Here is a 102966-nt window from a genome sequence, read left to right as displayed (position 1 = left end):
CATCGGTGACAGAATAGAGAAAAAAACCTTGGGAGAAACCAGGCTCAGTCGGGGGGCCAATTCTCCTCTGGCCAAACAAACCAGCAGTTCAGTTCCAAACTGCAGCAAGTCAGGTTGAATGGGCTCAGCTGGTTCCAGTGGTCTAATAAGACACATTTATATAATTGATTTTTTTTTTTAAACAATATAAAGATGACACAACTTTGTGCTGTTGTCGGCAGGTTGGGTGAAGCAGTGCTAAGAGAAAGCTATTAATCTATGGAAGCCCATTCATCCTCTGACTGAATTTTTAAAAAAAAAGGTAATTGAGACTTCTTATCTCAAAAAAAGACTTTTTTTGCAATTGTGTAATAAAGTCTCTTTTTTCCCCTCAGAATTGAACATTAAAACTCACAACTGCACTTTTATATCACAATTCTGAAAAAAGAATAAGATATAAACTCGCAATTGTGAGAAAAATTTCAGAATTTCAAGATATAACCTCACAACTGCACAAAAAGTCTGAATTGTGAAGAAAAAAGTCAGAATTTTGAGATATACTGTAAACTTGCAATTGTGAGATATAAACTTGCAATTGTTACAAAGTCATAATTGAGATATAAACGCTCAATTGTGAGATAAAATTTGCAATTACCTTATTTATTTTGTATTCATTGGAGGAAAATGGCTTCTATAGTTAAACACATCTGTACAGGCCTGTGGTCAAAGCAGTAGACCTTTAAAGATTTAACTGTAATTGCAGAATGTCTGCCATCAACTAGAAATTAGAAGGAACATCTATGATACAGTTAATTATTGGGGAATAAAAAAAAAAAACATGAAAAACATATATTTTGGAATAAATGGCTTGAAAACACACTGACAGAGAGCCATTGATTGCAGTAAACATGCCCTTGATCATTCTCGCAGTGTATATTTGTCAACTGGAATAGCTCACAAGGTCAGAACCTTCAAATCATAAAGCAAAAGCTACTGCTCAGCCCAGAGAGCCATTAAGTTGTGTATTCTTGTAAAAAAAAAAGATGGAAAGTGTGGTAAGTATGGTCATATTCAGCTCAAAATATGTTCTAAAATGGTGTGTTTGAAACTCCATAAACTTGAGATAATAAAAGGTTGAAGTGTTATGTCTGCACCATTAGTAGGACCAAATTGGATTCAAAATATTGTTTCTAAACAGAATGCTCAAGCACGTGTTGAATGTGCACAAACAATTCTTCTGTTGTGTAACCGAACTATGGATCTAAACAGAGTCTGGGTTACTACACCACCAGTATATCTTTTGATGATAGCCAGTTGTTCACTCCACCTATTTTAGGTCACTTCATATTTTCATTGATGAATTAATAAGTTATGTTAATTATTATTTCCCTGATTTTTATAAACTGAACATCATGAAAGCTTCTTTTCAGCGTAGTTCACTCAAAAATAAATATTTATTCTCTCTTATGTCAAACCTGTATGACTTTTTTTCATCTGTTGTACATAAAAAGGTATGTTAGGCAGGCTGTTCACATTGCTCTTTTCATTCATTGAAAGCAGTCTCCAAAAAAAACAAAAACAAATCCCTTCATTCACATTCTGAAAAAAAAAAAGCTTTTTCTATAGTTAATATTATTAGCTTTATTCCAAAACAACAAAAGTCTAATGATATGTCCTCATTTAGATGTGGACACCTTTGTTTGTGTGCCAAGTTTCCACTGTTATGATCCATAATAAAGAACAGAATGAAACAGAAATGACAAATTTGGTAAATGCGTTGCAATGCATGTTAAAGCTGATGCAGTGGGAAAAGGGAGATGAATGGGATTTTCAAACTTCTTTATTCATTTTGTCTGGCTCAACCAGTCAATGGTAGTGCAAACATCCTTTGCCAATAAGATGGGGTATTTGCGCTTAGTGCAAATAGACACTCCGAATCCTAAATAGCAAAAGATTATAGCCCAGCACTGTTCTGCCAAACCTGCACGTTTTTGTGCATTTTAAACCAAAAAGTCAGAAACTATACTGGCTGTACGTATTTAGGTTTGACAAACTGTTGCCTGAAATCTACATGGAAGAGACTGATGTTCTTGTTTGATGAAAGGCACAGAGGGAGAGATTTTCAGGACATGGAGAAAACTCTGATATGAGACTTGTGCGTCATGCGTCGTGTTTTAGTCAGGACAGCCGCCAGCGGATGTTTACCAGTAGAGTAATCCGACTCAGTCTGGCCGTCCCACATGCACACACATTGAGATAGACCTCTCATTACCTCTGCATGTACCCACCATTGTGATACACACCATACATGACCTCTTTAACAGCCTTCTGTCTGTGTTTTAGAGTTATCATGCAAGTATAGATAAAAGCAAAATATCACCGTGTGTGCAAGTTCGCATGTCCACATGTGATTATTTGTGTTAGGGTTGTCTCGTCATCCCTCACGTCACATGTTTGCCTAGACTCCATGCTAGGTAATCCCACTCTTTTGCCAATATTTCTGCTCAATCTGGTTTCATCAGGTCAGGATTAGCAGAGATTAGTCAGATGCCCAGCCGCTGGCATGCACATTCACTCATTCATTAATAATCATGTTAATGTTTCTGTCATCAGAATGGCAGCAAATCACGTTTCTTTTGCTATATTTTTCATTATGTATTAAACTTTGGTGTGTAACTTAACATGCACTTTTTGTGCTCCAGATGCAAACAGAACTTTGACTTGGTGTGAAATAAAACTTGGTAAATCACATTGAATTATATTGAAATAGGTATTCAAGCCATTCAGTATCTAGAGACTAGAATAGAGTTGGTTCATTAAGACACCACCTGGAACACTAACCTTTTTCATTTTAAAATTGTGCTGATGCTGTCTGAATATGTATGTAGCTCTTAGGAAATAACAGCTATAACAGCTGAAGTATTATCTGTCATTCTAGCAGAGAATTTTGAATGACGGGCAGTGACTCAAAATAAAGGAGGAGGTTGCAACATGGGGATTGGACATGATTGTTCACGTCAAAGCTAATACTTCAGCTTGAAGGCTTAGCCTGGACAGAGAGGCGAGTAGGAAACCAATTCTCAAAATGACCCCACTTTTCTGGTCCATTTTAACACTACAATCATTACCCACATGCCTCAGGAGAACAAAAGAGTGACAGGAAACTACAAGGGAGAGAAAATGGGTTTGGGAACTAATCTAACATAATGCTAACTACTGAATTTGAATTTAATCAAGCAGATACAGAATTGACATTCAAAGGATGTGGAATTAATATGAAATGGAATGGCACTATATAGTGCTTAAATGTAGTAATTATTTTAGCTTAGTCACAAAACTGGTTTTGGACTAATTAAATTCCTCTGTTGTGACTGTTTTGAATTTCAAAAGTCAAAGTCTTCCTCTCATTCTGTTTGCATGGCCAATTCAGTTTGAAGGAGTGGACTGCAGATCTACAATGGCCTTCATAATAATTTTATTTCATAATAAAATATTTCTTGAATAATTATTAATCAAAGTTACATTTATGCATGCTTAAGAATAAGCGTAATATGGCTTTATTCTGCCCTTTTACTCTCTAAAAAGCTGCTCTCATTGTGTGTGTGTAACCATGCCTGATAAGGTTTAGGGCTGAGGCAACCTTGAAGTAAGATAAGTGTTTCTCTGCGTATGTGTGTTAGTATCTGTCTGTACAGGGAGAAGCTCAGACAGTCCCAGGACAACCGTTCAACTGCCAATGTCCAGCGTATCAGGTATGCGTCTTTAGAGAGACGTATTGCGTCTGAAATAGTCATCAGAAGATATGCTTCAAGCTTGCGTCCATATGTGGAAATTGTCTAAGTTTATCTAGGTTTTAGAACCAATCAGAATGTTGATGACTTATGCATTGATGCAATTAGCAACCTCTGTCAGTGTATAATTGTTGAGGATTTCGGATTGTAAGCAGGTTGGCCTACAAACTCCATAACGAGTGTTAAAGCGGACTTCTGTGGATGAAACTGCAAACTATTTCTTCAGTAAATTTCTTTAATTAATCACAATCTGACTCCTGGTCTTTGTTCATCATACCTGGTCCTTGGGTTTTAACTGTTACTCCCCAACAAGTCCATTAAAATTGCCCACCCTTGATGAGAAATACAGCTCAGTATTTCAGTAATTTATGCACTGACCACTTGCCTCCTAGATTTCCCAAGGGAGACTCTTTTGTAGTCATCTGAACAACAGGACAGCTTGTTTGGACATCAGGAAAAAATGGCACTGGCATCAATAACAAGGTAATTCATCATACACAATAAATAATCCATATCACCCCTTAAGTTTTGGACATTCTCAAACTAAAATCAATTTAAGACTACTTGTAAGGTACTGCAAAAATGTTGAAAAAAATTTTCCCCATGCAGGTTGTATGCAACTCGAAGTCAAACTGTTAAGGCCCTGATATACTTTGGGGGCAAAAAGAAGTTTGAAAAGGCTGAGCTGTATACTGTATACTGTTTTCGAACATTCCAACACCCCCGTGCTGTTGGAGGCAGGGTGTAGATTAAAGTAAACATGTGTTGCGACGCTCGCGCGAATGCCCTAACACAACAACGATGCAATGATGGTGTATCTAGGTCTTTTATTAAACTGGATAAATTATTACACGTTTTTATATTTTATGTTGTCATAATTTGATTAAAAACAAAGGTTTATTATTCATTTATTGTAGGTCTCTATACCTTTTAAAATCGCTTATTGAAAGAACAACAGCACCAGCAGGTGTAACATTAATTTGAAACATGTACTTGCTACCTTATATCTTTACGCTTTCATTTCATTCTTTTCATGGCTTTGGAAAACTTGCATCTGATGTTTCGCAGATGCAACATGTACAGGTGCGGATATATTTGTGGCAGTTCAGTTATTCGACACAGTGTATTTACGTTGCTAGTGACTTGGAGATGTTGTTCTCCTGCCTGACCTTTGTTGAATGAGAAATGAACTGGGGAAAAGAAATAGTGCGTCAAAGAAGGACGGAGTTCCCGAACACACCCACCGATTGCGTAATCGCCACGGTCCAATGGTAGCTCAAAGGTGTTTCAAAGCCAAAACGAACTCCCCCAGAAAGTTCGCTTCGGTGAGCTGTTTCGAACTGCCAAAACGAACTCAAAACAAACTTCGTTTTGGCCTGATTTTGTTCAAAATGATGTCATATCAGTTCCTTCTTCGATTTCGTTTGAAGTATATCGGGGCCTTTAATCCAATTTAGCCAACTGCAAAAAGATTGGCAGGACATTATTTTATGATGAACGCAGAAGTGCAGCGGAGAGAGCAAAACACTTGCTTCATGCTCTTCACCGAGCATCTTGCACAGGTACACACTGGAGCATTTGAAAGCCACGTCTATCAGCCATTCCGTCTGCTCATAGACAGACCCTCTGATAGATGTGGCTTTCAAATGCCTCCGGTGAAAAGCATGAAGCGATTAATATTATTGCCAATCACAGACATATTTGTAGAGCGCGTGAACACAATGGCCAATCAGAGGTGTTTTAAGAATCTGCTCACCAGCCCTCAAATTGCTAGCAGGAAATGCCAGTATCATCACATTTTTTGAAACATTTTTGTGGTGTGTTCCATATGTTAGCGGCAGTTTGCCCGTTTCTTAAATCCTGTATATCCTTGATTTGGTTTCTCCTTTTGAATTATGAATATATGCCATTGATACCTACTGATATAAGCAGTTAATTCCTTCCACACAGACGCAGAACACACATTCTAGTTTGCAGTCGGCTGTAATCTGTGTAGTTTGTTCAAACACAGCTTTTTGTCCAGACACAGTCGACGTGAGGCGACAACACCATTGGCTGTCATTTCATCTCTTTAAAGTCATTTGATGTGTTCCGGCTTGAGGACTCTTATTCTCTTATAACACAACACAGATAAAGATGACTTGACAACAAATCTGTGACAAAGCCATCATAACGGTCACCGCTGGGGAAGCAGCACTGGAAAACATACATACCTCATTCACTCTTCACTTTCATTCCATCTCGCTGTTTCTGCTGTCAAAGAAGAGGATGCACACGTGATTCTGATGGCACAATGACATGTTGAATATTTTTATCCCCTTCTATCAGTTCATGCGTTCCCAGACATGTCACACAATGCACTTTGTGTGATGTTTCCTCTTGGTTATGTTTTATCAAAAAAAATGGCCAATTGGACTCCAGCATGGCTGCCATGATTGTTCTCCCCTCTCAAAATTCCCTTCAGAGGCATTGTTTATACCATTTCGTACACAATGAACGAGAGGCACAGGGCTAAAATGTGTTTTCCCCTTCTCCTGCTGAATCTATCCATCTCAGTTCTTTGGAGAAGATAAAAAGGCACTCAGAAGACCACTTTCTATTTAGATAAGGCATGGTAAAAGCTTGTGGAGCAATGAATCAGTAAAAGCAAAGGTTGAACACAAGGTCACATAGCCAACATCTCTCGAGAGCTTCAATTACTTCACTCAACAGGTCTTACCGGTTGTACTAACATGGTGTTAATGTTCTGACCTTTTTGTTGACCTTTCCCTTTCCTTCTTTTTTTAGGTTCATCTATTGCCATCCTCACTGTGCCCTTACAGACAAGGTGTTTTGTTCTTTTTTTTTTCTCTCCACATTCTTCTGGTCAGATATGATCAACAGCACAGTTGAGACTTTAGATGGATTTGAACCTAACCATTAGAGGTCTATGAGTAAAACTATATTATCTACCAGCATCGGTGGTGGTCAGCAACGAAGTAAAACTTCTTCGTTACTGTACTTAAGTAAATTTGTCAAGTATCTTTACTTGAGTAGTTTTATTTTGAGTAACTTTTACTTCACAACATTCCAAAGCATAAAATCGTACTTTTTACTTCACTACATTTCATAAACCATATTGTTACTCCTTATAATATATCACATGCTCCGAGACGCAGAAGCGGTGTCTGATTCATGAACAAACTGATTATTTTCAATTAACCTGTTAAATCGGTTCGCAAATCGCTCTAAACGATTCATTCACGAATTGGAATGATCCGACTGCAGCTGTTCTCGAGTCGACAACTCAAAAACTGTCCGTTGTTTGTGAACTAAATCTGCTGTAAAAGGTGATCTATTTAAGCTCACTGAAATGCTTGAATGCAGACAGATCAACATCAGTGTCTCTAACATTATGTTTTAGGTAACCATTAATTTCATTTCCCAAATTCCCAGTTAGTTTAGTATATACAACGGTTCAAATCACTGAGCAGGAAGGGGATCTGTGCCCAGGCCATTTGACAATGTTGTGTACACAAACGCACACATACACGCACGCACATCCCCCCTCCACACACAAACATACACCCACACCCATAAATACACACACACACACAGAGTCAGTGAATAAATGAAACTATCTATGGCCTTTAATTAACTCAAAGAAATGCATTACAGAATAATATGGCACCACAGCATCAGGAAAAGAAATGGCAAAAGAAAGAGCGAGGAAGAGAGAGAGAGAGAGGGAAATTAGAAAAATATGAAGAAGCTAAACCAATGGAATGAGAGTAGAATGAAGGGAGCTATTGGTGATATTGTGTTTGGCATGCATAAAGTATGGTGAATATAGGCCTAATACATATGTCCCAGATTACAAAGTGACCTGTCCCAGATTATCAAATTGAGGCAGATTTTTTTTTTTTTGGCACAAAAACACTAATAGGTGTGGCATGTCTCTTCTGGGTATAATATCTACATTCTTTCTTTTGGTGTGGTTAGACAACATCTTAGGGATTTCAGAAAAGTCTAATGTGTTAGATAGATATCGAAATAAATCGCAGAAGTCAAAATTGCAAAAAGTGTTCCAGATTACCCAAATTCGCCCTATGTGACGTCTGTTTTTATATTATTTGCAAGGTTTGAGAAGAAAAAAATCATTATGAAAATATAATTATATTTTCCTTAAAATGCTCTTCCTAACTTCAGGCCTAATTCTCATGTCATATATAACTGACGTTCTGCAAAACAACCAGTTTTAAAACACTTTTTTTAAAATTGAAAAAGCAGTACTTTTACTGGAGTAATATTTTATTATACGTATCTGTACTTTTGCTCAAGTACTTGATCTGTGTACTTTGTCCACCACTGGCCAGCATGCATTAGGGACACAAAGCAGTGTGTTACATGTCTGAAAAACCCCTGCTTGCATAGCTGATAATGGGTTTTAATGCTGACTTTAACCTGGTCTCTTTTTTTTTTTTTTTGGATGGAAGTGTGGAAGTAGACCTTTGAGGCTGTGGACTCTGTCGTGTTTCTGTGGCAACTGCATCGCAAATCATCAAATGCGGCTTCAGATCTCTAGATGCTTTATAGTAACAATGAAGCATCAGTATTCAAATTGGTTTATACAAACACAAGAAAATATGAGGAAAAAACAACCAACCATTTTAGCTCAAAATCCTTCTTGATTCACAAACCACCTACAGTCCAACTTAAACAGCTGGCTTTTGCACTGGAATAATTTGAGGCTCTGGGTATTTGAAGAAGATGAAAAATTTTTATATATATTTTTATCAAGTACATAAAATCATTGTTCAAATCTTCAAATATTAAAAAATACACTGAAACTGCTGGCAGGAAGAAAACGTGTCTTCTATGAAACCTTCTCGCTGCATGCATGAGAGGCAGAGAATCACCAGACATCCAAATAAACTGCCCTTATCAAGATTTACTCAAATGCGTTTCTGCAAGCAGGCAGCACACAGTGTTTGCAACTCGTAAGAGGAAATTAATCGTATAATTACCTAATGAGAGAAAAAGCAGTTGGAATGATTGTTGAAGTGCGCATGGAAACTTCTAGGATGCTCCGACGTTCTTGCTTGTGCTTTTAAAGGGGTTATTGGATGCCCATTTTCCACAAGTTGATATGATCTTTTAGTGTCTTAATGAAAAGTCTACAACATACTTTGGTTAAAATTTCTCAATCGTAGTGTAAAACAACACCATTTTTACCCTGTGAAAAACAGCTATTTTCAGAGCAAGCCATTTTATTGCATGCCACTTTAAATGCAAATAAGCTCTGCTCACCCCACCCCTCTCTTCCAAGCCGCTCTCTGAGAGATGGTAAACTTTAGCCGCATTGATTGTGAAACTTGCAAACTAGCACGTTATTATGATAGGCGATTTGCAAAGATTCATAAAAAAACCTTATACTCACTTCTTCTGTAGATGAGGCTGTATACGAACATAAGCGCATTTAGGTAGATCGGGAACGCATTCCCTTCAAAACAAACGTAATCCTTTGTGTCGTCAGTGGCTCAGATGTCGGGAGTAAATTACTGTTATGTTCATTTTTACATCCAACAACAAAACACCTCAATCGCTTAGGAGCCATTCTTGTCTACATCTGCTCCGGCAGTGAAATAATGGTGGACTGATGACAGCTCACTCAGGGCAGGTCTAAGATAAAACACCAGACAAGTCTGTGCTGAAACGCTACTGTCAATCAACAATCGCGAGAAGGCCTGGGTCTGTGTGACGTCACACAAACAAGAAGCTTTGAACGCCTTGATTTCAGAAAGGGGTAATAATTTTAGTAGATTAAAAAAACACTGTGTGTATTTTTATCATTATAGGGTGGTTGTGTACACACACTGCCAACACACATTTCAGTTCAAACAACTTTTAAAAGTACATGTCACATCCGATGACCCCTTTAAGTCTGTAGAGCAGCTAAAAAACTATACTATAAAAAAAGGGTAGACAACGTCGGTCCTGGAGTGCTGATGTCCTGCAGACTTTAGCTCCAACCCTGAAAAAACCTCACCTGCCTGTAGCCCTAGTAATCCTGAAGACCTTGATTAGCTTGTTCAGGTGTGTTTGATTAGGGTTGGAGCTAAACTCTACAGGACTCCAGTACCAATGTTGCCTACCCCTGCTATAAAATATGTTCATATGAAAATATTTCATAATATCATGAACACTACAACTTTAACAGTTATTAAAAATATATTATAAAGACCAGTGGCGCCTGCAGGTGTACGGCTGTACGCACTGTGCATACCATGAGTGCTCACTCTGACCTGAGATTTGCCCCGCAAACATTTCAGCAGTAAATTATAGGCTCGTGTGTCCCGTATTCTGCCGACTGAACCAACCATGGCATTAATAATGAATGCATCAGTCTTTTGCATGCCAAAGTCTGCTTATAAACATTATGCCAAATAGAAACAGAAAATCGTGCTACATGCACTTTCATGAGATCAGGTTAGACTACAACAATTCATCTGTAGCCTATTTTACAAATGGGAATACAACGAATTCATGACAATGTTTTACATTCAAGCTACCCGTAAAATTTATGGTGAAAATTCTTTAAAATCATCTGGAATGCAATAAAGTCATTTTTAAAGCTGTTTTTAAAGCATTTTCTGCATGGATTAAAAAAATTGGCTAATAAATAATTCACATATCAGACAAAATTGTGTTGCAGAAAATCCTTAAAATTTTAAGGTATTCAGAGTAGAGCAATATAAAAATCTGAAAAAATATAATCGGTTTTAATATTTTCCTTATTTTTATATTTTAGACTGTGATGAAAAATGACTCGCCATCTCCTCATTGGACATGCCTTTAGAGAGAAATGCATATTGACTGATTATATAATGAAAAAGTTTTCGTTTTCGATTTGAATTATTTTGTTTTAAAGTAGTAATTTAAAGCTTTCTATAGATATATTTATCATATTTCTGACTCAATTCGTTGAGTTTCGGTTCATCATTGTGAAACGCTCCTGTTCAAGACGAGACGGCAAGCGCTTCAGCTTCCACTCTTCACACAAACGATTAGATATGCACCTAGCGCACATTTATATAGTCCAAACATTTAAACTAACATTGTGATATGCTTGAACTGTTTATGTCTATAGGTTTTATTTTAGGTCATGAAGTCATGATGATTTGAGAAGGCTAAATTGATCAAACATAGGCTATGATCAGCTCAGTGTCTGCCGCTGGCCGCTTGGTCATTACTTAAAAATAAATAAATAAATAAAAAATTACAATTAATGAACAAAGTGCTCCAAACATTTTCATAAATTAATTTTATAAAAACCAAAACGAAATATAATCACTCTACCATTACCATTACCCCCGCCAAAAAAAAAAACTCTGTGCGCACCCTCAGAAAAAATCCTGCAGGCGCCCCTGATACAATTAAACAATGCACCATCACAGTTGGTATTTTGGCTATATATATGACCAGACATTTGCACTAAACAGTTACTGAAATCTTGCTTAAAGGGCACCTGTTATGCAAAATTTGATTCTCACCGCAGTGTGAGATTAGTTTGCTCCATTCGTAGCATGAGATTCGTTCGGTAGCACTGTTGCACGGCTCGGTCCATTGATCCACAGGTCAGCACGGCGAGAGCTCTGTAACATTGCGTTTCGTCCAACTTTTAGTGCATTTGGCTTCATATGTACGGCTAAACACCGGTTCTCTCGCTCTCAGTTATGTTGCTGTTTATTGCTGTAGATATGCAATGCAGAGACGTATATGCCACACCCTCTTCTGGAGATGGGGCGGGAATATTCAGCTCTTTTGCATTTAAAGCCATATACTCCAAATCAGCTCTTTTTTAGACACACCCCAAAAATGACATTTTGCAGCTGTTATAATAAATGATCTGTGGGTATTTTGGGCTGAAATTTCACAGACACATTGAGTGCGTTTACATGGACCCTCTTAATGCGATTATAATGAGATTTTGACAATATTGTGATTAAACTTTACCTCATGTAAACAATACTTCGATCTAAATAATGCGATTAAGCTCATAATCGCAGCAAGCATAATCGTATTAACATAGTTAATACTCTTTCTTTTGCCACGCACGCCGATTTTAATCGAAATATACAATTATACAAAATATACAAATTCCATCACATTTCTATGGCGCCAAAAAAACGTAGAATACAGCCATACAAATTCATTATGCATTAGACGTAAATAAATTAAAATAACGGCCAGTAACACCCCTGCTCTTTCTGAGTCCATCATTTGTGCTGTGCAGTGAGGTATGTGAATAATGGCAGTAAAAACTTAACCACAATTCTTAGCGAATAATAAGAATATGGAAATTCCATGTAAACGGGAGTGAAGAGCATTGCTCTTGACATGTAAACATCACAATACGATTAAGTCCTTACTCTGATTATTGGAAATAATCGCATTATTCGTGCGCATGTAAACGTAGTACGTTTACATGGACATCAATACTCCGATTTTAATACGATTAAGACAATACTCTGATTAAGAGTCTACCATGTAAACAGAGATTTTTGATTACCTTAATCCGGCTGAAGTCATAATCGAAGTAAACAATTCAAATTAAGATATGTGGAATATTCCTATTTTAGTCGTATTATTGAAGTGCAGTACAGACATGTAAACACCTTAATCAAACTATTACCATCGTGTAGGACTTTTCGACGCATTTTGCAACCGATACACACGCGGCAATGGACAACCGTTTGACGGCAAATAAAAGAGCTTCAACATCGCCGTCGTCTGTATGCACGTACAAATAATTAACTGCACTTGAAGCTTTCATAAAATTAAAAATGAAACACCCAAGACTGTATATGGCATCATCACGAAGACAAACTATATGTTTTATATGTGAAATTCTGGGTTGGACGTCGGATGGCGTCACGTGGTGACGTAATGACGCATGCCATTAATCGATCTATGTACTATAACATGTAAAACAGGAACATGAAAGGATTATTCTAAAAGCAACTCATGTAAACACCTTAATCATAATATTGTCTTATTCAGAATAAGGTAAATCATTTGATTACTAATGTCCATGTAAACGTAATCATTCTGGGGACACCCAAGATTATTACATTTTGTAAAAAGGGTGCACTTTAAATAGAGGTTTATGATGAGTGAATGACAGAGCTAGGCCTATGTGTTTTGTCCGTCATTAAAATGGCCGCATCTGATGCCTGTTTAAGGCAGTAAACTAATTGCATTATGTTTTCATCAATTTACAGGTATTAACGTTTATTGTACCCTGAAAACAAGCCTGCGGGGGCCCTTTACGGGCCTACTTAGGGGTAGCCTAAGGGCCCCCAGTAGGCTGCCAGTGCAGGGCCTCTGAGAATTTGCTCATTGGCAAAACGTTGGCCCTTTAGCGCTGGCCCTACACGGACAGCCCTCACTTAGCCCCCAGGAAGCCCTCACTATGCCCACACAGGCCCCACACTATTAATCTACAAGAGGGGTGGCGAACTCCAGTCCTGGAGATCTACATTCCTGCACAGTTCAGCTCCAACCCTAATTAAAACTCACCTTCCTGTAGCTTTCTAGTAACCCTTCAGACCTTGATTAGCTTGTTCAGATGTGTTTGATTAGGGTTGAAGCAAAACTCTGCAGGGCTGCAGCTCTCCAGGACAGACGTTCACTACCCCTGATCTACAATAAATCTGATTCATTATAAATACTTTTTAGCTACTATAACTTAAGTCTTTGGGGAAAATAGTTATTATAAAGCTGAAATGGATGCAGTCACCACATAACTAATGTCTGTATCATCAAAAATGTCAGTAGTCAAAGGGATTTCAATTCAATGGATTTATTAAAGGGGACCTATTATGCCCCTTTTTACAAGATGTAAAATAAGTCTCTGATGTCCCAAGAGCGTATATGTGAAGTTTTAGCTCAATATACCCCACAGATAAATTTTTACAGTTTGTTAAAATTACTACTTTTAAGGTATGAGCCAAAACGTGCTGTTTTGAGTGTGTTGCTTTAAATGCGAGTGAACTGTTGCTCCTGGAGAAGAGGGCGGAGCTTCAAGAGCTCGAGCTCCACATTAGCAGTGCTAGACTTTGCAAATAAACATTTCACTATTAATACAAACCTGTTATCTTTACAGAAAACTACTCAGTCATCTGATTGTACTGTGCATAATAGATTTGCGTTTATGAATTACACAGACAGGGAGCACGGCGGGATAAAAATGACAACATAGCTGGTCTCATGCTATCACAAATTTTATAATTCCCACTTCTGATTATGAGCTCGACAACTTCAAGCGATCGACTCACATTGCTCTCATATGCAAATTTTAACTACCACATTCCTATTCACGATCATTCTGGCAGCACTTGAAGGCAGCATCAGTAAAAACACATGACAATGATAGCTTTAGCAATTAGCCTTACAGAGTGCCAAGAAGCTCTTTCAGAAAAGCAATTTGGAAAACAAACGCGTGATACTTACTTTGTCTGGAGCTGACGTTCGTGCACTAAACTGATTCATAAACATTTAGGGCACTTTTATTTTTCCAGGATATTTCCTTCGAAAATGAAATTTAACCACAGTGTCCTCGGCTCAGATGAGGGGAGATTATGGCAACTCCTATGTTTATTAGTGCATCCCAAAACACAACACTTGTAAAGCCTCTTTGGCGCTGATATTGTATCTCCAGTAATGGCGGACCGCATCTTCTCAATCAGGGCTGTGTTTATGCTAATGGAGCAGAGAGCATCATAAATGGGCGGGACTTTTTCCCCTCAGTGACGTGAACAGAGGGAGAATCTGAAATAGCTCGTTTGGAGAGACTGTTCATGATTTACTGGTTTTATTAAAAAATGAGTTGGTTGATTTTTTCGGTGCTGCTGACACATCTGTGCAGAGCTGGTCACTAACATCCTTGCCGATGTTTTCAATCCGCCTATGGTGGATTCGGTTAATTGTAATTCCTTTAATTTGCTTAATAATTGCATCCTTGTTGTCAAACTCAGCAGACAATATTTCTGCTGAAGCCAAAAAGCAATTTCTGAGTCTGAGAAGGGTATTTTTTCCCCGAGCCAAAATCCAAGCAATCTCAAAAACAGTTAAATGATCTCAGTTAAATGTTCAGCTGTAGAAGTCGTCCTGTGTATGAGCCTTTGTTGTTCAAAAAGAGAGGAAGAATGCCGATCTATTTTTCCTTTCCTTATTTCAATTCCAGGTGGATAACTTTCATTGAATTTTGGGTGCATCGTTTGGGAATCCCACTCCAAATTACTTTGCTTAAAACCAGAGCGGGTTTGTTTGCATAGTAAACACAAAGGGTTTGATCCGTGGAGCACAGATAAAAATTCCTCTGTGCACTTTTCTTGAAATTTTCTATGCTCATCTTGTAGGGCTCATACCTTTCTCTTTTTAGCAGGAGTTGACAATCCACAAACCCCGTCTCCATCAACTTTCTGTCGATTTTTGCGGTAGTTGCATGCTCCGAATCTTTAGTTCCCTCGTTTGATGCCGTCACACTGCTTTGTTGCTGTCCACTTGGTGTGCGACTTTGTTTAATAAGAAATCCATTTTCAGTCCGCATATAACACAAGCTGACTACCATGAAATGCTGGAAATAACCGTAGCTAAGCTAGCGTTGTTATAATGTGCGTAGTAGGCCTATGGATTGCCAGGTTAGTGACATTTAATTTAATTGCTCCAATTTAGCGATAGCATTTTATTAATTTTTTTTTTAAATGCCCAAGTATATTCCATATTCACAAACATGTGATGGATAAGGGTTTGCATAATATATATATATATTTTTTAATGATCTTAAGTTTTTTATATGTCTGGAAAGACGCCAAACCTGCAGTTTGCCATGGTATCTCTGCAGTGAGTCAATGTCACGGACGTAAGAGCAGAGCAAGTTTAAAAATCTTTTCTAGTTTATATTTCCATCTTGTAATGCAGCGGTTTTGGGTATTTTAAAATATAAATTATTTGTAGAGCAGACACTGAGTTTTAATTATGGCATTAATTACTGCCATGCGAGCCATAAATTAAAGCTTGATGAGCTGCAGGAGGCTCGCGAGCCGTGCACACACTGTGCTAAAGTATTCATTGGCAAAGCTCAATCTTCCCCTGAGGTCTCTCAACTAGTCAGCAGATGGTGGTAGCGCTCCTTTCGTCCCACTCTGTCTCTTGAATTCCGCAACCACACCTTTATCTCACTCTCAACTTCAGAATCAGGAGGACTCGGCTGAATGGGACATTTTCAAACAGCCTCTTAAAAGCAATCGGCCTACATCAGGGATCCTCAAATCTGGCTCATGAAACTCACTTTCCTGCAGAGTTTAGCTCCAACTTTGATCAAACTCACCCACCTATGATTTTCTAATGATCCTGAAGACACTGATTAGTATGCTCAGGTGTGTTTTACTAGGGTTAGAGCTAAACTCTGCAGGAAAGTGGAGCCTGAGACACATTTTCGGCCGTCCCAGATGAAAGACTGGCATCATGAAACAATCATGGCAAATCAGAAATAATTTTTCTATTATATTTATCTACGTTTGTAATTTATTTTCTATGCTGATTTATTCACCTAAAAATATCACCGCAATCATTGATTATTTTTTGCCAAATAGACCTGTTCAAGTCGTCTGGTGATTTTTTTTTTTTCATATCGCAATATATATTGCAGAAACAAAATATCGCAATGTGAGTTTTTTTCCAATATCGTGCCGCTCTAATGTGGACAGTCACATAGTGTGGCCTGCTCACAGAGAGGCTGCGGTGAGCCCAAAGCTGTGGGCCTTGATTGGGCAAGCCCGCACTGGGCCTGTTTAGGTTTGGTGTGGACTGGTCCTAGCCCACTATACCCACAAAAAGCCAGCATGGGCTATCTATCTATCTATCTATGGCTAACATGATAACTTTAACCAATCAGGTTTCAGCAGCGGCCATTCAACTGAGACCGCTTTGCTGTCGGTCACTGTCGCCCTGCAGTTAGAGAAAGCTGATTCCAAATCATCAGTTCTTATTCTGCTGGATCTATCTGCCACTTTTGACTCTGTGACTCGTCAGATTCTCCTGTCTACCATCACCGGATCTGCACTCCACTGGTTTGAATCTTATCTCACAGGTAGGTCTTTCAGGGTTTCCTGGGGAGGAGAGGTATCCAAAGAACATCAACTGGCCACAGGGTTTCCTCGGGGATCAGTTCTTCACCATATACACTACATCACTGGGACCCATTATACAAGCACAAGGTTTCTCCTACCAAATTCTACCATTGATGACACACAGCTCCATCATTCATTTCAACCAGACAATCCAATAGTAGCTGCATGGATCTCAGGCTGCCTGGCAAACATCTCGGCATGGATGAAAGAACAGCATTTGCAGCTCAACCTGGCAAAGACTGAGCTTCTCGTTTTCCCTGCCTCTCCAACTCTACAGCATGATTTCATCATCCTGCTAGGTTCATCAAAAATTATTCTTTAGTGACCAACTGACCTTCAAGGACCATATTATAAAGACAGCTCGATCATGCATGTTTGCATTGCACAACATCAGGAGGATCAGGCCCTTCCAAACAGAGCATGCTGAACAACGTCTTGCCCAGGCCCTTGTCATTTCTAGGTTGGACTATTGCAATGCTCTTCTAGCTGGCCTTCCATCATGCGCAAAACAAACTTCTACAAATGTTTCAGAATGCAGTGGCACGACTGGTCTTCCATGAACCAACAAGGGCCCACTTCACACCTCTCTTTATCTCCCTGCACTGGCTACCAGTTGTGGCTCGCATCAAGCTCAAGACATTGATGTTTGCGTACAGAATAGCCACAGGTTCAGCACCCTCCTACTTCCTCCTCACTCTTACGGAAACATTTACATTTACATTTACGGATCTACATCCCCTCCAGAAGCCTGAGATCTGTAAGTAAGTGATGCCTTGTGGTACCATCACAGAGAGGCATTTTCGTTCACCTTTCCTGGCTGGTGAAATGATCATCCACCTGCAGTACTTAACAGAACACTCGACACCTTATATGGTTACTCGAACCACACCTGCATTAAATCTCCTACATGAGGTAGAAAAAACTCTATCTATTGTGCATAGATTAAATACAGAAAGCAAACAAAGAGCACCCCCTTTAATATAATCACTACAACTGTCAATCAGTGGCAGTGTGATTGGCTACATTGCTCAGTGTGTACTGGACCAATTCTTGGTTATTGGAACCGCAATCCACGTTGCTGTCTGCGTGTGATGTTAGAGCGTTGTTGAGAGAGAACAAGAATGTATTGGAAATTCACTTACCTGATTTAAATATATATATATATATGATAGTATTCTTGAAAAAAAATCTTTTAATGTATTATTGAATAAATGATTAGTTAATTATCAAAGAAAGAAAAAAATAATAGCCATAATATGGACTTTTGTAAATGCTGTGATAATGTGATGCTCATTGCTGATTTTACCATTAACTCTTCACTTGAACAGTTTATTTTGTTGTATATGGTATCATTGTAATCCTTGACCATCAAAACATAGGGGTAGACATCACCTTTTCATGTTTGGTTCAGGAAATATGACACAAAATACATCATTTGGTTATGGTGGAAAGTAAAATGATCGCCATGGCAACCAGAATGTGTTTTTGCAATGACTCCATTTCTGAAAATGTTTAGGGCCACAAACTATACAAATGTACCAAATGTCATGCTTTTATGAAAAAGTTAACTTTTTTCCCCCCCACATATCACCTGGACTAGGTGGTCAAGTGCAAAGACCGCTTGTGGGTATTTGGACAAGGGTTAACATATCTTTTTTTTTTGGTGTATTGATTACCATTTGTATAACCACAGCTGTACTACACATAACATGATTAAACTATGGTTAGTGTAGCAATACCATGGTTAATTTGTGATTTCCATGGCTTAATTATAGTAACCTTTTTTTTTTTTTTGGTTCTATTTGTAGTAAAATATAATGAATAAAAGGTTTTCTGTGGACATATAGCATATACAGAGGATAAAAAAATGGAGAAAGTGAGAGTGGATACAAGAGCGACAAAGTGATCGAGTGTGTGTGTGTGTGTGTGAGAGAGAGAGAGAGAGAGAGAGAGAGAGAGAGAGAGAGAGAGAGAGAGCGTAAATAAAGCGCTCAGCATCTCACGTTCAGATGTTCGTGCGTGTTTGCCAGTCCTCACTTCAATGTTTACTCTTACTGGAGTAACTCTCAGTCGACTAAAGAAGCTCCGGAGGATGTTATAAGGGTCTTCAGGCTTTAACAGGTGGCGGGTGGAGGGTTTGAGTCGCGGGCAGCATGAGTGCGGATTGCGCGGAATATTACAACGCGGATAACGTGTTTGTCAGCGGCTTCACGTGCCCCAAGTCAGACAGCGACGCGCGCGCGATCTTCTGCTGCGGGTTCAATGACGTCAAATACTGCTGCGACGATCCCAATAGCTTTTTCCCATATGAGTATGGATATATGTGGTGGCTCAGGTACGACTCATATTTGTCATGCATAAATTATATAAATGACAGTTTACAAAAAGTTCACACTTTTTGATGGATTAACTGATATTTTGTGAAACTGGTTATCATGGTATAGGCTACATTTCTATAAGAATTGTTTATAAAACACCCCTTACGAAAATTAACCAAACAACAACCATTGTTCTCTCAAAATTTGTCCATTTTTCATTTCCAAAATTGAAGTTTGCTCACCCTAATGCAGGTCATTCAGAACTTAGTTTAACTATTTTGTTGAACATGTTTTTTTTGTTAATACGCTGTGTTTGTATTGTAGCTACATATCTTAGTAGATCAAAGTGTCTGAGGATCCTCCAGTCTACAGTATTACCTTTTGTTATGTAATATATTCTGCAAAACATCTTTTGAGAAAAGGAAAGATAAAATGCAGTTTTTCCCAGTGCTAAACACACAAAAGGAAAAAGAACAGCAAAATAAAATAAAATATACACGAGATGCTTGTGTAATATATTCATAATTGTTCAATAGGGAACAAGTTTGATTGTTGATTGATCAGAGGACGTGTCGCAAGCTAGAACAAGAGCTCTTCGTCAAGGTTTATCAACGATTATTCATTGAGGCTTTAACCTCCGCAAATAGCTTTAGTCAAGAGGTATGGTCAAACGCTCGAGTCCTAATCAAGTGTTCATTTGATGAACACTTTCCACACACTGTAACCTAATAATGATCTCACTTGAAGGAAGAAGCTCTCATGGGACATGGATCTATTTCATGGTATTAACTCCAGAGCTTTGATTTAATTAATGCAAATTGGAGCGCTTATCCATGCTATCATGTGTAATCAGAATAATGCTTAAAGATTCAAGAACTGCATAATTTGTGTACATTGTGCATAGATCCATTGTGCATAGATCCATAACTTAAAAGCTGCAATTTATGCAAGAATGGTATAAATGTGTAGTTATTGAAAATTCTGATAAAGTATGATGATAAGCAACAATTTGCATCCATTAATTATTCATGATTGATGTTTAGTTGAATAGGTACTTGCAAAAACCACACAAAACCTGGTTTTATAGATTGCTGAACACCTTCACCTTCAGATTTTGAGGATTTGAGAATGGTTTGGACGTTGTTGAGATTTCTTCTGAAACTCAGGAGGAGATGTCAATGTGAATCTTAGTGTGACTAAACATGTTAAGAACATCTGTTTCACACCAAAATCAAATGAAAATGGCAGGAAATTATAAAATTATTTTTTCATTGTGAAATTATTTTCACATTCCCACCTAAATCTTCATTACTTTAATGCAAAATTTCCTATTTTCCCATTTTTAAATGCATTTTCTTATGAAAAACATCTGCCCAATTTTTGTTTTTCTTTAGATTTTTGGGGTGTAAAGTGGTCTGAATGTGTTTTTGTGAGCCTTCAGTAATGTGATTTGCTATTGAAGGAAATATTCTTGGTGATACAAGGCGAAATGTTCTGCTTTGTAATGATAATGAACACAGAGATTCTTCTTTTCTGTTACTCAGAGCCAGTTAAAGGTGCTGTATGTAAAGGTAACTGCACTAAAGCATAAATATACCATAATATGTTTGCAGATATTTAGCAAACATGGACATCATATACTTGATCGCATACTTGTTTCTCTAAAAAACAACACTACAGCCAATTATTCTAATTTGAGATGTGTTTCATGTCGGAATGTTTGTTTCTGTGTGATTCCACCAATTGCCAGTTTACCCAATAGTATATCAACACTGCGGGTCGCCAGTTGGTGGAAAACAGCATATTGTAGCCACTGAAGTGCAAACAAACTGGGTCAGAGATTGCAGATTGTACCCAACCTATAAAGCCTTGGCATCCATCTGAAATGCCAACGCTATCTCACGGCAATTCGTACTTATTTTACGAGGTGGCTAATTCGTACGAATTCGTACGACCTCACTCGTACGATTTAGTACGATTTGTCTAAACCCCAGTGACGGTTAGGTTTAGGGGCGGGGTTAGGTGTAGGTAATTCGTACAAATTCATACGAATTGGCAACTCGTAAAATACGTACGATTAAGCAAAAATCGTATGAATTTGTACGAGTGAGGTCGTACGAATTCGTACGAATTAGCCACCTCGTAAAATATGTACGAATTGCCGTGAGATCGGGCTGGAAATGCTATAGGAGTAGAGGCATATTAGAACGCGCATAAATCAACTCCTCAACAACATACAGTTAAGGCTCATCGCCTTCTATTGTCAATTGCAATAATTCCTGTAGCGTGTCCTCAATCTGGCAACCCACGTGAGGAGGAGGGAGCAAGAGAAAGAATTCTGCCCATTATTTTGTATTTGGACTGCAGAACCCATTTCTAGGCAAGCTCTTTTTCGCTACTGAATAATAATTTTTTTTTTAAGTAATTGTGACTTTATCTCACAATTCTCTTTTTTTTTTCTCAGAATTGCATAATATAAGCTTACAATTCTACCTACTTTTCTCAGAATTCTGAGATAAATAGGCTAAACTTGCTATTCTGACTTTTTTCTCACAATTGCGAGTTTATATACTCTTTTTTTTTTTCTTGTAATTCTGACTGTTTTGAGAATTGTGAGATATAAACCAGTGTTTCCCCTGCCATTATCTTAGGAGGGTGGCCCGCCCTCCCAATGTCACTATTCTGACTTTAAAACCTGGAATTGCATGTTATAAACTTGCAGTTTATGTCTTGCTATTTTGACTTTATTTCTCAGAGCTGCATGTTAATAACCAACAAATCTGACTTTACAACACAGTTGTGACTTTGTCACTCAATTCTGACTTTTTTTTTAGTGTTTTTTTTTTTTTAGTTCTATATGTTTCAATGGCTGGTTGTCAGTATTACCCTTAAAACTGCCAAGTGCCTACTGTAATGTGCTTCTTGCAGCTGCTACTGATCTTCAGGTGATTAGGTCAAGCCGTCTTCATCGCTTTCACAGGGAACTCAATGATGACTGTTTTCTTCACATGCTACCGTGACATGACATTTAACAGCATGCCATTTCAGAGAAGTCTGTGGGAACTCTGTACAGTACAGGAGCTGCTCATTATAGTTTATAGAGTTTTAAAAGAGCATGATGACAACCTTAAGCTCTGTTCCATAACCTATACACTTTTAAAAAATAAAGGTTCCAAATGAAAGTTTCTGCAGCGATGATCTAGAAGAAGCATTTTTTTGGTCCCCAAAGAACCTTTGACTGACCAGTTCCCATTTTTTCTTAGTGTGAAGAACATTTTAATAGTCTAAAGCCCGATTCGGAATTGTTTCTCAGGCGGACGTAAGTGATTTTCACCATATACAGGGGGTAGTTGGTGATTTAATTGCCGTCTGAATCCAGGAAGTCTGTGTTTTTCTCTCACCACCCCCGTAAAAATCCCCGGCCAAATTACCTACTGTTTTTTGACAAACACCAAGGTCGTGTGGTAATTTAATTGCTGTCCGAATCCACATCCCTGAGTTTACGAGAAGAAATCGATTCAAAATTCAGTGTTTAAACCCTTTTTGAACACTCCCGAACACCGTACGGTAACTGTTGTACTTTGGTGTTATATGCATACATATTTATTTCTGAAATGCTGGAAAGTATTTAAAAGAATAATACTTCATAACTGCTCCACCACAGCGAGTGAGAGCAGAAAAAGAAGAAAAGCACGTAAACATTCGAAATGGGGCTTTATTATGGCAGCAGCAGGTATGCAATACAATTTTAAAATGTGTATTATATATATCGCGTATAATTTAACTTTTTTTCACATTCCTCTTTATTACTATTTAAGTCAACAACATACTGACCTGCTGGTGCAGAATTCACTCTCTTCACCTTTAATGAGCGATGCACTGTTAGTTTGTCTCTTTACTGGTTAACTTGTCTAAAAGACCCACTGTGGCTCTTTAAGTGCAGTTTCTCTGCAGGTGACGCTCCACTGCTCTGCAACCTTTTACGTGCCAATTAATGTGAAACATCCATTAGCATTAACTGTTTTATGTAAGAACTCATTTGCTGTTTTCAAAGCTGCTTTTAATTTGTTATCAGGCATGCATGCAGAAGTGTGATGGCACTCTTTAATAATCTAAAACAAAGTCGTTTGTGCTTTCAACCCATGATCTTGTGGGGGAGGAGAAGGATGTTTGAAGGGAGTTGTTTGAAAGTGGAAAAAACATCTAATCAAACAACTGAAAGTGATCTTTTATTCTAATCAGATAATGGATTTTATGAAATATGCAAATGCATTTTTCTGTGTGTGTGTGTGGTGCTTTTCATAGAATATTTAAAACTATGTAAGGTAAAGTAAAGAAAACTCTATTTTGAAATCTAACTGCAATAATAATAATAAATTCCTTGCTTTCCAGTGAAATTATGTAAACAGTTTTTAAATAAGTTCCATTAGCTTGATATTAAGACTTTATATTATACTATATGTATGTTTTTTTTTCTATTGTTGTTAAATAAGACTTAAAAGCAGTTGGATAAGACAGGCTATTGAGAATGAAAACCACTCGTCAGATTGTTTCGTTGGGCATTTTGATATAAACATGGTCCACATGAAAACTGTTTATTCTGTCTCTTTTTCTGTCTCTGCTCTTCAGTTTGGGAGCTCTGGTTGGTTTGTCTATAGCTGCAGTGGTGCTGTTAGCCTTCATCATCACTATTTGTGTGCTTTGCTACCTGTTCATCGCCACTAAACCTCGAGGGCTGGACAACGGACTGCCTTTACGAGCACCAGGTATGAAAACACCTTCAACAAAAGAACAATTTCTAAGTATGAAAACATCTTGAGAGGAGCTTGGAACTTAAATCTCATACAGACTATTTGATAAGAGTGTGGTTTAATTGCTTAAAGTGACATTTACATTTAGATTTTTAGTAGCAGTATTAATCTCAATTAAATTAATCTTTATGCATCAACTGCTTCTTCTTATTAACTTAGCTTAGTTCTGTCAGACTATGTATTTTGTGTTCAGTGAAGAAATGGAAACTTCCAAATGACTGTCAATGAATCAATTATATTCAGGTGCTTAAATGAATCAGCACACTCGTGGAAAATACAGCCGGACAAAGTGAATATGTAAGGAATAGAGTTGTAACCATGCCCTATTATAATCATCAGCTACAATGACCCTTAAATGAATAAAAACAGATATGGTTTTTGGTTGAACATGGTTTATTTTAACAAACTTTTTTTTTTTATGAAAAAAAAAAAACGTTTTATGGAAGTATGAGGCTACCTTTTTGGAAAAAAAAAGAAAAATAAAGCTGCACATCTCCCATTTGAACAAAATAAGGAATAAGTTATTTCTCTTTATATTAGACAAGAATAAACCAAACTTCCCTTCCTCTTTAACAGCATATATGGGAGAGCAAAATGTGCAGGGTCATGTTTGTTAATATTTTCCTGAGATTATCATATCACTCTTAAAACAGATGTGTTAAAAACAACACAACCTGTGTTATATCTTAACACACCCGTGTGTCTAGTTAAGGACAACACATTTTGTGTTACTTTTAACTCAACCAGTGTGTTATTCTTCTTTACACATTCAGTGTGTTAAAATATTTAACACACTAATGTGTCATTGATAACACAATTTGTGTCATATGTGCTATTTTTTACCAGTTACAATGAATGCAATACAAAAAACAACTTTTTTCTTTCAAATATATACATATTTATTAAAACTTCACTTCTGAATTTTCACAAAGGCAATATTCACATGTCATTTGAATTTCATAAAGATTTTTAAACAATTTTATATCTTGGATTTACAAACAGGTTTTCTTTGTTAGAAATCATGTGAAGTGGTTTTACATCAGCAGCATTGCTTAAATTAATGACTTTATATTAATTTGTTCTTTGGACAGCATATGCATACAAGTGTGGGTGAAAATACAGTTGAGATAGAACTAAGAAAAACTACAACCCTTTCTTTTTCACATTGTGGAACTGTGTAAAACGTCACCAAAGAGACGCTCTTCTCTTAAGTCACGGTTTAAAGCAATTACACAACCAGTTTGAAAAGTCTGACCGAACGCATTAACAGAGTGAGAAACGAGAACAGTGCTACATGTGTCAAGTTCATAGCCAAAGCTTGAGGATATCTGCTGTACAATTTGTGATTTCTAAAATGTGAGCCATCACAGTAATCACGCAATTTGTCGTCACTTTCGGTTGAATCCACAAAGAGCTTTTGCATTTGTTCATTGTCAAAAAGAAACTTCAGAGTATCAATAATAGATATGTACTGACATGTATCTGCTATTAACACTTGAGTTAATGTACCTTGCTTTCTTGCAGTATCACCTCTGTTTCCAAGGAAGATTTCTATTGGCTTGATGAAAGAGTGGTTTGCTGCAAAATATTTGGTCATTTTGTAGGGGGTATCAACTTCCTCAAACATATGTCGTCCTCTTTCAAATTCATCCATCAAAGTCTGCAATTCATCACTGGGTATAGAGTAACGATTAAGCAGAGATGTGGTTTTCTCTTGCAAACAGTCCAGGGTTTCGCAGAGCAGTTCTTTTGTGCATGTGATGCTTCTTTGCACATCAGTCAGAGTACAATTTGAAGAGGAGTACATTTTTGCAACAAATGCTGCTGCACAGCTTTGGTAGTCAGAGGTGCTGCAAGTACTGGAGCCATCAAAATTATTTTCTGGAATATCAACAGCAGCAGAGCAAGATGGAGCTGGAAAGTCCTCACTCGTGCTGGTGTCACGGTCTTGTTCTAAATGTAATGGGTTTGCAACCTGAGCATGCTCTCTATTGAGATGTTTAGTATAAGAATTGAAGTTATGGTATGTTCGTTGGCAATTGTTTTGACTACAAACAATTGTATAATCCTGTCCATCAGAAAGTGCATGGACATGCCTAAGATGAATTATGAGTTTCCGGACGTCTTTTGAAGTTGATTTTTTACACCTTGGACATATGTACATGGTGGTACAATTTAGGATAGTGCTTGAAGCTTCGAAATAAGCTCCACAACTTTGGATCTCTTCCCACCAGAGAAAGGAATGTCATATACATTTTCAAGGAAATTAAAGACCGATGTAAGTTGGACAGGATATTGTACATTGCAAACCCAATACGTTTTGAACAGCTTGTCAATGGCACACGTCAGACTGTTATCGTTGAGTGGAATGGTGACTTTGTCATTCTCGGCCACAATGATGTATTGCGCTGTAGAACTGCGGGCTCCTAAACAGACAATGTGGGGTTGATGGTTTTCCACCATTGTCTGGGAATGATCCAGGAGGCTGGAGATGCTGGTTCCAGCCTGTAAACATAAAAGTACATTTTTTAAAAGCTATTATTAAAACAATTCAAGTGACTGAAGGTTTTCTTAAAGGGATAGTTCACCCAAAAATTTGAATTCTGTCAGTAATTACTCACCCTCATGTCGTTCCAAAACCGTAAGACCTTCTATTATCTTCGGAACACAAATTAAGATATTTTTGATGAAATCTGAGAACTGTCTGACTCTTCATAAACAGCAACAGAAACAAAACTGACACAAAACTGAAATGTTCCCAAATGCAGAAACGTAGAAAGGACATCAGTAAAATTGTCTGTGACATCAGTGATTCATCTGTAATTTTACAAATTCAACAACTTTTTCCTCCTCATTCCATCTGCTGCCTGTATGCCGCCATTGTGAAGAGAGTATCATGACGCATGTACTTGCTTCCGCTTGATGTAAACAAGGCATGCATTTGCTGTCCTCTGCTCATAAACAAAACACGACGAGTGCTTTGTTTACATGGACAGGAAAGCCTGTGCATACGTCGTGATACTCTCTCCAAAACTGCAGCACACCACGGCAGATGATAAAGAGAAGAGTTGTTGAATAAACCTGTTATTTTTGTTTTCTTTGAGCACAAATGTATCATAGCTTCATATCAGCACAACTGAACCCCTGATGTCACATGGACTCTTTTACCTATATCCTACATTTCTGTGCTTGGGAACATTTCAGGTGTGTTGCTGTTTATGGAGGGTCCGAAAGCTTTTGAATTTCATCAAAAATATCTTAATTTGTGTTTGCAAAGTTGAATGAAGGTGTTACGGGTTTGGAACGACATGAGGGTGAATAATTACTGACTAAGTAATAAAACTTTTTTGGATGAACCATCTCTTTAATTCATTTGCATTCATTGAACTGAAGGCCAGGGATATTTTCTTATTTATGTTCAAAAGAAAATAGGAATGCACAATATTATCACTTCACTGTTTTGTATCACTGCATTTCATTTGAGAATGCACATACAGAATGATGTGTTTAGTGTGATAGCGTGCAGTGACAACAGCAGCAACAGCCTCCCTTTGGTACTAATGTTCATTCGGTAAGGCGTTTTTTTTGTTTGTTTAGTGGCCGCTGTTGGTCTATTTATAACAAAATAAAAAGTAAAATGCACAAATAACCTTAAGATACTTAGCCAAAGTGAGCTAAAAAATACTGACAAAAACCTAATATTGTGCATCCCTAAAAGAAAACAAAATGAAAACAGTATAGTTTTATGTAAATTAGAGAGTCATGTAATTAAGTAACATCACAAAGTGCTTGCACAGAAAACTAACAAACTAAAACATAAACATATTAGGGCAATCAAGCTGCTTACCGGCTTAATGTCCAAGAGGTAAGAAAGGGCTGACTTTGTACTGCATTTGGCCCAACCTTTGCTCCTTCCGGACGCAGTGGGGGGCAGCAGTGTAGTAAGAATTTGAAGAGCTCTGTAACATGACTCTGTAGTATAATAAAAAAAAACACAAAATATAATGGCATTTTTCAAATGGCTGAAATAATGGCAGACTTTGATCTCCAACTTTGCCTTCAGAGAACTAGTAAAACTAATGGTGTCCACTGAAAGAAAAACAACGGTTTGACAGAACAAGCAAAGTAGCCTACCTTCACTCTCATTATCAGTTTGCATGACCAGAGGATCTTTCACTGTGGACATCTTTTGCAACTTCGGAACAATATTTCCTTCCCATTTTCGAAGAAAGAGGTCAGCCTTCCCAGGAAACATTTTTCCAAACTCAGTGTCAAGCTACAACATAGGATACAATACACAATTACAACACTACCGTGTTTTCTCAGTATGTTCACAAATGATCAAATCTAAGTTTATGCAATCATAACAGTAAAAAAAAAAACTACTATACTTCAGTTTTATGATTTGAATTAAACTGATTGAAGTAAAATAAATGGTGGAGCTTGATTTCAGTGCACCTTACAATCTCTAGCTTGCAGCAGACTGATGGTTGGAGGGGAGTGGTTAAAGGATGTTTAAAGGACTTTATTTTATACTTTATTTTAATTAAATTGCATAGAATTTTTCATCACAAGATTAGTAATGTGCACTAACAAAGTATATAAAAAAAACATTTTGAATTCATTTGGACTTTAAATGTTAATATTTAGCAGCCTTGTCCCTGTACTGACAAGTCTATTTATACCTAGCTAGAAGAAAAAAAACACAAAACACAAGATGCAAAACACAAGATGTTCTTACCAAGTATGGCATGTCTACAAATCGAGGATATTGTTCAAAAATCTCTTGCACTGTTGGGGACGTGTTTGCAATCCATAACCTGCGATTACTGTATGTTTTCTCCATGCCCAATTTGATGGTATTGAGGTTTTCTGGAGATGGTTTCATCCTTTTGATCACAGTCATCCACTCCTGAGTGGAGTCCTCCTCCCCTTCAGCATATGTTATATCCAAAGTAAAAAAGGCAAAGAAAAACACCAATCTGTTATATACATATACTGATTACACATACATTCATAATGTAAAATGTAGTTAACAAACAGTGTTATAATGAATATTTATTACAAAAACAGCTAACAAAAGCTAGATAAACCTTCAAGATATAAACCTAAACACATCCTTTTTGAGATAAAGACATGCGAATGTCGAAGTCAATCAAATGTTAAACGTTACAGTAATACATCATAGTATTATTTAAAGACATTTAACAAGACATCAATACATTATGTTGTTTAATGAAAGAAAGGCGACGGATAGCAGTGAAAGTGATAAGAGTTAGCTGCTAGCTGCTACCGCTTTGTCAAACTCATTAACGACAATCCTGCCATGGCCGCAGCGTTTTATCGGACGTCATATAATTGGCAACAAATCAAGCAAAGAAAAACATAAAACTCGTTAAAAATAAGTTCTCTCCAGAAAGCGAGGAACAAACGTACCAAAATGTAAAGAAATAATAATGTGTGAAGCATTAACTATCTGACGCCGTTTTCGCCCTGTTCAACACCGCCTCTCGTGACTACCGAAAATACCCGTATGAATGACTAGAGGCTGCTAACTAAACGCACATTTGACCGTCTAAAAAATTCACATTAAACATATATATGACAGTTTCTAATAATTAAAAATAATAAATCCAAATACCTGACATGTGCATCCAAGTCACCCATGGATGGAGATAGAGGCGCGAAATTGCTTAACGGCTTGCGGAGTGACGTAGCAGCAATGTGATTGGATGATAGTTAACACATGTTGTGTTGGACACACTGTGTTGTTTCTCTCTTTCTCTCTCTCTCTCTCTTTTACACATGATCAACTTAAAATTACACAAAATGTGTTAAAATAGCCATAACACAAAAAATGTGTTATTAATTAACACATCCTTTTTGAGATAGCAGCATGCATTTCTTTGCTTTTTTTCAGGTCAGGTTATGATGAAGAAATGTAAGCATGTTGAGATTTTCAGGGCTCATTCTTGACCGCTGAGGTGAGAGAATGGGTCCACTTGTACTAAACATCCTCTCCGAAGGTACACTCGTGGCAGGGACACAAAGATACTTTCTGGCCACATTTGCCAGAAGAGGCATTTCATCAGCATGCATTTTCCACCATGCCAGTGGGTCAGTGTCCATGGTGATGGTTGGAAGAGACTTGTACATCGTCATTTCAGACAGCACCTTATCACTGACATTCTCATTTCCTGAGGTTGCCTTGTTCTGCCTAGATGAAGTGATTCGCTGTAGCAAACCAGATATACTTTTTTCTTTCTTTTTAGTGGTGGCGGTAGTACTTCTGCTTCCCGCTTCTGCCCAATTTTCTCCTCTTTCTGCTTGAGGATGTTCTCTATCCAAAGGAACTGCTGTTTCAAGATTGACAGCTTCTTCCACACATGCCTCAACTGTGTCATCCAGGTTTTTACAGAAGCTTCCCTTAAATCGGGGATCCACAAAGCTGGAGATTTGTAGCACTCGTTCCAACTGCTCTGTGTATCTCCCTTGCAAGTCTTCTCTCATTACTTGCTTCATCTGTCTGATGAGTAGATTGTCTTCAGCTTGCTCAGAGAGGATTTCGCTGCCAATGTGCTCCAGTACTGGTGTGAGTGAGGACAGTGTGACCCGTTTCTCCGATGCCAGGGCATCAGTGAGGTCATAGAGTGGTTGAAGGAGCTGATTGACATTCTCAAGAGTAGCAATGTCATTATCTTTTGGCATGTACTCCTGTCACTAGCCAGGACTGCACAGACAGCCTCCTGTTGCTCCAGGAACCTGGAGATCATCTCATAAGTTGATCCCCACCTTGTTACCACGTCTTTTGTGTCTCCATGACACTGCCTTGATCAATCCTCTGACACGATCCGGGATGCCATTAAAAATAAACTATCCACATGTCCACTTTGCTCAACCTTCTGATATCTGTACAAAGATGTGAAAAAAGTGAACGCGCATCTGTATACTGTAAAAAAGATAGCGGCAGGGATTGTAATTTCTATTTGCTTTTGGCGTGACACAATACTTGCATTCAGGCGTGACTTTACCTTGTACCATTGGATCTAATATGAGCAGTTTTTTTCGTAATAATCAAGGAAATTTGCTGCCGTACCATGGGTGCAGCAGGCGCAATGATATTACGCAGCGCCTGAAAGTAGTCCTCAGCTAGGTAACTAGTTATGATATAGCTGGGGGACTATTTTCAGGCGCTGTGTAATATCATTGCGCCTGTTGCACCCATGGTACGGCAGCAAATTTCCTTGATTATTACGCCGGAATGAGAGTATAGTTCCAAGCCATATCGGCCTAGAAAATTGCAACTTTTCATTTTCGGTCGGTCTTGGTCTAGTACACGATGTAACTACAGAAGAGTCAAGCTTTAAATAGGAAAAATATCGAAACTCTTTGGTCATTTTTGAGCGAGATGCTAATGGTCTAATCCAATTCAATGACCTATGCTAAGCTACGCTAAAAGTGCTATCGCCAGACCCAGAGATCGGCTGAATGGATTCGAAAACGGTAAAACTCAACTGTTTAACTCTTGGGGAGTTGGAAAATGAGCCTATTTTCAAAAAAAGTGGAGTGTTCCTTTAAGCTATGAAACCTGTAGGCATTTTAATGGTACAAAGGTACAAAGATGTCATGACCCCATTAGTCATAAACTTACTTCAAACATTAATTGGTTTCAGAAAAGGTCTTAAAGTCTTAAATTTACCTTCATAAAAACTGCAAAAACTCTTCAATGATGTAGCTCTGATGTGGTTCATTGGGTCAAGAAATAAACCAAACTCTGCCATCAAACAAGTTTTTGTCCACATCAGTGGCTTTAAAGAGCAAAAGTCCTGAGCTCTTTTCACTTGGATCTGAAGGACAATATGTTTTCATATATGGAAACGTTCTATGTTCTATTAAAGCTTTTACAATGTTTGAGCATCATAAGAAACATATTGAAGCTTATCTGTTGACACGACAGTTCGATAGCTTGTTTTATGAGAGAAATGTTTTCATACATCAGACACCAGTCAGTTCAGAGTAAGTTTAAAGCAAAGCTATTGATTTGAATCAAGGCTTGATGGCTCATGTAGGATGTGCTGTATCTTGGTTCAATGATAGATATAGCAACAGTAACCAGACAAATGTCAATTAAGCATTAATAACGGTGGTTTTATAGATCTTTCAACAACCTTTTGTCTGTCAGTGAGACAGATTTCTCAGTCAGGTGAATGGATGCTTTGCTGTAAGTACAGTGAATAAGTCTGTACCTGATCGAACTTTAAATACTCATGCAATCACATGAAATATTGAAAAAATCAAGAAGAAGAAAAAACAGCTAGAGGGGCTTTCAGACAGGACACGCACATTAACAACATTTGCAACCCGAGGGTTGCGGGTTCGAGTCTCAGGTCCGGCAGGAATTGTAGGTGGGGGAGTGAATTACCAGCGCTCTCTTCCACCTTCAATACAACGTCTGAGTTGAGACCTTTAGAAAGGCACAGAACCCCCAACTGCTCCCCGGGCGCCGCAGCAATATGGCTGCCCACTGCTGCGGGTGTGTGTTCACGGTGTGTGTTTTCACTACTGTGTGTGTGTGTGTGTGTGCACTTGGATGGGTTAAATGCAGAGCACAAATTCTGAGTATGGGTCGCCATACTTGGCCACACGTCACTTCACTTTAACTTTTCACTTTCATATTCACTTTCTTCACCTGTTGCATCAGCAGCAAGGACAAGTTGTTTCAGAGCAGGAGAAAGTTACTCTTTTTGGATTTTAACATTTTTTTATGTTATTCAGTGCTTGTGCAAGTTTGAGTAGTATGCAAGATTTAAATACACAAAAAAAAAATCGGCCCATGAAAAATTGCTTATTTCTAAAATAACTTTATTTGTGGATAATTTTTTCAAAGATCACTCAAAAACCGAGGTGCATAGTGAGGCTTATGATCAATCAGTTCCAAAGTAAAATACAAAGCTTGTGCTAATTGAAAGAAAACAAGGTGGTCCAACATTTGGTAATAATATAGCACTGGGCATTTTAAAAGGTCATTTTTGACCAGGAACAGAAAATTATGATAAAGGATTTGCAGCACAGCACAAAGGTTAAGTGCATTTCCCTAACCCCCCAAAGCAGCATTTTCTGGTAACACTATATCATAACTTACATTAAAAACATCAACTACATTATATAGTACATAACAGATAATTAAAAGAGGACCATTTTAGTTCTGAATAATTAAGTTTTATATATTTGCTCCACTTGCCGCTTAAGTGCTTTCAAGGACCTCTTATGCTATGTTATGAAAATAATGCCACAATGCAAAAAAAAAAAAAAAAAATCTTAATGGTCCAAAAACCAGGCTTCATGTTCATAATGCATATTTCTTTCTTTTGATCTTGAGGTTAAATGTTTTTAAAAAAGAGGTTTAATGAAACATTTAGATCGCATTCAGCTTTTGTGTTCAGAGGTAATGTTTTAAAGATCCTGAGTAAGGAAGGAAAATGTATTTATATAGCACATTTAAAAACAGGCGAGCTGAACAAAAATAAGATTGCAACACAATAAAATGCACCGAAGGGTCATAATTACTCCTGTTAACTCATTAACACATGCTTGAGAACATGTTTCGCAACTCTGTTCAAATTAACCGATGACTACTAAAAATGATACGAGCAAGAGATAATTAGAGACATCATTTTATTTATTTATTTATTTATTTTTGTATCTAGACATCTAAGTATTTCAGTTCAGCCCCCCCCCCCCCCCCCCCCCCCCAACATTATCATTTGTATTAATTGAAATCAGTTATATACTGAGATACTGCTAAACAAGAACCTAAAGAGACTCTATATCTGCTGTAATGAGAAACAGTAAGGCAAATCGGCAAGGCAAGATTATTTATATAGCACATGTCATATGCCTAAAAAACCCCAAAAACAATACAAACAAGGGATACAAATAAAAAATAAAATGAGTAAGAAAAATAAGCATCTGAAAAATGTGCTTAATTGTCATAAAATAATGCAAAACATCTAAATGATACACAGAATATTATACACATTATAATGCCAACCAGGGTAACTTCACTGTTTGTTGCTAAACATCTCAATTTTGGTCTTTCTAATGGCTTTGTGAATAGCTTGTTGGCATGACCTTTACAACTAATAATAGTTTTATAGATCCAGAGATGCATAACCTGCAGTTGGCAAACAGTGACAAAGTAGACAAAGGGAAGAAAAAAGTTTTGGATCCCAAACAATCATATTCAGCGTGTTTCAAATTGACCTCACCTACTTTTGAGCATGTTTTGTATAAAACATCAGTATACTGCTGGCAGTTCCTAAGTATGCATGTATCTATGTGTGTCTTTCCTTCATTCAACTGCTGCTTGCTAATGACTGAGAAGAATCTCCTCTGATGCAAATAGAGAAATAAGATGAATAGCTCACTGAATAAATTCATTGTCTTATTTTTATTTTTTTTTTATTGTTTTTTGAGTCAAACGAGATGTGTCTCAAATATTGGGAACTGCAAAGAGTTGGTTTACCTAATGAAGCTGACATTTAAGTTCACATAAATGCTGAATCACAAAGGGATCGATATATTTGGCCTGTTTATCTGTGTAAGTGAGAGTACTTACATTGATTGCTAAGGCAAAAATCAGTGATCAGACTTTTTTCGACTGTTTTTGCCAGATGGACAATAAAAACTTGCATTGTACAGACTTTATGATGACTTTATTTTGACTTAAAGCAATAACAAACCATACAAGTTTAGAAATCCTAACCTCAACCCAAACTTGCATTTAAGTGACTTTATGATGACTTAATTAACCTTATTTTGACGGAGACCACCAATAAGGAACCATATAATACATTAGAAATCCTAAATCTACACACACTTTAGATTGAGTGCCGGATCTGATAAAATGTCTCCTTGTGCGGGCAGAATTGTTAAACATTAGTTTGCTCATAATTACATTAATTATTATACATTAAAGATTATTCTGCGTTGGATGTGTGCAATTTTAACTAAAAATATCCTTTTTTTAATTAGACCATATTTTGCCAAATGTGTTTCTAAAATTGTACCTTGGTTAGATTACGCTAGTCATGGATCAATAAATATTAAACTAAAACTGTCTGTAGGTATCAGTATCAGTGAAAACAGGCAGAGACAATGGTAGCTTTAGCAACATTAGCCTTACAAAGCTCTTTCAGAAAAGCAATTTGGAAAACAAAATATGACTTATGTTCGCTGGTGCATCCCAAAACACAACACTTGTAATGCCTCTTTGGTGCAGACATTGTATGTCTCCCATAGCTACAGCAAAAGCACACTAATGTCGGACTGCTGCTTCTCACCCAGGGCTGTGTCTATGCTAATAGGGCAGCGATCATCACAAACGGGTGGGACGTTTTCCCTACAATGAGTGTACGTAGGGAGAATCTGGAATCGCGTATTCAGAGAGACTGTTTATGACTTATTGGGATTATAAAACAATAACTGGGTGGATTTTTACCGTAGGCTGGTTGTTTTCACACACTGTGTGATTTTTGCATAACAGGTCAACTTTAATACTAACGTCTTGTTTGTTGGGCTTTTGTATAAAATCAACTAATTTGCAATCACGCTGATATTCAGGAAAACAACAATCTTGCTTGTGAGATATTAACTATATAATTGACAAATATAAAAACAAGAACTCTTACAGGGCATTTTTTGCCTCCATATCTTATAACTGCATTGAAGGCTTAGAGACTCTTAAGACATGTTTTTGTTTGTTTTTTTGCAAGTTCACACATCGTCAAAATAGCAATTGCAATATGTGAATGTGAAGTGACGTGACGTGTGGCCAAGTATGGTGACCAAGTTTGTGCTCTGCATTTAACCCATCCAAGTGCACACACACAGTAGTGAACACACACACACCCACCGTGAACGCACACCCGGAGCAGTGAGCAGTCATATTGGAGGTTGCTAGTTGGAGGTTCGGTGCCTGGCTCAAGGGTCTCACCTCAGTCGTGGTATTGAGGGTGGAAGAGAGCGCTGGTTATTCACTCCCCCCACCTACAATCCCCACCAGACCTGAGACTCGAACCTGCGACCTTCGGGTTACAAGTCCGACTCTCTAAATATCACACACTGCCGTCCAATGCCTCTCATAGTGTCGTTTAGCATTGCCCACTTTTACCACAGTCACAGGTTGTGATTAAACGGTGGGATTTGACCTCACAGATGAAATACCTTTCTTGCCATTTCTCCTGAATTATCCGCCATGTCAAATTTCTTCTTTTGGATATGTTTTGGACACGCACAACATTAAAAATCCAAAACCTACACCTCAACCCATTACAAATGAACTTTTAAAACACCCACCGCAAACAATGCCTTATTGAGGACGAGGACGATCTGCCATCTCACTGCTTCCATTTTTATCATTGTCATTCTCATCCTGTTCTGTCTGTGACACAAATAATTGATATAATTTTGTCTGCAGTGCACCTCTTCCCGTGGCCTTTAGCGTATCATGTTTTCTTCTTCTAAAACTCCCAAGCTTCTAAAAAAGACCCAAGACATCAATTTTTGTTATTCTTATATTACAGAGACCTCATCCATTGCGTTTTTTGTTTTCAACATGAAACAGATTCACATGAGATCTAGAAATCAATGTGTAAAGGTATTGCAGGGGTTGTTTTTCTTTTCTTTTATCTTTTTATCTCTCTGCCATACTCTGACCTTTTTTGTCTTCCACAAAAATTTAAGCAGATAATGTGATTCTTGCGTTTTATTACATGAAATGTGGTGTCAAGGTTAATAGATGGGTTTTTTTTAATCTATGTCCATTTAGAGAATGACCCCTCCACCTCATCTACACACCACGTTTAATTCAAGTTGTTTAGAAGAATTACATTAATCTCATCAGTATCTAACACAGCTCTACTCCTTTTTATTTTCTGTCTATGCACTCTCTGAAAAAAAGAAAAAAGCTGCCACTGGGTGATAGCCTTTTAAAAGGTAGTAAACTGGAACCATTTAGGTACTAAAATGTACCATTAGATACTAATATGTACCTAATATATGAAATTAAATAAAAAGGTGCCTTTTGAAAAGGTTCCAAGCCAGCGGCAGCTGTTTTTCTGAGAGTGTAAGATGAAGACAAAATCACCACTTATTTTATGTTTCTGATCCATTAGGTTTTAAATATTCAGTATTTGTTAAAATACTTGTTTTTGTGTGATATTTATCTCCAGTCTAGTGTTGCTGCAATTTCAAAAGGAGTTGGCTGAAATGTCTTCAGTTATTTTATGCTAAAATACCTTAAAACTGTGCATGCATGTAATGTTATATATGAGTTACATTTAAGAACATGTCTCTCAAATGGTTTTCAAAACCGTGTTTAGTAATTCATTAGTAGAGACTTTAAGACCTGAAGTGGTGGGACAGAAGGTAAAGAGAGTTTATCATAAATAAATATCCGAATATCAGTTATATATGTATTTAAGGATAAAAGACTCGAGTTGCTTTTTAAATATTCACGAGTCCTTTTCCTCAAGTCGAGTCTAGTCTGGAGTCATTTCAGGTCGAGTCTGAGTCAAGTCTGAAGTCTATAAAAATGCGGCTCGAGTGCAACTCGAGTCCGAGTCACTAGATCGAGTGCCCATCTCTGGCTTTAAGGATCCATCTATATTTAATTTAGAATTTAGTGTTTGAAAACTTGATTCAATATCTGTATAGCCTATTTCTACTGAAGGGCACAGGTAAATATGACATTTATTATAATGGGTTTATGTAAAGAATGTTTTAAATTCAGTTATATTAGAAGTTACTTTTTAAAGTTTAATAAATGAATTAATAGCTCTCAATTATACTGTAATGTTGAATGGTTGTAGTCAATGGTTAAAGGGGTGGTTGATTGCGATTTCACTTTTTTAACATTAGTTAACATTAGTTTGTGTAATGTTGCTGTTTGAGCATAAACAATATCTGCCGAGTTAAGAAGCTGAAAGTTCAATGCGAACTGAGATATCGTCTTTTAAAATTCTGGCAGTTTAAAGGGGCTATGTGTAGGTTTTTACTTAAAAAAATCTTTATGATAGAGTTTTCATTTGTCCATTTATGAGCCAACCATAATGTAATAGGAAGATTGACACCTTGACTGTGCACCACAGTTGCCTCTATCAGCCTGTAGGCTCAGTTGTGTCTGGAGGAGTCGGGTCCGAATTGGCGCGAAAATTCACAAAATGTGACGTCATGCGCGTTCTCGTCTACAGCGGCAATCGCTAGCGGTAGTGTTTGAAATGGACTCTGCGGACGGAAAGAAGCAACCAGCCTCCAGCACAACCCAGACACCCACGGAAACTCCTCGTAAGCTTAAAACAATATAAAAAAAGCCTTATCTAGTGCGCACCGAGAACGAGCATGAGACTGACTGCAGTTCCTCTAACGGCCACTGGTGTCAGTAACTGTTAGAAATTTCTGAACTTACGCAGTGCTCCTTTAATGCCTACAAAAACGGCTCGTAGGGACTACAACAAGCTACTTCCCGGGTTTGTTACGTCACAAACCCAGATAAACCCCACTCCTGGGAACAAGCAACAAAGGGGGCAAGGACATGTTGTGCTGCTTTAGAGAAGAGGAAGAGAAAACTAGGGGTGCACGTAAAAATCTATTCATTTACAGTCATGGCCAAAAATATCGGCACCCTTGGTAAATATGATCAAAGAAGGCTGTGAAAATTAATCTGCATTGTTAATCCTTTTGATCATTTATTTAAAAAATTCACAAAAATCTAACCTTTCATTGGATAGTAAGAATTTAAAATTGGCGAAAATCTCATTATGAAATGTTTTTCTCAAATACACATTGGACAGAATTATTGGCACCCCTAGAAATTCTTATGAGTAAAATATCTCTGAAGTATATTCCCATTCATATTCACAATTTTGAGCACTCCAGGGTGATAATGAACATGAAATTACCCAGCCATGGCTTCCTGTTTCACAGAAATATAAATAGGAGGGAAAACAAAGCCCAAATTCCCTTAATCATCCATCACAATGAGAAAAACCAAAGAATATATTTCTGATGTTCAGCAAAAGATAATTGAGCTTCACAAATTAGTGAAGTGGTTTTAAGAAAAGAGCTAGAGCAGTGAAAATGCCCATTTCCACCATCAGGGCAATAATTACGAATTTTCAATCAACATAAAATGCATGGAAGAGGACGTATGTCTATATCGTCCTAATTCACGGTGAGGAGGAGAGTTTGAGTGGCCAAAGACTCTCCAAGGACCACAGCTGGAGAATTACAGAAAATAGTTGTGTTTTGGGGTCAGAAAACCTTTTTAAAAAATTGTCAAACAGCACCTACATCACCACATGTTGTTTGGGAGGGTTTCAAGAAAAATTGTCGTAGTTCATCCAAAACTCCAGCACATTCAGTTATCAGTCACGACTGGAACATCAAATGGGAATGGCTTCTATGATCAGATTAAACTAAAACATTTGCTTTTTAGCAGCAAACACTCAAGATGGGTTTTGTGAACACAGGGATAAAAAGTACCCCATGTGTACAATGAAATATACTGCTGTATTTTTGATGTTGTGGGCCTATATTTCTGCTAGAGGTCCTGGACATCTTGTTTAGACACATAGCATCATGGATTCTATCAAATACCAACAGATAAAAAATCAATAAGTGACTGACTCTGTTAGAAATCTTATAATGGGCCATGTTTGGATCTTCCAACCGTACAATAATCCAAACACAAACCTCAAAAACAACACAAAAACCAAGCTTCTGCTATGGCCATTCCAGTCCTCTGACCTGAACCCAACAGAAAATGAGAGAAGACACACCAGCATGAAGCTGGGAATCTGAAGGATCTGGAGTGATTCTGGATGAAGGAATGGTCTCTGATCTCTTGTCAGGTGTTCTCTAACCTCATCAGGCATTATAGGAGAAAATTTAGAGCTGTTAAACTGACTAATGGAGGTTTCAAAAAGTATTGAATAAAAGGGTGCCGTTAATTGTGGCCAATGTGTATTACAGAACAACATTTATTTCATAATGATATTTCCCCCCATTTTAAATTCTTATTATCCAATGAAAGGTTAGATTTTTGTGATTTTTTTAAATAAAAGATCAAACGGATTAACAATGCAGATTCATTTTCACAGCCTTCTTTGATCATATTTACGAAGGGTGCCGATATTTTTGGCCATGAGTGTATATATATCTTTTTATTCTTATTCTCATATTGTTTTCCTTTTATTGTGCAGTCTTTTAAAGCAAAGCTTTCATTGCTTAACAGTGTGGATTAATAGCATTTTTCCGGTCTTTCTAAAGCTAACCCTCAAGGTTTCAAGGCAGTGAAGTATGTCTTATACAAGATTTTCTGTTCAACTCAAAGAAATAAAGGTTAAAGTTACAGTGAACATCAAAGACGGTCCTCCCAGTCATTTATGAGAATCTGCACTGCAGAGGGATCAATTGTGCTCCAACAGGAGTCTTTACATAACGCTACAGAGACGAGCAGAACACCTGACAGCCTGAGAGATTAACTCGACTGTAAAAATAGTACGCCATTTAAATTTCTTCTGTTTAGCAGATGACTATATGCAAAGCAAATTATAATTTGTACAAACAGAGGTATAGTTTTTATTGACATTTGTAATCAGTTTTTTTGTGTTATATACAGTCAGGTCCATAAATATTGGGACATCGACACAATTCTAACATTTTTGGCTCTATACACCACCACAATGGATTTCAAATGAAACGAACAAGATGTGCTTTAACTGTAGACTGTCAGCTTTTGTATTTACATCCAAATCAGGTGAACGGTGTAGGAATTACAACAGTTTGCATATGTGCCTCCCACTTGTTAAGGGACCAAAAGTAATGGGACAATTGGCTTCTCAGCTGTTCCATGGCCAGGTGTGTGTTATTCCCTCATTATCCCGATTATCTGGAAACAACCCCGAATGCCAAGTTAATAATTGCTGGTGACTTTAACGTAGTTCCTGATGTTTTTATGGATAGATTTCCACAGAAAATGTGTCCACACTCTCAAAGTTGTAATATAATCGATTCCTTATGTAAAGACTTATCTCCAGTTGATTTGTGGCGTTACTTCAATAGCAATGCATATGAATATACATGGAGTAATATTTATTTCTCATTTCATCCAAACATTTCCCATCATTATGCTCCTTTTACGGATCATCTCAATTCTAATAGCCTCCGTGGCTACTGGAAATTTAATAACTCTCTTTTAGAAGACAGAATTTTCATAAACAATATTGAAGCTTTAGCCACTGATATTTTTAATTCAGAGATGATAGATTTGGTCTCTAAATGGGAGATATTTAAATTCAAATCCAGACATTTGGCTATTAAACGAAGTAAGGAAATAAAACATGGAAACAGAATTGTTGGATAAAATATATAATCTTTGGAAAATTCAGACGCCCTCCCCAATACAGGATAGTGAACTCCATTCTTTACAAGCAAAACTTAACGACTTGTATACCAACAAGGTTAATGGAGCTTTCGTGCGCTAAAGAGCTAAGTGGATAGAAAAGGGAGAGAGAAACACAGCATATATTTTTTGCCCTTGAAAAAAGCAATTTTAAGAGAAAATCATTGTCAGCATTATGTATTAATAACTCCATATGTGAGGACCCTAAATTAATTTCAGAATTTGTTAGCTATTTTTATGAAAAACTATATAAATCTGACTTTAATTATGATATCTGCAAAGCGTTTACTGATAATGTTATTCCATTGATAAATAATAACTTTAAAAATCGTTGTGATTCTGATCTTAAAAGAAGAATTACAGTTAGCTCTCCGACATATGAAAAAAGGTAAGAGCCCAGGACCTGATGGGCTTTCGATTGAATTTTACCAACATTTCTGGTATATTTTAGAAGAGTTAATGTTAAAGAGTTAAAACTTTTCTTAATGTTCAATGGTTGTATTAAAAAGAAGGAATTGGCAACAACTATGAAACAAGGCTTAATCTCCCTGATCCCTAAGCCAGATAAGGATCCCTTGGAAATTGATAACTGGAGACCTATCACTCTCTTGAATACAGGTTACAAATTGATTGCATTAATATATGCTAGAAGATTAAAATCAGGACTAGATCAAATTATTCATGAATCTCAAACAGGCTTTATGAAAAATAGACATATTAGTAATAATATTCGTCTTATTTTTGACCTTTTAGACTATTCTGACCAGATTTTTTTGAACATGGCTTCTTACTTCACTCTCTGAAAGTTTTTGGGTTTGGGAATAATTTCATTGATATTATAGAAATGTTTTACAATGATATTGATAGTTCTATTATTCTGAATACGGGAACCTCTAAAAGATTTGGAATCCGTCGTGGTGTACGCCAGGGTTGTCGGATTTCCCCTTAATGGCTGAACTTCTCTCTGTTCAAATTTTAAACAATCAAAGTATTTTGGGATTAAAAATATTCGATAGAGAAGTCAAAATTTCTCAATTGGCAGATGACACTGCTTTATTTTTAGATAAAAGTCAAGTGAATACAGCCCTGGATTGTATTTCCAAATTTACTAAATCTTCTGGTCTAAAGCTTAATCTTCATAAATGTGAAATTTTATTCATACACAAATCTTGTCCAAAGCAGAAGGCCTTTCTAGATTTCTTTACCCTGCTCTTTCCATGTATGTTAATAATGAAATTTCCAAGGATATCAATAAATCCTTCTTAGACTTTATATGGAAAAATAACATTATAATGACATTATATCAGGCAAAAGAGTAGAAGGTGGTTTAGAGATGATAAGAATTTTTTGACATTAATAATACTTTTAAACTTAAATGGTTAAGAAATTGTCTAAAAAATGATAATTCTATGTGGTTCTTTATTCCACAATGTATCTTTCAAAAACTTGGAGGGTTATCTTTGTTAAGTTAAATCTGAAATTGAAGGAAAGAGGGAGAAATATATATTCATCATTATTTAATTAAAAGATTTGAGATCAAAATGGGTGCAGCCTATTGGTTGTGAGCACAGTGCTGCTGGAACAACCAGGGAAGCTGATTGGCCATTGAAACTACACATGGCACAAAGGACCAGGTGTGTGTGATTGTGAGCATGCTGAGATCTTTGAGCAGTGTATGTGCTTCTCCTACCTAAACTGGTGGATTTTGGAGATTATACAACCAAATGAGAAAGATTGGTAATCAGCACCGAGTCAATTGAGTTTGTTCAAAGACTGCTGGGAAAAGCCAAAATGTGTTCATCAACTTGGAGTGCTACTGGTAGGACAAATATTCATTGTGTTTGAAAGTTGTTTGATGCTAGCATTTTAGCATCTAGCATGTTAACTGGACCTGTGCACTAGGTGTATTTGATTTTACATTGTTGCTGTTTACAAGCTGCTATATAAACCGCAAATAGTTTAACAATATTGTTTGTGCTTTTAATATCTCTGAATGTACATTTATTTATACTGTGTGTAGTGACTCATATATTTATATATGTTTTTCTATATAGGTTATTAAGCTAAGCATCTGAGATATTCATTGAAACAAGAAGATCAAGTCATTGTTGAAAGATTTTCAATAAATTGATTCGATGAAGAAGAATTCAATGCTTTGAGTTATTCCATGCACCCTCCTCTTAAAGTTGATTGAAGCCTTTTCAAGTTTGGGCAGACATTGAGGCACAGAAACCTTGAGAACTTGACAATCTTTTCTTCTGAGATGTAATTTTCTTCCAGGAAAGTTACCGATTAAATTATCCAAATTTCACCAGCAAGTATTATTGGCTTGGAAAATTTGTTTCCATCAAAACTTTTCTCCGCATAAAATGCTTTTATGGAACAATTGTCTCATTACTTCTAGGAATAAATCGTTATTTTTGCACAGGTGGTTTGAAAGGAATATATATTTTGTTATAGATATGTTCTATGAGAGTGGAAACATTCTATCTTATGAAGACTTTATGAATGTTTACAATTTTCCCATCCCATTTAAAGAATTTCAACAAGTGGTTAAAGCTGTTTCAAATGGGTTGATACAGCTAATAAATAATCACCTCTCTTTTGGAAGCAATGAAAGGATATTTCCAGAATTAAAAGTTGATGGTATTGAAATATTTTCTTCGTCTTGTAATAATAAATATATTAGACAAATTTTGCAATCAAAACATAAAATCTCCCCTATAGGGAAATTCTTTTGGAATGCAAAAATCTCTGATATTAATTGGAAAACGACCTGGTCAATTCCTTACAAATGTTGTATTTTGAATAAAGTTAAAGAGGTGCATTTCAAAATACTTCACCAAATTAACCCATGTAAAGTAGCTCTGTCTAAATTCATGGACAGTTTCTGTAACACGCATGAGGAAGACTTGTGTCATTTGTTTTATAATTGTGATTTGTCTCTTAGATTTTGGTCTGATGTTAGTGCTTTTCTATTTTTGCAAAGAAATGTTAATTATATGCTATCTTTAAAAGACGTTATTTGTACTTATTCACACAAAAGTAAAATCTTTGAGTATGTCGTTAACTTTTACATTTTGCAAGGTAAATATTATATTCATAAACAGAAATTTGCAAAACACACACCAAATTGTAATCTATTTTTATCAGAATTGGATGCTTTTGAAAAGTCTCTAATGCAAATTAATAACAAAAAGAATGACATGTTGTTGGATTTCATGAAGAATGTTTTTTTTTTGGTATAGCTCCCCCGCTGCATTCTTTGAATTTGTCCTAAGGAAAAAGGAAGAACATTTGCAATATAGTTTTTTGTGTGTTTGTGTGTGTGTGTGTGTGTGTGTGTGTATGAACAGTTCATTTGCAAAAACCGATAACCTTTTTTTTTTTTTTTTTTTGCTCATTCCAAGTAATATCAATCAAACTGCAGTTGGGTTGTTTTGATTAAGTAATAATACCATAATAATAACAGCTTTTATGATTTGTCTGTCATCAACTACTGTTGTTTTCTCAGCCGATCAGGTCGTTGTTGGTTGCTGGTGTCTCTGGTGGTTTCCAAACTCTTGATTTCTCCATGCCCTTTGTTTTTGCTAGAGCTCTAACTGACTTCCTCTTTTCTTTTAGTATCCAAATTGCTTGCTTTTCTCTCAAAGTCAGCTCCCTCATCTTCATCCTGGTTTGTGTGTCATCATCGAATGCAAGATTCAGAATACAGAAGTAATGGATATAACTGATACGACACATTCCCTGCTTTTAATATCTGAAGAATTAATGCAACAGGACACAGCTGATCACTTAGAAAGACCTGTGAGGCAACTGCTCCAATACTTATGCTCACATCAGATAGAGGGATGCAACTCTAGAAGTGCTGAACTTCTTAGCTGGTAAAACATCTATGTGTTGAATCACCCAATAATAAAATGTGACATTCTGTAGTTTTGTCTCGTATTCATATTTTAATCATATTTGTAAATGCATTGACTCCACAGCCAACAGAGCTGTGAAATTTTGTCTTTCCAATACTTTTGGAGGGCACTCTATATATAGCTCGAGTAGTGGCTTGAGGAGTCACTTTGTCTTGAAGTGAAGATTTCATGTTAAGTCATTGTTGTGTAGCCCAGGCCGCCATTGATCAAATATGTCTTAGAGAGCTAATTAGTTCATTATCTCACTCTAAATTAATCTAATAGTATGAATAACTCATTTTAGTATGTTCTTCTTTAAGTATTACATGGTCCGTGCAAACATTGTTTGGATATTATTACTAATGATAAACCCATAGGCCTACAAATTAATTCCTCTTAGCTTGCATGACCATATTTTAATGTATGTATATTGAAAGGCACCTCGTGCAACTTGTATTATACTGTAAATTCTAAAATGCCCCATGAGAACTGTGCAAAAACATCCTCAAAACTCTTGATAATGCACCATAATACTCAGATATTTAACACAAGAAATAGCCCAAGGCTCTTAAAATCCTTTACTGCATGGGAAAATATCACACTGAGAGTCTTTACAAAGTGTAGCTATAGCTCTGTCAGTGTGAGATTTTCCCATGCAGTAAAGGATTTTAAGACAAAGTGCGTCATTGTGTGGTGTTTTATCTTCATAAGCCATGACGCAATAAAGACTTTTTCATTTTTAATGCTACTTTGAGTGCTTTGAACTACTGTGTTTGTATTGATCAGTGTAGTTATTGTTAACTAAAATTATTAAACATCATAAAACTACAAATTATCAATTGAAATAAAGCTGAAATATGAATATTATAAAAAACTAAAACCCAAATGGTGCCTTGGCAAACTGAAAATTAGTTCAAGTACTGAAATGGCTGAAACTAAAATAAAAGTAAATTAATGCTAATTAGAAATATTTCAAAACTAAAACTAATAAAAATGACATTTTAATTATTAAAACTTAAAGTAAAAATAAAATTAAAATAAAAGATGATTGTAAAATTAATCAATGTTATTAAACTATTTAAAATGACTAAACTTAAAACTTAAATTATAATTAAAATTAAAACAGAAAATACAAAACAAAATTATATAAATACTATAATATATCTAAAAGTCTGAAACAAAAAATAATAATTTTGTCTTGGCAACTAACTGAAATAAAAGAAGATGAAGTACTATATGTTTACTAAAATAAAAAGCTAAATGGAAATATAAAGAACAAAAACTAATAAATAATGACACAAACCTTAATTATTAAAACTAAAATGAAAATAAATAAAAATAAAAGCTAATTCCAAATATTAAATACTATAATGCTACTCAAAAGGACAAAAACACATAATGTAATTATTAAAGCGTAAATCAAAATTAAAATGAAGAATAAAATAAAAGCGAAATAAAAAGCTTATATAAATAGTATATACAGTAAGTACTATAATAATCTAAAAACATAAATATTAGAAATGTTGCATTTGGCAAACAACTGAAATAAAAATGAAGTAAATAACTGAAACTAAAATAATAATAAATTAAAGCTAATATTACAGAAAACAAAAACTTTTTTTTTCATTTATTTAATCAGGGACAATGCATATTAATAATACATACAATATGTAAAATGCACAAGATTTAGCCAACAGTAGTCCCTTTCGTCATTACTAAAAATGACAAAAGCACAAAACATAATTATTAAAACCTAAAATGAAAATATAAACTGAAAATATAAAAATAAAAAAGCTAATTTTAAATATGAATAAATACTAGGTTATAAATCTATGGAAGTGTATTGCATTCACTTGAGGAAAAAAAAAAAAAATCTACTCTGTTTTTCTGAATTAACGAGTTAATTATCTTAGAATTACGAGATTATTTTTAATGAAAAAAAAGTTTTTGCTCTGTTTTTCTGAATTAATGACTTAATTATCTCGTAATTCTGAGATAATTAACTCGTTAATTCAGAAAAACAGAGTAGATTTTTTTTCCTCAAGTGAATGCAATACGCTTCCGTATAAATCATACTAAGATAAAACTGGTATTAAATTGAATATATCTTATGATCAGGGAGCTTTTAACAGATCCCCACGCAGCACTCTTTGTATGCTATTTTTATAGTTATAAGTCCTTCAGTATTTTCAGCGTGTCTTTGTACTTGCTCGTACTTACTGGCACATTTTGCACAGGGAAGCAGCATAAAACTGTTCATAAAAATGTCATGTGATGTTTTCTGTCATGTGTTTCTCAGGATCTGGGCCCAGTCCTCAGGAGGGTCCGAGTCAGCCGAGTGCCCCATCAGGACCACAAGGTTTCCGCAAGCATTTCCTCCGGGGCAAACTGGACTGTGACAACCAGCCGCCTGACCCGGACCGCCTGTTCCAGCGCTGCTTCATGGCTACGGTCACCACCATCAACGTCGAGGGAAATACGACAAAAACAACGTTACCCAGGAGTCTTTGATGTAACAGGAGTCTGATGTAACATTTTGAACCTCAGAAAGGGTGTGGAATTGAAATCTCCACTGTTTTGGCCTAAACAGACTGTCGGTTTTGGAGACTTGTGTTGTAAAAAACCTACTGAAATCAATGATGAATTGCCTCAACATTACAAACTCGGTAAAAACAATTAACTAATCTTTCTTTTATCCTCTGGAGCAGGCTCTTTGGTTACATTTTTGATGGAAGAACAGTTTACATTCCTCAAAGTTTCAGCTCTTTGAGAGTCTTTAGACTGAACCAAAGATGGAATTGAACTCAATCAAAGACTCTCGACAATGTGCCGTTCTGCCGTTCATCTTTCTCTCAAACTAGATTTACGAAGCGGTTACACCAGGACATGGTGTCGATGCCTTTAAAACAGCTTTGAGTGCCATTTGAACCTTGGAGTGATTAACGTACTGCAAGAATCAAGTTTTTAACCGGTTTGCTGGTTTGGAGCGTACTTTGAATTCACAAACAAGCTACAAGTCCCATTACTAGTTTTAAAACCAATAAAAGTGCAAATCTCACTTTGGACATGTGTTGCGTCTATTGCATGTGAGTGACGCATTTTTGAGATGACACGTCAAGTTTAAAGAATTTCAACTTTTACACGGCACCACACATCAATGCCAGTTACAAAACAGTGGACCAGTCAGATTAATCTGGAGGCGGGACAAGCATTGCAAGTTTTTGTTTACAGTAGCAAGTTGGCATGGCAAAGGCTTTATTTGACAGCAACATGGTGGAGGAGGTATTATGCACTGCGCTTTTTAAAAACCATTCGTGAGCGCTGCTTCTCGCGTTTTTAGATGCTAAGACATGTTCTGTGTGAACAGCCCCTAAGGCGCTCCCCAAAATGGCCTGCTGAGGTCTTAACCATCTCAGCTGTATAAAACAATTGGGCCTTAATTCATTTTAACTATCAGTATTAATGATCAGGCTTGCATTTAGCAGTGGGACATTTTGTGCATTCAAATTGTTGCTGATTTTTTCCCCCCGAATCTCACCCCATTTTGCTAAGTTTAGTGTTGAGTAAGTACTTAACCTTGTTACCAAACTTAAAAAAAATAGTGCTGTCAAACAATTAATCGCGATTAATCGCATCCAAAATAAACGTTTTCGTTTACATAATACATGCGTGTGTACTCTATATATTTATTATGTATATATAAATGCAGACACATGCATGTATATATTTAAGAAAAATATGTAACGTTTATATAATATATATATTTATTTATGATATATGTAAACAAACACTTTTATTTTGGATGTGATTAATTGTTTGACAGCACTAAAAAAAGCAACAAAAAAAGTCATTTTTCAATGACTGTGAATGAGAATTAGGTACAAACTATCTAGTTCCTACTATGTGATGTTTACATTTTTATTTATTGTTTAATTTTATAAATTGTATTCATTTGTATTAGTAAATTTTATTTATTGATTGATTTAAAAGATCTATTTTGACACGCCGAAAATGTCACATCAGGGTTGAAATGGTATTTTCATAACAGGGTTGCATAAATTACAGACACGGTTAGAATAAGGTGGCATTTTTAATTTGTAAGCCTTATATTTTAACCCTATATTACTGCAAAGTGCCAGAACCCAATTTTACACCAACCATTGATATGTTAAATAATAATACAAACTGTCACTGTGGCATTACCCTTTGGAAGGTACTAATATGTGCACTTTAGATACTAAAATGTACTTTTAAATTGATCATTTGTATTCATCTAGGGGCAAATAAGATACAAAAATGTACTTTTTAGCTTTTTTCACCCCACACTCTCAGAAGAAAAATTCACAAAAGCTATCACTAGAGGCATGCATTTAACAAAGGTACACCTTTGTTCCTTATTTACCCCTTAAAAGTGCATATTACTACCTTAAAAGTACATGTTAGTACCTGGTACATTTCAGTACCTTCTGAAAAGGTACTGTCCCAGTGCAGCTTTAGTGCCTTTTTTCTGAGAGTGAGAGAAAAAAGGTACAAAAGCTGTCACTGGGGCTGTACCCTTTTTTACTCCTAACGGGTGCATATACATATGGTACATATTTTTATCTCTCTAAAAGGTACCATCCTAGTGACAGCTGGTACCTTTTTTTATTTTTAAGTGAGTGGTAAGGAAAGTCTAGAAATTGTTGATTTTCTGTGTTTTCATGGGTGAATTGTCTATTGTGCTCTGCTGAAGGCCAAAGCTGCACTGAAGGGTAATTTGTAAGCCGATCATAATCGTTTTTCAACTATAGTTAACTATTATTTATTTCAGTTCTTCAGTGTTGTAACCTTGAGCTGTTTTGATTTGATTTCTATATGCTGGGATGAAAAACGTTGCCTATTGATGTACTGTTGTGTTTCCAAAGAACTGCTTGACTCATTGATGGACAATTTGAAATGATTTTTCAATTACGTTTGTCCTGAGTGGCTTTGTTTATGCTTTTGTCTGTAATGTTTCATGACGCTCTTTGTGTTTTTGCTAAAACCAGCACCAAAATGAAAAATGAAAAAAAATGCAAGAAATGTGCATCTGTTTCAACAAAGACTCGACTTTTACCGCAGGACATCAAGATGCCATACAAGTTCGAGAACATTTTTCATCTCTGAGCTGGACTGCACATTAACGTTTCTTCTGTGTGTGACATTCAAGAACATGTCCATGTTTAACACCAATTAATGCATCCTGAGAAATCCTTGTACAAACCATTAAAGGTATTTTTTGTCCCCATTTAGTTTGAATTTGATGGTTATTTCAAGCCAGTATACTGCACTAAGTCTCTCTATTAACGCCTTCTCCACATACTGTACATGCTCAAAGTGGTAAAATGAGTAGTTATGGGATGCTCAAAAGACTCGTATTGTACACTTGAAGCAGTTTATTTGTTCTCATGCAGTCCACTTATGATGTAATTTAGTATTGAACAATTGGACAATTGTAATTTAGTATTGAACTACAATTGTATTCTTCTTTCTGACCTTTACAGCTAAACAGGCTGTTTTTAAAAAGTAAAGTAAAAGTCGTGACGTATTGTCAAGTATGGTGACCCATACTCGAAATTGGTGCTCTGCGTTTAACCCATCCAAGTGCACACACACAGCAGTGAGTAGTGAACAAATGCATGCATGCACACACACACACACACACACACACACACACACACACACACACACACACACACACACACACACACACACACACACACACACACACACACACACACACACACACACACACACACACACACACACACACACACACACACACACACACACCCGGAGCAGTGGGCAGCCATGCTGCGGCGCCCGGGGAGCAGTTGGGGGTTCGGTGCCTTGCTCAAGGGCACCTCAGTCGTGGTATTGAGAGTGGAGAGAGCGCTGGACATTCCCTCCCCCCACCTACAATTCCTGCCGGCCGGGGACTCGAACCCGCAACCTTTCGATTAGGAGTCCGACTCTCTAACCATTAGGCCACGATTGGTTAACCTTTTCATGTGAAACATAACAGCTGGCTGCGAATTACAGGTTGCACATTCGTAAATAAACCAAAGATTATTATAATAGAGTTATTATACGTACATTTGATAGCAATTTGTAAAAATGTTTTTTTGCAAGTATAACTGTACACCTCAAAGAACATTGAGAGGTGTGTTGTGAATATAGATGTTAAAACACTGTTGCTTACTGAATTCAAGTCACATCATTAATTTCTAATAGCTATATTACCAAGTCAATTTTCTCCTCTCATGCATATATTTAACATGTCAGGCACGTGGCTCTGTGAAACTGGAAGTGTGTGTGAAGCGTGCAGATGAAACATCCAGGGTTTGAGAGGAGGTCTGGTGGCAGACAGGATATTATATCCAAACAGACCAGGCGTAATCGTCTGTCAGGCTTCACTGAATTCTGACCGGCTCTGGAATTCTAAAGTTAAGAAGTGCGACTGATGCAGGTCAAGGGGTTTAGAAAGACTTGAAATAAACAGTTGACTTGGCTTTATAGCAGTGAAAAGTTCATATGTTTATCTGGCTTTACATTTTCTGGCAATATTATATAATATACCACTAATATAACACACATGCTCTTCGATAATATGCATTGTTTTCTACAGTACATTACCGTTTTAATGGAAAACTATATGTCAAAATTTGCGGGGTTTTTTACATCAGTTTTTTAGAGTGTAGTTTATAAGCTTAATGATAATAAATTAATCTTTGTATGCTGCAAATCGTAAAATATAAAGATAAAGCACCACTTTTTGTCAAAAAAGAGCAATTTGATTTAATGTTTGCCTTATTTTGGACACTTTTTGGACATACCAAAACCAAATTTTGTATCCAGTACTAAGATGGAGCTTGGCATTGTGAAAATGTAATCTTCTATTTCAAAAGAGCAAGGTCATTTAAATGAATAATTTCAATAATTTCATCATTCATGCTCATTTGAAGCCACACTGTAAAAAACTAAAAAATTGGGCAAACTTAAAAATGTAAGGCAACCAGCTTCAGCAGATTTTATACAGAGTTTATACAACAAAAAGTTAAATAAAATAAGTTGAGAAAACTGAAAAATCTGCTGAAGCTGGTTGCCTTTGATGACTTCAACAGAACACCAAAGGAAATGTATTTGCATAAATAGCAAAACATTGACCGTTTTAGGGATTTCAAAGCTCCAAAAAGGACAAAAATCATCATAAATGTATCATAACAGCAATCCATTTGACTTGTGCACTCTTTCAACTCTTCTGAAGTCAGTTTATACAGTAGCTGCGTGTGAGAAACTTTAGAGAAATTGAAGTTTATAAGTAGTGAAAATTGTCACAGCTCTCAAATCTCATTTGATGTTGATGTCAGACTTGCTGAACTGAACTGGGTAAGCAGTATTTCAATTCTGAGTGGCTGAGTTTTCATTTCTTGGATAGAAGTCTGTTTTGACAAATATCAAAAACTGCACTGGGAAAATCTTTATTTGTGGTGAGAAAATATCCTTTAAGCTTTAAGCTTTCAAGACTGAAAAAGTCAAAGCGAAAAGCCAATTTATTGCAAAATAGTGGAAGTGTGATAGGACTGAGATAGAGTAGATTTAGATTCTTTGTCCCAGGAGAAATGAATTACAGCAAAAGATGTTGTGAACACGTTCTCAACCTCAAACAGTTGTCAGGTCAAACACACTCAGAACATTTGCATGTTAACTCATGAGCAAATAAAAATAATACTAGCGTATACTTGTGCACTTCAAACCAGTGTGTTTATGATTATGATTAGAAATGAAAATAACAGGATAACAAACACCAGTTTTGCGACATTATGCATCACAACCAACTGTTTTGTACAGGTAAAATAACTGGAAGTGTATGTCACCGAGGTTCTTACATTAAAAAATATGAATAAACAAATTTAAAGGTTATTGTCCTTATTATTATAGATTTTTGGACCCCACTGTACATTTACAGTTCTTGCTGCTGACTGATTCTCTTCTCAATTTTTATTTTTTTGCCCAGAAGCGCTCTAATAAAAGCCACTTCACAGGTGAGTCACCCCTGATATTTAATTTATTGCACAGTTCTTTCATATTGATCTTGTCAGTGATTCATTTCTGTCTGCTGGGACTACACAAAATCATACATCAAATGTTCAGACTGTAATTATTACTGACATTTTGTTAGAACAGAGCTATTCCGAGGACTAGCACATTTAAAAGCATAGTTTTCCTTTCAGATGCTCACATTCAATTTCGCTGCCTGGTGCAGGAAGTTACAAATGTAGGGTTACATGACAGTCATTTAAGGATAGAACTTTCATAATGATTCTTTTACAGTCTGACTGAGATACATGTCAACATATCATCAACACTGGGAGTTTGTTAATGTCTAGCAAACAACAATCAACACATGAGGTGCATTCCATATTATAGTATACTCATGCTATAGTATATCCATACTCATTACCATATAGAAGACTGTGTAGCGCACTCAGAATATCAGAATAATTCCATTCATCCAGAAGGTATGGGGTATGTATATCAGAGCTTCTTGTGCTAATAAAAATAAACAGATTTGAGAATGTTTAATTACGTAGACTCAATAATTAAGATCTTATGTGAACATGTGAACTAAGGTTAATCACCTAAACAACTCTCTCGCTCTCTCTATACACACACACACATATGAAGTGAAGTGAAGTGACATTCAGCCAAGTATGGTGACCCATACTCGGAATTCGTGCTCTGCATTTAACCCATCCAACGTGCACACACACAGTGAACACACACACACACACACACACAGCAGTGAACACACACACACACCGTGAACACACACCCGGAGCAGTGGGCAGCCATTTATGCTGCGGCACCCGGGGAGCAGTTGTGGGTTCGGTGCCTTGCTCAAGGGCACCTCAGTCGTGGTATCGAGGGTGGAGAGAGCGCTGGACAGTCACTCCCCCCACCTACAATCCCTGCCGGCCCGAGACTCGAACCCACAACCTTTGGATTACAAGTCCGACTCTCTAACCATTAGGCCACGACTTCCCAATATATATATATATCTATATATATTACAAATAGCAATGAGATCTAAACTGAAAATAAAAGCTAAATGCGAATGATAAAAAATATATTCTTTGGTCATTTATACTATAAATTCTAAATAAAATAGATATTGTATGAATGCTTTAGCCTGATTTTATAATTTGAATAAATACATTTGTATGTTTAAATATATTATTTAATTTCAAATAAATCCAAACCATAATATGACAACTTTTAGACGATTCAGTAAAATGAGCTGTTGAAATGGGAATACATTTTTATTTAGAATATGGACATAAACAGACTCTGAGTCTTGAAATTCGAAGAGGTAGCTACTTTTCTTTGATTCATTTATAAAAGAGCGTCCTTCAGCCTGATCTGTTTAGCAGGTTGTGAAGTGTTTGCTTTGAAGGTTTGGAAATGAAAGCAGTTTCACAATCGTCTGACAGTGAGGAGTCATAATCCGGTTATGGGATGTGCTTAAGCACTGTCTGCTGTGATAAAACACGTCTCAAACTTTTCTCAGCATTTTACTGTACGTTCCGTACAGAAGTGTTTAACAAATATCCACTATGCAAGCCTGGTGTGATTTATTGAGATAGCTTTTTGTTTAATATAGCTGGCCATTTATATGGTTAAATTATGCATTTTTAGTAACTTTATTGTTTTTTTTCACGTCATCGGTTGAGGCAGCTGCTCAGACGTTCTGATATAGTACAGGGAGTTTTCAATTAACAAGCACATTGTTTCTTCTGTTTATGTCAAGAAATGGTAATTTTTTTATTATCTGTATGTGTGTTTTCTTTGACGTTGTTTGAAGAAATTGAGACAGACGCCTCAGGATCCCCTCAGGTTGTTCCAACATTATTCATCTAATGTTCTTCCTCTCGCTGTTGCCGAGGAGACATGAGATATGAGATGAGACGGAGGACACAAGGTGAGATCAAGAGATGAGTAGACAGCACTGAAACAAGCCTGTAAAATTATACATAACACTTTTACACATTTAAGTATCCTTGATACTCTATTATAGTTTTGGTTAATATTTTGAATTTTCTTCTGTTTTAATTTTAAAATTAGTTACATTTTTAGTCATTTTGTTGTATCCTTGTCATTTATTTATTAGTACTTCGTGTTACTTAAAAAAAAGAGGAATGTTACCTTGGCAGCTAGCTAAAATAAATTTAAAGTTTTAGGTGTTTAAGTGTTACGGAAAGCAGGACTTAAACAGAGATATTAGTGAATAACAGGTGTTTATTGACAAACAGCAGAGCAGATGGGTCAGGATATGGCGAGTGAGTAGTTCGATAGACCAGTTTGAGTGTGATGAGATGGTAACTTCTTCTCGCTGTTGCTGAGGAGACATGAGATGGGGTGGTGATGGCGCAGTGGATAAGACACATGCCTTTGGTGTGAGAGACCCGGGTTCGAATCCACTGTGAGACACCAATGTGTCCCTGAGCAAGACACTTAACCCCTAGTTGCTCCAGAGGCGTGCGACCTCTGACATATATAGCAATTGTAAGTCACTTTGGATAAAAGCGTCAGCTAAATGTAAATGTAACTTGGAATCTTTGTCTTGACCGGAATTCTAGGAACTAGGCGCTGAACACACACGGTTCCCGGAACTAGACACTGGAGCAGACTGACTGGAGAACACACAGGAGGCAAGTATACAAGGAGGCAAGTATACAAGGAGGCAAGTATACAAGGAGGCAAGTATACAAGGAGGCAAGTATACAAGGAGGCAAGTATACAAGGAGGCAAGTATACAAGGAGGCAAGTATACAAGGAGGCAAGTATACAAGGAGGCAAGTATACAAGGAGGCAAGACGCTGTGGTATCATAAGCAGTTCTCTTCATATGACCGTTAACATAAACATTTGGCATTAACAAGAGCAGACACCAGACTGATGTGTGGTGTGAGCTTTTATGGTGCTTGGTGATGAGGTGCTGATGGTGTGCAGGTGTGTTCCATTAGTGATTAAGTGGTATCAGGTGCGGGCGTGCGTTGTGATAGGAGAATGACAGACAGATCCGTGACATTAAGGTGTATTTTATTTCAGTTCCTGTTTATATTATTTCAATTAATAAAAATATGTTTTATACCGTGTATTATTTCCAATCAAGCAACAATTTTCTCAAATTATGAAAACACCTAAAACAGTTTCTCAATGTCAAGCTATTGTCAGGTCATGGTCTCACACAATTAGTGTGAAAATACTATTCCTTTTTTTGTATTTACATCGTGTTGTCCAAATGTCATTTCCATCACTGTCATACTATTAAACAGAGTGCATCAGTTCAGATGTGATGCATGTTTGCTCACTGATGAAAATTGTTGATAAATTAAACAAGTGAAAGTGTAGAAATGTGTTTTGAGAAAGTTTATTTACATCTAAGTGGTGTGCCAGTAGTTGAAAAACACAGTTGTGTAACTAAAAGTCTGAGCTACTTGATATTCTGAATGCTGTTGGTAAATCAGAAAGGTCTTGAATAGTGAGTGTGCATAACAAAACAGCAGCCATGTCATGTTTGCTGATCAGGGAAAATAAAATTCCTGGTTCATTCAGAATATTGAAAAGTGTTTTAACCTTTAGAAAGCTTTGCTCTGATTAATGATCAGAGTGATGACTTATCAGATATTCCAAACATTTCCTCTTCTGCTCTGCTATTCATAAACCTCCTGGCTGATGCATTTAATTCAATAGACAGCGAGTTTCCAGTGGGTTTTTTTCCTGCTGTTACTTATGTGTGGAATGTGCTTTTTCTTACATAAGTTACATTGTATTTGCCATGGTGTTGTGGGTGCTTATATATACTTTTTTTTTTTAAAGGAATGGTTTACCCAAAATTAAAATTTGCAAAACATTTACTCATCCTCAGACCATCCAAGATGACTTTTTATTTTCTCATGGGAACAGAATCAGAGAAATTTAGCATTGAAGCACTTGCTTTCCAATGGATCCTCTGCAGTGAATGGGTGCCGTCAAAATAAGAGTCCAAACATCTTATAAAAACATCCCAATAATCCACACCGTGCAGGCGTGACAATAGAGTTGAGGATCCAAATGCATAGCTTTATAACAAACATTCATGACAGCCATATCGCCCTGTAGCCCAAGACTGGTTGTCCACTGAAACTAAGCAGGGTTGAGCCTGGTCAGTACCTGGATGGGAGACCTCCTGGGAAAACTAGGTTGCTGCTGGAAGAGGTGCTACAGTGAGGCCAGCAGTGGGTGCTCACCCTGTGGTCTGTGTGGGTCCTAGCGCCACAGTATAGTGATGAGGACACTATACTGTCAACAAGCACCATCCTTCGTTTGAGACGTTAAACCGAGGTCCTGACTCTCTGTGGTCATTAAAAATCCCAGGATGTCTTTTGAAAAAAGTATAGGTGTGACCTCGGCATCCTGGCCAAATTTGCCCAATGGCCTCCTAATCATCCCCATATCTACTGACTGGATTCATCATTCTGTCTCCTCTCCACCAATAAGCTGGTGTGTTGTGGGAGTTCTGGCGCACTATGGCTGCCGTCGCACCCATTGATCAGTTTGGCCAGGATGCCAGCTCTAGGAAGAGTCCTGGTTGTTTCAAACTTCTTCTATTAAGGGTAACAGAGACTACATGATTCTGTGAACCTTCAATGAAGCAGAATTGTTTCTGAACTCCAGCTCCAGCGTCGAAACAATGGTGGACTGATTACAGCTCACTCAGGGCGGGTCTAAGGTAAAACACCAGTGTCAATCAAAAATCATGGGAAAACTGTGCAAAACTACTTCACTCTGCCAAGAATCTCAGAACAGCCTGATCTGAGAAAGTGTTCATTATTATTGGGATTTTTTTTTTAAACGTGCTGGGTGGATTTTTATCCTTTTAGGGTGGATGTACACAAACTGCCAACACACATTTCAGTTCAAACAACATGTAAAAGTGAATTCTGCATCTGATGAGCCCTTTAAGGATACTAGGTGGAGGTGGAGACCATGACCTGATTACCAATAGTTGGTTGATAGTTTGACCTTTTGAAATAATTTTGGGTCATATGTAATAGATTTTTCAATTAATTGACTTTAGACGGTCAAGTAACCTACTGAAGAGGTTATGTAAACCCTTTCTAAAGTTCTGGAAGAAAGAAAATAATTCAGAGTAAGTAGAATAAAGTCTTAGAGGCATATTGCTCTATCACAGCCTGAAGAAATGAATAAAATCATTTGAGATGACCTTTGGAGTAGGCATTAAGAAAAACTTCAAATGACTCTGTAAAAAACAATCCAAATGTCACTTATGTTAATTCCAATATGCATCGATTCTTAGGTCGCAGCATCCGATGAGAAAAAGCTTTATGTAATGCATAGTCAATGGTAAATGGCCTTCATAGAGGGCAGTGGAGTCCTAAAGATCTTCTCAGCAGTCTTCACCACACTCTACAGACATTTGCGGTCCCTCACAGTAGTGATGCCATACCACACGGTGATTCAGCTGGGGTCTGTTTCATAGTTATTTGTTGAATTTGTCTCCTATAAACTAATTTACCTATTAAACTGTGGCATAACTATTTTCTATGACAAAAACTATGAATTTGTCTTTCCTGTAGCTCAAATAGTAGAGCATGGCGCTAGCAACGCCAAGGTCATGGGTTCGATTCCCAGGGAAAGCAAGAGCTGATAAAATGTTAAAACTGTAACTTGAATGCAATGTAAGTCGCTTTGGATAAAAGCGTCTGCTAAATGCATAAATGTAAATATATAACTATGCTTTGAGCAAAAATCATTAGTAGTGTTTGCATCAAGCATCAATAGCTACTACTGCACATAGATTTGAAAGTTAAACTAATATAATACATGAATAATACATCACACAGTGTAGCTTGTTTAGGAGATGTGTACTACTACTTTTCTAAATGTTCAGACATCGATCAAGGGATTTGACAAATTTACGGTGACCATACATTTTTGAAATGTTTGAAAGTGGCTGCAAAACACTTACTTTAGAGGACCCCATGAATGTGTAAAATAGGACTGAAGGACATGCTTTTGAATGCACCTTCTGACTATAAAATAACTTTATATATATATATATATATATAGTCCTTTTTGGGCAAAATATGTCAAAATGTTCTTATGAATTTGAAATGTGCACTAATTAAACCCTCTTTTCCCTTACTTTCGCATTTTCCTTTCACTGATATGATTAAAATACACCTAAAGTAATGTTTTAAAAGCATCATTAGGTCAAGTCAGACTTTAATATTTTTCTTCAGAATTATTTTATTATTCATTTTTAATACTTAAACAGTGTTTTTAATAATTCATTTTAGTTTTGCATGGGCAAGTGCCACCATTCACATTTTCTTCCGAGAAATATTAAGATGTTTGTTTCTTATTATTTATTTTTAATATTGAAACATTAATTTGAATAATAATTAATTTTATATGTGCAAACACCATCACTCTCATTTTCTTCAGAGAAATATTAAGATATATTAATTTTTTTATTATTAATTGTTAATATTTAAACAATAGCTTTAATAATAATTTTTATTATACATGGAAAAGTACCACCACTCATATTTTCTTCAGAGAAATATTAAGATGTTTAACAAGATTTTTTGTTTATTATTAATTCTTAACGTTTAAACATTAATTTTAGTTGAATTTGATATGGACAAGCACCACCACTCACATTTTCCTCAGAAAAATATTAAGATATATACATTTTTATTATTTAAAAACTAATTTTACTTGGATAAGCACCTCCACTCACATTTTCTTCAGCTAAATATATTTGTATTATTATAAAAAATAATAATAATAATAATTTTACATGGGCAAGCCCCACCCCTCATATTTTCTTCAGAAAAAAAAAATTAAGCTATATTAATTTTATTATGATTTTTTAAAAATAAATAAACAAATGTGAGCACCACCACTCATGTTTTCATCAGAATTTTTTCAAAAATGGATTTTCTTTTTAATTATTTAGATTTTTTCAGAAAAATTACCTTTCACTGAATAAACAAAAAATGAAAATTTAGAAAAAAAACTTTTAATGGAGCCATAAAACTAAAATATATCAGGGTCAAGACAGATTTCAGACAGATCATAGAAACAAAAATGATAACGGGAGTAAAAAGAAACATTTCTACTCCATAATCATATTGCTCATACTCATTACCTTCTGTAGCTCTATTAGACATAGCATGTAGTATGTCATTTAATATAAGCATGAAGTGTTTTTTATGGTTTATTGATAAAAGTGGTCTTTTATTACTTGAGTTCTCAGTGCTTCTCTTTGCAAATGTGGAAAGAGAACAAATCTAATGAAACCTATCATTTTTAAAGTGGGTTGCGCTGGTGTAATCTCACATTTTATACTTTGAATAGGCCTAAATTAGCATGTGTTTCTTCAAAAAGATCTGTTTCTGAGGTCTGAGTGTCTACAGTTTGCATAGCTGAAGATGCTTCAAAGGACTAAAGCTCTTCTTTCCTCTTAATGATCAGCTTCCGAACCATATCCGCTATCCGTGGGCGAATTTCTTTGACGGAGACGTCAGGACCCCACTCGTCAACAACTTTGCCATCAGTGTCGATGAGGTACTTCCAGAAATTCCAGGTCGGCTCTTTCCTAGACGCCTCTGAAATTAGAAGAGAGTGTGACGGGGCGTTTAGATGAGAGCGCAGCATGTCAAATTAATAAGTCACTAGACTGTGATCTTGTCTGAAAATTAAATGCCTCCTCAAGCACTTTGTTTGTTACATCACAAAAGGATGAGACATTGCAGATGAACCGTTTGTGGGCACTTCAGTGGAAACACTTGATTTGATATTTTGTATCTAATGCAATGACATTCAGACAGTTTGAAGTGTGATTTAAGTGTTTAAATAGTTTATGATTCCACTGTAACCCTGGCAAACAGGGAACGTTATGAGCGAACGTTCCTCTGGTTTTGTTAATAGAATGTTCTTTTAAAGTTGTCTGGTCTTTAATAACGTTCTCAAAACATTATTTAAACATACAAAAAACATTCAAAAGTAATGTTCTGTTGCAAAAAAATGATAAAATGGAACGTTATTTGGAATGTTAATGGAATGTTCTCTCAAAAAAAAAAAGTTTTTAAAACATAACAGTTTTTCTCAGTCGCATTTTTCAGATCAGAATAGAAATTCTCAAAACTACCTGTTCGATCTTCACCTCATTGTGTCACTTGTGCACATCAAAAAAGCAAATGTTGCAAATGCTTTGGTACATCCATGCAAATGATTATGTACAATTCTCTGCTGTTTCCTACATTATCAATTGCTTATGTCATGTTGCTCAAAATGTATTATATAGATCTCGGTGCTATTGTCTTACCCCTCAAAACATCTAATCATTAGTTCATCGTATAAGTCATTAAATGCAAAATAGTTCATCTAGTTGTCATAAACTGTCAAGCATATTTTCTACACATCTCTATTAGACTTTTTGTAAATTTGCCATGAATTGTTCAAGTGAATCTTGACTCTCACTAATGAAGAGACCAATTATAAACTCATTTTTTGAAATAGCTCAAAGGTGCATCTCATGACCCTTCAATTGGAAAGCATATATAGACAGAGGACAACACAAAACTTACAAATTCAGACGATGGATGAACATCCAGAAAACGATCAGGGACAACAGCCGAGAGGAAGACGAGGAGTAAGGATGCATGGAAGTGTACAGAGGCAAAACAGAGGAAGAGGAAGAAGAGGCCAAGGACAGAGGTGCATATCAGATGAAATAATGTTGCCTTACAATGGCTGAAGGGTGCAGCTAAAAATTGGGATCGACCATATCCTCAATAATTCAAGCATCGTTTTCAATCAATATCGTACATACAGTAATGTGTAAATTTGTACTTTTGAAAGTAAATATGGCATACGTAAGATGTGCAGCCTTCTACATTTCAGTACAGTAACTGTCATCCAAACTGTAGCCATAGTTTACATCAGAACATCCCTCCAGAGTACACTGTTATATTGACAACATGACTAAGCAATTTGACAATTATCCGTACACAATGACTCAAGGACTTGTCATTCTGATGGCACTGACATGTTCATTGACACAGATATTTATTTTTGAGAGATGAACTAAGTATTTTGAGCAAGAGACTGGCTTTTGCAGGTAATCCATGGTGTTTTGCTATTTGTACGAGAAATGCACATACTGTTTTGCGAATATCAAGGATGATTCGAGAAATGTACCAAAGCGACTGAGAAAAACTGTAAAAAGTTTTGAATGATCAGAGAACAGTTCAGAAATATAATTTTTTATGGGAACATCCTCAGAGCATATTATTTTTGCTAGCTGGGACCATCAAATCTGTTCCACTCACCCACGAGGTATTTGTAAGCATTATTGGCTCCTATTCCAACCACAGCAATCTTGCTAAAGATGGGAAAGGAAACCCCATAGACCCGCCGCACAAAGCTGTCGATCTCTTTATCGCTGCCGGGCTCCTGTTGGCCGAACTGGTTGCAGGGGAAGGCCAGAACGTTGAAATGAAACGGACCGAAGTCTTTTTGCAGCTGCTGGAGGTCCTTGTAATGCTCATCAGTGTAACCGCACTCGCTGGCCACATTCACAACCAGTGACACCTACAAACACAGTACAGTACCATCAAGAACATCATACACCATATATGACTACTGCCATCAGGACTATGTAGCATCACTATGTAGATAGATGGATGAATGGAAGGACAGACAGACAGACAGATAGACAGACAGACAGACAGACAGACAGACAGACAGACAGATAGACAGATAGACAGACAGACAGACAGACAGATAGATAGATAGATAGATAGATAGATAGATAGATAGATAGATAGATAGATAGATAGATAGATAGATAGATAGATAGATAGATAGATAGATAGATAGATAGATTTTTTTGTTTAAACCCTATTGTTCAGCAGTTCTCCAATGTACTTCCTGCTTCCTTTTGTTCTAGTTGTCCCTGAATCAGATTTAAGGTTTATGATTAGGTTTGTTAAACTGTATGAAGCTTTTTGACTCCGTGTGACCGTGAACACCAATTATGCTCTAAAAGCCAAATGAAGCCATTGGAGCCAATCTGCAGCAGCTCTGAGTCACTGGTGAGTGAAGAGCCGCTGTGACGTCATTTATGGGACTCTATCTCTCTTTCTTTCTCTGTTCTTGAGTCTCTAGTTTACCTTTCCACTTCCTTTAAGTCTTCTCAAAGATAATCAAATGTGCATGTGTCCTTGTGTAAATCTGATTTTTCCATAAACGTAAATAATAATAATATCGTAATCGTTGTGCTGATCAGCCCTTGAACTACAATATCAGCTCTTCTGATAAAGACTGAAACACTTCTCACCTCTATTAAACCTGCTGTGTTAATAAAAGCACTTCATGATTGTATTCCTTGTTTAGTGTTAAAATTGACACTTCATTTGGTGGCTTACTACTACTGCACTTAAAAGGATGACTGATTACATGTAATGAGCTACTAGAGACAGAATTGTCTATTTATTTTCAACACAGTATTAGTAGGTTATAGGAGGGGTGGTGCAGTAGTAGTAGTAGCAGATAGTAATTAATAGTAGTACAATAAAAAAAAAATTGGTCCAGTATACTGGAAAGTGTGCTCAATTCACAACTATCTAAAAGAGTCAGATTTGTAGAAATGTAGCATTACATCATGGCTCCTCTGCAGTGAATGGGTGCCGTCAGAATAAGTCCAAACAGCTGATAAAAACATCACAATAATCCTCAAGTAAACCACACCACTCCAGTCCATCAGTTAATCTCTTAAGAAGTGAAAATCTGCATTTTTATGATAAACACATCCATTATTAAGGTGTTTTTAACTTCACGAGTCCTCTATCCATCATATTGCATTCTCCAGTGAAAAGGTTGTCTCATCTGAATCAGAAGAGAAATCTTCACCGTTTACGAGCAAAATGGTTCTAAACAAATATTTTGGTGGATTTTGATTTGAGAGACAACAGCAGATGCACCTTTTCACTGGAATAAGTATTATTATGGATTATGGACTCATATTTTAGCCAGAAGCAAAGGTTTAAAATACCTTAATGATCAATTGTTTCTTAGAAATACACAGCTTTTCGCTTCTCAAGAGGTTAACTGATGTACTGGAGTGGTGTGGATTACTTGTGGATTATTGTGATGTTTTTAGCAGCTGTTTGAACTCTCATTCTGACGGCACCCATTCACTACAGAGGATCCTTTGCTGAGCAAGTGATGGAATGTTGCATTTCTATAAATTTGTTCTTATGAAGAAACAAACTCATCAGCATCTTAGATAGCCTGAGGATGAGTACATTTTATGAAAATTTTCATTTGGTGAACTATTCGTTTAATATGACTGAATTAACCACTTGCTATAACATCAATGAAACTAGTATTTGAACTAAAGATCTTCGCTCAGATTCAGAACTTACTTTTTTTAGTATTAATAGGCTTTATAATAGGCTGTAATATAATATAATAAAGGGTTGTCGATTGTTTAGAGAGACTTCAAGGATTTACAGTAAAAACAGCATTTCAAAGTTATTCAACATCGACACCTAGTGACACAAAATGAGTTGTGCAACCACACAACACACATAAATTACGTTATTTTTTAATAAAATGGTGAAGTACAACACGAGTACTGCATGTAAAACTTTAAAATAACTTAAAAAAAACTATGCTGGACTGATCAGCAGTTCAAAATCAGTTCGAATCATGGGTGCAATACTTATCTCAGTCAGACGTATTTTATTAAATGCAACAATATATGTTGATATTAATGAAAGTTATTCTGAAGTGTTCCCTTACATTGATAAGTAGCTAATCATACCGCTGAAACCCACAGCAGGAGCTGAGATATACTGCAGGAGGCTGCCACGTAGACACAGAATGAATGAAGCACAACTCCAGACTGGTTAGTAGCTTACTGAAGGAAATGCTATAAGTGAGGAATTCTTACAACAGCCTTAAAGCAACAGCATGCATGAGAAAAGCTCAGAGTGGTGCAACATTAGTATTAAAGGTTTTTTCTTACATGCACGTTAGTTGCATCTTACGTCTGCAGCATCAGAGATGATTTCTGGAGACTCACCGATCCTCTGTATTTTTCCAGAGAAACTAACCTCCCTCTGCTGTTCACCACCTTAAACGAGTAAAAGTCTTTCTGTTTGGCCTCGGCCAGACATGATAAAATCAGTAAAGTTAGCGCTCTCAGGATCGTCCCCATAATGCTGTGAGAGTCCTCTGATGTCTAGTGAACGGGACGGTCCGATACAGGGTTAAAAACCTGAACACCTAGAGCGGAAAAAAGCGTGGCCCAAACAAACCAATCACAAGCTTCCGCATTCCTCTGCGCGTGAGTGAAAGCTTTAACTAGAAATGTATGTCATTGTCAACTATATGATAATGGAGATATGCTGAAAGAGATCCGAAAAAATCTAAGATTTTACATACTATGCATACTATAACTGTTGTTTTAATAAGATCTTTGGCAAAACTTGTCAGAATTATAAGAATGATACCCCCCCCCCCCCCATTACATTACAGCAGCAGTGAATTGTGAAAGCAGTGAAACAGTGAATTGTTTGACTAAAGCAATATAGCAATATATTAAATATAACTTAATTAATGTGTGTTTCCTGCAAGCTGAATTGCACATACATAAACAAAAATCTGGTAAAAAATAAATAAAAAAGTTTATGGAAACTATACAAAGCTCTGTTTATCAAGTCACACTATGTGTCCTTTTAAAGTGTAGGATACATTAATTAATTAATTAATTAATTGTTTGTTAACCTGGCAACACATCCTTTATAAACATTAACCAGGGTTTTAATACCAAAAATAAATAGATACACAAACAAACAAACACACACACACACACACACCATGGTTACTATAGTTAAAACACGGTAACCACGAATTAACCATGGCTTTGCTACGCTAACCATAGTTTAACCATGGCATAAAACTGTGGTTTCTTTCTATATTTTTATTTTCATTTGTTTTGTTGTACTGACTTAATGGTTTGATTTTTTGTTTGAAAGAAAGAAAGAAAGAAAGAAAGAAAGAAAGAAAGAAAGAAAGAAAGAAAGAAAGAAAGAAAGAAAGAAAGAAAGAAAGAAAGAAAGAAAGAAAAATTAAAAAAAATGAAAAAAGAAAGAATCACGAAACGGTTCCGAAGTTCCGATCTGATTCAAATGATTCGCTATCATCATTTAAAGGAGTCATCGGATGCAGAATTCACTTTACATGTTGTTTGAACATAAGTGTGTGTTGGCAGTGTGTGTACACATCCGTCTTATAATGATAAAAATCTACCCGGTGTTTTTTTTTTTAAATCCTCTTTCTCAAATCAGGCTGTTTTGAGATTCCTGTCAGAATGACGTAGTTCTACAAATTCAAATTTATTTGTCACATACATATACATACATAGTACGACATGTAGTGAAATGTATTGTACGACTGTCCAACAAATTGTCCAACAAAATTAAGAAAAACCTCAAGTTTACAAAAATACAAATAGAAAAAGTACAGTAAACATATATACAGAAATAAACTAGCAATAAAATAAAATAAAAAATAGATATGAGAATAAAAATAGATATGAAGAATAAAAATAGAATATGATTCTAAATAGATTCTATAAAAAGTAAAGTGTATGTCTTTACACAGGCCCCTCCCACGATTGATGATTGACAAGTCCGTCTTACCTTAGACCCGCCCTGAGTGAGCTGAGAGCGGTCCGCCATTGTGTCGACTCTGGTGCAGGGGAAGACAAGAATGTCTCAGATTGAGCGACTAAGGTGTTTTGTTGTTGGATGTAATGATGAATATAGCAGTCGTCATTTACTCCCTACATCTGAGCCGCTGAAGACACAGAGGATTAACGTTACTTTCGTTTTTGAAGTGAATGCGCCGATCCCGATCTGCTTAAATGCGTCTATGTTTGCGTGAATCATTTGTGATCCAGATTTATCTACAGAAGAAGTGAGTATAAGGGTTTTTTTTATGAATCTTTGCCTTTCCTAATAATGTGCTAGTTAGCAAGTTTCGTGGCTAAATGCAGCTAAAGTTTACAGTCTGCCTGTCACCCCATGGAAGAGAGGGGCGGGGTGAGCAGAGCTAATTAGCATTTAAAGCGACATGCAAGGAAACGGCTTGCTATGAACAGAGCTGATTTTTACAGGGTAAAAAGGGTGTTTTACATTGAGAAATTTTGACCAAAGTATGTTGTAGACTTTTCATTAAGACCATAAAGAATCATATCAACTTGTGGAAAAATGGGCATCCGATGACCCCTTTAAGATTAGGACTTAAAAGTGCATATCACAAAATCTTTCAATTCGTGAAATGATACGCGAACCCGTTCGAGCCGAAATTCTGATATGAATAAACAGATTATTTTTCTATTGTACATAGGCTATAACAACTGTGCAGTTTTTACAGTTATTTATTTTATAGATGTGTTTTTAATAGGCCTACGGATTTTAACACTGAATGCAGACATTGAATGCATAATAATAATAATAACAATAAGCTATTTGTAACAATTAATTAGTTAGGCTATGTCATATTTCTGTATAAAAACTTTGCATTTGAACATTATAAAACTTATTTTATGACTATGTTTTTTAATATGCTTTACTTGTTAATTATTTATTTAGCTAGGCTATTTTAATCTATTAACTACAAAATATTTAATGATAATAGTAATAATTTCACATTTTGAGATTTAAAACCGTTAGGCTATTTATTTTATATTTATATGTTTTTAAAATGCATATGAACACTGAATACAAACACTGAATGAAATAAGCAAATATCGACCTACCTGCTGTTTTTAATAAGATCTTTGGCAAACCAAGAATATTATGCTTTTTTTTTGCCTGGAGAATGTTAATTATAGCTTACTTAAAATTATTTTTTATACAAAAAACGAACAAAAAAACAGATAAATGTCTATAATTTATTTTATGTTGTATGTTTTCATTATTTATTATTATTATTTGATATTTTAACCAATATTTTATTTTATAAACCAAAATATTAAAATGTTTAATATCTAAAAAGTACTTTTTAGTTTTGGAATGTTTTAACTAGGTTAATTAAGAAGAAGAAGAAGAATGTTGATACATTTTAACGTTAGTTGTGACGACAGTTCTCTTTTAGAGTTTTAGGAATTCATTATTTCTGTTGTTTGGGCCGCATCGCGCCGCCTGTAGGCCGAAGCATTGCGTCGCGTCGGACTCCAGTTTCGTTTTCTCCGCCTTCCGCACTGACGCGGCCCACAATCCAGCGCGCGAGCGGAGTTAACATGGCGCGTGCGCTCAGCGTCTTGAGCAGGGCCGAAAACAACAACAACATCATCAGCGCCGGGATACATGGCGTTTAACGCGACGCCGATCCGTCACCGCTCCGTATGATCGTTCTCAGCATGTGCTGCTGATCTACCGCGCGTTAGTGAATCCAGGTAAGACAGAAAACTAAAGGCACAAGTGAGGAAAAGGTCCGCGACGCGTTAGTAGCGCAGCGCACAAGCTAAATCTAAATACACTGACAAAAGTTTGGGGGAATTACTAAAAAAAGAGACGTTTTTTTGCGAAAAATACACAATTCTAACTGTTTATTACTTATTTGCAAATGCGTTCTGCATGCAAGCATGCTGGTAATGATGCATTGCTCGTGTTTGATCATTGCAAGGTTACATGCAATGTTTTTACGGTTGTAATAGGAAGTCAGAAACAGGCAGTAACTTTTAGGATGTTAAATCAGTGCTGGTACATGCAAATAGTGTCCTAATTCATGTTTGGACTCTAATGTGTGACTGTAAATCCTGTACGCCTGTAGTTTTGTTTTTGTTCAGGCCTACAGGTCATTCAACTTGATATTGGGACCAGGTGAGGGGTTCAATATTTGTGCATTAGTTTTGCTTTCAGATGAATATTTTACACTGTTTTTTTAAATCCAATATGTAATTCCTTAATTAAATCATCTGAAGTTATAATTATGTGTAGTTATTGGCTGGATGGTTGTTGTATTTACTGATATGCATGTTTGGATTCTTAAGCATTAAGCAGGAAATCACTCATTATAATGGTATATCCTGCCTTCTTGCCAATTATTCTGTAATAATCTTAATACCCTATGCATTATGTGATCTGACCCACTACATTTGCTAAAAAGATGCAGGATATATTTAAAAAACATAGCAGGCAGCCTGTCAGTAGCACATGGCGCAAGCAACGCCAAGAGCTTGGGTTCGATTCCCAGTGAATGCATGGACTGATAAAATGTTTGAATGCAAAATTATTTGTTAATTCATCAATATTAATTATTTAATAATTCATCAATGTAAAACTGTGCAGTATTAAGTAAGCAGATTATGTTGAAACTAACTAGTATGGAAGCATCTATCTCACATTTCTCATTTTTATGCTCGCAATTCAAGTTTTGTCTCAAAATATGGACTTTGTGTTTTTAAAAACGTAATACAATGCAATTTCATAGATGTGTTTTTAGTATGCATATTTAAAACAGTACATAAATTGAATGCAATAATAATATTTAGCTATTTAATATTTCTGTATATTATAATAATAATAATAATAATAACTTTGCAATTTTAACATTTTAAAACCTATTTTAGAAATATGGCTTTTAATATGCATATTATCACTGAATACATACACTAAATGTAAAAAATATAACATTTAGCTATTTGTAGCTATGTTTAGATTAGTGCTGTCAAGTTATTAATCGCATCAAAAATAATTTATTTGTGTGTTTACATAAGATATGTGTGTACTGTGTATATTTATGTATATGTTCATACACACATACACTATATATAGAAAATATTTACATGTAAATACATAATTTATACATAACATATTTTTCTTATAGATGAGTGTTTATATAGACATAATAAATGTACACAGCACACACACACACATTATCTAAACAAAAACGTTTATTTTGGATGCCATTAATTGCGATTAATTATTTGACAGCACTAATAATAATTTAGCATTTTTAACAATTTGTTTATTTTAAAAATGTTTTTAATATGCATATTTACACTGAATAAATACAGTAAATGCAATAAAGAAATGTCCAGAATTGTCACAATTAGTATTTATATTAGTGCTGGGCAATGATTAATAGCTATTAATCGCATCCAAAATAAAAGTTTTTATATAATATATGTGTGTATACTGTGTATATTTATTATGTGTATATAAATACACATGTATGTATATATTTAAGAAAATGTTTATATTAAATATATTTATATATAATATAAATTATATGAATATAAATATTTGCATTTTAATACATGTAAATATTTTCAAAATATATACTGTATGCGTGTCTTTATATATACATAAGAAATATACACAGTTATATATATATATCTCTCTGACAGAATCAGATTTTGAGGATCCAGAAATGTTTGAGAAATCAGGAAGAATCTGTGAAAATGATCTTAATACTTCAATGAGTGGCACCTAGTCATGATCTTGGAAATATTATTATATAATTAAATATATAAATTTTATTCCAACTATATAATATGAAGTATTCAATTTAGGCAGGTAAAGAGATAATATTATATACACACACACACATACATATGCACATATTAAATATAGATTTCTCAAACATTTCTGGATCCCCAAAATCTGATTCTTTCATGTTTCTGTTCCAGAAACCTTCAACCCAAAGCCCTTTGGGCTTTTCTTCAGTCTCGTCCGGAGAGAAGTGGAGTGACATGGAGGACCCCAAAAGCCCCGTGAAGGTGGTCAAACCTTCCCGCTCGAGTGGGGGCAAGCCGTCGTCCTCCAAACCCCAGCGGGAGAGCGCCAAAGTCCCGAGCCGAAGCAAGGATGCCGTCCCCAGGGTGAAAGAGGAGATCCAGGGCGGCCCCATCGCTAGCAGGAACCGCACTGGCAGCCCCCAGGAGCTGGGGAAGGGCAAAGCCCGCCGGCTGACAGGCAGAACTAATTCTGGCGAGAGGGGGAAAGGGAAGCCCCAGCCCAGTGAGGGCCGTCAGCAAAGCCAGGAGAACAAAACTTCGGTCCGAAACGGTGGACCAGTCAAGGATGTAGGAGCAGCATCGCTGACCAGCACAGCAGAGGAGATCTCAACACACGACAACACCATCACCGCTAAAGACAGCATAACCGGTGAGAAAATACACACCCATGATCTGATGAGATCTGGGCAATTTAGTGTGGGGTTGGTAATGGTTTTGAAAGAAATCTCTTTATGCTCACCAAGGCTGCATTTAGTTAATACAGTAAACATTTGTAATATTGTGAATTAATATATTACAATTTAAAATAACTATTTTCTATGAATATATTGTAAAATGTTATTTATTACTGTGGTGCAAAGCTGAATTTACAGTATCATTACTCCACTCTTCAGTGTCACATGGTCCTTCAGAAATGATTCTAATATACTGATTTACTGCTCAAGAAACATTTCTGATTTTTAGCAATGTTGAAACAGTTGTGCTGCTGAATGTTTTTGTGGAAACCGGATTCTTCTATGAATAGAAAGTTTAAAAGAACAGCATTTATTCGAAATAGAAGTCTTTACAATTATAAATGTCTTTACTGTCATTTTTGATCAATTTAATGCGTCCTTGCCGAATAAAACTAGTAAAAAAAAAAAACATTTGAACTCTAGTGTATATTTAATAGTGGCAAATAATACATGCATGAAAATGCTGAAATTTAATGAATTATTATTATTATTTTTTTTTAAATTCACTAAAGGTGTTTTAAAAAAAATAGTATTGTATAAATTGGTGAATTTACTATGTTTTGCCATGTAAAGAGTTATGGTTGGTTATGCTATCGATGTCTGTTTCTTTTAATCTCAGGTATGGAGGCGGGCAGACAGAGAGGCGAGGTAACAGCCGAGGTCGTGGAGGTTGGAAACCTGACCTCTGACCAGCAGCTGGGACTCAAACAGGCAGAGGAGAGACTGCAGAGGGACTACATCCACCGGCTGCTCAAGGTAAGACATACATGGAAAAGCTTTATATTTATTGAGGAAGCACGGTTGCACTTGGTTGTTCAAGTCCACGGATTCAAAACGCATTCATTAGAAATGAATGTGGCCTCAGTACATGATAAGCTCGATAATGTAGATTACTACAGAAGATCATTTTGACTAGTTCAGTCTTACTTATCAGGTGTTATGTAAAGGTCATGGTTATTGCTGAAATGTTTTAAAAGTGGAGCAACAAGACTTTATTTTTTACATTATTTGTGCTAACATGAGACTAGTTTGACAGAATAACTTACTTTCCCTGTCAGTGTACAGTTAACTCCTGTCATGAACATATAGAGCTTGGAACTTTTTGTGCATGGTTTTATTTATTTTTAAAGAATTATTGTAATTATATTCAAGGATTTGTTTTTTTTACATTTTTACAGCTGTATTTAGATTTTTTTTATTAATTAATTTATGGTTTTATCTATTTGTTTAAATTTATTTTTTTATTAAAGGATTATTTTTTTATATTTAAGTTTTGTTTGTTTGTTTTTTTACTTTTTTTTTTTTACTGCTGTGTAGAACTCATTTTTTATTTTTATTTATTTGGGTATTTATTGTTTCATGTCATTTATTTATGGTTTTAATTATCTACTTATTTTATTTATCTATTTATAGTTTCGTCTATTTAACCATCTATCCATTTGTTTGTTTAATATATATATTTTTAAATATTTTAATGATATTCAAGTTTTTAATTTTTTTTAATTACAATTTTACTGCTATGTTAAGGATTTATTTTGTGCCAAATAAATATGAGTGTCATCCTATACATATTTGCTTTAAAGGGGTCATCGGATGCTACATGCACTTTTACAAGTTGTTTGAACCGAAATGTGTGTACACAACCACCCTATAATGATAAAGTTCCATCCAGTGTTTTTTTTAATCTCGTTAAATCATTTCTCCTTTCTCATATCAAGTCATTCTCAGATGCCTGTCTGTGTGACGTCACACAGACCCAGGCCCCTCCCACGATTGTTGACTGACACTGGCGTTTTACCTTAGACCTGCCCTGAGCGAGCTCTTACAGTCCGCCATTGTTTCACCGCTGGAGCAGATGTAGACAAGAATGGCTCCTAAGCGATTGAGGTGTTCTGTTGTTGGATGTAATAATGAACATAGCAGTTATCATTTACTCTCAACATCTGAGCCACTGAAGACGCAGAGGATTAGGTTTTTTAAAGGGAATGCACCCCCGATCTACCTAAATGTGTTTATGTTCGCGCAAATCATTCGTGATCCAGCTTCATCTACAAAAAAAGTGAGTATGTTCTTATATGAATCTTTGCAAATCGCCTTTCCTAATAATGTGCTAGTAAGGAAGTTCCTTGGCTAACGTAAACAGTATGATGAGAACGGCTCGTCGCCCCACAGAAGAGAGGGGCGGAGTCAGCAGAGCTCATTAGCATTTAAAGGAAAGTGCACTAAAACGGCTTGCTGAAAACAGCTGATTTTTACAGGGTAAAAAGTGTTTTTACACTACCATTGAGAAATTTTAACCAAAGTATGTTATTGACTTTTCATTAAAACCCTAAAGAATCATATCAACTTGTGGAAAATGGCCATCTGATGACCCCTTTAACTTGCACAGACTAGTTTAATTTGACTTTAGCTGTAACTCAAACTCTGATAACTGTAAATGTGACCGCATGTTTTCACGCTCACTAGCTGATTTTGCTTTTGAGTGACGGTGAAAAGCGGCTTGTTAACCGAATCCGAGTCGTTGAGCGCCTCTTGATTTCTCAGTTAGCACATCTGTGGAGCGTGCGGATGTGTGAAGAGATGTGGCGTGTTGTGATTGCTTTCTCAGCCGTTGTTTATTTCCACAGCCGTCGCCGGAGTACCCCAATTTCCAGTATCTATGCAAACTGTGTTCAGTCCATGTGGAGAACATCCAGGGTGCTCACAAGCACATTAAAGAGAAACGTCACAAGAAGAACATCATGGTGAGGACGCAGGCAACATCTTCTGGTTTTTCTGTGCTCTATGAAATCCACAGTGACTTTAAGCTTGGAAAAGATGTTGCCAAACTTTTTTGTCAGCTGATATCTGCATGAAGTGTCCTCTGATATTTTAACGTTTCAGTAATTTATTGATAGTCACATGTTCTCTGATGTTTTTTAATGGTCACATGACATGCGTATAAATAGATCAAATATTTTAGTTACTGTTTGATTTTGTAGAAATCTTTTTTTTTTTTTTTTTTTGTGATAGTGTCTCTGTCCACATTACATTCTCACTGGGGTTTTAGGAATCCAGCCAGCGTTACTTTAGTATTTAGAGTATTTATTTTATTGCGATGCTAATGAAGTTTTTGTTTTGATATTTTATTTTCATTTAAATTTTTGTTAGTTTTCATAATTTAGTTATGTTTTTGCCATTTTGGTTTAATTTTTGTAATATTTCTATAGTTTTTATTATTTTATTTCAGTTTAGTTATGTTTATTTAGTTCATGAAGTTGAGCTAAATGAAAATGAGAAATATTACCTTGGCAAATTGTGTTTTTACGTGTTTTCCTTTTTATGTTTTATTTTATTTCAAGTAATAAATGTTTTTTTTTAATGGTTTTAGTTTAGTTAACTATATTAGCACTGAACCCAACCAAATTGAATAATAAAAATAATAATTATTATTTATTAATATATTAATTAATAATATAAAATGAATATTTGATTCCATAATACAATTATTTTTTACACTGCAAGTTTACAATATTAATATTAAGTTAATGTTTTAATAATTACAAATTTTATGGATTATGTTGCTGACTTTATGTTTGCCATGTAAATAGCCCTGATACTAACATGGCATTAAAAAAATAATAAACAAGCAAACAAACAAAATTAATATTTATATCTCATTCTTCACTTTTAAACTTTCTAATCCTCGAACTTCAAACATTTCAAATCCTCAAGATATTATTTTGTTGGAATGTTGCTGAAATGCTGTAATGTTCTACCTTCAAAAAATGAATAGAAATTGTTATCAGGCATGCAAAAGAATGCTACATGTCACTGTTAGAGTGCTGAAACCCTTTCAGGAAAGAAGCATTCGGTATTCATCACCTTTAAAGCAACGGCACCAAAGATATAGCTAAATTTTGGATATTTTGTATTGGATTTGACTCATTTGTCTTGTTTATGTGGGTCTTTGCAGGAAAAGCAGGAGGAGAATGAGCTGCGAGCGCTGCCGGCTCCCTCTCCGGCCCAGCTGAGGGCACTAGACTCGGTCGTGCTGGAGGTGGCAGAGACGCACGGCATCTCGGAGGAAGACTTTGCGGTGAGGCAAGCCGTGGTGCTCCGGATGGAGGGGATTATATGCAAACAACTCACAGGTACAGTGCTTGGGTAATAGCATGCACTAAACTTGATGTAAACTAAACTGAAGTCAAGGAAGTGTTTCTTCTAGTCTGCTGAGTATCTAAATGCTTGTTTTATCTTCTTAGCGTGTTCTCTCCGTCTGTACGGCTCCTGTCTCACCCGCTTCGCCTTCAAAACGAGTGACGTCAACATCGATGTCTCTTATCCCTCCACTGTGAGTCAGAACGAACGTGCATGCTTCTGTGGATACGTGTCAGTGTGTTTTACTGTGTTTAAGTTTTGCACATCTCTGTTGTGCAGATGACTCAGCCTGATGTGCTGATCCAGGTGCTGGAGATCCTCAAGAAGAGCGGTAGGTTTCCCTTTAATTCAGCTACAAGCCATTATAATCCTACACTAAGTTTGAATGGTCTGGGGAATCAGTATGTTGTTGTCTGAAAAAAATCTAATTCATATGTTATGCTTCATAATTCTAAAAAGATATCCAATGTAATGAACACATTATCGTTAAAAAATAAGGGTTGTCAAAATACATTTTCGAGTTAATTAGTTAATTATGCCGAATAATTAATGAAATTAATTTGACATTAACTCCCATGGCAACCAATACAAATTTAAAAAGTCACAGAAAACCTAATATAAATAAATGAAATTCTTTTATGTCTATAGCACGTACAGTTTTACACTTAAATGTTTACTGTACATTTGTAGTACAAATATTTATTATGTTTACATTATATTTTCTTATAAAAATATAACGTAATATCATGCATTTGATAATTATTTATATATTTTTAAAAATGCATGTGTGTGTATGTATTTAACTTAAAAATAACAAAAATGTAAAATTACTAAATGTGTAATATAGTTTAATAATATTTAATATTTAAAAGTCTATACATTGGACTTTAATATTTTATATGATATATATATATATATATTATACACACATTAAATAAGTAAATAAATTATGTAACTTAAAAACATAACAACTGAAGGGGAGAAATAAGTGTATAATTACAGAATATATATATATATATATATATATATATATATATATACACACACACAAAATACAATATATGGAAAAAATAACTGAAATGTAGGATATTACTGTATATTAATATGGAAAAACGGTAGTAAAAAAGTTTGTCTAACCTGTTTAAAACAGAAAAATGAATGGCAAGTTTAGTTTGCTAATATTTTTGCTTATACGAATCTACAATATTAATTTGTGTGATTTAAGACTTTAGATCAGAAGGTTTGTAGTAGGGGTGTGCGATATGACGATTTTTGATCGTGGACGATAAAAATGTCTCCACGATCTGCTTTTTAAGAAATATCGTAGTATCGCGCTACCGCGCACATTGTCAAATACAGTTCTGGCGCCGCCGTCTCTATATACTGTACAACAGGACATACAGCAGTAGAGTTACTCAGACAGGACACTGCACTTATTCGCGATCGCAAAAGTACATTTGCATACAAGCCTTGCTGGTTAAATGTTTAATTCGCGCGCTGGTCTGACGTGCGCTTGTTCTGAGCACATAGCACATTGACTTTGATAGCAGGAAAGAAAAATCCTATGGAAGTCACTGAGGACCAGCAGCTGTTTGGTTTTCCACCTTCTTCAAAATAGCATTTATGTTCAGCAGAAGAAAGAAACTCATTCCGGTTTAAAACAACTTTTGAGTAAATGATGGTATAAAAATACAACATTATGACAGAATTGACAGATAGATGACAGAATATTAATTTGTGGGGGAACTATTCATTTAACGTTAACAAAACAACAAAACGCAAAGAGAAAACTCACTCACTATTCTTGACTGAAAAACTTTAATACAGTTATAATAATCAGTCTATCTAGTGTTTTATTTTTATATTTGTTCATTCAATTTCATTGAATGCTCTGCTAAATACACCTATTGTACCTGGAAATAAAGCACTGTTTGTTTTATTTGTATATTATGTGTATTTGTATTGTGTATCTTTGTTCTTATTTTAATTTAATTAAATTTCTTTAATAAGAAATTATTTTTTAATTTAATTTTTTATCTTCGCCCACTTTGGCCTAAATATCTGCCATGCATCTTTGTCTTTCTAGTTTGGCTGTAATGCTCAGACAACTTGTAAAACCAAAATAGTAAAACTAACAAAGAATCGTGATAAAAATCGTGAATCGTGATATTTCTATAAAAAATCGTGATATGATATTTTTCCCATATCGCCCACCCCTAGTTTGTAGTATAAATGTGCTTCACTTGACCGTTTACCAGCTCTAACGGCTGAAAGTTGATAAATGCACCAGACTTGAGTTTTGAGAGCTCAGATTAACTCGAGTTTCGCTTTTGTTTCCAGTGGAGTTTGCTGAGGTGGAGTCAGATTTTCATGCCAAAGTCCCTGTTGTTTTTTGCAGAGATGTGGCCAGGTCGGTTTAATGTCAGCAATAAAACGCTTCAATAAATAGTCACAGCACACAAAGAATAAACATTTGAAGACATCAATAATAGCCTGTCATGGCTGATAGGAGTTGTTTGTTGTCTCTGCAGTGGGTTAATGTGCAAAGTGAGTGCAGGAAATGATGTCGCGTGCCTCACCACCAATCACCTTGCAGCTCTGGCTAGACTGGAGCCGAGGCTCGTGCCTCTGGTTTTGGCCTTCCGTCACTGGGCCAATGTACGTATGACTCTCCATCAGGTTTTACAGACATTACAGTAACCGTTCTCACCGAGGTCTAACGAGATTGTGTTTATCTGTAGCTGTGCCACATCGACTGTCAGGCGGAGGGAGGAATCCCGTCTTACTCGCTGTCTCTGATGGTCATATTCTTCCTGCAACAGAGAGCAAAGCCCATCCTGCCCGTGTATCTAGGACACTGGGTACGATCTCATGTTTTAGTCAACCTCAAATGGATCTGTAATCTGAGTTAGTTTTTAAATTGAGGGGATGCAAGAGGTCAGTGGAAAAGCTTAGAGAAATAGTGTCAAATAAAACATTTATAATAATAATTATTTGCAGGATAAGTTGATTTAAACAATGCATCTAACAGTACAATACTTTAGAGATTTGAAGAAAAAAAACATAATTGCAACATAATATAGACTACGTGTTTTTCAAATTATATTTTATGCATGCTTAATAATAATTTTTATCATTATAAATAATAAAAAAAAAAAATAATAATACAGCTAATAGCACAGTACTACAGTGAGTGGGGGAGAAACAATAATTGCTAGATAATAAACTAAATGTTTTCCCAAGTAATTTTTTTTTCACAGTATAAATTGATTTAACAAATAATGCATCTAACAGTGACTGAGAGAAAAACATAATAGAAACTAAATATTTGACACATTTTATGATATTCATTATTCACAGCAAAATTGATTTACATATTTACGTAAAATATTTTCCAAATACTATTTTATGCATATAATATTAATATGGGGATAGTGTTTTAGATTTTAGGATGGGATCCCCCATGAGGATTATCATGTTTGGAGGCTTGTTGCATCGATTGAAATAACTATTTTTGTTTCATGTCTGCTCAGATCAAGGGCTTCGATGTGAAGCGTGTGGATGAGTTTCACCTGACGGGGATGGAGTCGGACTCATTCGTTGGTTGGGAGCACAGACCCGCTCCTGCAGGCGAGGGCCGTGGGGACGGCAAAGCCAGACCTGGACCCAAAACCCAGACCGAGAAGAAAGAGAAGGGCGAATATGCTAGGGGCAAGGTGAGCATTTCACCCCCACTCATGACTGTATTACAGAATCCCTAGGGTGAGTATTTTCAGTAACGTGTGTGTGTTTGTAGACTCGTCTGACGGTGGAGCAGCCGGTGAGCGTGTCTCTGGGTCAGCTGTGGCTGGAGCTCCTGCGCTTTTACACGCTGGAGTTTGCTCTGGAGGAGCACATCATCAGCATCCGTCTGAAAGAGCTGCTGCCGCGGGAGCTCAAGAACTGGCCTCGCCGCAGACTCGCCATCGAGGGTGAGACCACAGAGATCCAGTGTGGTTAACACTGATGTTGCATTGTGAACACTTCATTTGATGGTTAATTTCCTGAAGAGTGTAAGCACTTGGTTTGCATCCAAATGTTTAGCATTTTTCCGTTCATTCAGCAAAAGGTTTACTTCCTTCATATCTTTGTACTTACATTTGTAAAAAGTATGCTTGTAGCTACAGCCTCCGGTCACAGGAATTATTTTTACTGTCTGTTCCAGTGGCACGTACAGAATTTGGGAAAAAGGCATTTAAATTTGCTGCTCCCTCTGCCTGGAATTGTTTACAAAGTACATTGAAACTGAAGAAACTGGTTTCGTTGGACACTTTTAAAGTACTTTTAAATGATTTAGAGAAGGAAACATCGGGTTGTAGATGTTTTAGCTAGCTATGTAGTGATTTGAAATTTGATTGGATTTGCTTGTGTGTGTATATGTGTATGTATTGTTGGATGTTTGTTAAATTCAAACGTGCTGTGTCTGTCAGTCTTGGCCAGGACGCTCTTGTAAAAGAGATTCTTAATCTCAATGTGCTTTTTTTCCTGGTAAAATAAAGGATATAAAAAAGGCGTGTCTGAAAACGGTTTCAAATTAGATTTATAGAGTCTGTTTTCCCTCTGTATGGATGCACTTTTAATAAATGCCAAAACAATCTAATAGACAAAACAATATAATATTTTGGCTGATAAGCTGTTAAAAATAGCGGATATAAAAATTCTGTAGTTTTATCCAAGTAAAAAATAACTCAAAAAACAATATTTTTTTGAATGCAGCAAGTGAATTTATGAATGACAACATTATAAAATATTATTCAAATCATATTTATTAATTAAAATAAAATTGTTACATGTGAAACAAAAAAGTAAAGTTTTACAGTTATGAAAATGTTTTTTGGACATTATTGAAAATGACAAAACACAAAATTACTAAAGAATAAATGGAAATGAAAATAAAAACTGGCAGTATAAAAATAAAAGATATTTCAAACTATTAAAAACGCTGTAATAGTATATTAGTAAGACTAAAATTGTTACTAAAATCAGATATTCTAACAATATTATTATATTCAGAATATCTGTAGTAAGTCTGTGTGAAAGTACTTTTATATAATGGCTAATATTTTAGTACATTTAAATATTTTTGTTTAAAATTAGTTGCTCAAACTTTTGATGCTACATTTTTATTAAAAAGTATATATTTTTTTTATTTTAGTTTTTTAATTATCTAGTACTAAATATTACTTTTTTGTAATCTTCTAATTGAGCAATTAATTGTTAAACTTATTGTTTAATTATGCTATGTTAATTATTTCAACTTATTGTTAAAATGCGTTAGCATATGTTTTAAGTAACATTGCCTTTTCTTAATCAATGCTAAAGATGTATTGTTCGTTGTTAGGTCAGGAATGTAATGTAAACAAATGGAAGTTTTATTGCAAAGTGTTAGATAATTGCACAGGTAATCTAAAAATGAACACACTTCAATTTCCATTATCAACTGATACTGATAAACAATATCAAAAACCACAGTATTTTACAATTTAATGTTTTAAGTTAATTCTATGTGTGTTAGAATTAAGATCCATATGAAAAGGAGCAACAACTGCTGTATTATAGCATTTGTAAATGACTAAATGGTGTGTTTCAGATCCATTTGCGTTGAAGAGGAACGTGGCTCGCAGTCTGAACAGTCAGATGGTGTTTGAATACATCCAGGAGCGTTTCCGCATGGCCTACAAGTATTTTGCCTGTCCTCAGAGCAGGAACGGAGTGAACGCCAGCCGCAGCTTACTGAGGAAGAAACCCAGACGCTCTCGCACGGCCCGATCCTGCAGCCTGGACCGAAAGAAGAGCGGCGAGGAGGAAGCAGACAGCAGTGATGAGGAGGACGAGAGAGATATGGAGGAAGAGGAGAGTCTGAGAGCGGGGTTCACAGAGCTCCTGGTGAGCGACGCTGGGATGGACACCAGATCTGAGTCAGCCACAGCTGAGTCTCCTTCTGCCCTGAACGGCCTGCTGATGGACAGCGATGAGGAGGAAGAGGATAAATATCAAGAGATGGAGAAACAGGACAGTATTGCTCCAGAAGACATGCATTATATCTTTGACAGGATGATCTTCACTGGAGGAAAGGTGTTTGACTTTTATTGTACATATGTTTGGCTCAAAAATTGGCTAGATATTGATCTTGTAGAGTTTATGTGAACTAAATCCGGTTTCTAAGCCAGCAAATCATTTTTTGAGCGAATTGTTTATATGTATCATTTTTTTTCAATGAATCGGCCAAAACGGCTCTTAAAATGTTATGAACGATTCAGTAGTGGATTGGTCTGAATTTTAAGAAATTATTTCACATGCAAAGGGAAAAGTTTAAAAGTTTGGGGTCACTGTTTTTTTTTTTTTAGTATACTAGTTTTTATGCTCACCAAGAAATGTATTGCTGTGATCAAAGCTGAATTTCCAGCATCATTACTCCAGTCTTCAGTGTCACATGATCCTTCAGAAATCATTCTAATATGCTGATTTGCTGCTCAAGAAACATTTCTGATTATTATCAATGTTGAAAACAGTTGTGCTGCTTCATATTTTTGTGGAAACAGTGATACATTTAGTTTTTCAGAGTTCCTTGATGAATAGAAAGTTACAAAGATCAGCATTTATTTGAAATGGAAATCTGTTGTAAAATTATAAATGTCTTTACCGTCACTTTTGATCAATTTAATAAACCTTTGCAAAACATAAGTTTTCTAAAAAAAACAAACAAATCTCTACTGATCAGAAACTGTAGAACGATGGCATATAAAAGAGGTTTAAAGGCACAGTAGTGAAACAAATCGACTCTTTAATTCTAAGAGAGGGTGGAATTGGCATGCAATCCAATAATTCAATCGTCTGGAGTCATTTTTTAATATAGTTTATACTATGGCGCATGTGCATCAAATGTATTATAGTAAATAATGTGGTGCTGTGAACCAGAAGTTAAACGTCTGCTGGTTGTTTCTCTTCACAGCCACCAACGGTCGTGTGCAGCATTTGCAAGCGAGACGGCCACCTTAAAGATGAATGTCCTGAAGACTTCAAGAAGGTCGAGCTGAAACTCCTGCCGCCCATGACTGAGCACTTCAGAGAAATCCTGGACGGACTTTGCATGCTGTGCTACCGTGAGCGCTGTCCCAACCTAACCATCATCTGTTTTAATACTCCAGTGCATTCCGATCTATCAGCTTGAGCGCATTTATTTGCATTTACCCTCATATTTACTTCAAGCTCAGTTGTGATGTTTTTGTGTTTGTAGGTGAGCTGTCGCCGTCTCCCATCGAGCAGCAGAAGAGGGAACAGATTTTGGGCAGTCTGGAGCGATTCATCAGAAAAGAGTACAATGGTGTGGATACACATTCATACATGTACATCAGTGTTAATACAAAAAAAAATATGCAGTAGCAATTTTTTATTTTTTTTACTTGGTTGAAATGGACCCTTTTCACATTTCCTGGGTTTTCAGAAGCAAAAGTTGTCACGTACAGTAGGATTTTTTATTTATTATTATTAATTAGTTTATTATATTTGATTATTTTTGTACGTTTGCCCACTGACAAAGAAATTATCAGTTTATAATTTTATTGGTTGGTTTATTTGAACAGTGAGAGCAACAAAAAATCCAGAAAAATGCATTTAACTAAATAAATATATATAAACAATTGCTGAATTTACAATAGTTTCACAGACTGAAACTCTGTGAAACTATTCGTGATCTGATCAATAATAATTTATTAAATTATAATAATGTAATGTAAAATAAAAAATAACCGCACCAAAAAAAAACATTCTATTTGGTCCGGACCAAAGCAAGTATTTTTATGATTATAAACAGATCGGTTAACTGCATTATCCCTATTTTTGACACAAGTTAATCTGTGTTCTGTGTGTTTTTGTTCAGATAAGGCCCAGCTCTGTCTGTTTGGCTCTTCTAAGAACGGCTTTGGCTTTCGTGACAGTGACCTGGACATCTGTATGACACTGGAAGGCCACGACACCGCTGAGGTATAAATCCTGTTGCCCCTTCAAAAGAGGGACATGCCATGTTTTATATTGATTTTTAGACACAGATTTTTTTTCTAATTATCTTTATGATTAGGCCAATATTAGAAACATACCTGATTTTTATTTCATTTAATTTTTGTCATGCAAAATTTGTAAAGTATTAATAATGTGCGTTATAATATGTAGATGGCCGTTTTCTCTTACTTTTAAATGGTGTTTTGTGTTTAAAAACATTGAAAAGGAGTTTTTTACGTTTTACATTTAGTCATTTAGAAGACGTTTTCATTTAAAGCGACTTACAAATGAAGACAATGGAAGCAATCAACAAAAGAGCAATGATATGCAAGTGCTGTAACAAGTCTGTTACCTTAACGCAGTACATGTTTTTTTTTTAATTATATAATAAATAAAAAGAAAACAAATAGATGGAATACAATATGATTAGAGAAGCTAGTGTTGTTTTTTTTTTTTTTTTTTAAGAATTGAATTAGAGGGTCAAAATAAAGATGGAAGAGGTTTTTAGCCAATTCTTAAAGATGGCTAAGGACTCAGCTGGGTGCAGAGCCAGTGGTGGTTTTGTGGCAAACATCAGTGCCTTGAATTTTATGCGAGCAGCTATTGGTAGCCAGTGCAAATTGATAAACAGAGGTGTGACGTGCATTCTTTTTGGCTCATTAGGGCACAAGCCACTAAGGCACAGGGCCCTCTTATGCTTCTAAGGATTTTTTGTTTGGGGGGCCTTAACATGCTCAAAAACTCTTGAAAATTGGCGCACACGTTGGAATCCGCGGCCATTAGGACGCCGCAGAGGCTGAGACCTGGGTTTGGCACAGGGGCTCTACGGCGCCCCCTGGAACATCGTCAGAAATCTTGATGTATATCTCACACATACTTGCATGTATTCATATGAAACTCGGTATTGAGCTGAACAACTTTCACGCTGCATGTCATAGGTTCTGCCCAACAGGAAGTCGGCAATTCAGGGCTGATTAAAAAGTGCATGCTCTGGAATTTGATATACTCCTCTGAGGATATCCAACCTATTGCCACCAAACTCGGCAAACATGATCACATTGGGGATGCTAAATTGCGAAGGGATTTTTGATATCTCGAATGGTTTGCCCGTGGCGAGGCGATGAAGTTATGGCGAGAAATGAGAAACAGGAAATGCTTAATAACAACCACATACATTGTCTGATTTTGATCAAACTTCTGTGGTTTGTTCGTTGTATGATGCTGATCGCATAGATGTGACTATTAGGAGTCAAAGTTATAGTGCCACCAACTGGCCGAAGGAAGTGTCATTTTCAGAATGTTTTGAATTCTTATTTTTACTCCGATTTGCTTCAAACTTCATCAGAAAAATGTCAAAACACGGCCGATGTAAAACATTGATATCTAAAATACTGTTGCCATGGCAATGCGTCAAACTTCAATATTATTTTCCGGTGATTTTGAGGCAGATAACATAATTAGAATTTCATAAAAATCAACACGCATATCAGTATTAATGATAGTTAGACACTGACAAAAGCTCATAAACGGGCGTGGAAGAGGCACTCTATAGCGCCACCTTTTGACAACTTGGGGGGCTAGTTTTAGCTACAGACACCAAACTTGGTACATACATTGTTCTCATCAAGCCGGACAACTTTCTAATTTACAGTCATTAGCTACGACCAACAGGAAGTCTGCTAATTTAATTTTAATGCGGAATTTTGCCAAAATATGGCTGTGAATTAATGCATACTCCTAGAATTATGTTACATACACCAAACTTTGTCTACATGATGCCAAAACATTGAGGAACTTAAATTGTGGACAGATTTTGGATAGTTTGAATGGTTTCTCTTTGACGATTTATTAAAGTAACAGTAAATAAGGAAACAGTAATTGTCTTATATTTTTAAAGTGCATCATCCAAACTCTTCAAAACTTTTTACTTACAGAGAAAGAGTCATTCTGAGGAAACATGCTTGCTTTCAAAAATGTATCATGCTGAGGGGCTGATAGGATAAATAGGTGAAAGGTGAAGGCTGTAATACCAAGGATGAACACCAGATGGAGTTATCATAACCTTAATCCTGTTGAGCTACATAATCTGCTTCTCTGTGTATCAGAATGAAAAATAATGCATAGAATCAGTTGAAATGTTCTGTACTGTCAGTATACTTTTACAACATTTATATATTCTAACCTCTTTCACTGATAGGATAAGAAATCTTTTAAGTCTGACCCTTTACTGCTCAGTTCAATTAAACAGAATAAAGTTAATATGTATTTTACTGGTAATATACTTTTATATAATTGTTTCACAAATGCTTATAGATAATGAAATTTTAAAATGGTTATAGATCATAAAAAGTGTTGGCAACAGTTTACAATAAGGTCTCTTTGGTTAACATTAGTTAATGCATTAACTAACATGAACTAAAAAGGAACAATATGTTATTAATCTTTTTTAATGCTAGTTAATACTAACATTAAAAGTATTCACTTTGTTAATTCACAGTACATAAACTAATGTTAATATACAACTTTACATTTTAATAATGTATTAATAAATTTTGAACTTAACATTAATAAATGTTATATAATTATTGTTCATGTTAAGTAGTATAGTTCAAAAATATATTCATATTCATTCAAAACTAGCAAGCTAAGTATGAACAACGTATTTATTTGTTAGTAAAAAATAGTTTGTTAGTTCATGGTACAATAACTGTAACTGTACATTATGTATGTTCAAATCTACATTAACTAGACATTTTAATTAATAATGTAGTAGTCAATTTTAACTAAGATTCATAAATGCTATAAAAATATTAATCATGTAAACTTATATAATGCAAAAAACTAAAACCTTAATGAAAAGTGTAACAAAAGTTTAATATATTTGTGTGTGTGACTTGATGGTTCAGATTAACCCTTTCATTGCTGTATCCCTTAAATCCGAACTGCTAGAGGGTTGCTGTGATGCATGTGCCCGCTGATCAGTTTTCCTGATGCCACCGGGGTGGCGTTTGCACTGACGGCTTGGCCCTGCCATCGCTGCTTGCAGCTATATTTAAAAATGAATCTGGGTGCCGTGTTCTGGATTAATTGTAAAGGTTTGATAGAACTGGCTGGAAGACCTGCCAAGAGAGTTTTGCAATAGGCAAGCCTGGACATTTTTCAGTTTTTAGCCAATTATTGACTCTCCTGATGTTTAACTTGTTTCTCATTTTTCTTGCAGAAGCTAAACTGTAAGGAGATCATTGAGGGTTTAGCCAAGGTGCTGAAGAAACACACAGGTCCAAGAGTGATTTATTTTGTGAAACTGAAGTCAGTATGAGTTGATTCTTCAGTGCTGACAGATTCATTTGTTTGTGTGGTTCAGGTTTAAGGAATATTTTGCCTATCACAACTGCTAAAGTGCCTATAGTGAAGTTTGAACACCGGCAGAGCGGACTGGAGGGAGATATCAGCCTCTACAACACACTGGTGAGACGCACACTTTCTCGTTATGATTGAAAAATTGGCTACTTTATTATAATTCTATTTAATTATTTATTTTATTTGAATGTTGTTTTTGTGTGTCAGGCCCAACACAACACCCGGATGCTGGCCACATATGCTGCTATAGACCCTCGTGTGCAGTATCTGGGCTACACTATGAAAGTATTTGCCAAGGTAAGATGGTCTTAAATGTGATAGTTGCCTAAAATGTTCCGTACAATATTCAAACATGCACATTCAGACAGCTAGTGCTAAAGGAACAGGTGTGTGAGTGGTTAATCTACTTGCATTTTAATTACACTTTTTCTGATGTTTCAAATGTTTGGGATCTTTTTTTTTTTTTTTTTTTTTTTGAAAGAAATTAATACTTTTATTCAGCAAGGATGCATTCAGTTGATCAGAAATGGCAGTACAGACATTAATAATGTTACAAAAGATTTCTATTTCAAATAAATGCTGTTATATTGAACTTCTGAACTTTCTATTCATCAAAGAATCCTGAAGCAAAATGTAAAACAACAATATGAAGCAGCACAACTGTTTTCAACACTGATAATAGTCAGAAATGCTTCTTGAGCAGCAAATCAGTATATTAGAATAATTTCCGAAGGATCGTGTGACACTGAATACTAGAGTAATGATGCTGAAAATTCAGCTTTGATCAAAAAATAAATGACATTTTAAACATTTACAAACAGCTATTTTAAATTGTAAAAATATTACTGTATTTTGATCAAATAAATGCAGCCTTGGTGAGCAGAAGAGATTTTTTTTTTTCTCAGAAACATTACAAAATCTCAAAATCTTACTCATCCAAACTTATGAACAATAGTGTATATATACATTGAAGAAAATAGTGAAGGAAAAGTCTGCTTCTTATTAAATGCAATTAATAAGAGTTCATAAAACGGTTATTTAATAAGTGTAAATTTAGTGTACCATGTCACAGCTCTGAATGCATAGGAAATCACTGTGTGCTATAGTATTGACTACATGCACACTAGAAGAAAAAAGAATGTGAAATGTCAATGTGTGTGTTTTGCAGCGCTGTGACATTGGCGACGCCTCCAGAGGAAGTCTCTCCTCCTATGCTTACATCCTCATGGTGCTGTATTTCCTACAACAGAGACAACCACCAGTTATCCCTGTGTTACAAGAGGTACAGCGCCCTTACACAGAAGTACTGTGGTAGTACCATGGCTCACTGATAATATCCATGCCATGGTACTGAATGATTGTGTTCTTCTGCAGATATTCGATGGGACCGCTGTTCCTCAGAGGATGGTGGACGGCTGGAACGCTTTCTTCTTCGATGACCTTGATGAGCTGGTAATTATATTTAGCCAACATCACTGAATGTGGACACTTGGACACTGTAAACAAATTATGATGTAGTTTCAAGTACATTGAGTGTGCATTATTTAATGTGTGTGTTTTGTCAAGCGGCGGCGTCTGCCGGAGCTCTATCAGAATAAGGAGACCGTCGGCGAGCTGTGGCTCGGCCTGCTGCGCTTCTACACAGAAGAGTTTGATTTTAAAGAGCACGTCATCTCCATCCGCCAGCGCAAACGCCTCACCACCTTTGAGAAACAGTGGACGTCCAAATGCATCGCAATCGAAGGTTTGAAACGCTCATTATCGGCATACAGTGACTCTGAAATACACAAACATTAGAATTAGTCATTTTATTCTGTTTATTCATTTGTTCATTTAATTAATTCAACCTCTTTAGATCTGCCTTTCTCAAGTATTTTTTTTTACCATTTTCATAAGCCCAAAATGGATTCATAATTCATTCTAATATTTTATTTTTTATATATTTTATTCATTTTGTACTTATTTCTTTTTATAGTAGTATTTTATAGTTATCCCATCCTTTTTATTCAATGTTTAATGCACTAAAATACAGTAACAATTTCAGTTTTATTTTTTTATTATATTTTGTTAATTCATTTCTAATTAAATAATTAATATATACTCACTCACTCATGTTTGTTAAATAGATTTATTATTAATAATTATAAATAAATAATATTAGTTAATTTTCACTAAATACACAGTAATTGATGTATTTATATTTAAAAATATATAGTTTATATTTTTGTTTTTATTTATTATTTTATTAATTTTATACTTTTAATTTCATTAAGTGTTAATTTTAGTTATTCCATTGTTTCCAAGTACATTTTAAAATGTTAATTGTACATTTTAAATGCACTAAATACAGTAAATATTTGTTTTTATTTATATTTTTTCTTAAATTATTTTTACTTATTTTGATTAAATATACAAAATTTATATTTGTTTATTTTTATTTATAATTATATTAAAAAGTAATCTATTTTTAATAATTGTTTCACTAAACACACAAAGACTAATGGTGTATATTTAATTATTATTATTACTATTATTATTATTTTTAAAAAGTTTTTTTTTTTTTTTTAAGTATTGGATATAGCCAATGTTGAGGTAACCTCACTGAATGTGACCGTTACATTTAAATATTTTGAAATATTTAATTTCAACAAGATAATTGTGTTGCATGCCCCCCAGCAAGGTTAAATGTTATATGCTGTTTTTACATGACTATTTGTTTTTAACAGATCCTTTTGACTTGAATCACAATCTCGGGGCTGGTGTTTCTCGCAAAAGTAAGCAAAACTATCCCATTCCTCATATTTTTGTGTTTTCTGCTCTAAACAGCAGTTCTAGTAAATGTATGGTGGATTATGTTTCACTCATTCTCTCTGCCTTTTATTACATAGTGACTAACTTCATCATGAAGGCCTTCATCAATGGCAGGAAGCTGTTTGGCACCCCGTTTTACCCTCAGCTGGGAACAGAGGCCGTGAGTCACATTAAAACTGCTCCTGAGCGCCATCAACCTTTACTTCACACCTCGTTTCATCTTCGTTTCTCTGTCAGGATTACTTCTTTGACTCGAAGGTGTTGACTGATGGAGAACTGGCTCCTAATGACCGCTGCTGTCGGATATGCGGGAAGATCGGCCACTACATGAAGGACTGCCCAAAGAGGCGCAGGTGCGCTGTTCACACATGCAGAAACTATTACCTTTTACAGCAAAGTGCTTTGCTGATCTAGTCTGTTTTTTAGATTGAAGAAAAAGGAGAACGAGCGCGAGGAGGAGGTCAGGGAGGAGGACAGGGAGCCCAGAGAGAGACGCTGCTTTCAGTGTGGTGATATGGGTCATGTGAGGAGAGACTGTCCCGATTACAAACACCTCCGTCAGAGAGCAGCGGCCGGATCAGGTACAGCTCCACTTAACTCGGTCCTTTCTTCTGTCTGTTGATTTGTTCATTAATGCAGCCTCTCCAGAGCTGAATTTCTCAGACCATTTTTATAAGCCCAAACAGTTTATGAATCTAAGTATTTTATATCTATCCATCAGTCGGTCTATTTAGTGTGTGCGTGTGTGGAGAGATAGAGAGATATATAGAGAAAGATTATATTTAAAAACATTAATTTTAATAAGTTTATTTGATAGTTATTCCATCTGTTGTTTCTAAGTACATTTAACATGTGTAATGTATTAAACACATAAAAAATATATACACACACTCAGATAGATAGATGGGTGAGATATTAAAATAGTTTATAAAATATTATTAATATTATATGTAATGTATATAATTACTTAGTTGCAATTTATAATTAATAGGAGTAATTAATTTTCACTATTAATAATTAACTACTATTCACAACTTTTCATTTAAGCCAAGAAAGTTCGTGAATGTTTCATAAATGTTATAAATTAAGTTTAAAGTTTTTCATAGTTATTCCATCCATTGTTTCCAAGTACATTTTACATGTGAGATATATTAAAATACAGTAAAAACACAGTTTGTGAATTATTATAATGTATATAATTATTTTTGTAATTTATAATTATTAGTAGTAATTAGTTTTCACCATTAAGAATTGACTAATATTCACAACTTATAATTTTTAACGTGTGTATTTATCCATTTGTCTATTTTTGTCTATTTTTTTATTTATTATATATAGTTATATTTATTTTTGCATACATATATAAAATTAATAATATATATATGTATATATATATAAAATTAATATTTATTTATCCATTGTTTTATATTTTTATTTATGCATCATATATAGTTATAATTATATATAGTTAAAAATATAAAACAATGGATAAATAAATATTAATTTTATCCTCATTATTTTTAATGTAAGCGTGGACCATTTTCAACTTCAGTGTGCATGGCTTCTGGCTAATAGTGTTACTGTTTACTGCACTTTTGTTATTCTAGATATTTAACTATAGCTACTAACTAATGAATCAGAAGTTTCACACATTCACAGACAACGGTTTAATTCCGTCTCACAAAATAAGGTGGATGGTTGTTGCAAAGGACTTTCGTAGTCTGTAGTTTTATATAGTATTGTCATTGTCAAGTCACCTTTATTTATATAGCGCTTTTAACAATACAGGTTGTGTCAAAGCACTTAACAGTATCACATTGGAGGATAGTGTGTCAGTAATGTATAATTGCTGATTTGATTATGCACTGTTTTTGTTTTTTTTGTTTAACTTTTCAAATTAGTCTTGACACGTCTGTGTCCAGTAGTGGGCAGCACATAAAAGCATTTGACTGTGATTGCTCTTTATTTCCAGTCCCTCACATGGTCCGGGCCATAGCGAGCTCTCAGTCCATCCCCATTCCTCAAGGTGCTTCCGTCCAGGATCGGGCCGGACGGAACAGGCAGCCCTCTGAATGTGTAAGGACCAGAACCCTCTACTCTCCAGTTGTATATAGGAGTTATACTGTATTTATATTTCTTATTTATATTTATTAAATATTTTTTTATAATTAATAAATTATAATTAGTAAGTCATTTTCACCAAAAAAAAAATAATATATATATATATATATATATATATATATATATATATATATATATAAATCTGATTGAATTAATAATTTCATTTTTAGTTTTTGCTCATTTTTGCTTAAACGTTTTTAGACATTTTGCACTACTTATGCACAGTGACTTGAGAAACCTTACAAAAACTATTATGATGGTACCATGGTATGCTGATATTTTCAGATTTTAGCTTGGTACTGGTATGAAAAGCATATTAAGATTGTGATATTCAAGGTTTTGCTTAATTTTTTGATTCCAAAAAAATCTTTGTAAATCTGTAGCAAATATTCACCCATATTGAAATGTCACCCAGCAGCAGGACATTTATTTTCGGATTCTCATTATGGTTTTTAGATGAACTGACGCTGTCTGTTTTCTGTCTGTTTCGTTTCAGTCTGATGCACGTCAGACTCCTCCGTACTCCCCTCAGCCGTCTCCCTACAGCCAGGCGTCCGTCTCTCCGCAGAACAGCAAACCTTCCTCTGCATCCTTTACCTCCAAACCCTCCCAACCGCAGCCGCAGGTTCCCCAGGTCCAGCTCCCCATCTTCAACTTCCCCCACTCGCACCCGAGCCAATATCACGCCGGGCTCTCGGCGCTGGGCCTCCTGCCTGCCCACCCCCAGCAGCCGCCCCTCACCTCGGCCTCCTGGCCCATCCATGGCCCTCTCATCCAGGGCTCCGGGGTCTCCACCGCCTCCGGCCACCCGTCCTCTCCGGGCCTGAAGTTCGCCGTCCGGGGCGGCGGGACCGGAGGCGGGCCGGTGGTGAGCCCCGCCCCCATGAACCTGAACGACCCCAGCATAATTTTCGCTCAACCGTCGACGGGAAGGGTGGCTGGTGGAGTGGGCGGCGGCCCCGCCAGAGAAAGGGGGCACCCCTGGCACAATCACCATCTCAATCCGGGGCCACTGGTGGGGAATGGCACCGTAAACAAGACAGGTACACACACATGGTGCTCACACTCACTCGTTAGTGTGTCTGTCGCTCGGTTTCAAAACCTAGTGAAATGCTTTCTTAGGTGGTTCTCCTTGTGGAGGTCTAGGCTTTATGCAAATAGCACTCTAATTTCAATTAATTTTGACATTAGCATGTTGCTAAATTGACACAGTAAAAATAATAATAATAAAAAGTCAATATCTAAGTAAATACAGTATAAAATTGTCTGTTTTTTAAATTCTGTTATGGAAAAATGTATTATTATTATTAAATATAATTAAGTAATCTAGTTATTTTAGTAATTATTTTTTAATAAATGAACATAACCGACAAATGAAAACTGATAATATTATTAAATGTCTATTATTTTGCACAGTCAGAGAAAATTATAAAAAAAAAAAAAAAAACATTTACTAAGTACAATATTTTAATATTTTATCCTCAAAATCAAAAGGACCCTTTTTTTACAATTTGCTTTTCTAATATGAAATTAGATTTTGCATTAAGAAAAATACTGTTTAGTTATTACTAATTAATTTGAGCTATTGGGGGGAAATGTCAATAAATACAATTTAAAATATTTTTTTTTTTGTGCTCATGTAACCCAAGGCTATGTGCGTATGGAAAATAATATTAACCAGTTGTGAATTAAGTATTTCTATCCAGTCAAATCCTGATGCATAAAATCCAGCTCTACATTATGTGCTGCTAAATATATGGTTGTGTTCAGAGATGAGTGAAGTCAGTGCAGTGTCGGTCTCTGAGCTCCGGTAAGTGTCACAGGTGTTTTGGGTTCACCGGGTGACTCCACAGCTGTTGGACTAAACACTGGGAACTGGTTTTACTACACTGCTCGTCCTTGATTAGAGCTGTTTCACATGTAACCCTTTGAAATCACAGTCTAATGAAAACCTTGCGTTTTGGAACTAGTTTAAATAAGCAAGGTGACCTGAAAGCTTGTGGTTTCACAATGGTTGAGTGACAGTTTGAAAATTGTGTTTGCCATTTTGCTGTCTGTTAGTTCAGTGCTGTGTGTTCACTGTTTTCTCTCTATATCTCAGATCCTAATTTCCCATCTCAGTTTGGTGGTGTGAGTCAGGGCTCTCGGTCCTGGGATCACAACAGTGCTGCTCCGTATTCGCTGTCTCCATCCTTCATGCCCTACCGTCTGCCACCCTACCTGCAGCAGCCCAACAAACCCTTCATCTCACAAGGTACCAGTGCTGCTTAGTCTCTCTGACATGTCGACAATAAAATATTTAAACCTTGTGAATCTGTATTTGAAGTAGAAATTAACAATGGAATTTTCCATTAATTTCAACAAAGTTTTATTTCATTTTATTGTATTTATTTATTTTATTTTGTTGGTTTTACTTTAAGGACAATGGCTTTTAAGTCAGTTCAAACCCAACAAGTCAATTATGTATGCATTTCCTATAGCAGTAAAAATCAAGAAAAGACCAAAAGAGTAAAACCAACATGTTTTATTTATTTAAGGGGAATCAATGCTTAACTGTCTCACAATGCAAAATAATTCAATGGTGCTAAAACTTGGCCGCATTGTCTTTATGTAGAATAGTATTTATTTTACTTTTTGATTTTGGGATGAAATATGACCTAGACATGTTTTCATGACATTCCCTAGAGCGTATTTGCCTTTCCCGTACATTGAGAGGAACTATTTGATGCATGCAACACGTTTTCCATAGACATTAAGTTGAATATTGCTCTGAATATTCCTCAGTATGGTTTTTACAGGCCACAAATGCACACACTGATAAATCAGGAAACATTTCCACTCACAACAGCCTTTTTTTTTGCAGGTTCTGTGGTGGCAAATCAACATTACCCGCTGATTCAACACGGTCGGCACGGCAATCTCAGCTACATTCACCAGAAGAAATGAAGACAGACACTTCACTTTGTAAACCAATGCCCAAGGTCCTTATAGAAAAAAAGAGACTAACTTTGCATCATTTGGAAACTTTTTAAAATGAATTTTATCATTTTTGTACAGTTTTTATGTTTTATTTTCCTTTTATTTTTGTGTGCATCATCACATTGATTTGTGATACAAAATGTCAAATATTTTAATACCCCTATTTTTGGAGGGGTCCAAAAAAGTGTTTTTATTTTGTGTAATATAAGGATTTAAAATGTATTCACTTTATTTTTATTAGCTGTATTCCTATTTTGCTTGCATAAGGACAAAGGCTTTAGATAGGAAAATCAAACATAACCCGATAAGACAATTATGTAGTGCCAAAAACTTCCCTATAGCAAACCAAGAAAACACAAAAAAGAGCAGAAAAAAATTAAGAAAAGACCAAAAAAATAAAGAAAAAGCAAACCAACATGCTTATGTGTTGCCTTTTTATATATCTTTTTAAATGCCTTTTTATATATTTTTTTTGTTTCAAAATGTCAGGTATCGCATGACTGTGCAACAATCTGAGCTGAAAGCATTTTTAATGCCTTACATTTGCTATTATTTCACTGTCACTTTTACATCCCTTTCCAGACCTCTTGCATAGTTTCATTAATAAAGACAAGATTAGCGTGTAGAATAGCCATTGGCTGTGCTGAGATTTAGTCAACAATGAACATGGTAGTAGAGAGTGTTGAACTTGTCAGTTATTTATTAAACTTGCACAATTTGTCTTCTGCAGCATGTTTATTCCTCTTTGCAGTGGGTGGACTTTGCTTGGATCCATTTACTCATGCCAGTGTGTTTATAAAAGGAAAATGAGTGTTGTGCAGGAATATGGTTTTTATTCTTTGTCTTGATTGATTAGAACCTTACAGTTATAGCAGGAATAACTAGACAAAAACGTGAACAGGAATGTCAAACTCCCACCCCCACTGTGTCCTGCCCCTTTTGCCCTGTCTTTATAAAGCTCACAGTCATCAGCTGCTCTTGTGTTTGTTTCAGCATGTGGACAACTCTCATGAAGTTAGACCTGGCCTCTGTCTCTGAGTTTTATTTTTATAGTTCTGTTTGAAATCTTCAGGATTAATTCCTATAGAACTCAAACTCCACCTGGTCCCAGACCGCTGTCTTTTGTGGGAACCATACCATATTTTTTAAAGAACCCAATGGAGTTCCTAAGATCAGTAAGTCTTTCTTTGAACTTGTTGTATAGGGGCTTTGTTTTTGTTGAAAGGTGTCTTATGTTCTTCCTCTGTAAAATTTCCATGCTATGTTGACTTCATTCACAGGTATGACAATGTGTTGTGTTTAAGTGCTGTGAAATCTTCTCTGAGCAGTTATCTCAATATGGAGAGATGACCACTGTCCATCTTGGGAGAAAGCCAGCAATACTCCTCAATACAGTCCAGGTCATGAAGGAAGCCCTGGTCCAAAATGCATCATCTTTTTCAGAAAGGCCACCTATTCCACTGCTAATCTGCATCACTGAAGGATATGGTCAGTAATGCACTATACTGACAGTGAATTTGAAAATCTTGGTGTTGTAGGGCACTTGAACATACAAATTTTAAAGGTGCTGTATGTAATTTGTTTTGACTGTACTAAAGCATAAAAAATTTGCAGATATTCAGAAACCATGCCAAGTTTACATACCTGTTTCTTGGAAAAATTTCGTCGATTTTTTTTTTTTCCCAATAGTATTTCGATACCTCGTGTTGCCAGTTGGCATAAAAAATAGCATATTGCAGCCATGGAAGCCAGCAAGCGAACTGGATCAGAGATCGCAGATTCTACCCGATCTAAAGAAAAAAAAAGCCTGTGACCAGAGGCATATTAGATTCATTTAAAGTCATCAAATTAGAAAGGCTCATCACCTTCCATTGTCCTCAATCTGGCAACCTGCATGTCTGTCAAGTTTCAAGTTTATTTGTATAGCGCTTTCTACGATACAACTTGTTGCAAAGCAGCTCTACAGGAAATTAAGTTTCCACAATATATTTATATATTGCAGAACCTTAATATATTTAACTTATGGCAAAATTTGGTAATTCTGTATGTTGTCTGAGCGTTGGCATCCTCAGAGGGGTTGGCATCATCTTTTCTCAGGTGTTCGGTCATCTCAGATCATTTAAGGGTTGGATCCAGACTGAAGCTTCTGTAATTCCTAGTTACCACGGGATGTTAATCAGAAACAGAAACAAATAGAGACATGATTAGCATAGCTGCTGTTCCATCAACGTATGGGAAATCCCATACGTTCAATTATTCGTTCATTAGCGACCTAGTGTCACTTAGCAATTCACTCGGCCAACTGTGAACGCACGACACAAACTCGCCAGTTCTGTAACTTACTCAGAGGATACAGGGTGACTATAAAATGATTTGTTCATCCCAAGCTAAAGAATAATAATAATGTACACTTGATCAGATATAACTGCAGTACAACCTCCTTTAGTGGACTTTGCTATCCTAGGTACTACCAAAAGTCCAGAGTTTTGCGACCTTAGGGAGCGGGTTGGATTATGCGCGGTAGAAGATGTGTTAGGTACGCAGGAGCTAAACCATTTAGGGCCTTATAGGCAAGTAATATGTTCGTCCGCCGAGTCTGAGGAGGAAGGGGCGGGAGAAACATGACTTTGAATTAGGACTGAAGTATCCATTTTAACCGTTAGCTGTCAATTTTACGTACTGCGCCTTTCAAATTGAAAATTGTAAAAGCAAATTAATTGCAAATTTTTGATAGGTGCCATAACCAATGGCTCTTTGTTATAAAGTTCGTACAGTGGCTTTATTATAGAGACCTTGCTGGAAAATTAAGCTAAAACCAGCTTCATGTATGGATTTGTGTAGCTGGATATGAGCCTCAAGTTGTTTGGTGATCTGGATATGGGCTTCTGCCAGCCAGTGATACCAAGGTCAACTTTTTAGAGTCGCCAGCATGTGGACATAATGATTGGCCAAAACATTCAAGTACGTTTATTTGTTCTTGTTGATGGGGTGGTCACAAGCCTCAGTATTTTAGGTTAGTTTCAAATGCCATTAAACCAGATTTGATGTTATAGCTATTTAAATTAATTTACTTGGCTAGATTCCCTTAAAAGTATTAAAACGGTGCTTGCCAGAGTAACACATGGTTTTCTTTGTTGAAGGAAAGCCTTTCGACCCCCAACATACAATACAGAATGCTGCTTCCAACATTATCTGTTCCATCGTGTTTGGGGATCGTTTTGACAATCATAACAAGCACTTCGCATACCTATGCTATGCTATGCTATGCTATGCTATACTGCTAGGGAACTAAATATGCCTGGATAAGCTGAAATGCTTTGTTTACCTTGGAGCAGCAAAAATCCAACAATGACTCAACGTTTCATCAGGATAACATGGTTATGTCAGTAGCTGACCTTTTCCTGGCTGGAACCGACACCACAGCGACCACCATCAGATGGGGGCTCATCTTCTTGACTCAAAACCCACATGTACAAGGTACTTGTAACTTAAACAATATAGAGCATGGTGCCAGCAATGCCAGGATTGTTTACTTGGGAATCCACAAACTGATAAGAGTTAGCTCTTGTGTGCTTTGGAAGTCACTTTTTTTTTTTTATCAGTCGTTACAAAGCTGTAGTGTGCAAGCTGTGCATTTCTAGTGGTTGAAAGGAATTGTTGAAGTGGAATAAATTGCAATATCTAGGTTGATACAAATTGCCATTGTACCAAACAGGTAGTCCCATCCCAAATGCACCATTGGTTAAGCTAGACAAGAAGGTATTGAAAGTATCGCAGTGTGGCAAATTTTCAGGAAGTCAATCTTTCTGTGGCTTACTTGTACTAGTGTTCTAACATTGGAAAACACCATCAGGTTTCGTTTCATTGCAGAGCGATGTCATGAGGAGATTGTTGGAGTGCTGGGTTATGACCGCTTGCCCAGCATGGATGACCGTGACAAACTACCGTACACATACGCTGTTAATGAGTTTCAGCGCTGGGCCAACATTGCACCATCTGGCGTGTTTCATGAAACGACTCAGCCCACAAATCTGAGGATACAACATTCCCAAGGTAATATTTGAATCAAGAAATCAATGCTCCATTCATTGATTTCCCTAACAAACATTGTCTTTCTAGGGCACCGAGATATTTACTAACTTAACAGCAAATTTAACTGATAAGGAGCACTGGAAGTATCCAGACACTTTAAACCCAGAGAATTTCTTAGATGATAATGGACATTTCTTCAAACCAGAGTCTTTCCTCCCTTTCTCGTTGGGTGAGTCTCCAACACAACACCAAGAGAGAAAACAACTATGTTGATACGATTTTTGTGTATCTCCATTTATCAGGTCCGAGGGTCTGTCTTGGTGAGACCCTAGCTAAGATGGAGCTCTTCCTCTTCATCACCTCTCTCTTACAGCGGATTTGTTTCTCCTGGCCACCTGGTGCGAAGGAGCCAGACATGAATGGGATTGTCAATTTGGTCCGTACTCCTGAGCCATTTGATATCATCTGCCACAGCAGAGGATCCAAAGAGTGATCCATCAGTACACTTTCCAACTTCTACACGAGTTTTCAAAGTTTCCATCTGTTTTTAGACATAGCTCTGCAACTTGATATGAATAGTTTTAGCCCTGAAGGTAATATATTCTAGTTTAATAGTTGCTTTTTTTATATATATAAAGGATACTGTACCTATTTGTTGTAAGGTGTAGAATCTGCTATCACAATAAATTACATAAGTGCTGTAATACCACTGTAACACAGTAAAGCTTTTTTCTCTCATGATGTAATCTTTCATGTGACTACTTATATTACATCAGTCAGGCCTGTACAGGTGTAAACCAGATTTATATCTTGCAGGTATGGCCCATATGTTCATGCAAAATCGTACTATATGCACTTTATGTATATATCCTCAATCTATCATATTAGTGGATGAAACACACATACTTTAAAGTCACAGTTTTCATTCAATATAGCATATTCTGTCCCGAAGTGCTTTCTTCAGCTGCATCAGGTCAGCACTTGGTTCGGAGAATGGATGGATGAATGGATAGATAATATACTATGAAAAAAAAAGATTACTACACATGCAGAACTTTATGCAGGGCATGATTTACCTTTGCTATTAACACTCCACTTTTTTTTTTTTGGAAATAGGCTAATTTTCCAAGTCCCCAAGAGTTAAAAAGTTGTGTTTTACCGTTTTTGAATCCATTCAGCCGATCTCCGTGTCTGGCGGTAACACTTTTAGCTTAGCAAAAATGACTAAAGAGTTTAGATAATTTTCCTATTTAAAGCTGGAGTCTTCTGTAGTTACATCATGTTCTAAGACCGACGGAAAATGAAAAGTTGCGATTTTCTAGGCCGATATGGCTAGGAACTATAGCTGCTCCTGTTGCACCCATGGTACGGCAGCAAAGTTCCTTGATTATTACACCGGAATGAGAGTATAGTTCCTAGCCATATCAACCTAGAAAATCGCAATTTTTAATTTTCCGTCAGTCACGATGTAACTACAGAAGACTCCAGCTTTAAATAGAAAAATTATCGAAACTCTTTAGTCATTTTTGCTAAGCTAAAAGTGTTACCGCCAGAAAAATGTACACATCTTCATTCTGTTGAAAAGTTTACACACCTGGCTCGTAATGAGTCGTTTTTCCTTCTGGAGCATCAGCCAGTGAAGTTTTGATCCTGTTGTCTTCTAAACCTTTCAATATCACGTAAAAGTGGTCTTGTCTAGATTTGATATTTGATGCACGTCTAAATCTAAGATTCTGCCAGCCAATAGGGCCAAGGTCAACTTGGTAGACCTGGGTAATCAAGATGTTTAGGGCTATGCATCCACTTTATTTGTCTGTCTTTGTTTAACTTGTCCATGTATATCCTGTTAACTCTGAACGTCTGTTCTCTCTCTGTAAGGCATCATAATGGCCACATTTGGTCACTCTTGGAGGCAGCAGAGACGGTTTGCTCTGCACACGCTCAGGAACTTTGGCCTGGGGAAGAAGTCTGTGGAGGAACGTGTGACAGAGCAAAGCAGTTACCTGGTTCCTGAAATGCTCAAATTGGAAGGTTAAGAATTTTAGTCTCTGTTTTCATTGTTCAGAGGTGCTGTAGACTCTGACTCAACAGGACAAGGTGGCACATGATTGAGAGTTAGAAACAAACAAACATACTGCTTCACGCAAGTATGCAGACATGAAGGCTTGGCCAAAACATTTCAAGTACATTCATGAATTCTGAGGTGGGTTAGAGTATTCAAAAACTGTAATGTGTATGTATGTATGCATGTTATTTATTTGTTTTTGTAACTCAATTTTGTATAGCTACTTCATTAAATGCATCTGTTTTATGCCAAATTTAACCCGATCACTGTACTATAAACTGTTACCAATCTAATCTTTTTCAACATCAGCAGAAGCCATCCGTACACTGCAAATGTGTAACAGAAGCTATTATTAACACAGACTGTTTAAAAGAAAAACAAAACAGGAACGTATTAGAGGGTGAAGCTGCAAAATCTTGAAGAAGAAAAAACGGTTTATTTAACGATTATTATTACAATATCAAGAGCAATAATCAACAATGTTAAAACAATCCAAGAATCATGCTTTTTACAGATTAGACAACCAATATTTTACACTGGTTATTTCAGTAGCATAAAAAATTAAATGGTTATTCAAACTAGGAATAGATTATATAAAGAAAGTGAGCAAAGAATACTGAAGCGATCCATGACTTGAGTCTAATGTGAATTATGTTATATTACCTTGTTATATACTGATGATATGGCTAATATTGCAGATACAATTGGGGGGTTACAGAAACATATTGAACAGCTGGGAAAATGTAATCTTTATGGTATGAGAGTGAATTTGAATCAAATTAAAATTAGAAGAGGGGGACTCTCTAAATAAGGTTGAAAAATGGTATTTTGCTGGTGAACAGATTGAAGTGGTTAATTGTTACAAATATCTGGGTATGTGGTTTACACTAAAATTGTCAACCTGACAACTTTTAGCAAGCCAAGGCAAGAAAGCAATGCTTTCCTTGCTAAGTTTTGTTCATAAACATAAAATTAGCTGCAATCAATCTTTGTATTTTTGATCGCATGGTTGCACCCATATTTTATTATTGATCTGGGATATGGGGTTTTGAACCAGTGGGGTGTATTGAAAAAGTTAAGGTATCTTTTTGTAAAAAACTCCTGTGCGTCAGTAAAAGTGTGAGCTGTCTTGGGTGATTTGGGTAGATTTGTATTGTCCACTTCTTATATGAAAAGATGTATCATGTATTGGATAAAACTAGTGTCTATGTCTAATCATCGTTATCCAAGAAAATGTTATAATATGCTTTTTCAATTAGATGAAGTTGTAAGGATCCACCCCCCAGTCCAAAAAACGGAGTCCAGCGGCCTGGTCGAAGGTTTAATGCATGTTCAGTCTTTTACTTGCGCCTCTGAATTTATCTGGTTTCAATTTTAGTCTAGGTCCATCTGACTCCAATTTCAAGTGATCATTAAATTTAGGCAATATTCTTCATTAAAAAACTGATCACAGATATTGATTATACATTAATTTAGATATTTGATTATTCTGGAAATCCCATACATTCAATTATTCGTTCATTAGCGACCTAGTGTCACTTAGCAATTCACTCGGCCAACTGTGAACGCACGACACAAACTCACCAGTTCTGTAACTTACTCAGAGGATACA

At 36.0% G+C, this 102966-nt stretch overlaps 4 protein-coding genes and 1 pseudogene across 5 annotated transcripts; 3 read left to right on the top strand and 2 right to left on the bottom strand.

The window, feature by feature from the left end:
• Nucleotides 1–19098: 19098 nt before the first annotated feature.
• Nucleotides 19099–47954, top strand: LOC306859397 (protein shisa-like-2A; the record flags this gene model as incomplete). The annotated part of the gene is made up of 3 exons (XM_079400410.1): nt 19099–19280; nt 23893–24029; nt 47743–47954. 3 exons carry the CDS (start codon nt 19099–19101, stop codon nt 47952–47954), a joined length of 531 nt encoding a protein of 176 aa, XP_079256536.1.
• On the bottom strand, nt 25995–29004 carry LOC306860101 (uncharacterized protein). Its single transcript, XM_079401632.1, has 4 exons — nt 28816–29004; nt 28209–28350; nt 27922–28046; nt 25995–26579 (listed from the first exon to the last, which is right to left on the bottom strand). The coding sequence occupies exons 1-4, from the start codon at nt 28978–28980 to the stop codon at nt 26250–26252; spliced, it is 762 nt and encodes a 253-aa protein (XP_079257758.1). The 5' UTR covers nt 28981–29004; the 3' UTR covers nt 25995–26249.
• A 12587-nt stretch (nt 47955–60541) lies between the features above and the next one.
• LOC306859773 (glutathione peroxidase 7-like) lies at nt 60542–65813 on the bottom strand. Its single transcript, XM_079401021.1, has 3 exons — nt 65628–65813; nt 62869–63130; nt 60542–61143 (listed from the first exon to the last, which is right to left on the bottom strand). Exons 1-3 carry the CDS (start codon nt 65760–65762, stop codon nt 60980–60982), a joined length of 561 nt encoding a protein of 186 aa, XP_079257147.1. The 5' UTR covers nt 65763–65813; the 3' UTR covers nt 60542–60979.
• A 3012-nt stretch (nt 65814–68825) lies between these two features.
• Nucleotides 68826–96432, top strand: LOC306859890 (terminal uridylyltransferase 4-like). Its single transcript, XM_079401287.1, has 30 exons — nt 68826–69008; nt 71247–71724; nt 72429–72565; nt 74437–74553; nt 75765–75942; nt 76054–76142; nt 76229–76280; nt 78290–78359; nt 78481–78607; nt 78691–78810; nt 79483–79665; nt 79746–79920; nt 81579–82063; nt 82941–83091; nt 83226–83312; nt 83868–83971; nt 87207–87264; nt 87351–87454; nt 87554–87643; nt 88515–88628; nt 88721–88798; nt 88913–89090; nt 90073–90120; nt 90235–90317; nt 90395–90510; nt 90584–90738; nt 92130–92233; nt 92775–93321; nt 94380–94532; nt 95142–96432. Exons 2-30 carry the CDS (start codon nt 71310–71312, stop codon nt 95222–95224), a joined length of 4401 nt encoding a protein of 1466 aa, XP_079257413.1. The 5' UTR covers nt 68826–69008; nt 71247–71309; the 3' UTR covers nt 95225–96432.
• LOC306859396 (cytochrome P450 2B15-like) lies at nt 96298–100025 on the top strand (annotated as a pseudogene). Its single transcript, XR_013786073.1, has 7 exons — nt 96298–96432; nt 96586–96745; nt 98398–98513; nt 98590–98734; nt 99128–99310; nt 99377–99518; nt 99703–100025. The product of XR_013786073.1 is annotated as a cytochrome P450 2B15-like (transcript).
• The last annotated feature ends 2941 nt before the right edge of the window (nt 100026–102966 follow it).

Source organism: Barbus barbus (genome assembly GCF_936440315.1).
Source record: "Barbus barbus genome assembly, chromosome: 40".
In the NCBI taxonomy this organism is placed as follows: domain Eukaryota; kingdom Metazoa; phylum Chordata; class Actinopteri; order Cypriniformes; family Cyprinidae; genus Barbus; species Barbus barbus.
This window is presented reverse-complemented; position numbering and strand designations above follow the sequence as displayed.

Coding starts and splice junctions, on each gene's coding strand:
- LOC306860101 (XM_079401632.1), bottom strand. CDS start 28,980: ATGACTGTGATCAAAAGGATGAAACCATCTCCAGAAAACCTCAATACC. Junction 28,047..28,208: donor AACTGATAATGAGAGTGAAG/GTAGGCTACTTT, acceptor ATTATACTACAG/AGTCATGTTACAGAGCTCTT. Junction 26,580..27,921: donor ACCTCTTGGACATTAAGCCG/GTAAGCAGCTTG, acceptor TTATGTTTACAG/GCTGGAACCAGCATCTCCAG.
- LOC306859773 (XM_079401021.1), bottom strand. CDS start 65,762: ATGGGGACGATCCTGAGAGCGCTAACTTTACTGATTTTATCATGTCTG. Junction 63,131..65,627: donor TGGAAAAATACAGAGGATCG/GTGAGTCTCCAG, acceptor CTGTGTTTGTAG/GTGTCACTGGTTGTGAATGT. Junction 61,144..62,868: donor TGCTTACAAATACCTCGTGG/GTGAGTGGAACA, acceptor TTCTAATTTCAG/AGGCGTCTAGGAAAGAGCCG.
- LOC306859890 (XM_079401287.1), top strand. CDS start 71,310: ATGGAGGACCCCAAAAGCCCCGTGAAGGTGGTCAAACCTTCCCGCTCG. Junction 78,811..79,482: donor CCGTGTATCTAGGACACTGG/GTACGATCTCAT, acceptor ATGTCTGCTCAG/ATCAAGGGCTTCGATGTGAA. Junction 89,091..90,072: donor CAAATGCATCGCAATCGAAG/GTTTGAAACGCT, acceptor TGTTTTTAACAG/ATCCTTTTGACTTGAATCAC.